The 144179-nt window shown below is 33.2% G+C and overlaps 1 protein-coding gene across 1 annotated transcript; it reads right to left on the bottom strand.

The window, feature by feature from the left end:
* Positions 1-19285: 19285 nt before the first annotated feature.
* LOC143640173 (uncharacterized) lies at positions 19286-102303 on the bottom strand. The gene is given in 35 exon segments (XM_077108073.1): positions 19286-19432; positions 20416-20504; positions 20507-20648; positions 22350-22418; positions 23713-23825; positions 27094-27343; positions 29014-29067; positions 29159-29194; positions 29303-29356; positions 29878-29985; positions 30869-30922; positions 37182-37235; positions 37715-37822; positions 37959-38012; positions 48605-48658; positions 49883-49936; positions 50495-50548; positions 50810-50917; positions 54814-54867; positions 56068-56121; positions 58352-58405; positions 60500-60607; positions 61135-61188; positions 64574-64629; positions 65208-65313; positions 71322-71429; positions 85170-85223; positions 85476-85565; positions 85968-86075; positions 89516-89569; positions 93984-94037; positions 97900-97953; positions 101819-101863; positions 101986-102039; positions 102160-102303. Coding segments are annotated over 35 exon segments (2853 nt in total).
* Positions 102304-144179: the final 41876 nt, after the last annotated feature.

The following is a 144179-nucleotide window of genomic DNA, read 5'->3' on the forward strand; positions in this document are numbered from 1 at the left end:
TGTATTCATAAACGTATGCATACTCATATTTATGAAAAAAACTTATGTAAAAAATAGGAGGAAGGATTATGGATTTTTGTGGATCTATAGATTTTTATTTCTTTATACTATTGTGTTAAATCTGAAATACATAACTACTATTCATTTGTATAAATACTTCAAGTTTAAATTTTTTAGCTTATTTTACTATAAATTTAGGTGTATATGCACTTATAAGAAAAAAACAGAGGGAATCTGCACCTAGTTTTCCCTAACAGTAACATCTTGTAAAAATATAGATCCACATCACAACCAGTTCACTGATATTGAAATAGTCTAGCTGCAGAACATTTCTTTCACTATGAGTGTTCCAATATTAACTATTGACAGTCACATTCATTATATTTCACCACCTAATTGTCACCACCATCCTTACATATCTTCACAAGTACTCTGTGCATCTTAACCTTGCTCCAAAAACAGTTTAGTAACAAATGATTTTTAAGTTATGCCAGAATAATTTTTAAAAAAGCCTCTTATGAAGATGCATCCCATTTTTTTTTGAGAAAAAAAAGGAATAAAATCTGCAACAATTTTGCAAAAAAAGTTTGGCACAAAATCTGTGACAAGTATATGGTAAAATAAGGCATTTCCATTCACACCTTTTTCTTCATTCCTGGCAACCACTCATCTATTCTCCATTTCTATATTTCAATGGAGTTATATAAATGGAAATATATAGATTATAGTCTCTGAGATTGACTATTTTTCATGAACAATTCTCTGGAGATTTATCAAAATCATTGTGTGTATTAAAAGTTTGTTTCTTCATACTGTTGAAGAGTATTCCACAGAGTGGATATACCATAGTTTATTTATATCTTCACCCATTGAAAGGCCTCTGTGTTGTTCACAGTTTTTTGCCAATTATAAAAAATCTGCTACAAACGTTAGTGTAAAAATACTTTTGTGCACACAAGTATTAATTTCTCTCTAATAAGTGCCACAGAATGCAATTGCTGTGTTGTTTGGTAGTTGCATGTTTAATTTTTGTTAAAGAAAATATCAAATAGAATTTGGATGTGAAATTTTAAATTCAGACTAGCAAAATATGAATTACTGGGAATCTCTATCAGTATTTTTAGGTGGTACAATAATAATAATAAATTGTTATTATAAATATTATTAATATTAACAATAATTAATAACTATAACTATAAATATTATCTAATCATTCTGTTAAATGCACAATAACAGCTCATTATGGTATTAATTTCCATTTCATCAATGGCTAATGATGTTGAACATATTCCAAGAGCCTATTTCTGCTTTCACATTTTCTGATAAAATGTCTCTTTTTGTCTTTTGTCCATTATCTGATTGGATTGTTTCTCACTTGTGAGTTTTGAGAGTACTTTATATATTTGAGATACTAGTCCTTCATTAAATATATGACTTGCAATATTGTTTCTCCCACGTTATGACTTTTCATCCTCTTAGGATCTTCACAAAGCAAAGATTTTTATGAAAACCAGTTGTTCAATCTGTCCTTTTTGATGCATCATGCTGCTTTCTGATTCACAGGTTTTTCAAATATATTATTTTCTTGCAAACTGCTGCCAGGGCATATAACATAGTTACCCTTGTGAAATAAAAAAATTATGAGAATTCAGGGAGGTAAATGTTAAGGACTGAGAAAGGCAGAAGTTTGGATGTTATGACACATGTGTTACAAGGAAGCCTTCATGCAGACTTCATATTTAGCTCCCTTCAATTCACTGCTTCCTAAGAAGTGGTTTGGAAAACCTTTGAAGGATTCATCTGACTACAAAAAAGGAACAGACTTTCTGGGGTGTGAAAGGATTTGTGGTTGAAGATGCACCAGTCAGCAGCGGATCATGTGGACATTCTGCAGACAGAATTGTTTCAAGTCTGAAGTGGCCTGGGAAACTTTTATGCAGTTAAGCCTGGTCTTCAGCCAGTGGCTAAAGCACTTCATAGTAGTAACACTGAAGGAGCCTGGCAAGGGACACTGGGGCTAATAGGCTGAAAGGCATGTCCCCTGTATCATGTCCAAGAACTCCATGCCTACCCCTGGATCTCAAAGTATAGCTCCCATTTTCTTTTTCTTTCCCCTTTGTAAAGATTTATGTTTTTTGTTCATAATCTATAAATTGATTTTGTATAAGATGTGAAACTTGGAACAAGAATCATTTAAGTTTTGACTGTGAATGCCCAGTTACATCAGCTGGGGGAAAAAACCAAAAGTGTCTTTCTTCCATTGAATTACTTTTGCACTTTTGTCAAAATTCCAAGGGTCAAATTTGTGTCTATTTGTGTTTTCTATTCTTTTTTCATTAATCTATTTGTCTGTGCTTCTGCTGTTACCACACAGTGTTGATTATTGTATCTATAGTGAGCCTTGCAATCATGTAGACTAATTCTTCAACTTTGTTCTTCTTTGTTAAATTTTTTTTCATCAATTCTAGTGGCCTAGTTTTTCCATGTTCATTTTAGAATAATCTAGTGTGATTCTACAAAAATCTTTCTTGGATTTTGATAGATATTGAACTAAGTCTATATGTCCAGATATAGAGAATTGGCTGTGTTACCATGTTCACATTTCCATCCATCAAAACAATATGATTATTCATTTTTTTATCTTTCATTTCTTTCATCAGTTTGTGTAGTTTTCAGCTTACTAACCCAGAGGACATTTTGTTAGATTTACAGCTAATCATTTCATTTCTTAGAAGTTTTGTTTGGTGTGTGTATGTATGTGTATGTGTGTGTGTGTGTGTGTGTGTGTGTGTGTGTGTGTGTGTGTGTTGGGGATTGAACCCAGGCCTTGTGCATACTAGAATAGTGCTCTACCTCTGAGCTACATTCCTAGTCCTCTTCACAGTTTTAAGTAATATTATATTCCAGTATCCATGTGTTTATTGCTAGCATACAGCAGTAGAGATAATTTCTATAGGTTAATTTGTATTCTTCAACCTTGCTAAATACATTTATTAGTTCAAAGATTGTTTTATTTTTGTAAAATAAAACAATGCCTTTGGAATTTATACACTGGAAATCATCTACAATAGTGACAGTTTTTCTTTCTTTCTTTTTTTTTAATCTCTGTCTCTCTGTACCTATGTGTCACATTGAATCAGAGTCTACCCTAGTCAGTATGAACTCATCTTAATTCCATTATATGCACAAATACACCATTTCCAATTAAGGGCACATTCTGAGGTTCCAGGTAGACATAATTTTGGCGAGATGTTATTCAACCCATTACCCTTAGGTCTCCCTCCCCCACTTGTACCTGATTGAATCCAGGAGCACTTAACTGCTGAGCCACATCCCCAGTCTTATTAATTTATTTATTTATAGACAGGGTCTTGCTAAGTTGCCTTAGAGTCTCACTAAGTTGCTAACGCTGGCCTCAAACTTGCAGTCTTCCTGCCTCAACTTCCTGAGCCACTGGAATTACAGGCATGCATTATGAAGCCTGGCTACACTTAGGTTTTCTTTGTTCCACATATATCTTATACTTAATAGTTGACGACGCTGACAAGCCAGAAATGTCCACAGATGACAGATAAAATGGCCAAACCAAAACTTGCTATTTTTACACAAAGGGTCAGTAAAAGAGAACCCTACTTAATTTCATTTTCAGTGTCCTCAAAATGTCTTTGAGGGAAACCTAATAAAACAAACACTGGCCTGGTGCAGCATCACTTCCAGATCTTCAACACAGGTGCTAGAGATCTGCATGGGCTTTCCAGTCCGGGAGCATGATTCTCAGCAACATCAGCTGAGTTCATCTTCTCACCTTCTAGGAAAAAGTCAAGCTACAGGCTATGCATTGTGCTTTTTTTCTCAGAAATATTAGCCCTTGATGGTGTTGGTGAGGACAGACAGATGAGCATAAGCAGTTTTCTCTAGATTGCTCCAATCCTTTACCCAGGAACCAAGAAGAGTGAGCAGCTCACCTTATTCTAGGTCTGAATTCAAGATTTCTGAGATTTCTTTGTAATTTTTGAGCTCATATGGGGGCTTGTCAGGGCTTGAAGGAATAACAATCATTGAGCAGTATCACCAAGACCTGTGAAGTATAATGCTTCAGTTGTTTCTTATACATCTAGGTTATATTTTCTCCTTTGTGTCTCTGGCACCAACACTTCCCACATTCTTCCTCAGACATCTGATGTGGAACTAACTAAACCAGAGATAGCTCAATCCCAAATTACAGAACAATTCATTTCCAGAATATGTTTCCTCATGATGCTTTTATCAGATGGAATCAAGCCACAGACGGGATTGTTGATGCAGGTTAGCTTAGATAAAGACGTCACTTTAGTAGGATGTTCTTGGCTACTTCATTTTTCTGGTAAAGAGTGCAAGCCATCCCATAAGACATCTTGCTTTATGTCCCTGATTGTTTTTTTTCCCTCTTCTTTTTAAGATTCTGCTCCCTTTCTTAGATAACTCTATGATATACCCAATTTCTGTTGAATTTATTAATATATTTCTCATAGAAATGGCTTTTTTACCACCCCCCCCCCGGAGAACAAGTTCCCTCTCTCATCTCTAATCTTCAACCTCCTTTGTGTGTTTATTTGTCTAAGATATCAGTCCTCTGTTTAAGACTCAAATGTCTAGAAGGGCTAACTGACATGAAGCAAGCCAGATATAAGCACAACCACAGAGAGTCCTGGAGGATATAGCAAATTAAAGAACACATGCCCTATCGACAAGATGGAATAGGCACTTGTTTTCATTTTATTAGATCCTCTGAATTTTCAAGAGAAGCCAGAAATTCAAGTTTTTAAAGGTTAGCAACTAATTAAAAAGAAAAAAAAGGAGATACATGTGAGCCAATATTATTCAGTCCAAATAGTATAGGTCTGAGAGCCAAATCTGGCTCACTGGTACTCACGTTAGGACTTTTGCTGTATCACTTTAATGATTTTTCCAGAAGATGCTAGGGGTTATCATGCAAATAGTCCTCCTGTGGTTCATATTAATACCCCTTGGGTGGCTTTGGAGATGAGGCCAATTTAAGACCTACTTATGGGGAAATCATGTCTCACATCTTTTTTGAGCTCCATCTGGCAAACCGCTCCCCCTGGCTCAAAGAATCATTGTCCAGCTGACTGCTGGCAGTAGGGCAGGGCTCCCCTAAAGAACAGAACACAGGATATCTGCCCAAATCTCTCTGTCCTCAGGATGTCTGTCGATAGTGAATGGTTTATTATGGCACAAGCTGGTGTATAGCTGTGCAGCCTCCTCTGTAGGGGCAGCCTGAGAGCATCTGTCACACAGACACTGCAAACATCAATTGTATTGTTATCTTAGGCCCTGGGATTTTATTTTCCTCAATACTTTATTTACTTCATTGAACAATATTGAATTTTCTTCTGCCTGAGTTGGGCTGTGAGACTAAATCATCACCAGGTGCTTTAAATTGTTCTCTTGATGATTGCTCGCTTCTATTTCTGGTGCCGTTTTTATCTCTGAAGTACTGCTTTGGGTTTTCAATTTTGGTGGTCAGACCTGTGTTTCTCTTCGCTGCAGAAGTTTAAGCAAGTCTCTGAGGAATGTCTTCCTGTTTTATTCCTTGTTTCTAATGTGTCAGGCCAGGCCAGGCCAGGACAGGCAGCCGGCTGCAGAAACCACAGTCTGGTTCATAGAAAGTTTAAGAACTACACCAGAGAACTTTCTGGTGTGGAAAGAGAAGAGCTAAGGAGGGATGAGCTTTTTAAATCATACTTCAAAAGAAAGGGAATTCTACTCAGTCTTTTGGTCTTCCAAGATATTTTTTTTCCTCCCAGATTCATGATTTAATCATTTTTTTTTCTCTTTTCTTCATGTACTTTCTCTCTCTCACTGTTGTCAAGACGGAAAATCTCTACACATTTCTGGTTTCAGACCAATGGTACTTTCTTGGATTCCCAATGAAGGTTAGAGTCCTCACATCCATTGCCTCAGGTCCCCATATGTTGCCGATCAAAAGATTCATTACTCTTTATTATCACCATTATTGTTGCCTTTGTTGTTGTTGTTGTTGTGAATGATATTTTAAATATTTTGTTAGTACCTGGTTTATCATTAAAGTCACAAAGATAAGAGATATGTCTGTCTCACTCACCACTGGACTCCCAGGAGAAGAAATAAATGTAGATGTCTCTCAGCTGAACCTATTTCCCTTGTAAACGCAATGAGAATTTATACTCAATTTTTAATTTCATAGATTTCATAAACATTTAGCACCTGTCCACCAAATACAGTCTTATAGGTGCACTGAGGAAAACAGCCCACTTTGCTCTTCAAATTCAATACATTTGAGTCAGTTTTTCTCTTTCCTGCTACAGGTGTTTCCTTTTCTCACAGATACTGCAGTATGTGATGCAAACAATATGCAACTGATTGAGGACAGACAGATGCAAATGATGGGAACATGAAGTTAAGGGAATAATTCTTTCAAATGGGCCCACTATGCTGACTTCCACATGCTTTCTTTTCCAAGAAGCAATTTACCTGCAGCCCTGCATGACTTAATTGGACAGGATATGTTATCTTCCTCAGCACACGACCTGTTATCTGAAGGAGAAATTCATGCCTGAAATAACAATGTTGATGAGAGGAAATCACATACCCTGAAGAGGGAGAATTTTGTGAACCTGAGAAACTGATGTGACTCTATTTTTTAAAAACAAACCCAGCTTCTACCTCAAGGCCTATCCAAAGGGAGAGGGAATGACCCTTGTCCTTGGAAAACCCACAGAGCACTCCTAGGCACATAGCCACCCTGCCGAGTTGTTTGTCTGTAAATAACAGGAAAGATCTGCTGACTTAGTTATGCTAGCTCCCAGAAAGGCCACAGAATGGGCCTAATGCCTGACCATGACCCATAGCAACCCCCTAGCAACCACCAATCTACATGAGACAGGGAAAATACCTGAAATGCCAGGTGACCCTCCCAGTACTTTCTGTGATTGATAACATGTTAGGAAACCCTGTAGTTTAGCGAGTACACTCCTCACGGCTTAAACCAATCAGTTCAAATGTATCAACCTCTTGAACTCACCAATCACCCTTACCCAACTTGTTCCTGACAGCGAATGTGCTAATCAATGTTAAGATTTGTTGTTTGATTTTCCCACAGTATGAAATGATTTGCTATGTGATGTTGTGACACATAGAGTATCCCCCAAAGCTATAAAATCTCACTGAACAAACGACTGGACTCACTCTTTGGACCCGCTGCATCAGAAATGGTTGTGAGTCCAGGCTCCAGCTTGCAATAAAGACTCTTGTGTGATTGCATTGGATTCGGCTCTTGGAAGTCTACTGGGGTCCCAGGAATCTGGCATTACAAACCCTTTCACAGACCAGATCCCAGAACTCAGTGACAAAGGGTAATTGCTCAAAATCATAAAATCTGTAAGAAAGTATGGTTCAGAATTCAATTAAAACTGGTCAGCACAGTCCAAAATGCCCTTTTATTGTTGAGGCAGTATAGACCTGAAAATCTGACATCATAAGTCAAGAAGTGGAGAGGACTCTCTAGAAACTTCTCTGGGATCCCCAATAAAACTGGATGGAGTGCAGGAGAGGCACACAGTTCTCCTCTCAAAGAGGATCCACTTTGTCATTTGAGAGTATTCCCTTTCCTTTTTCCTATTCCTTCAATAAACTAATGCCTGTTACTCTGAGAAACATGTCTGAAAATTTTCTGACTTGATCACAAGAACCAGGATTTGAAATGTGTGTGTGTGTTTTGGGGGAGGGTGTCTTTGTGCTGCCTCAGTTTCCTGTAACACAACCAAGCTCTGTACCTAGCCCTGTAACACAACCAAGAGTGGCAATTGTGTATAACTCATGTTTGTACTGTGAAAATTCAAAAATAAAAATAGCAATATTTATTAGAGTAATCAGAAAACATCTGAGGCTTTAATAGGAGCAAAGGATTAATGCAAATGGTATTTAATAAAATCAGAATTTGAATAAACATGGAAAAAAAAAGACATTTAAGATATGGGGCTTGAGTGACAGAGTACAGATGAATAAAAATACCAGGCATATTTGTATCAGAGTGAGTAGGTGATCTGACTCAGCACATTGAGGAAGAATAAAAAAGTGAGTTAAATCAAATGAAAAATGGAAGTTAGAATAGATGAAAGTAGGTTTGGGATTTAAAATTTTGGAAACAGGGTTTGTATTTGATCAGAGTATGAAATATATAGTTTGTGAGGAGAAAATTGACCGAGATTATGGGAAAATCCAGGAATTATTATAATTTTTTACTCACTCTGTGCACATTGTAATGCAACTTGTCGATTTTTTTAGTTTGGTAGGTTGACCTATTTCTCCTTTCCAATGTATCTTCTGGTTCATGTCTTGCTTTGACAAACCGAATGTAAACTACTTAACAATGTAGAAGTTTTGATTTTTTTGGTCCTGGACTTCAAATGAATGTCTTTTTTCCTTCTCCTCTGCAATCCCCGCCCCCAGGATTGAACTCAGGGGCATTCAACCACTGAGTCCCACCCCCAGTCCTATTTTGTATTTTATTTAGGGACAAGGTCTCAATGAGTTGCTTAGCACCTCACTTTTTCTGAGTTGGCTTTGAACTCATCATCCTCCAGCCTCAGCTTCCCAGGCTGCTGGGATTACACGTGTGCACTTCCCTGCCAGGTCTCTCTCCTCTTTGTGATGGCTATTTGAAGAAGCCTGGTCCAACGTGCTAGAAGAAGAGAGGCCTTGTGAAAGAAATCTGACCCAGGAAAGGCCATCTTGATCACCAGCCCACAGCCTGACTTCTAATTGCCATAGACACATGACTGAATCCAAGCAAGATCAGTCTAGTCTGGACCTGGCCACAAAAAGCCTCCCTTTTAATCATAAACTCATGAAGGATAAAAAATTACTTATCATTCAGAGGATCAAATATTACAATTGTTTGTTAGGCCATATTATGGTGGTAGAGATAATTCAGATTGTTTAAATTGTGTAAATTTAGGAAAATAAACCTGGCAGCTAGAGAAGTGCTTGTGTGCAGATGTAGGGTGTGGGTGTGGGCAATTAGTAAGAAAGAAGAGTCAGGAAATGGATCTAAGAAGGAGCTTAGACTACAATAGTAATAATATTACTATTGTAAAAACCATTTATATTATAAAACATTATAAAAACCATTTTAAATCTGTGAATAAAAAAAAAGGGAGAATAAGGAGAATTAAGGAATTGTTTGTATTTTTATCAAATATTATAGATAACACTTTTCTGTTTAATAATATTCTTAGAGTGATTTTTTTATGGCAGAAATGAGTATTTTCCTTAAGCCATTTTTTGCCCCATCAGTTTATCAACATATTCCTAGTCCATTTTGTGGAAAACAAGTTTTAAAAAAATCTATAAAAATTGTGGTCATGGTTAGACGTTTTGGAAAAATGAGAAGTCATTGCTTCACATGATTGGTTAAAATATAAATACCAAAGACTCCCTGTTCCAGGAAGAGCAATATAGCTTTTTGCTATGATACAAACTTACATGGGATCACTTTGGTCGTTCAGTAAAATTTCTACTTGCCTAAGTCCCATGACATATTAAGGATAAAGCCAGATTAAATATTTTTTCTCTTTAGTTCCTTGGCTGTCTGCCAAACTCTTACTGCTTCCTATGTCTGTGTCTAATCTAGTCTAAATTATCTTAAAATTGCCTTAAAGGATGTGCCATCTGAGGATTGAAGATTCTTATAACAGAAGTTTAGAGAACCCACCCACATATATTAAGACTATGAAGGCATCAGTAAATATCTCAGGAATATATAATCTATATGGATATATAGATATATAAATATGTGATACACATACATTGCACAATTAACTTCAATGGATATGAATAACAAGAAATTAAGTTAAACTTTTTAATATTTGGGTAGTTTAATGGTCATGTTAAGAATAAAAAAATGGCAATCATAACTTATTTTTTAAAAGTTCTCTATTGCTAATTAGGCAATATTCTTTCATCTACATGTACATGGATATGTGAATATATTTAGCATTTAGCATCAATTCTTTTAGAAAATTATATTTTGCTCATAAAGTGCTCTTTTCAGACCAAGCATTTAATAAAACCAGAAGATTAATTTTAGGTAGAAATTAGTGAGTGAGGAGGGATGTATACAGTATATAGTGCTTTTTTTTTAATCTCCTTTGGTTTCTTGGTTCTTGTGATTCTCCAAAGATCCTTGCATCTTAATATCAGCTTTTTTTTTTGTTAAGCAGATGTGTTACTTAGGAACAATTTGCAGCCCTGAGGAATCCTAATGATTTCAATAACAATGCATGTGATTTTGACAAGGATTTGCATCATTGTGAAGGATTCTGACTGGGAAGTCTTGTATTCTAACTGCCATGGTATACAAGAGGACCACCTCTGAGTCTGCCTCCAGATGCTTTATTTGAATGAAGCTAACTAGAATTAGCTTGAATTTTTTCTGTTTTTAACTTTTTGTTTATTTGATGATTCATCTCTTCCTTTTTGTTACAAATGAGAATTTTACATGCAAAGAACTAATTTCCATGACAAGAGTAGAATGTTTGTGCGACTTGTTCCCAAAGACAAGAGATGATCAAAAAGCCTAAAAAAGAGGGTAAGTAACATTTCTCTTAACCATATGCAAAAATCACCTATGAGAGGATACTTTTTAGACTTTTAGATTTTTTTTCACTCAGAAGTACATTAGAAATTAAATCCCACATTATTGAACTTTCTAAACTTGACTTTTTCAATATTATTCAATCTACAGATATACTTAACTGTATCTCTTCTAAAAAGCCAATTCCCTCACTGTAAACAATAAGATCATTTTCATTTTTTAGTAATTGATTTTGGTTAGACCACTGAACTGAACATACTCTTTTGAAAAAAAATATCTCTATATATTCAGAAGAGCCACACAATTTAACTTGTTCAATGTCAAGTGACAGTGTACTTAGACTTACAAGATCAGAGTGAAACACTAGGAAAGAGCTCAGTTACCTAGGTCTTCCTATGCTCATATTAATCAGGCAGGGATTTGCTATTCACTGGGAACTAATTCATGTTTGAGTACAAAAAAAAAAAAATTAAAGCTTACTAAAGAGCTTTTCTTTACACTTTATTCCATTGGCCAATGTTTTCAAAAGTAAATAATTTATTACTTTAATGAGTGTACGCACAAATGATGGAGACGGAGCAGACCTCATAAATCAGAGCGATGCCATTTATTCAGCTGCAGAGTTGATCAGTCAGGCTTACCCACTTTCTGGGTTAATAATGCCCACCAGTTACAAGAGGGGTTTGGGTTTTTACAAGTTACACTGCAAGGTGACTTAATCATTGGAGACTTCAACAGGACATGTACGTGTGGCTTCATTGTCACTGGGAAAGAATCTACTGGAAAAGGATCAATGTTTCATGCCTCCTTCCCAGGGATTGTCTTATCACCAGGAAAGGATTTATTGAGGAAGGATCAAGGTTTTGCCTTCTTCCTCCCTCCTCCTGGGTTACACTGTCTTGGGGGTTCTTTCAATGAATATAACTAATATTTTCTGAAATAAAACACAATACCACCAAATGGAATAATACATATCAGGGCACATCAGAATCTGTCTCAGTTTGCAAAATGTTATTCCAGTTTTGTGCAATGTGCCTTGTTAAAATTTTAAAACAGAAAATTTTGCAGGTGATGGGAAGTAATTGAGGAAATTTATACATGACCACAAATAGCTTACATCTACATTTTAAATAGTAAAGTCGTCTCAAGATGAGGAATAGATCTGAGTGGAAAGGAAGTGAAAGTTTTTATAAGTCTATGGTGAAAAATATTCATATATAAACTTGGTCAGTGGTAATGCAGACGAGGAGAAGGAACAGGTGTGAAGGATGTTTAAGAAACAACATAGAAAAAAATGGATTACTAATTCGAAAGAATAGCAAGCAATTGGTAATGACTCCAGCTATCTTTTGCCCTGGCAATGCTGTGGATGGTGGTGCCAATAAAAAAGGAATTCAGGAAGGGGAGCTGATCTTGACACCATGAGTCATTAGCTACAAGAAAATGCACTTTAGATTAGTGAAAACACTATTGCCTTTAATGTTGAATATTTTCAAAATATAGCAGTTGAAATCATTATACTTGAAGAGTAAACAGTGGCTAAGAAAATAGAGGCAGTTACTATCTACTTATAATAAGGTTGACTGGAAGGGCAGGCAACAGAGTCACAGATGTAATTTCTTCATTTGTGTATTGTAATGTTTATTGAGTAGGTCCATTGCGCTCATCTTTCTCTACCTAGATACTATTTTTCATATCCATTGAGTAAATTATTCCTAAGACTTCCCATCTAATTATTTTATGTGTTTATTTTTACTTATGAAAATTCAGCATCAACGGGCAAGAATATATAACTATAATTTATTGAATCTCTTCCATGGTTGATAATATACACAAAATTTTATTTACATGTGGGACAGGCGTTTGTTCATAATACTAGAACCTACATTATTTTAGCAATGGCAAGTTCTTTTTGTGTATAACGCTGCAATACTATATGAGAAAAAACTTGAGACAAAAAGCCAACCGAGTTGATTCAATCTAATATATTTCATAGACACTCTTTTAGACTCTTCAGAGTTTAATAAAGATATGGTTTATTTTCCATATCGATGTTTTTTTTTTTTTTTTTTTTTTTTTTTTTTTTTTAAGGCTAGGAAACTGTAACTTATTGTAAGATATATCCAGTGAATGACTCTGGAATATTTTTGAGCAATAAAAAAATAGTCATTTTTTTCCTCCTAAATCGATTTACGCTTGTTCCTTCATGCTAAATCATACAGTTATTATTACTACAATCCAAATCTGTATTGCTACTCACTTGAATTTCTGAAGCCACTCCTTGGCACTCCGTCTTGGTCTTCTTTAGCTGACTCATCTCTCAGATCCACTCACCATAGAGTACCTAGTATGGATAATCTGTCAATTTAACTCCATTGGGACTTTGCACTTCTCAGAAACCAACACTGTTTGTTATCTTATGCATATAACCAGGCTCCCTTGTTTAAATTTCAATCCTTTTAACCTAAACCTAACCCTTAGCCACAAACGATGCTCTTTTCTCCACTGCATGACACAACATCAGACTTCTTGTCCTCTTCATGTCAAATTATGTATGCTTCTGGAATTCTCTCATAGATTTCTTATGTAAAGGGGCTTTCCTTCTCCACACATATCTAATCTCTATAAATATTGAGGCTGACCAGCTTCTTCTGGAAGTACACTTACATACCAGCTTTTTATGCTGGTCTTTCAGGTCCTTGAATCTTTCATCAGAAACTTAATATTATTATTATTTTTTTAGATATGATGAATTTGTCTTTTCTATTAGATGCAAATAAGGATATAGGGTAAAAACTGATATCAAAATTCTTTTGTTAAGTTGGCTGGTTTTCTTTATTTTTTAATGAAACCTGTACTTATGGTGGGGCTACATCCTATACTTGGCTATTGATTTATTAATGATTAAATACCCTCATGTTTTCTGGTATTGATGTTCCATGACTATGTCTTGAGAAAAATATTTACGTAAAATCTTACTTAAAAAAGGCTTTCAATTATTTAACCAAAAAAAGCTATTTATATCACTTTTCCACTTTCACTTAAATAACTAAGACTTTTAAAGGTTTTTTAAAAAAAATTTGTTACTATTTTCTTCCTATTATTTCTTTCAATAGTGATATAAAAGCATCTAGGGTAATGAGAAGATAACTAGATAGTATTATCTAACAAATTCCCCCAGTTTCTTTCTAAGTAGATTATTATAGATGCTTTTTCTAGAAACCAAGACAATGTGGAGAGCTGCTTCAAGTCCTGATTCTTGCGAACAGGTCAGAAAGATTTCAGACATGTGGCTCAGAGCAACATGAATGAGTTTATGGAAGGGACAGGAAATGGGAAATAGGACATTTTTAAGGAAGAGCATGGGAACTTTCAGGACAGTATGCCTCTCCTGCACTCCAGTTTTTGTTTTTGTTTGGTACTGGGGATTGAACTCAGGGCACTCAACCACTGAGCCAATCCCCAGCCCTATTTTGTATTTTATTTAAAGACAGGGTTTCACTGGGTTGCTTAGTGTCTTGCTTTTTGCTGAGGCTGGCTTTGAACTTGTGAGCCTCCTGCCATAGCCTCCTGAGCCACTGGGATTACAGGTATGTGCTACTGTGCCTACCTGTGCCTACTTTGATTGGGATCCCAGAGAAATTTCTAGAGAGTCCCCCCCTAGGTCCACCTCTTAACTTTTGACTGCCAGAAAGATGACACCAGACTTTTAAGCCCCAACTGTGATGGCAACTTTAGATCACCTGGGCTCATGTTTATTAGTTCCAACTGGATTCTTAACCATACATTTTTATAGATTTTATGGTTAGAAGGAACTATTCTTATCTACCAGAGTTTCAGGATCTGGTTAGAAAACAGTCTTCCCCTTCAGGTTAACTTAGTTTCCACTCATCAACTTTGTTATTTTGGGGCTCCATTTCTTCTTCAGATAGAAGGTAGTTTGCTGAGAAATCTGACATACCCTGTCCACTTAGGCCAGGCAGGACTGCAGGTAAATTGCTTCTTGAAAAAGAAAACATGTGGGAGTCAGCACAGTGGGGCTGATTTTATAGAATTATTCTCTTAACCTGTGTCCCCACTATCCTCATCTGTCTGTCCCTAACAGATAAGAAACTTAAAAGTTACATAAATCTACAGTGCAGATTTTAAAAATAAATTTTACCTTACAGAATGTGAACTATTAAGGGAATGCTTATTAAAAGATTTACAAACATATTTTATTATCCTACAATAGATGAGATGCCAAAACTTGTTCAGAAATTCGCTATATATACCTTGCCCTATGCTAACCTGAGGGACCTGCAAATAAAATTCTTAGTGAACTCAATTGCTCCCTTAAATTTAAAGTGTGGACATCCCACATAGGGTTGATAAGAGACAGAGACGTTTCTGACTTTTCATATGAATTTTCTTTTGAAACCAAAATAACCATTCTCTTCTGTGAGCCAACAAATGGCAGTCAAGCATTTTACTCACAACAAGACCCTCATAAGGTAGTGTAATTGACATGCTAATTGACTCATCTTAGGCCTTAGGTTGGCACTGAAATAAGACCTGCCACTATGACATAGGATATACTTGTTAGTTTGATAAAAGTAAAATCTTTTTTGCATTATGGAAAGGAAGAACTACATCTTTATTTCTTTATAGACATACAGAGGTTCTGTAAAGTAGGAATCTGTGTTTCTACATAACTTCATATAAATGGTTTTTAGGCAGAAATGCCATTATGAGGTTACTATAAAATAAGTCCCAGTTTTAGGAATGTGAAATATTTCTGAAATAACTTCAATTTTTGGTTTTTGTAGGGCAGAGTTAACCATGGGTCCATAACTGTTTTCTCCTACTTTTTCCCCCCTAACCAATCTCCTTATAAATATTTGACTGATGGATTTACTTGAATGAAAATAAGTGAGAATCCTGCAGGGGTTGCTAGGTACTGATTGCTGAACTTGGGAATGCAGCATGCAGGATAACTTTCTGCAAAATACTTTATTGTAAATCTTCCTGCAATCTATGAACCTCTGGGCTGCAGCCACACTAGATATTGGTTAATCATGCAGCCAATACAGGGAGAGGGGAATAGGAAAATATAAAAATTGAGACATCCTTATACTCATCCTTCTAAGAGCAAAACATGTTCTAGTACACACACACACACACACACACACACACACACACACACGAGAAACTATGTCTGGTGAATTTGGTTTTCCTGGATGTAAAAAGACTTGTGCCATGTGTATTATTTGTTAATTCTTTGTGAAGATTGTATATGAGGGTGTGAAAATTTGGGCCTCTGTGTTCATGCAATTTGTATGGGTTTTACTTTACAAACATTAGATCATTATAATAGTTCTGTGAAGTGGGCAGCACTTGTGTTATTAGCTACATCTTAGAAAGGATCTTATACTGTGGTGATAATAGTAGCTATAAGAAATCTGGAGCAGTAGCAGCCAATATTTATCTCTTATAAGAACAAGGCCCTTAATTAACTCATATGTTTTGCAATTATCCAGCATGCAGATTAATATGAAATCAATAAAACCCAAGCTTCAGTATAATTCTCATGCTTGGGCACCATTTAAGACATTGAAAAGCCTCCTAAAAATATGCTCAAATGATCATATAATTGGTAACATTTGCCAATGTCAAATACTTTGACCATGATCGATTAAGAACATTCCCTCTTTACCCCAACTTCTCTTTGCTAACCTGCCTTATATTGGATAGTGTGGAAGGAAATAGTGAGGAGGTAATTCAAAAAGGGATTTGTTTTTTGGGGGTTCATGTAATATATGGGGTATAATAATTTGACTTGCAGTTAATTTTATGTATAAGCAATGCCTGCAATCCTAGTGTAGGAATAGTTTTCTAGAGTAATCATCACATGTCGTGATAACCAAAATGATATGAAGGCAAAGTTTGTGCCATGGCTTGCATGCCTTTTGGTATACAACAGATGAATTTAATTGTCAGCAGAGGCAAGACAAACTTTAAAATGTACAGAACCAGAATCTGGTCTGGTTAACTTTCATGAGTTTTATAGTGCATATATGAAAGAAAGAGCTTTACATAAATCTTGAAATGATCTTTTATAACACTTCCCAATAACAAGATGTGAAACTAAAATATTGCAAAGCTATTACTAAAAAAAATTATTTTGGTCTAACATGTTAGACAAACTTATTTTAGAAATTAAATTATAAAATTCTTCTGTGAAGAGGTAAAGAGATTGCAGCAAAAAATATAAGATACAATTACCACATCAGTAGATCAGAAAGCTAATAATGTTGTGTTCCCAATATTGTTTGTTATGGGTCATTTTTAAAAGATTATAGTTTGTTGTAATATTGGTTCATTCATGTTATATTTTGTATTTTTAATATTTTTCTTAAATTTATATCAAATTTTATATGAATCAGGTCCATGATCCATCTCTGCCTGTAAGGTTAATACCGTTCTCTGTATTTTTCACATGAATAACTTAAGTAGGCTAAGCTACTACTAAAATGTCATCTAATGTGCTTTTCTAGTCAACTGAACTTTTTTTTGTCCAGATTAAATCAATCATAGGGGAGAGAAAGAAAATCTGACATTATGCAGAGGATCAGATCCATACAAAAAAAGAATAGAAAAGCCTAAGACATTCAGTTATCTATTCATTCTCTGTTTGTGCCAAACTTAAGGCTCTTTTGCTTAAATAGACAAATAAGAATGCATCTCTGATACAAGCTAATCTGCAAAATATTCTATTGTTGCTATGCTTTCAGTGTTTGGTGTATAGGCTCCTCCTACAAAAATAAATACTTTATGTATGAATTGGAGACTATTTCAAATTAAATGTTTGGGAGGCATTTATAATAATGCTGAATGAAAAGGCATTTTTGAGGCTTTGTAAAATGTTTATTTACAAGAAAAAAGTTTGAAATTTTAAGTACAATCTATCTTGAGTGTAGTATTAAAGTATTTTGTGTAGTATTTAGTATTTTACAATACTTAAATCACTTGTCTCTGAAGGTTAATATGCTTATTCAAATGTGCAAAAGTATTCTAATCTGGATGGTCAAGAAAGAGAACGAAAAGCCAGGATGATTTGGAACCTATTTAAAAAAAGAGAATGACCAATCCAGGTAGACAAGACTTGAGTTTATTTATGTGATTCAAAACTCCCTTCTTGAAAGGACATTTACAAACTTAATTTCAAAAATAAAATAAATTCTGAATGACAAATGTTCACGTTTTAATTTCAATATTACAGGTATGTTCTTTCATGATAAATTATCAGTTGAAAATGTTCCAGTGGAATCTGGTATCAATTAATTTTACACTTCATATAAGAAATAATAAAACATTTATTTTCAAGACTTACATATATTACTTAAAAATAGATACAAAGTTCAGTTTGTAATTTTTAAATTTTATTGCTGTTTCAAGCTACCTGAAAGAAAATACCTTAGTGAAAATTATGTTTCAATTGTCTTGAATAAGTATGGCTTAAAACAGTCCACCCATGTATTATTTAGCTATCAGGTTGGTCAAATGATGGATGATGTCTTGAAAGTTAAGAAATGGTATCAGTTGGGCAGGTAAAATAATATTTGATACTTTTATAATATGCAACTTGAAATCAAATTCAAGAAGTTGACTGATTAAAAATCTAACATTGCACAAATTCATAAATAATTGCTTAGTTTCCATCTTTAAACCTGCTTTTTTGAAGCACACCGAAACAATGAGATAGAGAAAAAAATGTACATAAGATTGTTTGCTTGATGGAGGCATCAATTTGTTAAAATATTTCTCATACATATTTTCCTGTTCAAAAATATAAACTTGATTGTTTTCCATATATACAAGTATCCTGTGAAATCCTGGATTCTGAGAAGAAATAGTTTGAGGTATAGCATTGAGTAAAACATCCAAATGCATGATATTTTTGGCTGAAATTCATTAAAGTTACTGTCGGCAGAGAGTTGATTGGAGTGTGCTCCCAAAAGTCTTCCAGGTTTTGCCCTCTGAGAAATTTGTCAGCGACATCAAATAATTGAACTCTTCAACATCAATATATACAAAGGCATTTTATTATTAATCAAAGAAAGGGAAATAGAGACATCAGAAATTGCAACTTTATTTTTTGTAATACAAATATTTATTGCCATCATAGTTCCACAATTGTCATAATATTAGAGTCAGATGGGATTCTGAGACACGTGCAAGTTTTGGAAATGGACATATAGATAACAGTATGGAACTGTACATAAAATAATTACAATTTATTAAACACACTGTTTTAGCATATCCTTGATGGACGGGAATGAGCACCATATTTTTTTATGAATATATATTTTTGTTTTTTTTTTCTACAGCACCAAAGAAATCCAAATAGGAAAAGGAGAGATGAGGGTCGAGAATTAAGAATCAGCCCTGTTTCCATCTCAGCCACACTACCTTATTTCTTTATGATTTTCAAAGCTTTTTTCACATGATTCTGCCCCCTCAAGGGCATCAGTATTTCCTAAATGGTACAAGTATATGTAGCAATTTGTACTCTATACCATCCTTATTCAAAACTTGCATGTGGCATGAAATGGATTGCTGGCACCAAGGTATATTTTCTGTTGGTTTCATTGGTTCTTCATCTTAATCTTAGCCAAGAAAGCAAACTGGACCAACTTCAAATCCAAATTTTTGATTCTGATCACCAAAGGCATTGATCATTACATCAATGATAGGTACTTGATCGATTTTCAGTGTGTTGATTTCAATTACAATCTTTTCATAGCCTTTTCTGGACTGTAAAATTAAGCACAAATTAAAAATTACATGATAATTTAATATTGCTAAAACACATGTTATTTTCCTAAGCTTCTGAAAGGAGGCTAGAAGATAAGAAAGAAGAGAATAAATCCAAAATTTGCCAAAAATTGTGTGATAACTTTTTGCTATTATGAGTGGAGGATCACATTCAGTTTTAAATTTTGAATATTAACAATAATGCTTAATATTTAATTGTAGTAACTCAACTATGATCATCCAACATACTGCACATTTAAAACTAATTAAGTTGATAAATACAATTTAATATAAAAATTGATGCTGGTACTAGATCCCATAATATAAGTAGTACATCCTTATTATTTTAATTATAATTAAGATATAGATGGTCAAATTCTCTTGTCAAATACAGTATAAAATCATAACAAAAGTTGAAACATTTCTACTTCCATATGCTAATTTTTATAAATATTAATAATATACTACTATTTAGAATGCTTTCCAGGACTTGTGCATCTATAACCTGATTTGTGTTCTCTTTCTTGTTCTACTTGTACCCCACTCATTCTGTTGAAATCATGGGTGCTCTTATTTTGCAATTGTGCTATCTCTTCAGTCATCAACACTTAGTCAAAGCAAATTGCTATTATATGGAATTCCCATGTGCATGAACATTGGTTCCAGAGAATAAAGATAACAAAAATGATAGTAGTTTCCTAAGTTGCTGTTAACACAGTGACAATTAAAAAGCACCTATCTAAGATTACCTTCTGTTATGTCTTCAAAAATGTATCTTTGTGTATTTCAGAGTGTCTGCATGTGTGCATATCTGTGTGTGAACATTAGTGGTTTTGAAAACTCTGTATTTTAATATGTCAATGTTAAGCATCAAATCTTATTAATAACTGACAGCCATTGAGAGAAATCTGGCTTAGAATTAAAGTGAGGCTGTTAGAGGCTGCCTCTGATCTGTGAAGAAGACAAGCAGAGATTTCACTCACCGCACAGCCATCATGCAGTGCTTTGATGTAAGGGTTGTTATCATAGGACATCTCCTCATCATTTGATCCCAGGAACCCAAGTGCTTTGCATAACTTCCTGATGACACATCATACCAGGCAGCCGACTGATGACAGTTATAGGTGAAATTTTGCCGAGCAGAAGCAGTGAGAAGTTTCAGGAATGTCATTTGCACCATGTTAATGGTATTGCCTTCATCATCTAAATATGAAAGCTGGGAATAAAAGAATAAAAAGACACATAAAGACTCTTTTTCTCTTTTATGCTATGAAAAAATAAATCACTGTTGACAGTGAACTTTGATGCTGGAAGGATGTAGATGAATCCACAGCCCTTTTGTAACCCACTGAGAAAAAGTGAGAATTGAGGGTTACAAGACCCAGAGACAGGATTTTATGAACTCAGGTCTCTATCTACAACTCACTTACTCTATCTAACCACTGCTTATCCTTGACAAAATCACAATGTCTATTGTTTCCCAATCAGAAAACACTGCCAGAAAAATAAAAATGATTCTGCTTTGAAGAAATACTTCAGTATATTTCATATCTTTTTTTTTTTAAATTGTAAAATAATGAAACAATGAAAACCAAGGAATCTCAGTGTGATGCAAAGGTTAACTGGTTTTGTTCTTTGATCATGCTCCTGTACTTTTTATTTGGGGGCTATAGTCTTCCAAGGTGTTTTGGTCTTCTAATTTTCAAAGCAGAGTTTCAGTTCATTCTCAGATTTTATATATATGCTTTTTTTCACTGTTTTATCACCAGCACCCAGCTTAATGGCAGAGACAATAGGAATTAATATTTGTTGAGTCAATACTATTTTGTATTTATAGCAGAAAAATAGTTTTAAATGTAAATTATTAAGACTTGTCTTATGTCATCTTCACAAAATTTTTGTTGGGCATAATGGAGATCACTGAGCTTAAGAGAAATGTATAAACCTAAATTTAAAAAACATTACAAATTCACTGTGATTTATACATGAAGGCAATACAAAAGCACTGATCTGACTTTTCTTCTTATAAAAACTTTATCTATTCCTTACTGATTAACAGAGAGATATTGAGGAGCCTCGTGAGTTTAGGGGAAAAATTTACTTTGGCAATGAACTCTAAGGAAAATAAAGCTTCACAAAACAAACACACACAGGGTTCTACTTGTGTATATTTTACACTCATACACAAATAAGAATGTAGCTTGGATGCATAATATCTAGCCTGAATACTAAACTAGGAAATTATAAGTCATTAATATGTATGTTTATATAGTAATGATAAATGTACGAATTTTCATCAGTGGAAAATAGTAGCATTTTTAAAAAATATTAATTGATTGAATAATTATTTGGATAAGTGGGAAACACTTCAATTTGGTTAACTCCTAATTAAAGTAATTTAAACACATATTTTAAATGACTTTTAATATGAATTTAGTCTAAGACACAATCTTAAAATATCTTTACAAAATTTTTAAGGGAAACTGGTAATTGTATGGAAATATGTAAATTTGGCTTACAATACAAATAAAAGGTAGGTTTGTTCAGTATATTCCCAAAGGTAACAATCAGAAAAAATAATTGTACATGCTAAAAGTTCTTCATGAAATGAAAACCAAAGAATAAACTAGGGATCAAGCAAATAGGAAATGAAATAGTGATAATCAAAGATATTAAATGGATATTAAATACTTTTGCTGATATTTTTAGCAAAATTCATTTTATGATAACTTTGTCTTGAACTTGAAATTTAGTACTTCCATCTATTTTGATACAAAAACAAATTAAATTGCTTTAGGATACCATAGTGGTATAAGAGATGCTAGGTGGAGCAAATTGGAGAACACAAGATCTATATAATTTAAGCTCGGCTTATGGAATTTGAAATAAACCATTTCATGCTGAGGTAATAACATACCAATTTTCCTCTCTTAAATTCACTAAACCAACTTCCTGGTTTCTCCTTTGGCCATGATGAAAGTCTTACCTATTGTAAAGGAACAGGAAAATTAAAAGTTAGGCAAATATTATAAATGATAATTTTTTTGTCTATATGGGTAAATTTTAGTAAGATTAAGAAACTAAAGAGCTTTTGAAATATACATAAAATGAGATAAAGAGCAACATTTGAGCTAGATCCTATGAATTGCATGTAATAAATATTGAATCATTTTTTTCATGATCTCTTCAGTGGTTTAAAAATAAATGGGGAGAGATAACTTGGTAAAGGCAGACTAAGAGCTGTAGGGGACATCATTAGAACTCTCGGGTAATCTCTCACAAAAGAAATCCTCCAAATGCCAGCCAGCATCAACCCCAAAAGACAAGGAACAGCACTGTGTATCAAAGGAAGCATTCTGAAAACATTTCTCCAGTAACTAAGGGTGAGCTGTCCCAGAAAAGTCATTGGTAGAAAGTAAGACTAATCATTTCTTCTGGGAATATAAAGAATCCCTTGTAGATCTGCATTTATTATTAAGTAAAGATCAGTAAATTATGAGTTTATAAGGCTTTATCATTAGAAAATCTGAATAATCAGTGTGAGGGGCAGCATTTTCCTTTGCCATGGATTATTTTGGGGGCTAGAGGAGGTGTATTATGCCTTGCCATGTGATAAGTTGTGTTGGAAGATGGAAGTTGCTTTGTCTCCTGACCATAATATATCATTCTGATGTTACCAACTTAAATATTCTCCTAAAAAGATCAATCACACATAAAATTATTTGCTTTGTCTTATGGAGTTCCTTTACCTCTAGGAGCCTGTGTCATTTTCTAAAGAAATTGTTTGGAAAATGCACTTATGCTAATGAAAATCTCTGATTCTGTTAATGATCTGCATGTAGCTTTAAAGACGTAACTCAAGTACATTGATACTATTAGGTGAAAAGCATGTAAAAGAAAAATTCTTTATGAAATTTTTCATTTTGAGTATAATATGCAGCTGTGAGTGTTACCATGTGATAATTGGGCAGAAGAATACTATATATGTACTAAAATTTGAGATTCAGCTGTGATGTGTCATGGAAAAACCATAGAATTTTAGAGAGCAAGCAGGTGCCTAAAGAATACATCTGGGCAAAAAATAAAGGAAAGAAGTATTTGTTAACTCTATGCATCACTTGGGTGCCTTATTCATGTTTATGCAAATGAAATGCTCTAATTACCCTGTAAGAAAAGCAGATAAATGAAAATATGGCAGTATAATTTTCCTGTTTAGTTCAATATTGCAAAAACATGGCAGGAACTGTCAACATTCGCCACTAAAACAGATTGGTACTTACTCCCTCAGATTTTTTGTCTGGATAAAGGCAAGTCTCACCGCCAGATGTGAAATTACAATAAACTTTGAAGGAATCTCCTGAGCAACCTTGGTTAGGATCAATCCAATATTCACCTAGAAAGTAGGAAAAAGCAGGTCATACACAAGTTCATTAACAATATCAAATGTATGAGAATCAAATTTTATTAAAAAGAGAAATAAGGAAAGTCAATATTCATAGATCTCGTTACTTTTATGCTTTTAGGCATATTAGGGTATATACTTGATTAGCTGGAGTGACCTTTTCTTTTTTGCCTCAACTCTTTGTAAAGGAACCATATCTGAAATATTTTTTTTGGTCTTATCATACCAATCACTTTTAGGTATTAATCTGTTACCTCTTCAAATAATAACATCCTGTGAATCCATGTGTAATAAATTACATGTATAATGGAATCAGATCTAGTTGAATCCAAATCTACTATGTAGTACTTTGTTTCAGAAATGTGAGTGTGATAATCCATTTTGACCTAATTTATTTATCTGTAACAATGGAGTACCTATTTAGCCACAGAAATCATACCTTCACCTTATTTTACACAAAAACTTCTTGTAGTAAATGTTGATCCTAGGAAGGAGAACTGCATTATATATTTAAATGTGACCTGCTATTAATGCCATTAATGCAATGTGGTCAAGCGAATTTTTTCATGTGAATAATCATGATTAATATTTTAGCATTAGGTGAATAAAGATGGTCAAGATTAGGAGTAACATAAAGTTATTCTTTGAATAATTGACAGAATGGTTTTTGTTAACAAGAATTATTAGGAGACAAAATTGATAAACAGGTGACAATTACTTTGCTTTCTTCCTATCACATCATGCTCTAAACTTAATTTTAAATGTGAATTTGAATTATGTGAATACAACGAATTTGAACTTATAATTTTAAAAGCTCTGGTAGCTTAGCTTAGTACTGGAACTCTCAAAACTCCAACTTCATTCAATGTTTATCTTCTACTATATGAAAACAGTGGAAGTACTCTAATAGTTAATAGCTTCTACTGTTTATCAGGTAACAAAAACATTCATACTTTTTACAATTACACTACTAATACATACATATCTGAAACAAATTGAAATTCTCAGAAAAAATATACAAGAGAACAAAAATCCTATCTAAGATTTTATCAACAGAGCTAACTATGCTGTCTTTGATATTTTAATGTTTTTAAAGAATATATTGTTTGAATTATATGGGAAAAAATTTATTTTGCTTTATGGAATTAACATTTTTATTAAATAGTCTTTCAAATAATGTTAATAGCTTAATTATTCAGATATCTTTGTTTAATAAATGGATCAATATCCTGTAGATCCTATGTTCAATTTATCTCCAATTTACCCATATATCATTTCTACTGCCATATCTCTAAATGAAGCCTCCGTCACCTCTTGTCCAGAGTAGTCCCAGAGCTTCTTAACCAGCTCTCTTGAATTCATTTTACTTTCTTCCAAAAACACTTTAAATCATTTTCAATTTGCTCACTATTGTTCAGCTACAATCGCCTTCTTTTAATTTCATAAAAACATCAAAATCTTCTCTTCAAAGCTTTGCAAATGTGCCGCATCTTCTGCCTGGAATATTCTTTTGATTCTTAGTGTGACTGTCTATATTAAAGTTTCAGCTTAAATGTCATATCCACAATATTAATATTGAGTTTATACAAGATGGATTCATCCCCTACATAAATAAATACCCACTTTTCATATAACTATCCATAATATGCTCTTACTAATACTTTTCGTTTTTCTATCTCTACCATTAGATAATAAATAGGTCAAGAACATTATTTTTTCTGTTCACCTATGAATGTGTGTATGAAAAACAGCACCTGGCAGTATTCAAGAATTAATTAATTAACCGTACTTTGATGTCACACTTAAAAGTAATGAAGCTAGTTATCACAGAGAAATTATTGGAAACTACAGCCCACAGTGGGATTACCACTCTTAAATTTTATAATACTTTTTAAAATTCTCTGGTTCTAAATCATATGTGCTTTCAAATTCAGTACATGCTGCCATCTTTTACATTTAATTTTCAATTTTGTATGATTACTTTATTCATTGAGATCTAAAGTATAAGAATTATGTATATTATGTAGCTGTATTCTCTGTATTCTCATTTAAATGTCATAAAAACTTCAGTGGAAATTCGTTGATTGGTCAAGTATATTTTAATTTGTGAATAGAAGGGAAAATTTTCTAGCACAGGCTCAAGCCAAATTATTTAAATCCTTTGTGTACATAATGCCAGTTAAAAGTAAGAATCTCTTTATAAATCACAGATCTAAACGTGTATTTTTCATTTAAATAAACACAAATTGGAAGACCCTGAATTATCAATTTGCACAGAATCCTTAACTACTAGCTGTGTTTTAGTTTTAATTGGCTATGCTTAAGAAAGTAAGATTTTATGATATTTTTCCTTTATAGTGGCTATAAATGAATTAATTTAGACTTTCCTATCTTCACTGTGTTATTTAGATCTAATTTATTAAATTCATTATTTGATGATATTGAAAAGCAGTATTTTCTTAGAAGTAAAGGGAGGTAAAGTATTTCAGTATCGATGGGAAGATTTATTAATCATAAATATCTACCCCTTTGTTAGTTAAGTACTTATGACTTTAATCAACTATCTAAGCATAGCTGAACTTTTCCTTCTCAGAAAAATAGATATGTATAGGTTTTTCCAAGCTCTAGGCAAAAGAAAATATCCTGATTATAATTATTAAGCAAAATATGAATAGTTCTACTAGATAATTGTGGATCAATGAAAGAAAAATTTTTGTTGCAAGTTATCCCAATCCTTAAATATTCTGTTCATCAAATTTTGCTAAACTGATAGATCAAATGTTCATGTTATGCTATTTAATCATATTCAGATTATCCATGTTAGTGTAAAGTACTTGATCAAATTCATGCAAATATTAATTAATATTAATGTGATTGTCTTAATGTACTATATTAATCATTTTAATATAAAGTAACTTAGTAACAATTGTATGGTGATATGAACATATGTATGCATACATAATACCCATTCTGAGTTATTTATAAGGCAAAGTGCATTTGTGTGAGCAATCATTATCCAAAAATCATCTTGTCACAGTTCAATGAAAACCTTATTTAACAGACAAAGATTTTCCAAAGAAGACCTTGAATTACGCAATATAAATGACTTTTTCTGTCTACAAGAGTAGAATTAGTAATTGTTTGCTCTAGTTTTATTTAGAGAGTATATTAAACATTTAATTAGAATTAACGAGCTCACAATGCACTTCAGTAACTTAGCAACTCAGTACATTTGTTTTGTCATGTATTATTAACATACCATCTGGGAAGTCAGGGTGGCTGAGTTGCAGGTCTTTGCAAGTTCGGGCGGGATTGGTCTGAGTACCCATTGGAAACTTCATATGCTCAATGTCTTGCTTTAGGGAATTGAGGGAACCAAATATTTCCTCCATTCCATCGGAGTAATCAAGAATATTATCGCCTATATCTGCTTGCATGCTTTCAGTATGTCTTCTCATTTTTTTGGGTGACAAGATTGGTAAAGGCTGAATGACTTCACCAGGTGGACCCTATAAAGAAGACAAAGTGGGTATAAAATATGTGAGTGTTCCATAAAGTAAAAAATATTCTTCCAGCTTATAAGAAATTACAGTTGGTTTAGCTTTTCTATAGTTGCAAAATGATACATGAAAAAAATCATATGAATAAATACACATATATATGTATATATGTAAATTTTGTAATTTCTTTTAAAAATTATCTGGTGGAAATATGGAGGTAGGTGCACAAGTCAGATTTCTGGCACTTTATGTACATATTGTAGCATAGTTTTCTATTAACATGTTATGTATGTTACTCTCTGATTTTCTGAGTAGTCCTCATTGACACACTATTTCTAGAACTATATTTTAAAGTCTCAGCTGGACGCAGTGGCTCACACTGGTAATCCCAGAAAATTAGAAGCCTGAGACAGGAGTATTGCAAGTTTTAGGCTAGACTCAGCAATTTAGTGAGGCCTTAAGCAACTTAGCAAGACCCTGTCTCAAAACAAAAAATAAAAAATGGGTTGGGGATGTAGCTGAATAATTAAGTGCACCCCCCTCAATCTCTAGTACCCACTGCCTCCCCTCCCCTGAAAATGTCTCTACAGATTAGAGCAACATTTTAAAGCTCTTACACTATCTAATAAAATGTATTACATTTCACAAAAATTTATATTCTGAAACAGAATATTAGTGTGCTTCATTATGTATTACTTATATCTTTATAAATTAACACTTAAAAGTAATCAGACTTCAATTTATGTTTATGTAAAAGTAGAACCACACCAAATATTTAATCCACAATGTTATAGGTTAAAGTGAACATTGGAATAACTTCTATGTTGAATTTATAACTCTTAATACCTCAGAAATTTGATCGTATTTTCAAATAGGGTCATGGGAGATGCAGGAGTTAAGATGAGGTCATTAGGGTGGACCCTAATACAACATGTCTGACATTATTATAAAGATGGAACATTTGAACACAGAGACACACACAGAGGGAAGACAATATAAAGGAGATTCAGAACAGATCCTTCCTCAGGGCTCTCAGAAGAAAACAACCCTATTGGCCCCTTGATTAGGACTCCTACCCTCCAGAACTGTGAGATAATACATTCTGTTTTTATAGCCACTCAGTCTTCTGGTATGCTGTCAGGGTAGTCTTAGAAAACTAGTAAACATGTAATTGGAAACATTTTAACTCAGGAAAGAAGATTAAGTATTCTTTCCCATACTTATATATTGCAATTCTACCTTTTAGTAGTGTTTAAGTCTGGTTAATATAAGTACTTATAAATGGTAGTTATTATTTTTGTTTCTATTACTATCATTACATGATACAGAGAAACAATGCCCAGCATCTGAACTTTTATCTTTATTCCTAAAGTCAGGTAAATGTTCCTTTGTGGCATACAATTAATTGGATTCATTAAAGTATGATAAAAATCATGATTCTTTTGAAAAAAATAAAGATTATTATAATATGTAATTAAGGTTTCCTCTATTTAAAGAGTCAAATCAGTTCATAGGTCTTGGCATGTAGACTTTATTACTTAGTTGACATTGTTACATTTGTTATAAAGTCAGAACCTTGGACAGTACATAGTTTTCATCCATTTTATAGTTGCAAACAAGTCACTGCCAGTCTCCAGATGTAAGTTATCAGAACATCATTCTTGTCAACATGCACTTACCGGAGGTCCAGGAGGCCCTGGAAGACCACTGTCACCTTTCTGGCCAGCGGGTCCCTGTTAGAAAAAGAGTGAATATAAGTAGGAGAACAAAGTAATTTAATGGACTTCACTCAAAAATTAAAATGTCAAAGGGAGAAGCACTTACAGAGGAGCCTTTGTTACCCTTGGGACCTTGAGGACCCTAGAAAATGCAGACAAAAGCACAGATTAAAAATCTAGAGCATTTGTACCTTTTTGTTATACTCGTAACTTAACTGTGACTTATAAGATTGCTTTGTGCAGTACTTACAGGTAAGCCTGGGGGACCAGGTGGGCCTATGGGACCAGCGGGACCTGGAATTCCCTAGAGGGAGAATGATCTGATTTAATGAGTTTTCCTCAGCAATTCCATTTCCATTCTTTGCATAAAAACACACATTCCAAAAAGTAGAGATTAAAAATCCCCTAAGAACAGCCTAAAATTTTCCATTGTGAAGCTAAGAAATAACTTTTATAAAGTAATCTGAATTTTTCCACCTGGTGTACTGTCTATAGATATTGAGATACTAGATAAATATCTATAGTATGAAGGTTATGTACATATATATTTTATATCCCTGCAGCACTCAGAATAAACTTGCATGTGATGAGGATTCAAAACATGGTTGTGCAAATACTAAACTATGATTGTTATGGTTTTAATAATTCACATTTTAATGTATTTACTTTAATGTCAAATCAACATCATTTGAAAATACCACTGATTAAAATAAACTCCAATAAATATGCTCTAAAGTACTTCTTTGGTCATGTTTAAAGAAATATATGAAGTGTGTGTGTGTGTACGATTGGAAGAGAGAAAGAAGCATTCATGCTTTTACTCACCCCATCCCCCTTTGCTCCTAGAGACCCTTGAGTTCCAGGGAGTCCTCTGTCACCCTTCTCCCCTTGCTCTCCTGGAGGACCTATCAAGCCAATTTAACCAGGATGGCCCTTTGGAAGAGGGGGGAAAAATTTAGTAGTACATAAATTAGAGCCATTAGTAAACTCTAGTCATAAAATATTTGCACATTAAATTCATGAAATAAAAATTTTAAATGTATATAAAATACATTTAAATAACCTTTCTAAATGGAATGTAAAGATCTTCCCTCTCTTCTTGCTTAACAGGATTTTTACTACTTAACATTAAGTGCAACCTTTGTTAGGGGTTTGGTATGTTACGAAACTGAATGTTTTCTAAAAATATCTTTGATGTTTCATGTAAGGATCATTCAGCTTAAAAACAATATCAATAAGTAATATTGATGATATAAACAACGGAAAACTCATTATTTTAATGAGCATCTAATTTAATATGAAATGTTTTCTATTCTCCAGAGACTTTGCAGTTTTAAGAAAACATCTGGAGATTTAAAAATAATCTAAACAATATTAATGCCATTCAAAAAAACAAGCTTGTTTTCTCTACTTAGTGCAACACAGTATAAATTCTTGGAGATCGGATTACTACTTGAAAGATATTTCTAGTTTAAATTATTTTTATGTTTCAAAACATAAAAGTGGTCATTTTGGTATTCCATCTGCTTATCTTGTGAACAGTTATTTTAGTACAACCATATGCTTTCTCCATATGGTTTCTAAAAGGGCACACTGAGAAGATGCAACACTGGATTCTGGTTCGTTTTCCACCATTACTTTGCATACATTCTCTTCTATAAACACATCTGGGAAGCTGAGAGTTGTAGCTTTTCATGGTTAGAATGACAAAGCTATCTTTCAAAATTTCCTTTTGAGAGGTTTTAATCTGCAAAAGTAATGACTTCTGCTATTAGTACATCAAAAGTATAACAACACACTTTAAAAAAATTCTTACCTTCTCACCCTTGGAGCCAGGATCTCCTTTGAGACCAGGTAAACCAGGAGGTCCCTAAATAATAAGAAAAAAATAAACACATTGAGAGTAGGCATAAATATAAAAATCATATTACTTATCACAGAGTTAGTTTGATTTGGGAACTACGTAGTTTAAAAAAAGTTCATAATGATCAATGTTTATTTTTCAGGATTACATGTAAATGTATATATTTAACACATCCTGGTTTAATCTGTGACAATAACATTAAACCATAATATTCATAATCCTGGTTAAATAAATATGAATTGAGAAATATGCCATAGTTTGTGTGGATATTGATATAAAATGGACAAATTCCTTATATTGTTCTATTAACAGACAAAAATACTTTAGGCAAAGTATATGCAGTATTAAATGTGCATGTGTCTAACAATATTCTTCTAGTGAGAAGAAAATTAATCATCAAACAAATTTATGTAAATTAAGTTAGATTCTTTTTTGTATTAACATAAACAATCATGCTGCTTTGTTAAACCACAGACAAAAAGAAGACTATAAAAAATTCTCTATTCACTTTTAAATATATCCTAAGAGTGGATTTTGACATTGCCCTTTCATCTAGATTGGAATACCCAACAGGGGTGCAGGTAGGTGGTAGAGTACTTGACTAGTATATGCAAGGCCTTGGGTTCAATCCCCAGAACAACAACAAGAAAGAACATTAGAATATGTTATAGTAATGGATCTCTCAAAGTGCTGTCCTCCAAACATTAGCATCACCATCACCTATGGACTTATTAGGAAGAAAATTCTTAGACCTTGTGCAGATCAACAGAACCAGAATGTGTGGTATCCCATAATCTGTTTCATAGATCTGATGCTCATTAAAGCTTAAAAACATTTCCCTGTGGTATCAGACCCTAAATTCAGTTAATCAATATACAAATCAGAGCACATAGAGGATACAATGTATATTAAAATAAAACATGACTTATTTAGTTTACTAGCTAAACGATTTTATAATTAAATGTACATAATTTGTACCTACTTTTTTTCTAGTCTTATCAGAAATGACAGGTGAAAGAAAATAATGCCCAAGAGCCTATTTAAAAAAAATGTTTTATAGGAAGCCCCAAGAGCACAAATTTTAAGGAAAATAGTATAAATGGTAAAGGAAGCAATCAGGTAATCATTTAGACAGCTTATGTCACTATTAGGGTATAAGAGGTCAGACTATGTATTAGAACAAAGAAGCATAAAAGAAGCCTATGAAAATCACTTTAATAAAAATGTAATCATAAGTTTGATCCCTAGCACCGCAAAAAATTGTAATTGTAATAAGGAACTATGTATGTGAAACATTTAAGAATATTGGTTATACTTGATATTTATCAGTTAAAAATCCATACATTTTCTAGGTTAAAAATATGAAACTGAAGCCCTGTCACAAAATCAAATGTACAAAGTGTTGGGGAGGCAGCCTAGTGGTAGAGCACCCGTGGGTTCAATCTCTAGTACAAAAACAAAAGCCCCAAAATTATTTAAAGAGGCTATCTATATATGCTTTTTCTTCACATCTCATTTTATATCAAACTTTCATGTATACAATATGCTTTACAGAAATTTTGCTGTAAGAGGGAAAACTGATAAAGATGTTTTCGGCTGGACATCAATATTCCCAATCACTGTCATAGTCACAAATGTTGAAGTCTAATATCTCATAAGTCTGAGCTTTATTCATAAAAATATTATAAAAGTAACTATGTCTTAATATGGTGATAATGAAAGAAAAATCAGGCTTATGAAATACTGGATAAACAGTGAAGCAGAACACAAATGTCAATTATGATCATTAGCTTTAGTTACATTATAGATGGGTACCTATTTTTTTCTTCTATTCTAATAGTACAAGCTAAAATAAAAAAAGAAAATAGTAATTCTAGTTTTCAGGCTTCTTAAGAAATATACTAGACACTGTGTTTCAAATTCATCTTAAATATTTTCTATAAAATTATTCATGAAGGAGTTAAAGGAAAAGAGTATTAATCCCTCTAAGTTAATAAGTTCTTATGAAATTACAAACTTATCTATGGATGAATTTGCCAAGCAAAATCAATTTTGTATTTTCATCAGCTGAAAATAGAAATTGATAATGTTATGATATTAAGAGCAGTTATAAATATCCTTCTGAATTTGGAACATATCAAAAAACAACAACTCTGCATATAAAAATGTTATTCCAAATTACATGTTTTCTATTTCCTCTTTAGGACATTGTAAATTGAAAACCCCTAGGGAAATACATAATTCATATGCAATAAAGAGAAATGGAAAACAGGGACCATACATTCTTAAGTGTGTAGAATATACAAACATTCCCCCTGCAGTATTATGCTTTATGGAATATTTGCTTGATCTGCATCTCAAAGTTCTAATACGCTGAAGCTTAAAGAAACTGCAGATCCCACACTTTCTCTAAAAGATAAAATCATGAGATATTGTTTAATTTAGTGGAAAGAAAATGCTTTATTATTTCAACCTGTTTAATCATTATGAAATGCCAAGCATCTCATCCCCTTTTAGAGTTTAAATGTAGCATTAAAGCAAAAAAATAAAATTGTAATTCAATAACCCATCTTACTTTTTATTCAGGCTTTTATGTTTGAAAAATAATGCTATCAGATATTTTATTTATCACTTTGTGAAAAGAAAGAATACATAATAATATTAAGTAAACTTGTCCAAAGATAAATAATGAATAATTTTTCAGTTGCACTGGAATGTATATGATTTTAAAAGAATATGAAGCAAAACAAAAGCTTAAAACTAAGTGATAGTTTTGCCTCCAAAAAATCAAATAAATATCAATTTTTAAAGTTATTAAATCACACTAATTTTGACCTCTAGCCATAAGAATTTAGTTACCATTATTTTTCTATTTAAAACACTCTAATTCACATTTAATTTTCGCTATGTACTAAAGAAACCACCAGTTCCACTTAAAAGCAAAAATAAGAGCATAGTTGTTTACATAGGCTCATCATCGTCCTTTTCTTCTCTGTTAGTGCCTACATTTTCTACTTTTGTGACCTAAGTTCCATATGGGGATTCTAAATGTACGCATGTCCATATATGTCTGTGTATATACACATGGGTATATATGCACATGTATAGAATTAATGCATATGTAGAGGTTTAAGTTAAATGTTATCATTTGTATTTTGCTATTTAAAGTAAAAGGCATATACAGCACTTCTACAAAACTCTAGTCAAGTTGACAACAGAGTGGAGAAGACAACAAGCAAATATCATTTTTAGAGTTTGATATCTGTTAATTTCACTCTAAAAAAATTTGTCTCCATAAAGTTCCTATAAAAATGGTAAACTATTATCTATGCTGCTGATGGATGGACCATCTGTTAGAGTTCAATTGTCTAATTAGGTACCAGCCAATCTGGAAAGATGAAAGCCAACCAAGTTCAATAAGTTGAGTTATTGAACAGCTAAACTGGGTTTAAACACTAGGGCATGGGAAGACCTAGGTGGCTTTGACTAGTGGAATTTTGGAACATTGCTGTAGGATGTTACAGGCAGCTTCTACAAGGGGAAAGGTGACCCAATAGATAGGTGCAGAACTCTAGTAACAAGCTGAATCTTGCAAGACTTGAATACTTGTGCAAACATATTTAAAAAGGTAATGAGGAAAAACTAAATTATGGAGAAAGTATATTCAAAGCAATTTTATGTGAATTATTTTCTGAGTTGAATGTAAACTGTGTAAGTTTTCAAATCTCTATCTCCCACATCTTATTCACATTTATACCTCTCATTTCCTTCTTTCATAATTTATATTTCTAATCAGGGAAGGATCCTTATTGGCAATTATTTAAATGGTTTTATTCTGGGTATACTTACCATCCTCTGCTTGATTTGATTATTGTACTTGTCACATGTTCTAACTGCCGAAAGTAAAACTGTACATGCTGACCTTCTGCATTTGCTCTAACAGTCAACATCTTCCAAATCAGAGTATAGACAACACACATACACACACACACACACACACACACACACACACACACATAAACTGAGGTGAAATTAGTTTCTTTTCACTAAAAAGACACAACTGATGTTTCTTAAAATATTGATCATTATTTTATTCACTTAATTCTTTATTTTATGTTAGTAGTACCCATCAATTGTTTAAGTTGTATAAAAATAACTCATTTAACAGGCATAAAAATTCCAGAGGTAGAAGATGTTAATAACTAAATTAAACTCATTTAAATTTTATGCCATTTCATGAAACAGATGCTCTTAATCCCATTTTATAAATAAACTAAAACTAGAGAGAAAGAGAAGAAGGAAGAACAACTTTTCCATTGTCATCCCATAAGTAAATGGCAGTGCACATATTTGAAAATAGGGAGTTTGGATTTAGTCAATGATCTTAACCAGTAACCATGATAAACCACTTCTCACTCTGCTTAAAACATTACCTGTTAAGATAAATCATTTTTAGTTGAATTGAAAAACCTCATTAAATTGCCAAAAGTAGCAGTTTTAAGGTAATAGCTCAATCCATCCTCACATCATAGACTTAGTACTATTTTCATAGAGATTAGACATCACACCGAAAGCCAACTGATGCTAAGAAAAAGTTACAGTATTTTTATATCATAAATAAGTACTCTCTAACAAAACCAGCAGCCAGAGAATTGAATAGGCCCATGCTGATTGTTTCTGAGGCTCATCATTTCACTGTTCCTAAAAAGGATTGTTCAGTCCCTTGAACTCTAAATTTACATTTACTTATGAGTCAGAAGTACAAACTTGCAAGCTGGAAACAGGTGGTATGCCTGATGGTTTTATTTTTAATATTAGCCAAAGGAAGTCTTCAGCATGGTACTTTTTTTTATTTCATTTGTAGAAAGGTCAGCATACTTATTGGAAAACCTGAAATAATAAAAAGAGAACCTCTGGCAAATTTTAGGATGACATTAAGGCAGAGTATTTTTTCTTCCAGGCTCTTACCCTGTGCAGTTAGGCACTTACCAAATCTAAGGAGAGTATTTCCTAAGTAGTGTAGTTGTGGAGTGATCCTCTTTCAGCCAGGACCCTATTTCTATGCTGATGAGATTATGTGCCCAGTTGAAAATCTCCAGCTTGAAGTCAAATACAATTTGGTAGTAATTATTCAGTTACCAAATAAGTAATCTTTAACTTCTTCAGCAAAAGTTTAAAATAATATTTTAACATTTATGAAATACTTGGTAGGTATCTGAGGGGAAATTGTGCCATCTTAAAAAAAATGGCCAGAATCCCTCTTGAATAATTATGATTGTGAATATGATTTTTGATGGTTTTAGGGTATAAAGGCACCTGAGATAATTAATATATCCATGACAAGAGGCTTTTGACTAAATTTTTTATTAATTTAACAATTAATTTATTTAATAGTTTGATGAATTTAATAATTAAATTAATGAAATGATTAATTTAAATTACTATATGGAGGAACTTGACCATTTAAACCAATTTTTACCACACTTGCATAGTGCAACGTACACTGCTTGCTGTTTTCATTAATCCTTTAATATAACTATTATTGGATAGTGAAGTTAAAATAACTGTATTGTGAAATTGAATTATGCATAAAGCAAACAAGTCACCTATCAAACAATAATTTTAAAGAACAAGTCTTTTTTTCTCATTTTCTGCCCAAATTTTAGAAAGGATAATTCACATGCTAGAATAAAATGCATCTCTGAATAGTATGCTGGTCAATCACTGCTTTACTACATTTCTGAAGCATATTGTTTGCACATAATGTTTATAATAGAGACTAAATGTGAATGTTGTTATAATCATATCTTTTTTTTTGTTAATGGGGTTTAGTGTCTTATCTTTCAGCCTATATGTCTCACAGAAAGAACCATTTATTTGGTCAAGGAGTCACTGTAAGCCTGTACTAACATTACTCTTTTAAATGGAGTACCAGGAAGCAAAGTTTAATTGCATGCATTTGGGGGGAACTGTCTGTACTAGGAAAATGACTGGCAAGGCCATTAGTGGCATTTTATTTTGAGGGGAAATAATTTTTTCATCCAAAAGGTTAAAAAAAAAGGAACATTCTTGTGATCAAGTGGCATCTTTTCCATGTATCTATCAGTTAGACATATTTGAATTTTTTAAGGTATGAGTAATATACTTCCTTGAATATTGTATCAAGTACAAACCAAGTTACCATCTAAAATTTTCAGGATTCTGCCGTGTAGACAATTTTGTTTCAGTAATTCTTTCTTTAAATAAAGAAAAAGATGCTACTCACCATAGGACCAGGTGGTCCATCTTGGCCTGCAGCTCCAGGGAGACCTTGTTCTCCCTACAGAAAAAAATCATATTTTTATTAATAATTAATGATTATGTATTTTTTTTCAATTTTGGAAATTCAGAAAGGAAAACAGCAAACATCCCCTGTGAATTCCACTGCATGAAAAACATCTACAAAAACTGTGAGCAATTTTGTGTTTAAAATTTCAACTCCATGTGCTTGTCTGTATGCAGTACAGCCACACATACATATGTGTGCACAGAGGCATGCAAAGAAATTTTATGTCATTGAGAAATTAGGGTTTAGTTCCCTATTCTTCCTTTGCAAGTTAGAATTTTACCATGAACTTATTAAATAAATGACATACTTAAATATGTAGGAATGTCTGTACATAATAATTAATGAATTGCCACAAAAACATTCTCAATATAACTTATGAAATATGCTGTCAGAAACATTTTAACTCATAATTTTCCAGAAATAAAATGCTGTTTTCAAGGCAGCATTTTTCAGCTAAGATGCTTACTCACCACAGGGCCAGGGATTCCCCGGAGACCTTCTGGACCAGGCTTTCCAGCTGGACTCTGAGGACCAACTGGGCCAGTTTTCCCAGGAGGACCTTCAGCACCTGCTTCTCCCTATTAGAAAAAAAAAATACATGAATGCACCCATAATAAGAAAAATACATCTTACTCTTTTAAAATACATTGAAAATAAATGCTTATTTAATGTATTATAAGATTTTGAAACATAATATTGTAAAGTATATTTTACCTTAGCACCTTTTTCACCTTGTCTTCCCTCTGAACCTGCAGGTCCAGGAGGACCCTATAAACATAAAACTGCAGTTAAATATGTGTCACATTTATTGCAATTCTGGACTGACTTACAAATACTCCAATTTAACTAGTAACAGACTAATACATTTTTGGTTTTCTATTGATATTAAGTTTCAAACACAAGGTGGAAAATTAAAATGATTTTCACATACAAGCTTTCACCCCAAATATTAAAAATAAAACACAGGGTAGACTACAGACAATCATATAGCGCCAATGTAAGTTAATGGTAAAAATAAAGTGTTTAAAAATGCGGATGAAGTAAGATAGTTACTATTGAGTATAAATACTCACATCATTTATTATGTTGAATTATTAGCGATGAATTGAATATTAAATTTTGCTTCCATCTTTAAGTATATTTTAAGAGTGGACCCCTTCTTAATCTAAGAACATCTGGATGTGTTTACACATCCTTAAAGGAACATGTCCTGGTTGAAGAAACATTTATAATCATGATGGTCAACACAGTATTTTCATTCTCTAGAACTATGTAACTCATAGAAATAAGTAACATTAAAAAATAGTATCACTTCTTAAAAACTACCATTAGAGCAAAATTAGAAAAAAGTACTACATTCAAGATGTCATACAAAAAGCATATATATGGGAAGATTAAATAAAAAATTTGGTGATCTCCTAGAACTTGCTTTTTTATTTCTTCCCCAATTCCTCTTGTTTTCCATTTGTTCACTTCAGTTTTGTCAATGATTACGCTTAAAAGTATTAACCAAGATTGAAGCTGGAAGTTGGAGAGAGTAGCCATGTTGTGGTATTTGGTGAAAATAAGGTGAAGAATGAGGAATTACTTTTTAAAATTTTTCAGCTATTGAAATAACATTCTAATGGTGAATACAGGCAAGATTTTCACGTCTTTTAAATTCATATTTAAAATGAATATCAAACACTCCATCAAACTCCAAATTCCATGAACTCATTTTATCTCGGAGAATCAGTGAAGAAAACACTGGTAATTATTTTCTCAGTATCAGAACTGTAACCTCATTTGACATTCACTGTGCCTCAATCACAATATAAGAAATGTATAAATTCTATACAGTCATCTCTTGAGGTGGTAGCAATATGCTCTTAATAATGCATAAAATAACATTTCAAAACATATAAACTTCACATTATTTATGCAAGTATATTTTTGCATTAAAGCATAAACCCTGAATCTTTCTCACTGTTAAATGTTGAGCCATAAATTATTTTGGTGTGATATTTAAAATAATACTCAATGTAATCATAATGACTATTAATTTGAAAACAGAAATAATGAAGCTCAATGTAAGTTTTTCCTTATTCATGAAAAATATTTTTTCTTAAATTAGTGATGTGAATTTATGCAGTCTTAAACTCAAAAGATTACATTTAATATGTGAACTTTATAACATAGATTTATCAATGGCTGCTTTTTAAAACACAAACCATCCTGCATGTAAAAACGGGAAAAAAAATACCCTTTATGCCAAGAGAGAGAAATAAAATCTGAGTTTGAAGAGCCTAGAGAGTTTTAACATAACTAAACTACAACAACAAAATTATTATTAAAATAAAGGTTTTTCCACCCAAAGGGGCTTTTTTTCTGTATGTGTAAAGATAACTGTCACTGTATGAGTCCTTATTAAATAACAATTCCATTTATTTTCTCATTTTAATTTATTCATTTCATTTTTTCCCAAATGACAAAAAATTTAACTTTTTAAGAAAAAAGCAGACTTGCTTTTCCTAGGAAAGTTGGAAATTTTCTTTGAAAAAACTCATAGTGCTCCTATGATTTAAATGCATCCCCTCAAAAGTGTGTGTTGGAAACTCAGCAATGCAACACCACAGGGAGGTGGAGCCTAATGGGCTCCATCCTTGTGGGTGGATTAATACTGATTGTAAAAGGACTCCAGGCGTGAGATTCATTCCTTGTGCTCTCTCATACTCCTCCATCCCCGCCCTTCTGCCATTGTGATGCAGCAAGAGGACCCTTGATAAATGCAGTTCATCAGTCTCAGATTTCCCAGTCTTAGAAGCATGAACAAATACATTTCTATTCCTTAGAAATTACCCAGTGTATGGTATTCAGTTATAGCAGCACAAAATAGACTAGTATAATGCACACAGAAAAATTCTTGTCTTGATTATTTTTCAGGTTTGCAACAAGAGGCCCTCGTTAGTTCTTCTCTGGCATTTGCTGATGTAACAGATTTTCCTATCTGTGATAAATACACTTCCTATAAAATTCTATTATTATCATCTTTCCATTATTCATATTTTATAATATATCCTATATGTTATCCATTCTTCCACTCATGTCACAAATATTTAAATATTACTTATGTTCCAGAAATGTGCTATGCATGGTGAATACAAATAAAATATAAAATTGCAATCCTAAGGGAATTTCCAAAATTTAGTTACAGAGACAGACATAAAAGTTAATAAATAGACTATACTGTAAAATAAATGAAGACCAGATAGGTTTGAAAAATAGGTACACTGATCCAGTTTGGCAGTAGGGAAAGTTTTCCTAAAAATTAAATATCTGATCTAAACCTGACAGCGCGGGATGCTTCCTTAGAACAGTTTACCTTCTGAACATTTACATGAAAGCACAAAGGCATAGAATGGAAAGTATATGGTGCTCTTCAGAGAACTGCTAGTAGTTCAGTCAGACTGTCAGCCAAGAATCTGGGCATACATGTGAGTCACAGGGGCAGAATTCTGGGAAGCATGCTGATGTTGGGGTTTGAGAAGCAAGGAGGAAAGAGGGAATGTATAGAAAGGGAGAACTTGAGAAAGGTTCTGACTTCAAATATTAGTAAAATTAACTGCTGAATTTAGTGCTATTAGAACACTTAAGTATGTATTAAGTGAACAAGTGCTCTTATTTTACACATTAAAAAACTATAACAGCTACTCAAAAAGCTAAGGCAGAAGGACTGTAAGTTCAAGTCCAGCTGGGCAACTTTGAGACTGTACCTCAAAACAAGTAAAAAAAATAAAAAAGAGCGGCATATGTTGCTTATAGGTAGAGCACTCCCAGGTTCAATCCACAATAGTCACAAAAGAGAAAACATTAGGACAGTTTTTCCTAAGCAGTATTAAAAACACTAACATTTTGAGTATTTAAAAAGTAAAGTTAAAATCAATTTAATTAAGGATTCTTAAGAACTTTTAATATTCTTCTTGACTGTCTCTGAAAGAGGTATATACCCTGCAGAGACTCCCAATTTAAATGCACACTTTGTTTATGTAATGACCCTCAAAGGGCATAGTTTTTTACTGAACAGAAATTTTAAGAAAATTTATAATGCATTTTATCATTATAATTTATTTTTCTACCTATATATTTATATAATAAAGGAATTTTTCAAGGGCCTTTATAAAAGCAAACATTTCAATTTGAAATTTAAGTTAACAATACATATAGTAACACACATATGCATTATGTGTATTTGTGTGTGCACTTATATATGCTCAAACTATATATGTATGTCTATTTACCATATATGGCATACATGTATGCATATATATGATTTATTGGCCTTTGTATTCAATAATAGCAGTTATTTTGATTTTTATTGTAAGCTTTCCTTTGGTAATATGAGCTGTACTTTAAAATTCCATTTAATATGTGTACTTTCAAATTATAAGGTTAATATTGTTTTAATTAGTTCCAGAATTTTTTTTTCAGTATAAAGGGTCATGAAACTAGCTGTAATGATCACTTGTGCATCAAAATTCCAAGGCTTATTGATGTGAGCTGTACTATCTTCTGGTGCCTTAAGGAAAGAGATATTTATTTTTCAGTATTACAAATGTAGGACCTAAGGTACATGGACTACAAATTATAATGTATTTTTTTTAGTTCAATAACTATCAGAATCTTGTTTCTGTATCACTGCCACTCAAAGTATTACAATCAATATTCTATTAGGAAGTCTTATTATCATTTATTTGTCAAATTCATTCCCAGAAAATTGATAATATTTTGAACATGTTTCTAGTAATTGTTACTTATGCTATATATTATAGCAAAATTGTTATTGGTCTGTCTTTCTGTTGCCTCCAATGTAGGGAAACTGAAGATAGGAGGAATGTTAATTTCTATAAAATACATGCAAAGCTTACTTAAGACTACCTGTACCAGATGGACTGAAGAGAAATAGATTGCAAAACAATTTATTTGACCAAATTAAAAAAAAAGTGACTTCACACATTTGTAGTGTAGTGTAGTCTAAAGAATGACCCTACAATACATATTACTTGTTCCCAACTATTTTCTTCTCAGTTAACTCTGTTTAATCACATTATTATTTATCAAATTTCTACTGAATCTCTCTTATTTTATAAATCTATTTTATTAAAAATATATGCAGTTTTTTTTAGTGTTAGTGGAATGCATTACAATTCTTATTATATATATAGAGTACAATTTTTCGTATCTTTGTATATAGAGTATGTTCACACCAATTCATGCCTTTATACATTTTTTTGCATTACAATTCTTATTACACATATATACCAAAATTTTTCATATCTATGTTTATATACAAAATATGTTGATATGCAGTTTTATGAATTTAAATTATCCCCTTTTCTGCAATTGTTCTCAAAGGAAATTCCTTTGTAATATGTTATGTAAATTTACATGAAGGAATAAATAATTTAAATATGTATAGATTTCAATAGAATTACAATATCCTGTACTTTGAAAATGCATTTCATTAGTATTTTAAAATTATTTTTAACATGCACCACTCAACTGAGTATTGATCACTATAAAATGGAAATGAGAAAGAAAAAGAAAAATTTAGCAAGAAACAAAGCTAACCTATTATAAAGTTACTTGTTGCTAATAAGTTTTCTTTTAAATTACACAATCACAAAATTAGAAATGGTTTAATCTTTCACCTATATATTTTATTTACTGATAAATAAATCTATGAATAATGCCACAATTTGAAACTTTTATTCAATGTTGGTAGTAACATCTTACTGTCTGCACTCCTAAAAAATGTAGGCACTGGGCTTGCTTCTTTAAATATACAGGATATTAATTTAATTTAGTCCTCACGTTCACTTTGGACTTAGTTATTATGCCCACTTTATAAATGAAAAAAAAAACTGAGACTCAAAGAAATTAACTTATCATATATCATATTCTTTGGTAACAAAACAGATTTGAAACTGGGTGTGACTGATTCTAATGCAACTGCATTCTAAATTATTGGTTTCTAATATTAAGATATGAAAGATGGTGGTTTGCAGGTTGCAAAAGAACTAAGTAATACTAATCCCTCATGTTCTTTCATTTTTATAGCTAACAGCACCTATTTAAGCTAAAGCAGAACTGCTGACTAAATCAACCAGTTTGTTTGGCTGTAGTTTAAAACAATTCAAGCATCAATCAATCGCAAGTACTATACAAAGCAAACCATACTTTTAGTAATAAGGGTATTATTGTTAGAACAATTTTCACACCATCAAAATACCTTTTATTTTGTCTAAAAAATGGATTACTATGTAAAACTGATAAAGTCAGTTATGTGCATAGCACTTTATGTTAACCTAGTATAGGAAACAATTTAGCACATTGTGTTAAACAACTTTCAGGTCAGATTTAATTATGCCATTTTTTTTGTTATGTCACATTTTAAATGAAGAAAACCTTCATGTTATTGTTAAATTGTGCTGACCTAAGGCTGCTTATTCTACCATATCAAAATGCATGTGAAAAACATTGTAAGCAATGCATAGTTACCATATTTCTCATACCATTAATAATTCATGGGTACACAGCCTTCTAATTTTGTTAACAAAGTGAATAGAATAGATTAAGATAGCCCATCATATTTGTATAAATTATTACTTTAAATAACTTTATGATCTTAGGTTCTCAACATACAAATTCATTACATCATGCAACTCAGTATCGGAAACTTCCTATATGCTATTTTGCATAATTACAATGCACTTTCTCCCACAGAAATAACTACCATCCTAAACTTTTGTTAATCATTGTTTTATCATTTTTTTAAATTTTACCATGTAGTTTGAATACTAACCATGTTTTACCTTTTTTGCCCATTATATAAGCAAAATGTTGAAATATATTATTTTGTACTTCAATATTTTACATTTATATATAGATGCTCCTCAACTTCTAATGGTATTCTGTTATAATATACTCATGATAAATTGAAAATACCATATATTGAAAATGCATTTAGTATACCTGACCTGTTGAATATTATAGTTTAGCAATACAGTGCTTGGTAGAGTACCAGTCCTTTGCTCACTGGCAGCTGCTCAGCGTGATACTCTCTTATGATGTATATGATGTAACACTAGCCTAGGAAAACATCAAAATTCAATATTTGAAGGCCAGTTTATACTGATTGTACTTTTCACACCATCATAATGTCAGAAAATATAAGTCAAATCACTTTAAGTTGGTAATATATTTTCTCTCACAGGTTTTTTGAGATTCAACCTTCTGGATTGAAGCATCTCTAATATATTCATTTTCACCGCCATGAAATATTTTTGTTTATGAATATAATTAATTTATCTTTTCTATTGTTATTATTATGAATAAAGATGATATGAACATTCTTAAATGTGCCTCATGGTAAACATGTGCAAGAAATAATGTAGGATATGTACCTAGAAATGTGATTACCAGTTGGTAGGAATAGTTGAATAGAATCTATTAGGTAACTTAGAACTATTTCTCTAAAGTGGTTTTACAAATTAACAAAGAATAGATGTGAATGATAATCCCCCTCATTTTTTAAAAACATCTTTTCTAACATCTGGTTTGCCAAGAGTACATTTTTGTTAATTGGTGAATATAGGATGTTATTTCTATGTGATTTTCAGTACGTATTTCCCTGACTTCAACAACATCATATCTATCATTTGTGTATTTTGGGGGCATTTCTGTCAAATGCCTTCTCGTGACTTTTGCTAATTTTTTTTCTATTGGAATATTTTCTTTCAGAATTTGAAAGAAATACTTAGATATTTTGAAAAATTATTCTTTACAAGTTTCTCTATGTTAGAAATATTTTCTCCTAACAGATCTTTTATTTTCCATGTCTCTTTAATATTTTTTGATAAACAGAAAATGTTAATTATGATACATTTGATAGATCAATTGTTTTCTTTTCAGTAGCAATCTAATGTAAAATTATTAGGTGCTACAAGAGGCTGGTCTATAGACATTGTTACATTATGAAAATGGTACAACAGGAAACAAAGGATAGACACAGGAAACCATGACAGGCTAAGAACAAGTAATGAGATTGAATCAGTAATGAAGTTTCCCCTAAAAGAAAGGCCCAGGATCAGATGGCTTTATTGCTACATTTACCAAACCTTTGTAAAACTAAGCCCACATCTTCTAAAACTATTTCAAAGAATTGAAAGAGAGGGAACTCTTCCAAACTCACTCTACCAGTCTAGCATTTTATCCATATTAAAAACAAAACAAAAAAACAAAAAACAAGAACACAACAACACAAAAACTAAACACAAATATCTTAGATGGTCATAGGTATAAGAATCCCCACCCCCAAATACTATCAAATGGTACTCAATAGCACATTGAGAAAGTCATTCACTAGGATCAAGTGATGCTTTAACATCCACAGATCAACAAATAGACTTCCTCACACCAACAGAATGATCAGAATAATATTATCATCTCAACCAATGTAAAGACATATTCAGTAAAATAATGTCCCTACATGATTAAAACTCTAAACATACTACGTATAGAAGACATTTGCTTTAACATAAACAACAATGACTATATATGCTAAATACCCAGTCAACATTATACTGAATACGGAAAAGCTGAAGGCCTTTTCTCTAAAACCTGGAACAAAACAAGAATGTCGACTCTCACCACTTTGTCAATATAGTATTTGAAGTCTTAGTGCAATTAGGCAAGGGAAAGAAATGAAAGGTATATAAACAAGAAAGGAAGAAGTTGAATTACCTCCTTCTACTGACAGTATGATTGATTCCATATTAAAAAAAAAAAGAAAATCTGAAGACTCCACTAAAAGACTGTTAGAAATGATAAATGAATTTAGTAAAGATGTAGGATAAAAAAACCACATGTAAGAATCAGTAATCTTTTTATATACCAATAATAAATTGGCTGAGAAATAAATCTACAAACTCATTCACAATAATTATGAAGAGAAATGAAATACATAGGAATAAATTTAACCAAGGAAGTGAAAGAACTCTATAATGAAAATCTCTGAACAATGAGTAGATACAAAAAAGAAAATAGGAAATAACTCCCATTTTCATAGATTGTAAGAAAAACCTTAAACATGCTGCCCAAAGCAATTTAAAATTCAAGCCCTATGAAAATACCAATGATATTCTTCATTGAACTAGTGGAAAAAAGTCTAAAATTCATATGAAACCACCAAAGACCACAAATAGTCAAAGCAATATTGAAAAGAACAGCACACACACACACACGCGCGCATACATGTGCGCATACAGATGTGCACATGTGTATGCTCACACTCACACACAAATGCTGAAAGCAACACAATACTAGATTTCAAGACATAACACTGATCCGTAGTAACCTAAACAGCATAGTACTTATACACAGACACATAGACCAGTGGAAATAGAATAGAGATCCCAGAAATAATCCTACACAACTGACTGATTTTTGAGAAAGGTACCAAAAACAGAACTGGGAGAAAGGACAGTCTTTTAAAAAAAAACTGGATATCCACATGTAGAAGACTGAAACTTGCCTCTATCTCTCAATTTCTATAAAAATCAACTCAGGAGGGATCAAAGACCCAGGTATAAGAACTGAAACCATAAATTACTGGAAGAAAACATCAGCAAACACTTCCAGACATTTATATAGGCATTTTATCATATGACTCCAAATATACAGGAACCAAAAGCAAAAAATAGACAGATGAGGTTATATCAAACCAAAAGCTTCTACATAGCAAAGGCAACTACCAGGAACAGAATAGAAAAACACCCAACAGAGTGAGAGAAAATATTTGTAAGAAACTCAAAAATCTCAACAGCATAAAAACAAATAATCCAATTTTTAAAGTGGGCATATAGTCTGAATAGACATTTCTTAAAAGAAGCAATACAGATGGAAAACAAATACATGAAAAGAGGAGATCAAAATAATAATTGCAAATCATTAGAAATAGATGGACTATCGTTGAAAAGACAAAAATAAATGGTTCTTCAAGGATGTGCAAATAAAGAACTCTAATGCATTGTTCATGGGAATGTTATTGAGTATAGTCATTATGGAGATTAGTATATGGGTTCCTTAAAGTAAATTAAAAAGAATGGATTTATCATATAATCCACCATCCCTCTTCCGCTTATATATCCAAATGAAATGAAATCGGCGTACTGAAGAGATACCTGCACTCCTGTGTTCACAGCAATCCTAATCACAATTGCTAAGATATGGAGTCAAACTAGTGTTCCCAGAAAGATGAATGGACCAAGAAAATGTGCTACATATATGTAATGGAATATTATTCAAAAATAAAAAAAAAACGAAATATTGTCATTTATAGGAAAATAGATAGAATTATAGAACATCATGTTAAGTGAAATAAGCCAGACTCAGAAAAAGACAAATACCACACATTCTCTCCAAAGCTAAAATAATCCAATTTGAACACTGTGATTACTGGAGGCTCAGCAGGGTGGAGGGGAGAAGGCATAAAGTGAGGTTGGACAATAGGTCCCAGACACAGGTAGAAGGAATAAGTTGTAGTGTTGTTGCACAGGACAGGGGGAGGATTATACTTCATAATAATCATAATATAGTTCATAATAAGCTGATGTACAGTTTTATGAAGATCTAGAAGAGAGGAGCCTCAACTTCCTAACCGTAAATGATGAGGGGAGGGAATGATAATTACCTTGATTTGATTGGTGCATGCTGTATACCTGGATTGAAATATCACACCGTGCCCCATTATATATAAAATTATTATGTTAATCAAATAGAAAAGCAAATTAAATTTAGTTTAAGAGTTTTGAAAATCCAGGTTCTTCTGCAGTCAATATTTTGAACAACACAAACTTGTATGTTGGTACAGATCTTCAGGAAAATTCTATTGAATTTTTACTCACAAGAAAGAGAAGTTTGACCATGTAAAGCAATATAATATTATATACTGATTCCTGAGATTATTTTACTGATATGACATGAAGGTTTTTGCAATGCTTTAAGCTACCACTAGGGTATTGACATCTTATCCCCACATGGTACTCCAGGAGTTGATGTTCAGGGTAGCACTGGAATTTGTTATAACAGTCTATATTTTCACTGAGGAGAGTACTAAGCACTCCCTAAATAAGAGCTGTTTTTCTTATTTTTATCATGATATTAAAGTGGTTAAAGGGTTTTCTATTTTAGTAAGTATTCTAACACATTTTTCAGTACCCTTAGAATATACTGCCTATAGCTTACATACATAAGTTTAAATACATGGTGAATAAAGAACAGATATTTCAAAATGAAGAATTAAAAAAAAAAAAAAAACTTACTCTTTTTCCAGGAGGACCTGGTGGGCCAGCCTCACCAGATGGACCAGGAGGACCCTATAAATAAATATAAATTACATATGAAATACACCGTTAAAGAAATTGGAAATTTTCTTATGGATTATATAATTTCTCAAAACCTGTACTTAAATAGATCTTGCTTCCTCATTTCTACAAATCTATTTTTTTCCTTAAAAAATTCAGCTTAATTTCAGATACCTAAACTTCCTCCAGATATCTACAAATGAAGTTGATAAATTCTTATGGTAATCTTCAAAGCTAAAGGAGAGTGAATCAGATTCCCTCTACGTAAAACTCTGTCCTTTTAAAAAATGCTAATTTCTATTTGGCAAATATTCAACCAGTATACTAATTAATAGACTCATGCAATTAATAATTCTACTCATAATCACATAAATTTGTGAAACTATGAAGCTTTTACCTGTAAATTACTTATATAGCATTAGCATTGCTATGCCCAGGTATTCACAATATGCTGAGATTTGATCCAGAAATCTCATCTACACGGCAGAAGCCTGCATCTCTGAGTGCAAATACCTTATGGATATGGTTCTAGAGACAAAATTGTGATAGGACTGCAGTTATCTTCAGATGCTACTTAACTTAGTACCCACCCTATGTAGTCAAAGCACACACTGCCATTCACAAATTGAAAGATGAAAAACTAAAAAAACAGGTTTATATTATGCTAAGTTCAGTTAAGTTAGTAATTGAACAAATTCATGCTAATGATAAGTTACTAAGGAGGCTTTTTTCCTTTCAGTCTTATTTTTTTTCAGACATAACCTTCTTAAGTTCATATATGAATCATGATCAGTCAGTGAAACTACAAAGCATGTACAACTGCAAGAATGGGATCCTAATTACAATAAGCTGTACTCCATGTATATGTAATATGTCAAAATACACTAAGCTGTACTCCATGTATATGTAATATGTCAAAATACACTCTACTGTCATGCATACCTAAAAAGAACAGATACAAAAAAGATATCTTTATTTAACACAAATGAATGGATAACTGAATCTGATATAGTATGTCAAATCATTAGTATGCTGTGACTGTAGCTTTTATTATGAGGACTTTGATTATATTTTTGATACATCTCAAAGAAGAACACTTCTAAGATTAAACTGGAATTCAAATATTTCTTTTGGAAAAAAGTACACACAATGAGCTGTGCTTTTGAAAGGATGATCATTGCTTTAAAATAACTTGAGTGTGTAATGAGTAAGAAAAAATTTAATGGGCTTTCTTACCTGTTGACCAGGATCTCCATCTTCACCCTTGTCACCACCAACACCATCTTGACCCTATGATCAGCAAGAGAAAATGAATCCAGACATTTTTCACTACATTTCATTTTATCAGGGAAAAAAGGTTTAATAGACTATTTTAGTGTGTTCTTGAGATAAATTATCAGAGGGACAAATAAAATTACTATTACTTTTTTTTAGGACTGTGGTGCCTCTTACTCGCTCCATAAAGATAAATGAAACTGCTGTTATATGAGATTAAAAATATAGTATCCTTTTGATATAAGTCAAGGAAGAAGAGGCAGTTAGTGTGAAAGGCAAGTTCATCCTTTCACCAGGAACAGATATGGTGCAGTAGATGATCGGATTTGCATTATAAAAGAGACAGGGAAAAACAACAGCCCTGCAACTTTAGTAACAGGTAATCATAATCATATATGTAGAAATAATAATCTATAATAATAATATCACATGTATTTTCTTGTAGTTGTTTGTTTTCTTTCTTGTTCTGTCTTTGAAAGTCCATTTAAGTAATGAGGAATCTTCTTTATTAACAAGAGAAACACTGCGAACATCCCTACCAAAATCATTAGAATTTTTTTCCATAATACTTACTGCAGGGCCAGGTTCCCCAGGAGGACCAGGATCTCCAGGAAAACCAACAGGACCCTAAAAGGAGGTTTTTGAAGAAAAATAAATAAATGAAAGAATATGAAAATTTGAAATTTAAAAGGGTAAAGTCAAGGCAAAGTCTAGGAGAATATTTCTTGTGCTGGAAAATTTCTTAAAAGTAAAATTAATTCAGAATGTTTATGAACATATGAAATGAAGAAAAGTCAGCTTCACTAGCCAGATTTCTAATATTTCTATAAAAAGTTCAAAAGTGAATCTGGCATAAATGCCACTTTAAAGGGAATTAAACTCACTCACCGGGTTACACTTGGGGCCATCGTCACCTGGTGGCCCCTTAGCACCAGGAGGTCCAGCAGCACCAGGTAGACCAGCTTCTCCTTTTTCTCCCCTTTCTCCTTTGGGACCCTACATAACATAAGAAAATAGTTACTTTACAAGCTTTAAATCAATTTTTAACCTCAGCATATTAAGCACACAATTCTTTGCTGGGGGGTTCTGTCTTGAACATTGTAAAAAGTATAACAGAATTTATCCAGTCAACGACTATTAGTTGTAATGCTTTCACTTGGGCAAATATTATCTTTTCTCAACTTGTATGTGAATGGAAATAGTCTAGGGTATGTGACGGTATTAAGCATTAAGTCTCTGCCTTTCTGATTTCTAGACATGTAGATTTTAGCTATGAAAGCCTGTTGCTAATGCCTCACACAGAGAAATACATAAAAATATAACAACATGCTAAAGTGATCGTTTAAATAATACAATACATTCATGAACTGTATTTCCACTCATAATCATGGTGCTACCAACTCTGAAATCAGAGATCTTAGCAATTCTGAAGTGGGCTGTGTACATCTAAATTGAAAAAGATACATGATGTCTAGTTTCCTTTAATTTTAAACTCCGGTATTTCCAATATTTGTAGCACAAACTCCATGCTTCTCAATGGTTTCAAGGGTAGAAAATTAAATGTAAGCACAGAGGAAACTATTTTGTGTACAAAATTCTCACTCTTTGAGAATATATATATATATATATATTAACTCCTTATGTTATCTGCATAATTGTGGAAGACATCAAGTATTTCAAGAAATTTATCAGTAGTAGTTAGTGTATGTAAATTTTCAACTCTCAAGGTGAATAGCAAGTATTTCCAGAATTTTGGATAAACCTTACAAGTAAAATATTACATTTGTATTATTTATGAAGAAAGAAATTGTTGTGCTATCTCAGTCTAATGGATTGATATATAATAGTAATATTTTTATGAGCTGGTTATTCATACCTGTGAATGGAAACAAGTAGTTTGCAATTCAAATCAACTACAAAATGCTCATGTTAAATATTTTATATATGGTATACATATAATATTTATTTAGAATATAGAAAAAAAGTTGGTCCTGTACAAAATGTTTTCTTATGTGTCATATTAAGCTAGGGCAATAATGCAGAGGTGGCAATTAGCGGTCAAATTACTATAGGTTTTTAAATCCCTGTCAACTGTAAAGTTAAACATATTCTATAAGCCTTCTTCCATTTTTTTAAATATAGAAAATGATAGGCAGTGAAGAGATGGTTTTAAATAATTTTTACTATTTAAGGATGATCTTTTAAATTATAAAGTCAAATTTAAGAACAATACATTAATATTAATTTGTCCAGAAACACATATGAAAATTACCTTTATTGTGCAAGTATGCACAATATATATATAGCAATTCCATAAGATGTAATTAATATTTTCTAGAAATACCTCAGTTCCAATTTTTGAAAGTGGGCAGGACAAAATTACAAATGAATAAAATAATGCCACAGGGAATATATCAACAAGATTACAAAATACTGATTCTAAAGAATAATACTTGATGTAAGTATATGATAGAGGACTGGTATATGATAAAGTGTTAGCTTATGAAAGTGTAATGTCTTATAACCTTTTTACCTCTTTCTATATAATTCTTGCTTGTATGTTCAGAGCTATAGACATATTAAATATTAAGAAAATATCCTCTTTTGAGGGAATTATTAAAATTTAGAAGTTATTTATGGTAAATATACATTACATGAACATGTTAAATATGTTTACCCAAAGCACACAATGACTAAAGACACTGCCTTCTTCTATTTTTCATTTTTAATGACTGAAAATAAAGTTTCCAAAATATAAATGAGGATATGTTCAACCAGAATGAAAGATGATGTCAGAAATCTATAATATATAGCAGATTCTAAAAATAAAAAAATAAATAAATAAGATTAAAGTGTTTTATTTCTATACTGTTTGGTGTCACATAGAAAATGAAATATAATAAAAGAACAAAATTAGAACTTTCTTTTGTCATATAACAAATTTCAAATCAGGTACATTTAAAACATAAAAATCAAATCACCAACTAGAGTGAATCATTCTCATAAAACTCATATTTGGTAAGGTACTACCACAGAGGCTTTAAACAAAATGGAAACAGTGTGGGACTTCCTTGGAACTCCAAACATCAGTGTCTATCTGTAAGAGTTTCACAGAAGAAAAAGCATAAAAGAAGCCAATGAAGAACTTAAAACTATTCCCCTGTATTTGAAACTTTAGAAAACAAGCTGAAACAGCTGAGTGGAACACTACTAGACAGCATTAGAACCAAAAAGGGATAGTGTAACAAAGAAAAGGGTCAAGGCTGATGTCATTGATCTGATACACAAGTATCCACAAATCAGCATTGTCTTAAGCTTTTCCTCCTAGGACAACTGACCTCAATGACAAATGCTCTTTCAATCCCACCCTCCAACCACCAGAACAACTTAAACACTCGACTTTCAATTTCAAAATATAAAAAAGATATCCAAATAAACTACACCACTGATGCACTAACACAAACTTTTCCAATGAAGTAATTAATGTACTGGAATAATCACATAAATTTTCTAAAGTAAACATCAAAATAACACATTCTGTTATTACATTTTATTTCTGAGCTTCAAATTCTTTTTTGATTTTTTTTTAGTTGTAGATGGACATAATACCTTGATTTACTTATCTTTATTTGGTGCTGAGGATCAAAGCCAGTGCTTCACACATGAAAGGCAAATGCTCTACCACTAAGCCACAACCCCAGCACTTTCAAATTCTTTAATTAAAAATCAATGAATTTCTTTTAATAATTCAGTACAAGATAAAATGTGTCAAGACTTGAGGTCAAGGAGCAGAATCACTTCTTTCCTTTTAGTACCAGGAATTGAACCCAGGGCACTTAGCCACTGAGCCACATCCTCAGTCATTGTATTTTTTATTTTAAGACAGGATCTCACTAAAATTGCTTAATGCATTGCTAAGTTGCCAAGGCGATCTTCAAACTTGTGATCCTCCCGCCTCAGCCTCCTAAGCCATTGTTATTATAGACAAGCAGAATCACTTTTAAAAGTTTGGGATAAATCTGATATCTTTAAATAATCATCAAATTCAGGAAAAATTTAAATTTTTTACCATATAATATTTTCTGCTATGAAATACAATTCTTTCCTCAAAACTGGTAAATAATTTATTTTTTAAATCAAGAAAATACCAATGATAATTTTCTTCATAATTCTATTAAGAAGTGAGCATGAATACAAATTTTTTAAAAAATCAGTGAATCATTTTGACATTTTCATAAAAGAAGAGAAAATTATTAAAATGAAATCATGTTCATCAGAAAAGGAAGCTATTCCAAACCTGGATGTTTTGGCATATGCTAACTATTTTGAAAAGTGCCAAAGACAGGTCATGTTATTAGTAATGAAAATATAACTCAAAACATGACAAAATCAATGACTAATTCTTTTGTGTCATGAACATTTCTATTTCCCTTTTAAGTCAGTTACATTGAACAATCTCTTCTATGTTCAGTCCTATAACTATCTAGAGACTGAACTCCCATCAGAAATTCATGGAGTGGAGTATCCTATTTTCAAATGAAAAAACTTTGATGAAATTACTGAAGATTTTTTAGTTTCAGCTTTCCAGCTCTCAAAGGTGGATAATGATGACACCATCATTATGAAGTTGTTGCATTGATTAAAGAAAATAACCCATGTACAGCATTCAGTACAATATCTGGCAATCAAAAACATGATATCTCAAAAGTACTTTAACTTTTAATGTGTTTAAGTACCAGAGTAGATGTCATATAACTATATGTAAAATACTTAAAGATCCCTTTAAATTAGAAGCACTTAATACAATATTATCAAAATATATAAAAGTATACAATATTATCAAAAGCTCTTACTTTCAGCTATTTCAAATGGCATCTTACTAAATTTCTTACCTTTTCTCCAACACCATCAACTGAACCAACAGATCCTGAGGGTCCTTGTGGTCCCTTTAGTGTAGAAAAGGTAATACAGTTATCCTTATTCTTGTGTTGAAACATAAGTTCATAAATATATATCTAATTTTTCTCAGAGACAGAAACATATACTAGAATTTTGTTGTCAAATGTACTGACAGCAAATAATTTAATATAGCACATTGACTTTCAAATTCTCCAGAATTTCTAATGTAGAGCAGTAGTCTTTGCAGGTCTGATCATTCCAGTTGACACTTAGAACAAAATTTTGATCTCTCTACTCTGGAAGTCAGGTAAATTTTACAGGATGATTTTGTGGTAGATTAAAACTATGACTCTAGTTATGTATTACATAATCCATATGAAAAATACCCCCTTTATAAATGATTAGTCTTGAAATTACTTAGGGGGAATTGAAAACCAACTGCTTTTTTAGACCGATTACTTCTGGTCTACTTTACTCAGTTCTGTCCTGCTAGAATTAAAAGCAGGCCCGGAAAAGCAAAGAAAACCAGCCAGAAGAATGAGCAAAGCAGACATCTTCATTGTGAAAACACAAAATAAGGAGATCTCCAAAACACAGAAACGATTAATAATAACAATAAGATACATATGGCTTGACATTTCCCAATCCTATAACACTGAACCAATGTCAGTTTCAGGAATATCTTTTTTTATACAATTGAGAGGAAATATTTTAGATAGTAAGAGGTGCACTTATGCACATACTACTCTGACACATTTTATAGACCAAGAATACAAAATCCAAAGCCTTTAAATAAAAGACTTTGCGCAGATGTGTAAAGATACAGATATACACTAGTGCAAAGGCAACTACAAACCATCCCCTTATGCCATTGTTAAAGATAAAGCTTATGTTTGAAAGATTCAGCAACTACTTATTGAACAGTAATCATATGCAAGGCATAAAGTATTTTGATCTGAACAATGTGGTTCACCGTAATAGAAATAACACAAGTAGTATTTGCCACTAACCAATAAACATATCTTGAATGTGCACTGTGTGTCTATTTTATATTTGTTCCCTAGAAAGCCTGTTTCTCTCTCTGAATAATGAAGTGGAGTGAGTAAATGATCCTTGAGTTCTCATCCACTTCTAACATTGAACAGTGGCATGATTATCTCCATTGTATCTCAGAAAACATCTGCCACGAAATAATACCAACACTTAAGTAACTTCAAAATGATCAGCGTATATTTGACAGTTCTTACATCAGCTCCATTGGGACCTTGAGGGCCTCTTGGGCCAGGAGGACCAGGTGGACCCTGTAAAAGATGAATAATAAAATTTATAAGAATCAAACTCAAATGCACATTTAACATTTTTATTTTGTGAGTAAGAAAATTAAAAGAAATTTGAAGCATATGAAATCATAGTCAGTTGGGCATATCAGGGTTTTAAGGTGCCTGACAGATACAAATAATCCTTCATACATATCTGTGAAGAAATCAGTCTTTCACTAAAAAATCAATTTGACTAGAAAATAGGACAAGAAAGCCTGTTGCTACCATCTAATATGATGTATTCATAATATAACTGGCAATATTTTATGTAACAACATACTAGAATATAAGGGGACCATGAGGTTAAGAGAAAAAAGGCACTTGACTACATTTAGAATTCTTTAATTCAATAAAAGCACTTTGATTTTTTTATTAATTTGTATTTGGATCATGTGTGTGTATGTGACATGGATATAACAATCACTCTTTAGTTGTATTCCCCAAAGTTTCTTTTTCCTGGCTGTGCATTAAAATTACCTAAGGTATTTTTTATTAAATATTGAAATACTGATAGTCAACCCCCTATCTCAAGGTTTAATTAAAACAGTCTGTAGTGAATACCATTGGTATATTTTTAAAGGTCTTAGTTTATTCTAATGCCATGGTTGAAAAGTTTCTCTAGTATTCTCTATTACCATAAGGTCAGAGAGAACATATCAATGATTCATGGAACCATAGCAACCATATCTAAAGAGTAGTTTGCTACATATTGGATGATGCTTGGAAGTTTTATTAACCAGCTATCTGAATCAGCAATGATTATTCCACATTTCTTCTACTTAATCTGGTTGTGGTCCTTAAAGAGAATAAAATCTAACATACAGGTATGAAATTACCAAAATTGTTTTCTCAAGAAAGTAAAAATTGGGGGCAATGTTGAAAGGAAAGAGCAATTATGAAATGTATTTATAACATTTCATTATAGATTTCAATTACTTTGGCAAATTATTTTCTTATCAAAATTAGTGCTTAATAAACAAATATATGCATTTCAAATTTTAGTTTAAGGTTTTAGGGCAGAAAGTCAGAATTAATAAATGTAGATCGTTATAAGTCATATCATGCTAATTACGACTGAATTCTTTATTAAATTTATAATTTGTTTCAAAGTATTACAAGAAAATCTCATTATCCATCAACAATTGCTAATTATACAAATCTGGTATGATTATTATTTATTTTATGTTGCTCCACATCAAAGTCCAAAGTTAAAGCCTAAGAAGCAACTAAAATACGGCATCTTTATAAAAGACATAAAGGTAAGAAAGTAACAACATATGAAGGCCAAACAGGCATACAATATTATTCTGAGGTGAGAAATAAAGAAAAGGAGATATAGCTGAAATAATGATATCAATATTTAATGGCTGCAGATGGAGACAGAGTAGGAAAAAGGTGAGGGGTAAAACAGAAAGCACCATTGTCTTTAGGACTACTTTGTGCAGATCAATAAATTCTAATAAAGAAATTAGTAGTACACTAATCTTTCTTCTATTTCAATGGAATGCCCCCCTTCTAGTTTTCTTTTTCTTTCTGTCTTCCCCACCACCACCACTTATTTCGGACTAGCTTTCACAAATCAAAGAAAACATTAGACCTTTGATTTATCAGTCTGACTCATTTCACTTGGCATGATATTCTCCAGTTCCACCCATTTACCAGTTCCACCTATTCTTCTTCATGGCTGAGTAAAACTCCATTGTGTATATATACACACCGTTTTCTTTGTTGATTCATCTGTTGAGAGATACTTTGGTTTCATGGCTTGTCTATTGTGAACTGTGCTGCTATAAACACTGATGTGGCTGCATCCCTATAGTATACAGGACTGAAGAAAAAGGACAAGGGAGAGGGGATAGGATAAGGGAAGAACAGAGGAATGAATCTGACCTAACTTTCCTATGGACATATATGAATATCACTGTCATGTACAAACCCATGGTACTAACAACAGCAGCAAAAACCTGAAAGTAAAAGTAAACAGCAGAAAGAACAGTAGACAGAAGCAAACAGGGCAAGGGAAGGAGGGAAGGAAAGAGGAAATACTGGGGACTGAAATAGAGCATCATATAATATATTCCAGGCTTTTATTATTGTGTCCAAATGAATCATAACATTATGTATAAATAAAAAGAACCAAATTTTTTTTAAAAATAAATTAACAGTGTGGAGATTCACAATAATCATCAAAAAGTAGAAAATACAAACTTACCATGGGGCCAACATCTCCATTTTCACCTTTTTCACCAGGTGGACCTGGTAGACCCTAGGAAAACGTAGTACAAAAATAAAAATCACTCAATACATCTTGTCAAAAGTCACGAATTAAGTATAAAGTAAGATAAATACATGGAAATTAAAATGCAGAAGCTAACATTTGTTTTGGAAGTTTTGCTCTCATGTGATAAAATCTTATACCTACATTTACAGATAAAATCTGTGCTTTGTTCAATATTATACTGTTCAATTTTCTTTACTATAACTAAGTACATCATATGATTTTGGAATTTATGAACACCTACCCATATACTCTACCTTTTTAATGAACTGGATATAATAACATTGCCACGGTACAAATCTTCTGAAAAATATTATCCCAGATTATTTCAGAATATCTCATCTAGGGGAGGTTTTTATAGATAGGTATCACTTTGAAAAACTCTTTTGTAAAATTGATATTTCAATATATCTTCAATATTATACATATCTTCTGAAGTCTGGGCCTGTTAATTCATCTCTGAATCTTAAAAAAATTCACATGACCATAAAAATTATAAATTTATACATTGTTTCCTCAAATTAATTTCCACTGTATCCATTTGCTTTAGGAGAAATTCTGTGTTACAGTGTAAAACTAGAATAGGCTGGATTCAAATTTTACTTGACCATCTTTATGTGAAAATTATTTTACTTCTTCCATATCACTTACTCAATTAGCAGAAGAATTTATATTTCCTCTCTCTTATCACAACAGTACTTGTGTGTACTTGAATTGTATACCTATATACATGACTGTGTGACTCCTCTACATACTTATAATCTTGGCCTACTTTTGGGCAGTGTCAATTATTTTCTTCCTTAGAACTGGCAGAGGCCAAACAAACAAAGAAACAAACAAAAACTAAGATCTCAATAAAATACTGCTGAATAAATGGTGAAAGCATGAAACCTAAGAAAGCAAACAAATCAAAAGAAACAAGCCAAAAAAAAAAGTTTCTTGTAATACTGACTGTGAAATTGGAAATTCTCTTTGTACTTTTCAAGCATAAAAAAATTTTGTCATTAAAACGAAGCAGATAATTAGAATATCATGTTAACGAGTTAAAAAACCCCTATTTTAACAATAATAACTACATTAAAATTATTATGTGACAAGATGTAATTTGTACAATTATGTACATAACAAGCTATTTAATACCAAAATCCAATACTTTTACGATTTTATTTAGGAAAATAAAGATGATTAAATATATACAAATTTCACTTGCATATACTTTTTTATGACTTCACAAATTCTAAGGTACGGTAAGCCAGATTACTTAATGTATCATTTCTAATATTGCTAATTGAGCACAAGCAACATCCACATTACCTAAATTCCATTTAAAACATCTTTACAATCTTACAAGGAATCACTAGATATGTAGAGAATAGTAAGTATAGAATAAGTTAGGGGAAAAAGACCAGACGGTTGCAAAGTTTATAGGGATCAGTGAACATCAGGTGGAAAGCGAATCATACTCAGAATAGAGATGGCCAAGAAGAGTCCAGTTGTAAGATCTATACTACAGAAATAAAAGTTTCTCATCTACAATGTCTTGCAATATAATATTTCCTTCCCAGATATGCTTCATAAAACACAAATTATTTTAATTAAAAAAATTTAATTGGTTTACTATTAATCTACCTATTATTGTTTATCTTACTATTTGTTGGCAGTGTGCTATTTCTCTTAATACTTCTGAATGTTTGTTGTTACCTGAATTATTAAAATTTCTGCTATAAGACCCAGGAAACAACCATTCTAATGTCTTACCTTTAATTATCAGACTTATACATATGTAGTTGATTTTTTTAAAATATAGGAATGAAGAAAGGGGTGTTATAATACCTGAGGTATTTAGCCTAAGAGCTAAATGTACTGCAAAAACAGGAATCAGGCTGACACATGTTCAGAAAAATTAAGAACACTTGGTAAAAGGCAGTTGAAGTTCAGATATAATGTGAGTAAAATAACCATTATAGTTAAATATTGTTCTTACATAGAAACAAGGAAAGATGTTTTTCTTGCCTCCACTAGGTGAACCTGACATAAGAACCAGGTGGAAATGATGGAGGAAACAATTAGAGAACCACTTACCTGAAGACCTATGGGACCAGGAGGTCCAGGGAAACCTCTTGCACCCTCATCACCTTTCTGCCCAAACATCCCCTGCTGTCCTCTGGGACCTGGTTCTCCATCACCTCCCTAGGGAGCAGCAAGGAAAATTATCATGAATTGGAAAACCATTATGATACAAGTCATAAAATGTCTCCATTGCAATTTGTTCAAAGCTGATATATTTGAGAATAACCAAAGTAAAATGTAAACTAAATTCCCACTATTTGCTACAAACGTGTCATTGTTCATGTTGCTAACATTTCATGTTTCTGGAGTACTGCTGATTGTGAGTTGATCTTATATACGAATGAAGCAAAAGCTTTTTAACAGTGAAAAATGTATTACATATTAAGTTATTTTCAACTAGTTATAGTCTAGGTTGAAAGGAAGTCACGTTTTCTTGTTCTAAGGATAAGCTTGGTTAGCTATGCAATATAATTTAAACATGACGGATATCAAACATACAAATAGAACTTATTACCATACAAAAATTAACTGTGACTCAGTGTCAAACATACAAATAAAACATTACCACACAAAAAAAATCATTGGGTTATGTGACATTTCATAAATTTCATGAAGGAGATCTTGGTTGAACAAAATTGAATACTTACAGCAATTCCTGGGGCACCAACTGGTCCTTGAAGACCTGGAGGACCGGGAGGACCCTGAGAGAGATAAAGACCAGTAAATTTAAAACTGTAGCCAGAAAATCCTATATAAAGCAAAACCTTTGCAATAGAAAAGCAAAACCTTTGACGGATCAAGGTCTATTAAACCTCTCTACACCCTTTGGACAAACAGCAACATTACTCAGAAAATTTTCACTTTTAGAACTGTCAACTGCTGCTTATTTTACTCCTTGGAGATCCATAATTTCATATTTGGAGTCAATTTTAAATTGACACTTACTGAAAGCCTTCTCATCTATATGTGGTAGATATGTTAAAAATAGATTTGTACATTAATATACATCAAGTCGAAAGTTCACATTAAAATTTTTTCACAATACCAGATTTCTTTAGTGAAAATGTATGGGTCAGGAATAGTACATGAAAAATTTGTCTATGTAATATCTTCTAACAGAACATGAGAATTCTGAAGATTCCCTAGAGATAGTATGTAATTTAGATACATGAAAATTTCAAACTTCTAATATGAGCACACACACAAACTTGGTGGTATATATCAAGTATATTGGACTCTTTATTTTGAACAATAGATTCCAAAGGCATTATGAGCCTTACTTGCATAGATATATCCTTGCTATCTTATTTTCTTGCATTAAAACTAGTCAGGCTCTATAAAAGATATGAAGGCAATCAAGAGTCATTGAATTCTATTTTATTCTATGGTTACCACCTTTGGGGAAGATTGCTTACAGCAAAGATTCCAAACATGTTGTCTGCAAACCACTGAGGGTATTTGAGACCATTTGAGTTTTCTTCCAGTTCAAAATTCTTCATATAAAAACACTACTACGATGTTATCTTTTATACAGTCTAGGCATTTGCAGTAATGATGCACTAATGATGATAAAATTGCTGACGACTTTAACAATCATCATGTCAATAGCTACAAATTATAAAAGCAATAACTATATTTTCATAGTCCTGAACTCTGTCATCATAAAATGATGTTTATGTTCTTGATGAAGCATGAATCATCCTTCATTTTATTAAATATTGACTTTCTTTTGTCAGGAATAGCACATAAAAATAGCACATGTCCTTTGATATTCATAGGACCAAACTGAAGGAAAAAGTTCTTTTGTTATATATTGAAGTACAACGCCTCTTTCAAAAAGGCACTTGGACTGTAGTTTGGCAGCACTTTTTATATGGAATTCTATTTTTACTTAAAAGACAAGACAAACAGTAAGATTGTAATTATTTAACTTGGGAATTTGGCAGAGATGTGATGAAAATAAAGGAAGTTTGTGAATTAAAAAAAACCTGACAATATTTATAAATGCATCAAAGATAACATTGAAATTTTCAAGCAATATTAGAATTCTGAAATCTTATATCTGCCATTGCAGGCCTCACTGCTGCCCAATCTGAAATCATTTTCTGATATTATTAATATTGTATAAAGTAACGTGTTAATACTTTGAAGATCTTACTTAGTCAACCAATAATTTTCAAATGATCATTGCAGGATGATATAAAATTATATATGAGGAAAAGCGTCATTCAAATGCAAGGTAGACCAATAAAAACGTAATAGCATAAGGAGCTCACTGATTTGACAGCAAATTCCATACCACAATTGACCTTAAGAAAAGTTACGATTTATTAAATGTTGAGGTAGAATCAAAAATACCCCACATCATCTGAAAAAAGATTTCAAAACACTCTTGCCTTTCCAACTTCATATATATGTGAGCCTGGATTTCAACCAAAACAACCTATCATTACAGACTGCAGTGAGAAGCACGTTTGAGGATATAGCTTCTTCTGTTAATCTAGACCCCCAAAATATGAGGCATCGCTACTCTTTGTACTATATATTTTTTTTTGGCGGGGGGGGAAATATAGCTATATTTCATTAAAACTGCCTGGGGATTATCATTCTTAGTTTTAATGAATCAATTTGTAAGTATTTAAAATTTCTCAGTTTAATTCATAGTATAATAATCCACATGGAGCACAGCTTTTTGGCATTCTTAAAAAGTGTTTAAATCTACGAGGGTCCTGAGACAAAAATTTTTCAGAACTTCTGGCTTATAGTCAACCAGTCATATTTAATTATAGCTTTAAGGAGGAAATAAAACCTTTCAAACATGGCTTCTGGAAATCACATAAGGTTTTCTAATTAGACAAACTGTATTTACTTATCTTTAAGAAATCTAAACAAAACCTAAGAAAAGGTAATTTACTAAAATAGAACTTTTAATTTATATCCAATAGCAACTGCCTCACACTTAGGCATATGGTTTCCATACACAATTTCCTGTGATACTTGTACAGCATAGATCCAGAATATCAATGTTGCCCATCACTCACTAAGGTTGTGTTCTCCTGATATAGAAATACATGAAGGACTAACGATGGGTTAAATATTGCATTATCTGAAAGCTGCTTCTTGTTTTGATACAAATTATTCTCTTTAGTTAGGACCATTCATCACACTGGATTTTGGTGACTATTCAGTTTAAGAATCAATTCTAAAAAGAAAAAAAAACTTTGTTCGAAGTTATGTTTTAATGTATGCAATAACTGAAACATGAAAAGCATCAGGATGATAAATAGGTCACAGGACAGAGTCGTGGCTTAATAGAATATAATTTCTAGAATGTTATGTAAACTTCTATACTAGTTGAAAAAATAACAAATGTAGAACATTACTTTGTACTTCCCCACCTTGCCTTCTTATTGCAGAATATGGAACACTTAAAGAAAGAAAAAGAGGAAAATAAGAACTAAATGTCTGTAGATGCTCTTTAAAGAGCATTAATTAATGAATAAATGCAGAGGGAAAGTACATGAGATATTATCACTTACCTTACTTAATCTAAGAAGAAGGGAAATTTAAAAAAATATAATTCAAATAGGGTTTAAACTGGTAAACAGTGAGTAAGAAAAGCCTGAGAGGCAAGAATGAACACACCATTTGGCTACACAACAGAAATTCTTTCACCAGCTTCAAGATTTGTTAAAAAAATATTCCAAAATAAGCACTTAGAATATATGGAAACAGATTTATCAATTTATATACAGGTAAAGACCACAGGAATGGTATTTAATTTGGCATATGTTTGCATAGTATTTCCCACATGGAAAAGCAGGCTGGCTATTGCATTACAGTACTCTTTCATTGCTAGAGTGGAGTTTAAAAATAACCTACAAATATCATACTGGACTTAATTACATAAGCAGAAGACCTCACAGAATTGTACAGCATTATGGAATGATATAACACAAAGGTAATAAAGTATTGATATTATAAACATTTGGCTAGGTAAGTAAATAGTATTATGGGAAACTATCCATGGTAAACAGTAAAAGCTGTTAAATGAATGACACTGGAAATAAGCAGCTGGAAACTCACGTTTTCTCCTTTGTCCCCCTTACTGCCTTTCTGTCCTGGTTCACCAATTTCACCCTGTATTTGAGAGAGTTAAGTGAAAGTTTATTTGTAACATGGTAACTTGCGTTGCATTGTTATCATTATCATTGAATTATAACATTTTATCTTTAACACAATTCCATGTTAGCATTTAACATCACTGTTTTAAGATGTATAATTTTGGGATCTGTGTGTTTAGCTTTGTAGTTTTGACAAACATACAGACAAAAAGTCAGATTAACATGGAGAAATATTGCAGCTGGATTTAGAATTTAAAAAATTGATTTTGTCTCAAATATCCCACTGTAAAATGATAATGGGAACACATTAGTGTAGAGACAAATAACCCTACATTAATCAAAAAGTGCTTTTCTCCTAGTTTTTCAAATAGTAAGATAATGCACATTTTGAATATGTGCTGTTTCACAAATTTTCTATAGCATTTTAGAATAATATTAGAAAATCTATTAAATTCAAACACAACTTTGCATTTGGAATAAAATGCTTAAAGTCTTTACTTATATATTATATACTTATATTAGTAAGAGAGCATATAATTGTCAATTCAGTATATAACTCATTCTTAAGTCTTATTATATAATATCTAAGATGCAAGTGTCTCCATCTTCACCAGGGGAGCCAGCAGGACCAGCAGGTCCTGGGAGACCCACGGGGCCCTGTACTCCATCTCTCCCTGCAGGGCCTTGGGGACCTTTTTCTCCCTGTATTGAAAAATCAAACAGATCATTAATTTGTTGTTAACAAACCTAACAACTAGCTTTATGCTACAATTTTTAAGTGCAGCTACAATTTATATATATATAATCTAGATATAACCTAGTTCCTATACTTGACAAGAAAATTGTTTAATGTTTCTAAGGAAAAAAAATTCAAGCAGCAAATGATAACATACATAAAAGATCCCTATATCGTTTTATGTCTTAGTCTTTTAAATTATTTATGAATCTAAGCAATTGTCCACAGAAGTAATTATGATTCAACTGAGAAATTTTTCTCTCAGACACATAGGTTCTAAGTAAGTACTGGCAAGTCGGATCCGATGCCTGATGTTTGTGAAAACTTGCTGAACCTCAACTCCTCTTTAGTGTCACTGAAGTAGCTATACAGAAGATATAAGGCTTTAAAAAATCATAAAATCCACTTCCTTCTATGTCCAACTTCACAATAGGCTTTAGATGTAACTCTTTCCTATTTTAACACACCTGTCATGGATTTTCTGGATTTTGGTATTTTAATTCATTGCTACTTTTCCTAATTCAAAACGACAAGGGTGTTAGTTTTTCCTATTTTATTTTTGTTTGTTTTTGACAGGGACATTTATTTACATACAATATGTAATTTAAAAAAAAGTCTTAATAATAAAAACTACCTCTGCTTTCCAGAAAACATCCTTTCAGAATTTAAAATATTTTACTTCATAAAAGTCAAACTTTCATAGGTTTTGCATAACACTGTATTCTCAATTGTATTCAGTGATTCCCTTTTCTTTTTTTATACCAGCTGGCCATCTACAGATTATTAGGTCCAGCCTTCACATTGCCCACCTCTCCAAACTTCCCCCACCATCCATCTCTTGCCCTTTATACTGACTTTTATCTGCTTTGTCTCCCAGTTAGTCCCACCCAGTGCTGGGGATCAAACTTGGTGCCTTGCATGTTAGCAAACACTATACCATTGAGCTGTACTACCAGCCCTCCTAGTTATCTATTCTCCATTTTATCTCTGTCACTGACTCTTGAATTCTAAGTACCAGTGTCCTTGGTCTAAATTACTGAAATAACTCACTGCTTTCCCCTACATTCATTTTTACTTCCATTCAAACCATGCTCTACATTGTAACCAGAGAATCAGATCATATTAAATAATTTCTTAGGTCAATTACTTGTTGCTGTTCCTAAGAGAAAGACCAAGCTTACTGGTGGCTTCTACTTCTGATGCAACCATATCTAATTAATTAATTAATGCCAACTAAAATAAAATAACTATTAAACAAAGGTAACTTGTTGATACTTTTTAAATATGTTTTTGTTTTCAAAATGTGTGACAAACTTATTATAGAACATACTTCTCACATCATTCTGAAGACTTTTTTTAAAAAAATCCCTCAATAAAATATTATAGTTCAAACCTATCTATACTCATAAAATGTGCTGTGTTGCTTTTACTAAACTTCACTACTTCACACTCAAAAGCCAAGTTAGATATTTCCTTTTAATTTGGATTCCCCTGCTAACTTTAACTCGTAAAGTTAATTGTTTTGTACAAGGGCAACTGCAAATTAAGATGAATTTATCCTCATCTGCCTTCATGATAGCACACGTAATTTCCAGCCTGGAGTCACTTGCTATCTATTTCTTCTGTTCCTGGTCTGTATGAAGTTGAGAAAAATCCTTCCGCAATCTATGGCACTCTAAATTTAGATTTTCCACTCACAGTTCCTCATAATGACATCACTTCTCCTCCTTATGCATCTCTTAGACCGATATCTACACAACTACTGGAACATCCATTTATCCTTAAGAGTCAGTCTTTATTTCACCACTAATACCCCTCTGGTTACATTAAATACTAAATCTTACCTTAAAAACTGACAGTGAGTTACACTCCTTCAGGCCCTGTAATTGGTCTGGTCTTATATTTAACCTATATGCACATCCTCAACTTTAATCACAATTTGCAAAATCCATCTCTACTTACTAAAATGTTAATTTATGTATGTATTTTGAGATCATTATTTCATTCTGCTCTATAAAAGTTCTGGTGTAAATAATGATGATTATTTACTAAAAACATATCAATTTCTGGAAAATGCTTTAAAACAATAATTTCACCTAATCCTCACAAAATACTGTGATTATCTTCTTTTCAGAAATGAGGAAACAGTGTTAGATAGTAGCTAGCAATGAGCAGTGAAATGCAGGCAAGGTCACAAGTGTTCTTTAAATTACGTTAGGGTTTTTTAAACTGCTTCCAAATTAGAGAAGAAAGCAAAGTTAATTCATTAAAAAAAAAATAAGCAAAAACAAAGGACCTAATGGGAAAATACATCAAAACATATGGATTAATGGGACTAACTCTTGACAGACTCCATTGATATTGATGTGAAGCTAGGAATTATGGCTCTAAGTGTCTTTAACTCTCTGCAAGGAATTTTCTTTTAGCAGTGCAGACACAATAAGGTAACTTCTGACCAGCTATTGACCCCAGTGCCCACATTAACATGGGATTGACTTGTAGATGAAGCCCTCCTAAATAGGATGGCCCCCATGACAGTTCCGAAGAAAACCAACTAAGGTCACAAACTCCACCTCCCAATGTGAAGGAGGGATTGAATGCCTGATTAGCAAAGAGTAGAAAAGGTGGTCCCCAGTTATCCTGGTAAACATCTATCAGTAATAAACTTGGAGACAAGGTTGTCTCCTTTGTCATTCTCTGCTTGAAAACAGCCTACTCTCTCTTTTGAGAGTGCTCTCTGCTTTTAAGCCTCACTATGCTTCTACTTTACTTTCACATATAATAAATTTCTCTTGATGATTTTTGGTGTCCGACTTTAAATTTTCTTTCATTGGAACACAAGAACCAAGGTTTGGAGTTTCAGCTCTTTGATTTCCTGTGGCCAAGAAGTTCTAATGTTAGGCAGAAATCATGAATTAAATAAATGATAGCGATGAATGCACATCCCAGTTCTGATCAGCTTTAGGCTGGTAGTCTTTTTCTGTTCTGACTTCTTCAATTTCCTAAATTTTAAGTTGACTCTTTTCTTATTACTAGTGAAGGAGGTAAATGTGTGTACAAAACAATAAAAAGAGGAGGCAATGCATTCAGTCCTACTAATACTTCTATTTGCTGCTCACCCTACATATTGCTACATAGCTTTCTTGAGGTGATCCACATGCACTGACTCCAAGTCTCTTGAATCCACTTTCTCCTTGAACTCCACTGCATTTACAATAAGGTCATAATGTCCAATGGGTCAAATCCCAGTACCTCTGTTTGCTCTTTTTATTTTCAGTATTCTTTACCTTTTAAAGCACTGAACAAAAAGAAACTCTTCTCTCAGGGCCTATTTGATGGCATGCCTCTGGAGATATGTATACACACATTTTTTTTTCTTATCACTCATGGATGTTTTACTCTATCTCTTACTGAATCCTTTTACAACTAACATCCATTATTATTCTCCATAGAATGAATTCTCTGTTATTCTCTCTTAACATTGCCTCATAAGGTAATCTAATATTATGGTTTTAAATATTGCTCTTATTCTAAATGGGTCATAGATTTACAGTCCTGGCCCTTACCCTTTTCTCTGCAATTTCATATATATATATATATATATATATATATATATATATATATATATATATATATGCTTGATACTGTAATAAGTACTTGGAGCAATTTTTTCCAAAACTTCTAACTCCTAGGAAATAATTCATTTATGGTTAATGCAGTAACTTCACTGTGTTTTAAATCTAGCTTCCCTTTATTTCTACAGCTGGTTTTCGCGAAGACAAACAATTCAGTTCCCTATCTGTATTCTTATGTGTAATAACCTCCCAATGCAGTTATAGGTCTAAGGATCAGTATCCCTATCAAAATATTTCTACCAATGCAGTAAGTTGAAAGAGGTTTTTAGCACCATTCTCTAGCCCACCTGAGTGAGTTTCTAATCTGATAATTAAGGGATGCTGATTGGGACATAGTTATTGCCAAGTGGGTCATGTGGATATGCATGGCTCTTGTTTTCCACTTTCTTCCTTTCCAAGATGCTGGGTGAGTGGGAATGTGCTTGACTTCTATATCATCCATGTTGTCATTTTGTCATGAAAGTCTACACCTACTGATAATTACATAACATTTTTATAACAAAAGTCACTGAGTGGTAGTTAAAAAACAAAACATATATTTGGAAAAAGGAAGGAATATAAGGGATGCATTTAACCTTTTGGTCAATATTTCCAACATTTTTTACTAGTTCTTTGCATGTTTGCATGAATATTTATGGGTCCTTTAACCTAACATTTTGGAATTACTTTCTGTTACTGTCCCTAAACAGACACCTCCCTGAAAAAAAAAAATACTACCTAACACAGTGTCTAGTGGTTAGTTTTTCTCAATAGGTATTTGTTGAATAAAAGAAAATGGAATGAACATCCCAAAGCTGCATTCTTTACTGTATTATGCCAAGATATGTGTGACCTAGATTTCTCAATGAACTTTTATCAAAGGGCTTGAATCTGTTTCTTTTTTTTTTATCTCCTCCATGCAGAGACAATTCTAAAATGTAAGGCTTAAAGAAAATTTCTCAGCATATATTAGAAAAGCTTTTTCTGCCACCCCATAATTCTAAACACAGGTGTTATTAAATGTTTCTGTTTTTTATTATTCTGGATTACAGGGATCAAAATAAAAAAGGAAGAAAGAAACGAATGAATGAATAAATGAATGGATGAAAGAAAATAAAGAATGAAAAGGAAATAAGAGGAAAGCAAAGCAAAAGAGAAAGGGAAAAAAACTGCTTTATTTTGAAACTGCTATGATTCAAATGTTTGCCAATAAAGCATGTGATGGAAAACTGATCCTAGTGCCACCATGTTGAAAGGTAGGGCCCAACAAGAGATAATTGTGTCATAAGGGTGGAGTGAAGGAATCAATGTTGTCACAGGGGAGGATTCATTATCACAGGGTTAGGTTTACTATAAAAGGGAGTTCAGTCCCCCTTTACTCTCTGTCAAACTCTCTTTGTTGTGTGATGATGTAGGATTGATGCTCTTGTGAAATGTGGCCCCTTGATCTTGCGCTTCCCAGCCTGTAGAACCATGAAGCTATCCAAATTCTGTTCATTATGAACTCCCCAGTCTGTGATATTATCTTACAGCAGCACCTAGTCAGAAACTCTGAATGATATCACAGAGTAATGAGAGAAAATATGTGGACAATAAATGCAATATATTTGCTAGAGCTGAGGATTAACTATAATTGAATTGTGGATGTCAAGACTTACAGGTATACAAATGCATTAAACTTATATTTTGAGAGATCTTAGCCAGCACCTTCATCTACATTTACTGAAATAGGCTGTATTTTAATCTTGAAAATGAGAATGCTCTTTCAAAAAAATATGATTAAATCAAAAGCTGGAAAAAAGTAAAGTGGAAATTAAAAAAAAAACATAAATTAAATCACAAGTCCTTCATCACTAAAATATCAAATTTTAAAACCATAAATATACCCTGAATAATTGGTCAGAGTTCTCGCATCTCACTCAGTTGAGATCAAAACTCAAGTTACAAATATACAGCCACTTTCTATGGGATTCATTTATGGATTATAGAAATGACTGAAACTGAAGTTGTATCATAACAGGTGTGAAAAGTTCACACTTTTCTAATAAAAAGCAGCAAGGTTTAGTTTTAATTAAAACTCCCAATTTTATTTTTAAAAAGGAGCAAAATGAGAAGATTTTTACTTAATAATATCCAACTCATTCACAGATATTAGGGTTTCATAAAGTGTGGGAAAATGTCACCTCATTTAATTGAATTTGAAATTTCCTCTATTATAAATATAAAAGGAGGTGTCTTGATATGCCAGGCACATATACAGGAAGAGTACAGTCAGGTAGGAAGAGCTAATATTCTTGAATAAAAAGTAATAACTTGTGCAAGGTAGTATTTTAATGTATTTTTTCCTCAACATTACTTACAGGAGCACCCTTTTCTCCAGCTGGACCAGGGGGCCCTTGGGGTCCCGGACGCCCTGGCAAACCAATTGGGCCAGCAGTACCTGCTGATCCACGTTCTCCTGGTGAGCCCTAGAACAGAGGAAAATAATTATTTTGTTATTAATGGAAATAAAAATATTACTTTCTTAAGTCACTTAGGTAACAATGGCATTTTACAGACCAGTAAAAAATATAAAAAGAACTTTTAGAAAAATTTAAGATCTCAAATATGAACAGCTGTATCCACTATTCAGGAGACTAATTTCTTGTTCCAATATTCAGTTGTTGACTTTAGGAAAGACTAATGAGATAAACAACCACTTCAAAATTATATATGTATTTACTGTTTTATGGATGCTAGCTTTTTAAATTTGTGTTTGCAATTGTGTACAATGCTCTATAAAATATCTATCCAATCTAATCTCTCATAAGCTTTCTTTGTGTATATTATAAAAAATTGGCAGAATCCACTCCTTACACTATTATTTCTTGAAGTGATTTTAGAATTTCACTCCAAACTTGCTAAATTAGAATTTCTAATTCTAAAAATTGCCTTCAAAAAATGTCATAAAATATTTTCAAGTACAACTTTTACATAGAAAAGTTTGATAATCACTATACCAAAGTTTACAATTTTTTCCTGGAGAAGAAGGCCTTAAACTTATCATAGAATTCTCTAGAAAACATTGGATCTTATTAATTCACATCTGATTAGGTTTGTGAAACTGACTAAGAAAGATACCACATTTTTTAAAACTAATTTGCTTTGAAAAATATCTCATATGTAAAATTTTTAAAAAATAACCTTATAGTTTTCATATTCTGTTTCAACAATTTATGAAAAAAATTAAGTAGTGAAGGATAAAAGAAATTTAAAAATATTTACTAAGTTATGTAAAGTTTAAGTATTATATACTTTCTATTTTTATTTTTATTTAATATAAATAGTATTTTACCTTTGGATGAGATTCTTAGATGGGTGATTGTTATAATTTATCATATTATTTTATAATTGAATAAAATGGGGAAATGGGCTCATTCGTTCCATGAGATAATATAGTACCTTTACCTAATAATTAGTATCTTTATATAATTTCATTTTAAAATTCATAATCAATTATTTATAAAACGTGGAAAAACATTATTTAACACTTATTTGTTAGTGCTATACTTCCCCTACTGTGGAAATCATTCTATTATATAAATTTGAATTACTGAATTTATTCTAATTTATATTTTATTATATAAGTAATTAATTACAGATGGCAATAAGGAAAATAGTAACCAATGATTCATATTTCCATATGCTTTAAAATTTAAAAATTATTTTGTTTCACTTTGTCATTTTATTCTCTCCAAAATCTGAGGGAATTGATCCTGCAATGGCAGCATCTGAGATTTAAAGATGAAGAACCTGAGGCTCCAAGAGTTCCTCATGATTACATAGTTGTTGAGGGAACTCCGACATTGGACTCTGTTCAGTGCTCTCTCCATAGGACCCCCCCCACACACACACACACTGCTGCTCTCTGATGAGGACATCAATAATTTCCAAGGACCATTATTGGGGAATGTCCTTAAATTCAGCACCCACTCAATTTCACCAAGTCCTCATTGATTACAAAAAGATTACAAGTAAATTTACTTCTTAATTTCCTGACTTTATTTTTCTAAATAAATTCACAAGCTACATACAGTACTTTTATCTAGCCAGTTGTCTGAATATAACAATTAAATAAAATAAATGAAAGGGATACAGATTTATAGGAGATAGAGTAATCCATGAAATATTATTTTCTCTCATTTCTGTTGATTTATGACTAATTGAACCACTATCATTACTATGGAGTAACTTAAACACGGGGATGCAGAAATAATTGGAGAAACTTTGCCAAACTATGGTTAAAGAAATTATGAAATTAGATGTGGACTTAAATAAATAATGACATTTCTGAGCTCTAAGTACATGTACAAAGACAAATCTAGAAAATAGTCTTCATATTGCATAATAATGAAAAAATTGTGTAAATAGTACATATTTACCAATCAAGTATCCCAAATACTAAAAATGCATACACAGTTACAAGGTAAAACATAAGTTAGCATTTTTCAAGTAATAAACTTCTGAAGTGCTATCAATCTATATTATTTTAATTTCATAATAATAAAATAATTTTTTGTAGAAGTGGCTTATCTGTTAAGTCAAGTGGCACAGTTCTGATGAGTGACTGCAGAGGCCAGTGCAGAAGAGAAATAATGATGGCAGAGTCTTTGGAGTGTTTCAGTGTCAAGAAGTGCAGCTCTAAATGAAAAATAGCTCAAAGATATGCTGCTAATTATTAGAGGGGAAACCAAACAGAGAGAGGGAAAAGGGAGGAATTGGGAGGAGCAGTGAGATGCACAGATATTCCCTGAATTAATAAAATGAGAGAAAGGTTTCAGTAATAAAAATACTCCTTTGTTGGTAATATACTCCTTTGTTGGTAATAGAAATACATCAACAAAATACAATATATAATGCAACAAGGGTTATTCTGTTTCATTCAGGTTACAATTGACAACCCCTTAAGATAAATTCTCACTATCAGAAAAACTGATCAATGTACCTACAAGGTATGACATCTTTTATTTTAATATTCCACTTGTAAACCTCAGGAAAGGATTACCACCCATTGTTTTTTCAAAGAGAAAATATGCATCCTATATAAGTGATGAGATATTTTATTTGTAATTGATTATACAAAAAGAGATGCAGTTCTGATAAATCAAGGCATAAAATCATTAGGTTTTTAATCCTGTCTAAACCCCAATGTTGAAAGTCTACCCAAGTAATCCAATAAATATTATTTTCTCTCATTTCTGTTGTTATATGGTATCACCACAGGCTATGGGGGTGGACAACTGTGAGAATGGAAAGATAAAGAGGATTACTAGAAAGAAGATGATTATGTAAAGAAAATTTGCTATTTTCTGATTTTCAAGCCTAAAATGTAACAATAACTGTGCAAAGTACTTTTCATATGTAAGGTATTTTAACATACCACAGTGAATCTCATCACCATGTACATCCACAAGACACTAAGTAAGTAGCAGAAAGACCAGTAGAGGGAAGGGAACAGGGGAGGAAGGAGGAAAGTGAAAGAGGAAGTATTAGGGACTGAATTACAGTGAATTATATCTCATGCTTTTATAATTATGTCAACATGAATCCTATTGTCATGTATAATTCAAAATAACCTACTAAGGACTTTATAAATGGGGAACATTTTTTTCCCTGATTCTCTTTGTACCCATATAACCCGTACGTATTGTGTTAAATTTTGATAAGTAGAAGAAATAGAGCCATTTAAGGCCACTTCTTCCTTAAAGTTCAAATTGGTTATAAACACTTTCAATGGATAAAAGTGCTTTCCTTTACCCAAATAGTTCTTCTCCATTTTCAAGACCACCAAGGAACTATTTTCAGCTTGGCTAACTACTCAACAAACCTTTTACCTAAGACACCATGAGGCTCTTTTATCACATTGCTGCCCTGATCTGAAAAATTAAGTCTTTCTTTTATTGATGCTGAGTTTAAAATTACTTGAGTAAATACACCTTCTTCAGAGTATATTCATCCTGATCTTTCCATAAAAACATTCATACACAAATACTTAAGAGTGTTTTTACTTTATGTTTTAGAATTCCAGGTGAAAAGTATTTTTTCTCTAATATTACACATCTCACTGTTACTTACACAGTATGTCCAATTTATCTCTGAATATTTGGTTACACTATCTCCTGATGTGAGAAGTCTTGGTATTTTCCTTTACTATCAAAAAATTTCCAGCCATTCTTTAGTCACAAGTAAAAAACCTTTTAACCAAAAAACAGTATTTCCCTAAGAATTAGAAGAGAAAAATACTTTTAAGTATTCCTTACATATAGTATTTCAGTTTTGCTACAATTATTTTCTAAATAAATCAGCATAGCACTCGACACTAAATTTCCTTTTAAAAAATATCCCCACTCCCTCTTCTTTGATATTACCAAAAAGTAAAATATGTACTATGTACATTAAATAATAGAAACAATAGCAATAAATATGGAACATAATTAAATCAGTGATATGCATTTATATTTTTATAAAAGCTCACCTGCTAGATTTTTTTAAAAAGCTCTCTTGCTAATCAACAGAAATTTAAAAACTTGCAGAATAACAGAGTTGATTGTGTGTTTTCCCTAAAAAGATGTGGTACTGGAATTAAAAGAAATACATGCTGCCTTAACTTGATGCATTATGATTGATATGTCACAAGGAAATAATTTATGGCTCTTTCTTTTAAAAAGAATGCATATTAAATTAACAATGAGGTATCTTTAATATTTAAGGTTAATCAAGCTATTTCAAATAATTGTATTAATGTGTCTCAAGTATAGTTGAAATGCCGATTTGAATCTATGCAAGTTTGTATAGTTTGTAGATATTTTATGCTTTTATTACAAAGTATAACTATTTTAATTTCTCCCTTGAAGCATTCATAAGATTAAATTTCAGATTACCATCTTTCTGTGAAACCTGCATTAAAATTAATAACAAAAATATATTACCTCTTTGTAGTTAAAATATTGTTAATGATCTTGTCACAGCTCATAAACTTTGAAACAAATGATGAAAACAAGAAGAGACTTTTAAAATGTATATTTGTGCCCCAAAGTACAATTTCAATTTTCTTTCCTACTAGTTATTTCAAATATTCTATAAGCCTAGATATTTGTAATAACAGCATGCTCTGCAGTGATTTTATTTTATACATAAATAAATGAAAAGTGAAAATCTCTGATGGTACCTACTGATTAAGCAAGTGATACATAGAAAATTTGCAAATCTTAAATATTCCCAAGCCAACTTTAAAAGAATAAGACTTATGAATCCTTTAATCTCAATTGAACCACTGGAGAAGTTCTGTCTCTTTTTATAAATTGAAGTTTAAATCCAATATTAAAAGAGGGTCCAGTTTACATATTCAATAAAAAACATACTGAGGATCCACTCTCTAGTGACACTTACTGGAGATACAAAATATATTACAATAGGTACCACCAGCCCTTGAGAAACCTGCACTGTAAATGAATTATGTTTCATAAAGAGTAGACATGTATAATGATAAAATTTTTGCATTGCTGTACAGTTATAAGAAGCTTTACAACTGTGCAATAAATGAAAAATTATGTCTAAGATGTATATTTAGATTTAAATACTGGTTAAAGTCACAATGATCAGAACCACAAAGGTAGAAATTTCTGCATATTTCTGTCAATGATTCCAGCACTTGGAGTAGAGCACTTGGAATACAGCAGGCCCTAAGTAAGTGTATCAATTGAATGTGCAATCTTTTCTGTTCCAGAGTCAGAGCACTAACTTTCTGATCTTGAGCAAATTCTCTAAAAGTCATTTGCTAACCAATAAATTAGGGACACATCCTATCATGAGGCTTGTGTGATATTTAATATGTTGATAACACCTGAAATTCTTTGAACAATTCTTGTCTTAAAGTATGAATGCAACAGATGTTGGAAAACTATACATAAGCATCTATATATTTTTAAATAATTATATAATCTCAAATAATTGTATATGTAAAATTTTATAGAAGAGATAACTAAGATCCAAGAAGTAATATGGTATTGTTAAAGTAAGTTGGGGGAGGAAGAACTTTCTCCACACAGCATTAAACTGTTTTTGTGTTTGCCCCTAGAGCGATGATGATTATTTTACATATTAAAAGTATTGAACTGGAAAGAATTTTCAAGAAAGGTTAAAATCTAGAGAAATACCAGTTTTCTAATTTGTGATATAAATACCAATGGACACATGACAATTTAAAAGTTCTATTTACATGACCTTGCTAAGGTCTAAATATCTGCACTATTTTTATGATGTGGCATTTTCATACAGGAGCTAATAGGAAATATGTAAGATATACAAGTGAAGAGATCTACTGCCCAGCATGAGGACTCAAGTTAATAAAAGGGCACTGTACTATGCATTGAGGATGAATAAGTAGATTTCAGCTGCTCTTGTCATAAAAAAGTAACTGTGATAGAAAGTTACTCAATTTATTATAGTAATAATTTCACTATTTAAATGTATCCCATAACATCATGTTGTAAACCTGAAATATATTTTCAAAAACCTTTTGTAAAGGCAATAATTTAATATGTATTGAATTACACATATTATAATGACAGTATCATTATATTTGAGTACTCAATAATAACCACTATGGAAAACTTAGGATTTTTTTTTCTCATTTTCAAATAAAAATTGATCATGCTTTCAAAAAAGAGGAATTTAAATATCTATATTTAGTTCCTTTTTAAGTAGATTGTTAGTTTTAGCTCCTTCTGCAACCTCCTCTCTAAATTTTCAGTCTTTTCTTCCTCACAATGACAACAAAACAAGCAACAATAACATCATTCTACATTCTTGGGGCAGTGAAAACAGGGGCTGTTTTTCAAATGCTTATAGTATAGATATTTTATCAGTTATTTTATATGTGTATTTCATATTCTGAGGAGCATCTGTAAAGTAAATGAAACTGATAAACAGACAAATGATCTCATTAGCATTCACTTAGCATGTATCTACTATGGGGAGAATAGAAGCATAAACATAAGATGCTTCTATAAGAGGTTCTTGTAATACAGAGCTATTCAAGTAGGTCAATTTTAAGGCCAAATTGACCTTCATGGCAAGACTAGTATGATATAATTCTACTCTTCAAATGATATATTTTAGATCACACAGGCCAAAAATTTAGATGAGATATCAAACATTATTAGAAATTAAAGCATAAATTCTGAATGGTCAAAGTCATGCAGTTATGCAACCTTTGGTCATTGGTCTCCAACCCTGGCTCTACCTGTCTCTCATCCCTAGCTGAATGTGAGAATGGCTTACTGAGATCAACCTGGGCCACAATGTTATGGCCACAAGAGGGTATGCTTTATCATAAAAAGTACCATATATGACCCAATAAGCCAGCAGGTGCCATCCTTCTGAAACCTTGTCTATTCCCTTGTCAGTGCAAAGAAGATTCCCAGGAACAGGATGCAGGGGGGAAAAATGAAAAGAAATAGTAATTATGAAAGTAAATAAATGTAAGCTCTTAAAGAAGAGAAGACACCAAGATGAAATAATAGCATATGAAGAGTATAACAGATTTAGAATCTTCGGGGGGAAACCATGAAAGAGAAGTTATAGGAAATGGCTATCACAGTATTTCAGTTGAGAAATACTGAACACTTACCCCTTAGCAGCTATTTGACTGTTTAATATATTCTCCCCATATTGAATCCTAACACTCCCAGGAGAAGGAAAGAAATATAAAGATAAAAGGCTTTACCAACCACCCTATCATATTTGTTTTAGTCATATTTTTAAAGAAAAAAAAACTGTTGTAAAGAGATGATTTCATATCATAAGATACAGAGAAAACATTACTTAGGGAAAACGTTCTCCTGATTTTCCTTTAGGAAAATACAGGGGGTAAGTTAAAGCTGAGAATTTGTACATGTCATATCTGCACATATGGCATGTTTGTATATATACAAAACATTTACCCAGTTTATCTTCAATATGCAGGAAAGTGCTGCACTGCCTGCCTCTCTCATTCTTCACTCCTTGGTGCTTTTTGTTTCTTGTGTGTAACAAGTCACCTACTACGTGCTTAAACTCCTGTGATCAGTAGTCCTGCCTAGGCTTTGACTGGCATCTATGACCAGTTCTTGGATACAACATCATGCATATAGTGAGCACTTGATTTTGACTTGACTTAAAAAGAACAAAGTAACAGAACTCTGTTGGTAATTTTTTTTTAAGTGCAAGAACTATGAACTGTTTCTCAATATACATTTACTCCTAGTAGCAAAATCTTTTAGAAAATCATAGTCTTAAAATACCTGTTCTTTCCTAACAGGACCAAAACAGCAATGAGAACTTCAAGACTAAATTCAGCACACACAAAAATTATTTTTCATAGATAAAACTTTTTTTTTTTATTTATAGCTCCAATTCCAACATAATTCTTTTAGACAAAAAGCATTATTTTCAATTTTGTCTCTCTGGCCTTTTAGTTTATCACTTAATACTTATTACTTTTTTTCTTATCTGTCATCCTCAGTAAAACATAAGTTCTTTGTAGGAAAAGTCTGTATAACTTCATCTTAATAGATGGTATATTCAGATATATTGTCATTCCATAAGAAAAAAAATTATAGTAGTTTACAGAGAATACATAATATATTAGAGAATATAAGTAAAAAACAGGTAAGCATGAAAGACAGGTAAGCAAATAACATTTTATTGGCTTTATATGAAGCTAAAAATATTAACAATCTAAACATGCCTACAGACAAGCGATTTTCCCTCTGTAGGCCATGATCCATTGATGAGTTATAAAGTCAATTTAATGGATCTTATCCAGAAGTTAAAAAATAATAAAAATAAAACATAATAAATAATATTAAAATATGTACACAATTTGTACTTTTTATAATAAGTATTTCAAAAGATTAGAAAAATGATAATAAGGCATCATCTTCCCTATTGAGATTTAATTTTGACTCCATGATTTTTGCAAGCCAAAGGAAGAAGGAAATTCTGCATTTCACAATTCATAACAACTGAAAGAAAAATAGTTATACAAGAAACCACACAAAAATAAAATAATTCTATAAAAGCAGACTTAAAATGAATACTTTTAAAGTTATGATTATCAAGAGATTTCTTCTGAGGATATTTACAGATAGGATCCTGTCTAAAGCAATCTCCCATATTCTCAAGCATATTCTTTAGACATGTCTTTAGGCATGTCTTTATGCTTCACCTTCTTTCTGAACACAAGACGATGGCATTCCATGTAGACCAGGCAGAGCTTAGTAAGCCCAGTGTGAGAGAATGTGATAACAGTGTGATGCAAATTCTCTGGTCTCTGTTTATTTCTGAATGAATTATGAATAAAGAGAACAGGTGCAAAATATATTCATAGGTGAATAAACAGATGGACACAGAGATAGATGGATGATTACAAATATTGTATTCACTTTCTATGGATTAGAAAACATAGATAGGATACAGAGTTTAGGGTGCATGGTTGTGACACATGAAAAACATCTATAATCATTAGGGACTCAACCTTTGCTATGATAGTTTAAACAGTTTAGTCTTTGATCATTCAAACAGTCAATGGGTTACAGGGAAACTGTAAGAGTATTAAAGCAGAGTTATCTGGAATATTAGCTCTTCTGACTCTTATTTTAGACAAAATTGTTCACAAGGGTATGGAAGTCGGGTGTGATGGCACACGCCTGTAATCCCAGTGGCTTGGGAGGCTAAGACAGGAGGATCACAATTTCAAAGCCAACCTCATCAACTGCAAGGCACTAAGCAACTCAGTGCGATCCTGTCTCTAAATAAAATAAAAAATAGGGCTGGGGATGTGGCTCAGTGGCCAAGTATCTCTGAGTTCAATCCCTGATACCAAAAAAATAAAAATAAAAATAAATAAAAAGGGTACAGAAATGTCAGGACAACTTGGAAAAATGTAATCAAAAAGGAGGGAGGAAGGAAAAGAGAGGGGGAAATTTAGTTAAGAGATGTTACAGAGTGAGAGATCTACATATCTAGAAAGGAATTTATGTAATGAGCTATCATGAATTTCATCTGCAGATAAAGGACTTTAAACTTATACAATCTAATTATCTTCTCTAAGTCTAAGATTATTTGCCTTAATAATGAAATGCAATAATATGACCATGTCAATTTTCAAGAATATAATGAATATATAGTACCCAAAACAAGGGTTGGAAGAATGCACTCTCAATAATATTTTATTTTCTTTTTCTATTTCCTTTTTATTTCCCATTTCTTCTTTACTCACATTCTTTTCCTTAGACAATTCTTCAATTTTTAATTTTCTTTCCCCTAATGTGAGTAACTGCTAAATCTCCAACATTCTCTGTTTCTGTGCATTTCTTCTGTACTTACAATTACTTGGCCAATATCCCAAAGTAAAGTTAATGTGAGATTGATATAAAATCAGACCTACCCATTATAAAACAAAGGAGTTCTATAGAATATTCCTATGCTGTTTTCCTATTAAGACTTATAATTTTAGATCTGTCCCCAACAGATCAGACATTTCCCTCTACTATTCCACTGTTATCTTTTTGATTAACATCACAATACAGAACTTGTTACTTTTCTTGCCAAGAAAAATCATCATTCCTGATTCCTTCATTTTAAATAAAACCACACATTATCAAATCTTATAAAATGATAATTAACAAAAAAATTTTCTAGATAGGTTAGAGTTTGCATCTAGAAGACCAATTTTTGTTGTTATTGTTGTTGTTGTTGCTCCGCTTTGCTTTGCTTTAATCTCTGTCAGTTGGAATAAATTTTTTTTCAAAGTCTACTTCCACATGCACATGACTGAATGACTGCTATAACTGAAGCCAATGGAGGCTTGTTTGGCACTTGTTACAGGCTGGAATCCTCAACTTGAGTCCCTCCTCCATTTTTTACTGTGATCATAGCCACAGTTTTGGAAACCCATTCCCGTGAAGGTTGCCTCTCTTTTCAGTGCATCCTCCTCCAACAATTGGGGAATAGCTTTAATTGGTTTATGCTTGAAAAATCGGATGAAAATTTACTGTCAGAATAAGTAGTTATTCAAGATTAAGTCAAAGTGAGTATTTGAGAAACATTTCTACTAATAAAGGATAAAAACCTTTAAACATTTTTTGTGACTTCCATGAGGTTTTAAATTTTTATGTATGAATTTTCCCTTTGTTGTTGATACAGATGAAGCAAAATGGTTCTAGGTTTGGAAGGCAACATTAAACTGTCATTCCCTCAAAAACACAAGCCTGACATTATCATTCGGTTTTTGTCTTTCCTCACTGCCCATGTCCAAAATTAAAAAAAAAAAAAGTGCTGTTACTCTGCCTTCCTGTGTTGACATCTGCACAGTGCTGTGACTCCCCACTTGCCTGGTCAAGGGCTCACTATAGTATTATAAATTAGCCCCTGAATGTTTACAACCATCTAGCCTTTCCCATCTTCATTGTATATTTTACACTAAGGGAAAAGCTTGTTTTCCTAATATTTTATTTATTCATTATTTATTTATTTAATCCACTTGCTCCAAAGATGTCAAGTCTTCAAATTAACTCCCACTTACCATATTAGAGCTTCAACAATCATATACCATATTTTATTTCTGCTTTAGCTTTACATGATGCAAAATATTTAGCTAAGTACTTAGTTCCCAGCAAGAATTGAAAAAAATTTTACTTCTTCTTCCCAAAGCTTACCCTACTTTAGTTAAACTAGATACGACCTCAAACACTCTATCCCTTTCCTCATGTGTTCTCTCTTATGTTTTTGTAGTCTCCTGTGCTTTGTTTGTAAAGCCAAGTTGAAGGGCCTTTCCACTGATTTCTCTTCTCTCCCTCCCCCCATAGAATTAATATCTATTGTTTGTATGTCATTAGGCTTTTAATCACCAATCAATTGATAGTGCTGTTTAATCTTTAGTGGGACTTTTTTTCTTCAAAACCATTTATCATATTTTGAGTCAAGTGACATCTTTTGTGGTTTTTAATTGTATAGAAAAAAGTATTTAGTAATTTTTATGTAAGTATTTGTTGAAGGCAACTAAATAAACAGCACATTAACTTTTATATTATATGTTGTTCTATATTTAACTGGACAATTTCTAATAAATATTCTGTAAACTATATGTCCAGAGGGTTTATTATGCACCATACATATATATTGGTTTCAGTTGCTCTGAAAACCTGAAAACGCTTATTTGCATGAGTCCTAAAAAAATATTTTAAAACAATTCTTATAGTTATAATTCAGACTTCAATGGAACAATGATCATTGATTTTAAAAAAAATTTATGCCTAAAATAAGATGATCTTATAACCTGAAAGTCTGATTAAATGGATTGCATTCTACTAGAGTTATTGAAGATTTTATGTCCAAATAAAAACTTTTGTCTTATTCAACTATTTTTCTTGATAACATTACCACCACTAAATTGTGAGAGATGTAAAACAATCTTATACATAGGATTTTATAAATTTCATGGAAAGTCAAATATATTCATTGAAATATATTATTTTTCCTTAAAAAATCTTCACCAATTTGAATGATTTATAGATCTTCAGGTCTAAGAATAATGTCAATCACCCTAAAAAAGTGTTATGCTTGCTGTGTTCTCAGTATTAGTTATGGAATACAGACTTTACTCCTATATCAGGCTTTATGATAATTAAATTGAAAGGTATGGAATGATTTCTGTGTGCCAGGTGATGTACTGTGAACATAACCAAAGTAATACAGGGAATTCACAGAGTAATAAAAGAGGCAACTGATGATATTCCAATATAATTTATAAAACAGAAGTCAGAACTCTGAGGCAGGGGGAGTTTCACTAATAAATGATCCATAGAAATTTCTACATCTATGAATAATTGCAATTTTTCCAAGGAGAAAGAAAAAATGCAGTTTCCTAGAAGAACATGAGAGTATAAATTATACTCTCTCAAAGTAGAAAAGATCAAGGTGGTTTGGGGAACAAGAAGATGTTCAGTACCTTAGACTGGGTAGACTTAAAGGGGAAGAATTAGGGGAAAAAATAGGCTACGGTGATTAGAATCAAATTGGAAAGATGACCCAGTAGCCATGAGGAGTTTGATTTCTCAAGGCACAGTGTAGAGTCATGAGAAAGGTATAAGCAAAGGAATGGCATGGGTAAGGAGGTGCATTAAACTAAAATTTATAACTGATCTTAAAAACTGACTGATGAGTGAAGGAAAATGGAGTCAAGAAGAAATACATTGCAAGACAAGGAGGAAACGAAAGGAATCTGAACAGAGTATGGTGATGGAAATGAAGAAAAGGGATAAAGAAACATTTGGAAGTGGAACTAATATGACTTCAACATGCTGCGGATGGTAGTTAAGAAGGGATTTAAAGCAACTTTCCACTAATCAGGCTGATGAAAAAAGATGGAGATTGAGAAAAGGCCACCAAATATTGCCTTTGGTCTGTTACAGTGGCTTTTCAGAGTACAGACAGGAATCAAATTGAATTCGAGGAAAAACATGAATACTGTATTCAATGGTTCTCAAAGGAGTTTATTTAGACATATGATCATCAGAAAAAAGAGATTAAAAATCTGATGTTTACTCATTTGCCAATTATTTCATAATGTTAAATTGACTAAATCGATATGTATCATATATAAAATGGCATGTATTTTTCATGTTTATGGGGTTTATTTATATCACCAACAAAATATGAGACTTATGAAGTACTTAGAATCTCAAATTAAGCCTGTTTTGTAGCAAATGATGACTGAATATAATATATAAGCAATTCAATCTTATTTTATGATTAATTTTAAAATGAGAGGAAAAGAGATGGAGTAAAAAGAATTCAAATTATAGCTTCTCCATGGTTTCCATGACCATGAGTTTCTATTCTTCATAATTATGATTTATTTCTTTGCTAATAGTAAGAAGCAAAATAGCTCTTTATATCTCTGGACAGAAGTAGAAGCAGAAGCAAATATTTTCCAATCATCTAAACCCTTCTGTTTCTGTCCTCATTAGCGCATGCAATTAGTAGAAACCAGGCATTGACTGATTTGATTGGCATGTGTTTATTTTCTCTCCTACACCCTGTGAGATCACAGCAGGAGAGTAATGAAAGAATAGTTGTGATTTGCAATCATAGATAGCGTAGCTATGGATTATCATCATACTTACAACTGGACCAGGTGGGCCCTGGGGACCTTCTCCTCCTTTCAGTCCAGGTGCACCCTGGGAGAAGTGTAAAATCAAAGAAAATGAATCAATGTGAACTAAATATAAATGGAAGGAGATGTATGATTGATAAAATGAGAAAGTCAGAAAGTATTTTTTGATACAAACATATATACATATATACAACGATAATCAAATGCTTATGTTTACATATGTTGTCTTAAATACTCAGGATTCTATTTAAGCTCTGAAAAAAAATGCTTGTAATAAGCACTTCCATTCACACACATATTTATATGTTGATCATACCTGAGCTCCAGGAAGACCTTGTTCACCTGGGAATCCACGTAATCCTGCTGGTGCATCTTTCCCTGAGATCCCTTGAGGTCCTGGATCACCCTAAAGAAGATAATATAAATCCATCAATAAAGAGTAATTTCTACACATGTTTGTATGAACAAAATTGTAGTTACCTCCAACCTGCTCTCAGGAAAGCTTAAAAATTACTTAATAATGAAAATTTTGTGTGGAATGTCCTGTACATTAAAATGAAATAACAATACCTCTATTTAAGGATTTATATGTATAAATCAATAGTTTTATGGTCAATGAGCTAATTGTGCCATTATTCAGTAATATCTTCAAGTATAATAACCTTATACTAAATATCTTCCTGACATGTTTTTCTGACATTAATTTAAATACTAACAAAATAGAGAGACTCTCTGGAGAAGTGGTAAGCAGTACAGTTAAAAGCAAATGAATGCTTGGAGCTAAGAAAAGTCCTTAAGGATGTCATACCTTTGCACCTTCTTTTCCTGCAGCACCAGGAAGACCTTGCTCACCAGGAGGACCAGGAGGGCCAGGGTGCCCACGTTCACCTATGGGACCAGTCTCACCTGTTGGTCCCTGAATTAGATAAGCAAAACCACATTAGTTTGCTCTTTTAATTTTTGATCAATATAATGCATACTCAAAACATATCTTACTCCCTTTTACAAAAGTTTATCCTTTTCCTTTATTTTCATGCTGTTCTAAAAAGCACTTCTTATCAAACACTGACAGTGACATATCTGACAAAAGTCTGAAATGATTTCTTGCAATCGTGGTTAGGATATCCAAGGGTACAAAAGAAAAAAAATACACAAAGTCTAAAAAGATATTTTCCTTGTTTAATACTAGAATTGCTTCAGTGTAAGGGCAGTCCAAGTATTGTTAAAAACTGTTTTGGAAGCCAGGTATGATGGTACACACCTGTAATCCCAGCAGCTTGGGAGACTGAAGCAGGAGGATTTGAGTTCAAAGCCAGCCTTAGCAATGGCAAGCAAATCAGTGAGATCCTGTCTCCAAATAAAAATACAAAATAGGGCTGGGAATGTGGCTCAGTGATCAAATGCCCTTGATTAAATCCCCAGTACCAAAAAAAAAGTTTCATGCCATTTCCCTTTTTATATAAGGTGTTAAATCAGTTTAACAATAAAGAGACATTGGTGATATATTGATAGGTACTCTACTGAATCACTACTTGATAATAAGCCTAGACCCTGGGAACTCAAAAACTCAAGTAGTTCTCTTCAGAATTTCCATGCACTGGAGACCTCTCTATTTCTAATTTATATTCATTTGAAAAAGTCTAAGGAATGTGGCAGGGGGCCCCTGAAAGCAGTGAGTTTGGGCCAGAAGTTCCTTTAGGCCAAAGGTATAACAAATAGCCAGGTCCCTTAAATTGCAGCAAATGCCAAAATGAAAAATGTCAGGTCATTAATATGTCCCCTGACTGGTACCATTTGTGGTCCTAGAGTGTAACAAGCTATCAAGTATAAACAAGGAATGGTGACCAGCTGGTCTCTATGTTCACTTAGAATAAACAGCAAGATGAAGGATTTAAGTTGAAGATATATAAAGAGGAAAATTCCAAATGTTAAGGTTGTTATACAGTGAAATGTGTTACTGAAGTTGCTTTGGAATAACATTCCTTGTTATTTTTCTAAAAATGCAACATATTTTTAACCTTTGGTCTTGTATAAAGAACACATGTGCCCCAAATATTGGCACACGTTTCTAGATTTATATTTCTTTATGTAATAACTGGAAGTCTTCAACTATTATCATGCAAAAGTTTTTCTCCCAAAGATAATTTTTTATCCAAATGCCAGGATTCACAAGAAAATGATATGAAATTGTTACTAATTAAATAGCTATATCAGTGAGACAAAAATGGGCAGAGATTTATACAAAAAAAGATGAACTATTTCTTCCATTACTTCACTCCCTTTATTCTAACATGAAAATATAGTTACATTTAAAACAGGGAGTTCAATTATTTATTGATTTATTTATTTGGTACCAGGCATTGAACCCAGGGGTATTTAACCATGGAGTCATATTGCAAACCCTTTTTATTTTTTTATTTTGAGACATTTCTTACTAAGTTACTGAGGCTGGCTTTCAACTTGTGATCCTCCTGCCTCAGCTTCCTGAGTCACTGGGATTATAGGCATGTGCCACTGTGGGAATTAAGATTGTCTTTAAAATAGTTGGATTTCCATTCATAATAGGAAAAATATAACAATGAAGATGTATACTCAATAAAATACCTGCTACTTTTATGCCTTAACATAAAGTAGGAGGAAAAAAAACAAGTCAGGTCCCAGAATTGTAGATGTCTGCATTGGGCAGGGATACATTTTCAAAAGGTATCAGTTCCTGAATATTCAGTTAAGACACCCAACATGTTTACATTCTAGATAGACTAATTCAGTTTCTCCTCAGAGATATTGAGTATAATAGGAATTATGCTCTAGTTATTCTTTCTTTTTTTGAAAAAAAATGGTTATGAAGTTTTTTGAAACAGAAAGTAAAAGTATTTTCAGAGGAAGCTTTCAAATTATTGATTAATGTATATAATATGCAATATATACTTAATATATGTATACTCTTGCTATGTATGGTATACACTGAAATATATTTGTATTACTTATATACTTATTCATATATAAAAGTATTTCCTAAAAAATAGATTTCACTGTATATATATAATTAAAACTGAAGATCTTTAAAAAGAACCCTTGAGTACACACACACACACACACACACACACACCAAAAAAATGCATGATGACATGCATGCTGTATTTCCTTGGAAAAAGAATCAAGAGTTAAAATTTTCCCTTAGGTTTGAAATTATTCTCTGAAATAAAATTATTAAGAAATCCAATAATTCTTCATTTTTGCTTTTGCCACACAAATTCTTAGAAAAGGAGTGTAGTTTTTGTTTCTCTGGGGAGGGATGCATATTTATGGATGTGCATGTTAGTGTATGTGTGAATACATGAGTTACAAAGTTCTAAGAACAAATTATTAATAGGAAAAAGAGTAAAAAAATTAAATAATTAAAACATTTCTCCAACTGATCTTGCTTTACTGTAACTTGCTATTACCAGGGGTAAAATTCCTGCTGAGTAAACTAAAAGTGTTCTGTCCAGTCCATATGTTTTGGGAAAGGATAACAATTTTATTTTTTATGCACACTAATTATTATATGCAGCTCTGTGATACCATAATTCAGGATATTTCTCTAATATTTTAGTTGTCTGCTACCTGTCTTGAGAGAGATTCTTTTTTTTTAAAGAGAGAGTGAGAAAGGGAGAGAGAGAGAGAGAATTTTAATATTTATTTTTTAGTTATCGGCGGACACAACATCTTTCTTTGTATGTGGTGCTGAGGATCAAACCCGGGCCGCACGCATGCCAGGCAAGCGCGCTACTGCTTGAGCCACATCCCCAGCCCCCAGAGAGATTCTTGTCTTAACCAATATTTTACAAATGCTCAAGAAAACAAAATAACACTTATTCCTGATATGAATAACTGTTGTTATGATGACAAAACCCCTTAAAAACATGCAATAAGTTAGAAATATTAAAATTTATAAATATTGTTGAATTCTGAGCTTTATCATATTCTTCTAGGCCTAATTAATACTCAAAGGCCTGAAGTCATTTTGTAATTTTAAATTCTAAATGGACAAACTCTTTAGAAAGAATTTGGGGTTCATGAAATATAGATGGTGCCATGGTCAGGCTTTAGTGTTAAACTCATTGTGAATTTCTGATACACTTTCATTATATATTCTTCTCTTTTATTGATACAGGCAAATGAGAACCTGCTTCAATTAAGCAGTTATTTGCTAAATATCATTTGATGTTGGTAATCTTCAGATACTTAAATGTGATCTGAAATTTAAAAATAAAACATTTGGAATCATAATAACATGGATCCATGTTACACAACTTATTAAGGTGAAAAGATAAACATAAAAATATATCTCATTAGCAAAATAAAGGAACATACCTGTGGTCCAACAACACCTCCTGGCCCAGGGGGGCCAGTCTTGCCTTGAAATCCCTAAAGAAACAAAGTATTATCTGTAAAAACTATGCAAAGGACAAAGCACAAATTAAAATTTGACAATTGAATAACTATTAAAAGAAAGTCAACTATTGGCTAAAAATACCTCAAGTGCTTAAATCTGAGTTAACATATTCCAGTTCTTTTAAAAATCCAAAATTTGCTATCTTCATTGCTTCACATTGTAATGCAATAATTATTTTCAATATACTAAAATATAAGGCAGTATGATTAAGCTGGAGCACAAATGTATTCTTAGCCATGTTCTACCAGGTCAAACAACATACAGAATGTTAACATAGCAATGTTTATGGATGAAATAAATGATGATTTAGACATTCTTTAAAACAGTCCACTGATTCTCTATGCATAGATAAATCTTTAGTCAGTGATCTACATATATTTCTTTTTAATGCATTCCAAAAATCTCATAAAATATAAAAGGATACAAAAATACATGTTTTACATATACAAGAGAATACTTTGCATGATGAGTAATCATTTCATCTTTTTACAAATGTTCTTTCTAAAAACCCAAAAGAATATTGTTATAAATACACCTTGCAAATAATGCAATCATTAAAATAGAATCTGGTTGATGTGAACAGAATGCCTTTATTAAATCAAGCTTTGGGGAATTTATTTTGGTACCTACATTTCTCTAGACTTGTGGATTATTCATTCTGTATAATTGCATTATGATAGACAAAGTGCTTTCTCATGTGAGTAAGGTTACATTTAACAGTTAAGAGAACAGATAGAAAAAACTAGGAGGAAAACATTCCAAAGAATAAAATTAAATAAAGTGAACAGTGTTTACAAAAGTTTTGTTCACTGTAACATGTAATAAAACTGGAAATAATAAAATTAGCAAGAAAAGAAGCTAGTAGTCCACATTTGTAGCACAACCTTCCAGGTAATTATGATTGAATTATTTGTAATAGCAAAATTCTATAAGTAAAAGAAATCTAAACTTATAATTATTATAATTTATATCAGAAGGGAAACATAAAACTCTATAATTCTTTTTTTAATATTTACTTTTTGGTTGTAGTTGGACATAATACCTTTATTTTATTTATTTACTTTTATGTGGTGCTGAGGATCTCACATGTGGGAGGCAAGTGCTCTACCACTGAGCCACAACCCCAGTCTCATAAAACTCTATAATTCTTAAGACTATCAGGGTTCCACTTGAGCTATCATTCTAAATAGCCAAACCCACTAATCCTGCATGAAATTATCACAGAATTTATTTAGAATTTTATAGTCAAAATAGCATTTTGCTTAATTTTAACTTTTTAGCAACTGGGAAGTTTGGAAATCTGTCATCATATTTTCAGATTTTATATACACACACACATAATAAACACATATATACATGTGCACAATATATGTGGGTATGAATATGTACACTTCTCCTGGATTTTGTCAACAACCTCCATGACTACATTTCTTACCTCTATGATGATTCATTCTTCCACCTGCTCCAAACTATTTCTAAAACACTCATCTATGTTAAACCCTGACACTTTCTCAATAAGGGCCTATTGGTCATTCCAATTGTATGTGGTTCTGTCTCCAACATTTCCAACATGGTGCTCATGGAAGTACCTTCTCTGAGTTGTGGTTTTCTTTATTTCTTTTGTTTCTTTATTAATGAAGTATCTTCTGTTCACACACTTTCCTGCAGCTATCAGACTCAGTCATTTAAACCTAGAGTGTCACCTAAGAGACTCTCAACATTGAGCTTCTCTCATGTCCCAGTAGACTTGTGTTATTCAACTGCAAACATCTCTTTCTTTGATGATTGCAGTTTTTCAAATCAGGTTCACTCATTTATCTAATTTTAGCCAGAATCACTATCTCACATAAGCAAATCTAATCAACTCATTGCTGAACATATGTCAAGTAATATTGATGACAAAGTTCAGCACAATCTTAAACTTGTTGCTACTCCAGTCACACCTTTTGCTTTGAAAATGTGTTCTAGGTTCGACCCACACTAATCCTCTCACCTGTATCTGAATCATACATTTGCATGACCTGTTCCCTTTGTTTGGATTACCCTTCCCCTTCAAGTTTGACTTGAAGGAGCAAATGCTTTTCTGAACTTAAAAAATATTAAAATCTTTTTCCTTAGTGAATGTGAGAGCAAAAAGTGTATTTAACAATTGATTAAAATTAATCGATTAAATATCAATATTTCATTGAGGAAAGTCTATGAAAAATTTACATTCCACATTTGCACTCATGCATCCTAAGGGGAAAGAGAAAAGCTTGGCTGCTAGCCCAATTGTGGAAGTGATGGATTTTGGAGGAGCTGGAAGAGAGCACTGCCCATATGTCTGCTTATTCAAGACATTTATTGCATTTGCAAGTATCTGATAAATTTACACCAGAGATTGTACAGAAAAACTACACACAGGAGAATTCTTACAGATCAGAATGGGGTTTGCTTGTCTGATATTTTTATGTAAGAAAACTAAACTTACTTTTTAATTTTAGAATAAATGATGCCCTTTTAAAGTCCTTAAAAACAGAAATTAATTTGATATATTCATGGGTAGCTTGGAATATCTAAGACCCAACCAAAATGTAATTCCTATTCTAATAATCTCTAAGGGACTTTATTAATTTTGGCATCAATCCTGGATTTAGCAGTGTCACCGAGACAGATTTGGGATATTTCACTATAATAGGAGCTGTTTCTGATTTTTCCTGGAGACTTGAAAAAGGTTGAAAATGTAAGGCATCAAAATGAATATTGAATTTATGAATGTGGAAGAAGCTAAAAAATAATGAAATAATTTCCTCTTTGAAATAAGATAACACATATATACAAATCCTATCCAGTCTAGATTCTGATCTTATGCAAAGAAATCTTTTGAATTCTAGGCAGCAAAATAAAGTGAGAAAGAACAGTTCCTGGCCATAGGGTGATTCACTCTTCTATGAAAAGAGGTTGTGAAATCAGAAATATAATTTCCCAAAAATAATCCTGGCCTTTGTCTATGAGAAACTACTAGAGAGAAGGATTCTTCCTAGAGGCATTAGTTAATATGCTCTTTTCTTCTTTGTTTAAATTCAGATGTTATATATGACATAGTTATTTCAGAGAAAAGCAGAAGCTCTTGACTAAATTGAAGACAAAGTGATTTTAAAATGGTAATGCTCTAGGTATTCCTTCCTCAAAAGCAATTTCAAAAATATTCCTGTTATTCCCAAGAAATAATGTGATGGTTAAAATGACTGGATGCAAGATTTAAGTGGGAATGTTGTGTGGGAATTTGAGTGTAAATTTCACTGTGGATTCTTATTTAGAGAATCTATATTTTCCTCATCATGGAGATATCATTCCCAAGAGGAAACTCAAACAATTTTATTTTTTGGTCCCACTATAAATCATTTTGATTCAGCTTTGGAAAGTCCAGACTTTGAAATTTCTAGCCTGGATAAAATTAGGAAGCTGTTAAACTAAGAATTGTCACTTGGAGAGTGAGACAGGAATTGGGTTGCTGCTGACAGACTGTTTCTCCCATGGCAGAAAATTAATAATATTTTAAGATTTGTTAACACATATGGCTATGCAATTCCAAATATGTCTTCATGTTGGCAGAAAGCCTTGAAGTGATTTTTTAACCATGCAGTCAAAGATAGTCTATGTTGTGGTTTTCTCAAGAAATCTGGATAAAATTAACCAATATTAAGAAACAAGAATATGTTCCAAGGATATATGCCAAACCTTGAGGATTTCTGACTAGAATAACAAACCATTGGTACATTCAGATATGTAGTTTCATAACAGTGATAAAATAAATCACTAACCCATGAGAATTATTAAGCCATCGAGGAGTTAACAATTTCTCCTGTGCCCAATCATCATCATATATAAGATGGATTATTCAGTTAATTTGTTTAACGTTATATTTCTCCATTTCTAAATAATACAAAATTACTTTTTTCAATCTACATTTCCCTACTCAACAAGAGAGGAAGCATTTGAAATAGTTCCATACCACTTATACCCTTATGGTTGTAACATCAGCAGAATTCACTCTCTAGTTCTGGAAAGAAGAACTTTCTGTTATGTGCATGACTTACAGTAATGTGTGAGGATATCATGAAAGCATCCAAAGAATAACGGGTTCTTGTCCATCAACTCATTATTAAAGTACCATTATTAACAATAAGATCGATTAAATAAATTAACATAACAGTTTTTTCAAGGATATTTGTTTAGGTACAAACATTGGTCTATTTATGTATTTATTCATGTTTAAATAAAAGGTCTAATGGAATTCATTCCTGCATTGTTCTCAAGCTTGTCATTTAAATGTTAAAATAAGTAGCTTCTATGAACTAATGAGGTACTAAAGATTGAAAATTCCACTCAGAAACAGTTACTTACAGTCTCCCCATGTTGCCCAGGGTGTCCTGGCAGCCCATCCTTCCCAGGTGGACCCTGAAATCACAAGTTTTAAATACCCATGAAGTAAATATTTCTTTAATTATAGACTAGAAGAATTATGTTAGACAATTTACTAATATTTCACTGGACATTATATTTTGATGTTCTAATTGATTTTATACTTGGTGATGTTCAGTTTTATATATGGCATGTATCTCTTTAACATAAGTCTATAGCTATAACTGAGACTAAAGAAAAAAATGTAGAATTCTATTCTATACCTTTTACAATTAAGTGAATTTATCTCATTGCATCTTTTTAAAACAATGTTTACATAGATCTGAATTTTATTTTTTTTCTTCCACATGATTAAAATAAAAAATTTTATTTTTATAAAACTATTCTTCAATTTGTGTGTGTGTGTGTGTGTGTGTGTGTGTGTGTGTGTGTGATGTGTTTGTAAGCCAATTCCCTGTGCATTGAAACATGGATAATAGAGAAAGATAGTGTCCTCTAGTGGTGATCCAAACTTCAAACTGACAGGAATGAAAAAGGAATGAAATTTACAAAAACAAAGGCACTTTACATCTAAAATCGCTTCAAGTAAAGGAAACAATGTACTATGCTCAATTCTGGAAATTATCAGGGCCACTTTTTCCCATTCAGTTTTCTTAAAAACCCTCTTGGAAGCAAAATTCTTATGAAGTACTGGAGAGCAACTCTGCCATGGTATTGCTTTCTCTAATGGGTGCAATCTTTGTCATGTCTGAAGAAATAGATGAAGCAATTAACTAAGTACTTAAAGCAAACAACTCTCCAAGGAACAAAACTGGAGCTCCAAGGGCCCAAACATTCTTAGATGTCACTTCAACATTTTTTCATCAAAACATATTACATATGTTTCCATTTCTCACTAGGTCATGAGTAATATAAGATGATGTTTTGCCCTCAGTTTAGAAGTGAAACACAAAATGGGTAGTTCATTCTAAAAGATTTCATCCAGGTTCATGTTTTCAAAACAACAAATAAAAACAATTTTTCTACTTTGTCTCTATTTTGATACAGATGGAATTAATATGATATCAGTTTCAGATAATTATAAAAAATTTACTAAAAGCAGTGGAAGACAGTTAAAGAATAATAAATTTGAGTCTGGTCTTTCCCTATCAAACTAAAACACTTCTTAAATGCTGAGCTTTGCAATCAGTATAAAACATACACACATTTCTAACAAATCTGTAAATATTAAAGTTAAATATCTCACTATATTTGCTGATAGAGATGAAATGTTCATTAAAAAATTATAATCCTTTAAAACAGTGATTTTAGTTCTTAATGATGATATCCTGGAATGAAAGCAACATGATTTTTAGTGGTGTTTCTAGACAGTCTAAGGCAACAGAGTTAATGGTCAATAGGATCAGTATCATCACCACTTTTCTTGATTTAAGTATGTACTTCTAATATTAGGCAATTAATCCTAAATAACTATAATGGCTTTCCACTACTACCCAATAAAATAAAGCCAAATAATTGCTAAATAGTTTATTTATAAATCATAATTTTATCCATCCAAATAGGCTGCCTTTTTGATTTAGTTAATGAAGGATGGAGGAAACAAGTTCATCTAATGGGAGGTGTGTATATACAGGAAGTCAAACTGTGAAAAAACCCTTCCAAATAGTTTTTAAACTATCCAGTGAGAAAACACCCTCATGAACACTAGATTTGATATTTTTCCTACAAATATAAATGTTCCTCATAATAATGATGCTACAAATTTTAATCATTTAAACTTTTTCTTGAATGAGATAACTGTATACTCTCCAAATATGGCAAAAATGACATAAAAGTAAAAGAACCAAAAGAGAACATTCCAAACACTCAGTCTTTGTGTGAGTGTGTGTGTGTGTGTGTGTGTGTGTGTGTGTGTGTGTGTAATTAGTCTGTAGGAGGAGACTGGTTCTATCCCTCACCTCAATTTTTTCTTTCTTTTTCTATCCCCTGCTTTGGTACTGAGGATTAAACCCAGAGGTGCTTAACCTTTGAGCACAACCCTAGCTGCTAAGTTGCTGAGGCTGGTTTTGAACTTACTCCTGCCTCAGCCTCCCAAACCACTGGGATCAATTTCTTCTTTCTATGTCAAAGAGATGAAGGTATTTCTTTACCAAATTTCATAAAACTTTATACCAGAAACATGTTAAGCATTTTTAGTTCATACTTTAATATTTCACTGGATAGTAAACAGTACACAAAGCACTTTATTCAGCAGGGACAGCAATGCTTCTTAATAGTGCCATGTCTCTCCAACTAGACTGTGGGCTTCTAAAGTCTAGGCATCTATTATAATTCTAATACCTCTTAGAGATAAAATGAGTGCATGATCAATGGCTCCAAACTTAACTAAAAGGCATGTGAAAGAACAAACTGAAAAATTCTGAGGAAAAATGAGTCCAATGGCTCTCTTTGATAAGATTATCATATTGCATGGGGAAACAACTTGCAACAATGTAAACAAATATGTAAATGTATAAGTATGATGTATAAATATATCTAACATAGGAAATACAATAATGTTAAGGCTATATGTCTCAAGTGGATTTTTCTTTTGGCTAAATGATCCATGTACATGGCTTCAGAATACTTTTGGACTTACCTTTGAAAATGTGTATATACAGTCACTTTACAAACCACATTTTCACTTTTCTGTGAAACTGCACATATGATATTGCATTTGGAACACAACTCAGTGAGCAAGACATTATGTGCAGGAAATATCAATATATTAATAGTAACTGTGTGTGAATCCACTTTAATCCTATAATATAGATAATAACCTGATATGTTTCTGGTCATAAAGCAGAACTGTTAAGTGTTAAAATGATACTCTTAAGCAGTGTCTAAAATTATTGCAAAAAGTAAGTGATTACCTAAATGGTTAACCTTTAATTCAAGAAGGTTTTTCAAAATAAATGATTCACCAATTTTATTTGTATACACACTAAAGTTTGGAAGATATTTTCTAGTCTAGGCTAGAACAATGATTCACAAACTGTTATGAAACAGAACTATCTGTATGGCTAATTAAAATATGGCTATCAGGTGAAACTTTGTATTTCTACTAATATCCCAAGGGCAGCTGCTGCTGCTGGGCCCAAACAAGCATTTTGAGAACCATTGCACTAGACAGATGGGTGAAGTAATTCTAGTGTATATGAAGAAACTAAATTAAGGAAGGAAGGAAGAAAGAGAAAGAGAGAAAAGGAGGACAAAAGGTAAAGAAAGAGAAAACCACTGAACAGGACTATGTTCCCATTAATATTTAAATATAAAAATAAAGCATTTCAATTAACTTTGGGAAAATATTTAATGATGACATTCAAAACAATATTATAATAAACAAAATTTTATAAGAAGAATATAAGTCAATAAATGTTATGATTACATTTTCTAAAAAAATGCATTCTAGAGCGAAAAATAATAAAAACATATAAATCTCAATGTGATATAAGTGTGTCAGAATGTTGGAAGAAGTTTAGGAAGTGATAATTGAAGATGGATGCAAAATTCCATTTGCAAGATGTAATTTGCTAGTGGAAGATAACAGGGAAATTTCAATAGACCAAATATTTAATAATTAAAAATATTTATTGTACAATATTTAAATAATAAATATTGTAGAAAAGTAATTGACAAAATAATATTCACATTATTTAAAACAATGCAAAATAAGGGGTATTTAAATTACATTAAAATTCTTTGAATTCATAAATGGAAAACATTCTTTTACATTTTATTTTCAATTTTGCTTTTATAAGGATTTAATTACATCTACATCTCATAATTTAAACTGCAACTCTCAAAAAATGTGAAAACATTATAAAATAAAGAAAGAAAAGGAAATTATGACACATACAGGAGGGCCTTTTGGTCCAGGAAATCCAACTGGACCCTGAGGTCCTTGAGGACCCTAAAGTAAATAGTATAGAAAGCTTAATGATATGCCTGGAAAGAGAAACCTCCATGCCTCATGGCTTATTTATTCAGATAAAATACAGAACAACATACAACTTCTTCGCAGTAGTGACAAAACTATGGTACTATGATATGGTAAATAGTACTAATAGAAAAGCAAAATAGTTTTTTACTACTTAAAATTGTACATCACAGGAGCACTGTACATATTTAGAGTTCATATAAAAAAACTAATAGAACAATAGTAGCAATAAGTTCCACAGATTTTTTTTACTTTGAATGTTGGCTATAAACATTCATAAAAGGAAAATTTCAATTCAATGCCATACTTCTCCAAAGGAAAAAAATGTTTAAAAGTGACTCCATAAATTTTCTGGCTCTAGTGAGTCACAAATAAAAGGGAAAATAAGGGACTGAGGCTGTGGCTCAGTGGTAGAGCGCTTGTCTAGCATGTATGAGGCACTGGGTTCGATTCTCAGCACCACATATAAATAAATGAATAAAATAAAGGTCCATGCATCCAAAAAATATTTTAAAAAGGGCAAAAAAGTATCTCAAAATAATCATAAAAGATATCTTTAATATTTGTAGATAAAATGTATTTATTTTTGAGGATGTTACTATCTCATTTTACTCATGTATAAACTTCTTTGGTAGAAAGATAAAAAGAACTTTATTGTATAAGTATTCTCATTAACATTCAGTCTAAATATGCTTTTATAATATTATTCTAGGCTCGATGTTTAATTAACAATATTATTCAACTTTCTTATTTACATATCTTTAAAATGCATGAAGTAGACTCTATTATGATGATTGTGTTGGTGGCAAAAAAAAATGGTAAAATTTAATTCTGTGTATGCCAGAATGTAATAATTGTATTCATATAAAGAAGATATGCAAAATTAAAGATAATATAAATAAAATTTAATAAGTAATAAAGATTTAATAAGATTTATCTACATTCTAAAAGTTTATTGGTGTTGAACTTTAATAGAATTTATTCTTTTAAAGTATCAGTTTAAACTTCTCAGGAGAAATTTCATTACTACTCTTAAGGCAATGCTAGTTCTGCAATAAGCATAAGCTTTTACTATTACCAGCATCTCATCCTGAAATGAAAAGGATTCATCAAATTTATATAGTTAAAAAATATACAACATGAAATTAATAAAATACTGAGAAAATATTTGTAATTTATAAGTTTTTGTACTATCTTTAAACTATGAAAATATGATTCTTAAATATACATCATAAAAAAACTTAGCATTTTAAATAAAAAATTTTAAATAGTATTTTAAGGCTTTACAGTATTCTCTATTCCCCTAACTTCTTCAGACATATTTGCTTTTTAAAATTTTAATACTTTTAAAATAAAATTTGATTTTAAATTTAAGAAACATTTTAAAAATCACTATTTCAATGAAAAGTTTAAAAAATTGAGCTTGCTTTATAAAGTTCCACAAAAAATTGTTCACATATTTTCCTTATATTAGTCAAATATAGTAGTATCCCCTTTTCTGATTTTACTTTCCACAGTGTAAGTGACTGGTGATCAATTATGATCTGAAAATATGAAAGAGAAAATACTAGAAATAAACAATTCAGTGGTTTAAAATTATGTATTATTTTACACATAGTAAAATTTCATCTCCTTTGGTTCAGTCCACCTGGAACATAAAGAATCCCTTATTCAGGGCATTTACATTGTAAATACTACACACCCATTAGTCATTTTGTAGCCATTTGAATTATCAATCAACTGTCATAGTATTGCAATGGCTGTGTTCAATTAAATCTTATTTTACTAAATAAGGTCCTCAAAGCACAAGAATAAGGATGATGGTAATTTTATTGCAGTATGTTATAATCTATTTTATTATTATTGTTAATAGCTTATTCTGCTTAATTGATAAATTTTATCATTCATATGTAGAAAGTATAGGGGGGAAAACATGGTTTATATAGGGTTTGGCACTATCTGCAGTTTCAAATACCTTAGAGTTCTGAAGGTAACCATGGCAGGTACAGGTAAAGAGGTACTACTATAGTTTCTGGGTAAGGTAAAAAATGTTTAAAGAATCAGTGTAAAGATTGTGTTTGTACCCAAGTATGAAGACTGTATAATATATCTAGTGTCTAGTTAAATTTTATTATTAGACAAATAATGAATAGTTTTTCATATCCCCTAAATATTACAAGGAGCATGCATATGTCAAAATTACTCACTTTTTAAGTAGAATTCAAATGTAATTAGGTATGTTGGTTCTGTTATATTTTGTTTTGTTTTGCTAAATCTGGTAGCCTCAGACCCAATTAAATCTATTTAACTATTTTTTTAATATTTATTTTTTTAGTTGTAGTTGGACACAACACCTTTGTTTTATTTATTTATTTTTATGTGGTGCTGAAGATGGAGCACTCTATTGCTGAGCCACACCCCCAGCCTGAAAATGCATCTTTCTAGATTCATATTTAAAAAAGACAAAATTACCCTTTGCTTTGATTCTCAAAATGTATTTTTCCCACTCTCAGAGTGTTTTTACAATTACAAGTATTCATACTGTTGGATCTAACCACTATGTCCAAATTAAAATGTGAAAACATAGAAAGCATATTTATAAGCTGGGGACCTGTCTCATTTGCACGTATGAGGACCTGGGTTTGATCCCCAGCACCATGAAAAGCAAACAAAAAGCAAACAAAAAAGAAAACAAAAAGCATATTTACTTATAAAGAAACATGTTGATTGTTCAATTCTGGAATGCATAAATAAAGCACTAAAAGAGAATATAGTCTGTTCTTTAAAAACAAAGATCAGTGTGCTACAATTTGTTAAACTATTCTAATTTGTTTAGTGATTTGGTCAGTTTAATTAATCTAATGTGCTGAATAACTGTAATCATCAAATACATCAAATATGTCCATTATTAACTCAAAAGGTGCAGGAGGAATGGACTTGATTTGGGAATAATTCATCAAGAATGAGAAATGTTAGGAAAGTTTAATTTAATTAAATATGAGCCAAAATCAGAAAGTAACTAATTAAATATTTATTCTTACATCATATGTACTCACATTTTGGTCATATATAAAAACTAAGTTTTACTCACTATTTCTTTTTTGAAGTAACAAAACTACTCTTTCTCAGTTTTCCTTTTATAAAACACCTATCATAAGTTTCAAATAATAATCAATAAAAAATACTAACATGACTATATAATATCAAAAGCTATTACAGATACTAAGAAATAATTCTAATATCTTTGACTGTAATACAGAGGATAGCATTAAAAAAAATCTGGACTCATGCAAAACAGCATTTTGCCAAAAAAGTCAAACAAAGGGCATGCTTGCTCATCTGTATTTTGCTTTATTTTATATCAATTGAAAATCAATTTACTAAATAGTTTTTCTATTTACTGGAATAGATGTTTTGTCTTGAGTTAAATTTATATTGATTGTGGCTTAATGGCCACTGGTAGCTTGCATTCTACCAGCATAATTTTGCTGCCAGCTCCACAGACAAATTGAGTATTAATATGGAAAACAAGACAAGTGGATGAAAGGGCATAGGTGTTTTAAGCACATTTTAAGTAAAAAATTTACATTGGCTTGAGTTTAAGAGTAATATCTTAGGCCAATTACATTATTTCTCTCATTTCTTTAATAAAATTAGTTGCATATTACTCAAAAAGCTTTCATATTGGCAGGGCGAAGTAAATTAAAGAATATGATTTTTTTTTAACTCAAAACAAAATTTTTGTGCATGAATGGATACAGATACTTTTTTCCAGAAGGGTAAACACTTGCAGAAGTACTCATTTTCATCTTATTTTAGGTGACTGAATCATACGTACTCTTTCACCTGGAGGACCAGGAGGGCCATCACCTCCCGAAGTGCCCTAGAAGCAAAAAAAAAAAAAAGAGAGAGAGAAAAGAAAAAATCAGTTTTAATTCCTTGTTATGGCAGCCTCCAGAAAAGGAATTTGCAACAAAGATCATTTGAAACAAGTGCCAACAATACCTTTGGGTCCGGTTTCCCAGTGGGACCTCTTGCACCTCTGGAACCTCGAGGACCCTGCATATGAGAGCAAAACATGAAACTGATCTAATTCCAAGCAAATCCAAAGGCACAGAAACATTATATTGAAAAATTGAATCACAAATGAAAATTACTGTTTTAAATAAAAGCACTCACCATTGGACCACGCTGACCCCTCGGGCCTGGTTTGCCAGCAACTCCCTGCCAAAGACAGTTCAAACCGTTTCCATGTGCTGTATACCACAGTAAATTATGAAGTCTGGCGTTGAAATATGGTTTCTCATGCAAGGACACTGACATTAGCTAGTTCAGGATAAAACAATTAAATATCATACCCGTGCACCTTTCTCCCCATTGGCACCTGGAAACCCAGGAAATCCAGTGGAACCCTAAAATAATAAAAAATAATAAACAGTGAATATGATAACTTAAACTAGCAGGTCAAAAGATGTGATTATTTTGGAAAACAGAAATTCTGACACAGCTGGTAATACTTAAATAAAAATATAATTAAAATCATATATAAGTTTAAAGGGACCACATGAGCTCCACTTATGTATTTGAAATTGAACTTACAATGACATCTGAAATCCTGGAAGCATTGAAAGCATGAATTAATAAAACATGTTTTAGTATTTAACTTCAAAAGTCAAATAATTAATAAAAAATTATAACTCCTATTATAAAAAAGCAGTCCAATTTTGTGTAAAATGTATTTTTAACTTAATAATCTACATTCTTGCTTTGACTCTAAAGAAAAATCCTATTTTCATAAACATGACTAGTCAAACATTAAAACAGAGGCTTTATGAAGATGTTTTTCCTGAATTAACATTATTGTATCCGTATGTATATCATTTCAGCTGAATATCTGTGTACTTTTAGAACTTTATAAGTCATATAGGCTGGTCACCTTTCCTCTATGAAGATGTTTTTCCTGAATTAACATTATTGTATCCATATGTATATCATTTCAGCTGAATATCTGTGCACTTTTAGAACTTTATAAGTCATACAGGCTGGCCACCTTTCCTCCATGTTTTCTACTTGACCCTTGAATGTGACTACCAAACAAAGCAAGGTACTGAACAATCAAATACTATGTTTAATATTCCAAAGATAAAAATTCAAGGTTTCTGTCTGCCACGCACCAGTTAAGTAAGTTGCATACATTACTTATCCTGTTTGAGTATGATTTTTTTTTTTTTTTTGCAAAATGAGGCCAGTAACACATATTTTACAGGTATTTTGAAAGTGAAGGGAGATTGGAATAAAGGAATGCTGAGTAACAATAATAATTAATGATAACAACATATAATACAATGATCATTTTAAATGCAATAAATACACTGAAACATTATTTCATTTAGGCCACACATGACCACATTTTACAGATAAAATATAATATAATCTCCAATATTAAAATTCCTCCTTTTGACCTTGTGTATAATCTCAGATTTTTCATCTTGTCAGATATTTCTTTAATCAAGACTGAGACCAGTCTCCTCATAATTGAATAAAGAAATACAGATCAAGGTTCAAATCATTTTATTTACTATAAGTCCCTGGAGATGGCTGGAGGTTTTCTAAATATTTGCCTTTCCTATTTAGACCACTGTATATTAGGTTCAATAATGTGTAAAGTCTCTAGCAGATAGGAAATATAACTAAATCTCCTTTGACTTAAACAAATTTTGTGGGTTTTGGAATCAACTGACTTGTACTGACCTACACTAAAACAATTATTCTCCAACTGGTAAGTGGTCCCTCTGTCTGAGAATAATCTAATTATTGCTGAAAATATGAATTGGCAAGTCACACTCCATATCTACAGAAATTAAAACACACAATCTGATAGAAGGTCCAAGAATCTGCTCATTCAACAACCTCTTCAGGCTGTATGTACTTTAATGTTTGAGAATTCTTGGAAACTGTTTCTTAAACATGTACAGTAAGAACAGGCAAGTATGAAATACTACCTATATGCAGAAAGAAGATAACTATTTAGCTTTATTCCAAATTTGAAAGTGATGAATATTACATTCTTAGAAAGTAGGGTGAATTCTACTAATTTCTTCCACAAGTGCTATTAAAGTAAATCAGGAAAATTGTATGTAAAGACCTAAGGCAGTTGATGGTTAAAATAATAACCCACCACTTATCAACATATTCTGATTCATGACTTTAGAGTCAACTTCTGTTCAACCTAAAGACAATTGTTAGACATGAAATTTCCACATACTAGTGGAACAGTCTCAACTAATTATATTTTGTGAAGGGCTTTTGAAGCTTCTTTCCTTTCTCTACAGAGAATCAGATAAAGGTGCATCTAATAGAGTTTTTTTTTAATTGGTTGTTCAAAACATTACAAAGCTCATGATAAATCATCTTTCATACATTTGACTCAATTGGATTATGAACTCCCATTTTTACCCCAAATACATATTGCAGAATCACATCGGTTACATCTAATAGAGTTTTACGGTATGGCTATTTCAGGAATTTGACAAGAAAATATAAAAATTTATTTTCATTAAATTTTACCTGGGAACAAATATTTAGTTCTGTCTTGACTTGACCAGATAACTAATCATATTAATAAATACTAATTTAAGCAAATTGTTCCCATAGATCAATTTATTTTCAAATGCATTTATTTTTTTACATGGTTTCTGCTCTAGGAAGTCAGTGGGAAATAAACACAAAGAGTCCGATCCACAAGTTAAGCAGTTTATAATATATGAGGATAGTATCTTTATTTTCCTGTATAAGGACTTATCAACAAAATACAGACTCTGTAAAAAGGCATCACCTGCTTTTAGATAGAAGAAACAAAAAAACAAAAGAGACGACAATGTCAAAGACTAATGGTAAAATTATATCAGTTAATAAAAGTGAAACTTTCAAAATCATTTTAAATGCCATTTGAATTGTTAAAGTATACTATCCAGAAAGAGATTTTACAGTTTGAAATAGCTATCATCTTAAAATACGATGGTGTGACTTTTGAATTCCCATTATGGTTTATATTGCTACAAAGACACTGTATAAATTAAAGTGTCTAATTATAGTCCTTAAATTGCTTCAAAGAGATGAGCAATCAAATTTCACTCTTAATATAATAAAGACTTAATTCCATTCAAAATTTATTGGCTTCCACATAGAAAAAAAAGTGAGGCTATCTTTGATCTTTAATGCACCCATAACTTTTGTTTTAGAAATGAGAAACCCAAAAGTTCTTTGATCATAGAAAAAAAATTTAGTTATGCAGAAAAGAAATATAAAAAATAAAGGCCAATATTTCAGACATTTAAGTTATCAAATTAGAAATACGTTTGATTCCTCTAGGAAGAAATATTTCTATTTAGTCATTCTGTTGCATTTTTCTAATAAAAAGAATTCAAAGAATACTAAGCAAAGAAATGACTTAGAAGAAACAAAAATAATCAGAATTTCAGATAAACTCATAAAATTGTGTTCATTCAAGTAATGTTATGGCAGTTTTCTAAGTATTCAAGTCAAAACAAAACAACACCACAATTGTAACTCAGCCTAGTAAATAGATCAAGAATTCATGAAGCGTAAGGCCGTTTATTCTGCAGTGAATAGTTTCTTACAATATTTGTGAAAAAATGTTGACATTTGAAAGAAAGGTAACTGTCAGAGCAATATATTAGAGATAATATTTAAAAGGTCAAAATAATTATTCAAAATAACTATTCAAAATTTCAGTGTATTAGAAAACATTTAAATGATACTTGTATTATTTTTAAATCATAAATTTTATGAATCTTATTTTAGAAAATATTATATGTGTTTCTTATTAAAAATTATAAGAAAAATCAAGACAAGCTTAAAATAGTGTCATCACTAGACAATGAGTTATACAATTGCATGTAGTCTACCTTTCACTGGGGGAGGGACATTTCTGTCTCACCCTAGTTATCTGTGAAATGATTACTAAATATATGTTAATTGTATAATAGAATATTATACAATCAGGATTCTCCTTTTCTACTTTATGCATTATGTGTGAATGGGTCAAACTGTGCTATATATAGGGAAATAGATTAATATAGAGACTTTCATCTACATATACAGTATATAATGAACCCTCCAATATTAATAATCAACATTTACAAACTATCTTATTGTACCTAGTCAATGAATCAACTACAGTCTTCACTAAATTGTATGGTTAGCTGGGGAAAAATGAGTACTGGAGATTAAAACACAATTTTAAAACCATCTTTTTTCATAAAATATGTATATTTCAAATTCTCAAAAATGGGATTCAGGGGCTGGGGTTGTGGCTCAGCAGTAGAGTGCTCACCTAGCACATGCAAGGCGGTGGGTTTAATCCTTGGTACCACATAAAAATAAATAAATAAGATAAAAGTGTTGTGTCCAACCACGATTAAAAAAAAATTTTAAATGGGATTCATGTGATATAATGGGGTTAATAGTGACCCTTCCCAAAAAATAGATACATCCAAGTCCAAAGCTCTGAAACCTGTGAATTCTGCTTTATTTTGAAGGAGGAGGAGAAAAAGGAGGAGGAGGAGGAGAAAAATAAAAATGTCTGGTCTTCCTCAAATGAAATTAAGAATCTTGAAAGGAGATCGTCCTGAATTATCCAGGTGGTTCCTAATTTCAGTGGAATTAGTAAGAAATTTTAATGAGAATAGAGCAGTTATTAGCAATGACATATTCTCAGAGGAAAGCTAGATATATTGCCAAGACAATGAATTCTAGTTTGGACTTGAGAAAAAATTTAGTTTAACACAGGGACTCTGCCCGAAGGTTGTGACTCTCTTGATTTGGAGGGACAAGGGGTTTTAAAGGAGGTTCACTTGTTAACCTAGGAGATACTCAGTTCTTAGATCCCCAGCAGGCATTGCCCTCTGCAGTGGGTGTGCTCCAGCAGCCAGCTAGGGGTTCTCTCATCCTGCTTAACAAAGGGGGATAAAGTTCATCACAGTTCCTTAAAACACAGTCCAAAGGGGTTTCAGACTTACTTGCTTTATTACCCATTTTCACATCCAATATCCTTAAGTTTTTACCACAGAAATAACACACCAAAAGGCACAAAAACAAACAAACAAAAAACATATAGAACACAGAACAAAACACAAGAAAACAAACCCGGTGCCAAAACAGAAAAACAGAGGAGCAATGCATCGTCTTGCTAAAGCTTCAGGGTAGGAGCGCGTGCATGCCCGTCGGCACCTCTCTATCCTTCCAGAGGAATTCCCTACAGAACAGAATAGAGGACAGAACAATTTCTCATTACTGTCCCGGAGAGGAGTATATGTGAGCCTTTTCAGGCCACCTCTCGGTCTTCAGAAGAGATCTCCCTTAACTAGATAATAGATGTTATAATGGCACCATTTACCTATGGAGGCCTCCTCCACCAGGTGCTTGCTAATATTTTTAGTGCGGCAGTTCACTGCAGTGCTCCAGAGACTGAGGCTCACTCCAAGGCCTTGGAACATCTCAAGGTGCGCACCCCCTAGAGTGGCTCTCCAGCCCAGAGCCCTGGAGCGAATGCTGGCTTCAGAATTTCCAGCAGTCTGGTCTTGTGATCTGGTCTGGCAGGGTCATTTCGCTGGGGCCTCCAAAATGTTAGACCAGGACACAAGAAAACACTACTGACTCCAATTAAAATCAAATTAAAGCAAGCTTATTATTTTGACTGGCTTGGCTGCCTCTCCCTCACAAAACCGTGGGAACAAGACAGAAACCCCAGCTTTTCTGCAGCCCAGCTTTAGAGGCCAGAAAGTTACACGAAGGGGGGTTACAGATAACAGAACTCTGACAAGCATCACACTAATGGTAGTTTACATTTATTGCTGGACACAACATAAAAATTTATTAGGACCATTTGAGCCTCTGAGAGGGTCATTGTCTGGCCAGGGAAGGCCAATACTTATGAGGTGTCATTAAAGTTTTAGAGAGGGCTGCTCTCTTGTCTGAGAGCCAGGCATGGTTGGGTTCAAGGCACAGGCAGGCATTCCAAGCAGATTCAGAATTTGCAGTATTTTATAGAAAAGCCTAAATTATCTTCTCATGGATTTGTGGCCAGATGGCTCCCAATTTTAAGAAAAGATCAGGTTGGGTCTATCATTACATCCCTATTTTTAAAATAATACAGGATATCACTGAGTCACTTAAGCTATTGCCAAGTTTCTGAGGCTGGTCTTGCATTTAAGTTCCTCCTGTTTCATCCTCCCGAGCTACTGAGAGTACATATATTCACAATAATACCCTGCTTCAAAAAAATTATTATTAGTGGATTATATGGCATTTTTATTTTGAGCTCTTAAGAACCATGGTAGGACCTGGGAATGTGGCTCAAGCTGTAGTGTGCTTGCCTGGCATGCGTGTGGTGCTGGGTTCGATCTCCAGCACCAAATACAAACAAAGATGTTGTGTCTTCTGAAAATTAAAATGAATAAATAAATATTAAAATTCCCTCTCTCTCTCTCTCTCTCTCTCTCTCTCTCTCTCTCTCTTTCTTTAAAAAAAGAACCATGTTAGTTTATTCAAAACTATCTTTATTAACTTTATATTTTAACCAAAATTTTTATCTATACATACACACATATACTCTGGAGTCCCTACTGTCTTTCAGATATTTGTTTGGTTTGGTGTGCTTTGGTGCTTGGGGGGTGCTTTCCACTGAGTTATGTCCCCAGTTCTTCTTTTTCTTTTTGAGACAGGTGATATATCACTAATATCTCACTAAGTTGCTTATAGCCTTGCTATGTTGTTAAGGCTGTCTTTCAAATCACAATCCTTCTGACTCGCCTGTCTAGCCTCCAGTATATTTGCCACCACACCTAGCTCCTTCAGATTATTACAATAACCTTTTCAACAACACTGCCCAGGCTACAGAAAATCTCTTTGACTGATGCATTTTATCCCTGTGGAAAGTTTATATGAAGTAGCCAATTTAGAACTATTATGTAAAGATTTATTGGAATAAACAGGAATCATTGTTTTTTAACCTCCTTTCTGAACTACTATTTGGTATCATATTTCATAAAAGCGCTGGGAAAAGAATGTCAAATCATTTGTTTGAAATCTACAGAGATTTACATAAGCTCGGTCATCTTTTGTTCTGGAGATTGGTACTTCAGGACATAGTAACATAAATAAAATATGTTAAAGTTGAGACATTCAGTACACACATCCACAGACACAGACATCGAAACACACAAAAAAAACTTTCTAGGAACAATTGTTAGTTCTGGCATTATTACTAGTGTAGCAGGGACATAGTAACATAAACAAAATATGTTAAATTTGAAACATTCAATACACACATACACACACCCACCAAAAAAACCCAAAAACTTTTTCTAGGAGGAATTGGTAGTTCTGGCCTTATTACTAATGTATCAGTGTTGGGGCAGGATTCAGGAAGTGCTAAAATCTCACTCAAGCTAAGAGTAGTTTACTGGATTCCTCCTTATTTCACCTAGAATTAAAGCTAGAGTGAACTTCATCTGTCAGCAACAGTAATTGGGAAAATATGCTGGCAGATGTTGTTTTGAGATAAATTGACAGCTTTGATATTTGGGTATTTTTGTGTCTTGGTCACAGCTGATGAAACACTTGTGAAGGTGTTTATGGCTCCTAGATATCACCATTTTTTTGTATCATTTCTCATTTCTTTCACATTTCCTTCTTTCTTTTTCTTTTCTTTTTTTTTTTTTTTTTGGTAGGGGGGTTGCTAGAGATTAAACCCAGGGCCTTGTGCATTCAAGGCAAGCCCTCTGAAAACTGAGCTACATTCTCAGCCCCTCTCTCACATTTCTGGTCACTAGAGCTGATGATGGTATTTGGGGATTTTGTCCCAAATGTGGTACATTTCTTAAGACTGGACTAATATCTAGTGTATCTAAATCTCTCTACTCACTCATGATTTTGCCAAAGAGACACTCACAGTAGTTTTTTTCCTTAAATGTATCTATAGATGGAGGGAGAGTGTCTCATTTAATATTCTGCTTTATTTTCAACATCATTCCCTCTTAATATTTGCTTTTTATAGTGTTGCTAAGATTGGAACTGACTATCTTGCACATTCTGCACACACACTCTAACAGTGAACTTTGCCACTATGTCCCATTTCTAACTTTAGGTTGGATAGATTCATTCATTAATGTTTAATGTTAGTTTTCATATGGTTAGTTTTACGTACACCTTTCTATTGCTCTCAACAATACTATTGATCTACATATGGTTTCAGATTTGATTAATATTATGATTTATTGGTCTGTATTATTGCAATATAGTTTCATAATATACATTAAGAATGTCTCAGTACAATAACTATATTATTTGGTTTTTTAAAAAGGTTTTGGGGTATTTTACATATATTTTTTTTCTACGATAAATTTATTTTTTTTTTTGGTCCCTTCTTTTCTTTAATTTGGTACTTGGAATTAAACTCAGGGGAATTTTTCCATATCCCCAAGCCTATTTTGTATGACATTTAGAGACGGTGTCTCACTGAGTTGCTTAGGGCCTCACTTTTGCTGATGCTGGCTTTGAGCTCACAATACACCTGTCTTAGCCTACCAAGGTACTGGGATTACAACTGTGCACCAACAGGTCCAGCTCTCTTCTTGTATTTAGAGAAAAACATGCTAACATTTTGATAGTAAAACATTATATATTAAATTGAGTTAAAATAGTTGTCTTTGTAATGATTAGTTTTATTTATGCACATGCTATTTTATGGGCTTTTGTAATTTTTTATTTAGTTTGTGATAAGTTCCACGTATTTTCCTTGAAATCCATTATACACATGATGTATTTAACAGATGTAACTTCAATATAATACTTATGTGGTATTTTGTACTCCAATTAAACCAAAAATATTTCTGGGCTCCAGAAACCATTTTTTCTCAAACTGTATTTTTTTTTTATTTTTCTGAATCACCTCCTCTTTCCTCCTAGGCCACAGATTTCCACTGCATTAACAAGTAGAGGTCTAGTCTTATGCTATCACATACTTGTACAGTGTAATGGTACACACATACTATAATTTCCACAGGTCTAAGGAGTTTGGTGAGGAGTATTTCATATATATATGTGTGTGTGTGTGTGTGTGTGTGTGTGTGTGTGTGTGTGTGTGTATAGTTTTCATGATGAAATAACAGCAATTTTTACTCCATCTTTAGTTCATGAGAATTTGTTTTGTGTCCTCATCAATACTTTGTATTCTTTTTGTTGTTGTTGTTTCTTACTGGAAATTTAAATTAGGGGCACACAGAGACTGAGTCACACATAGTTGCTTGGGGCCTTGCTAAGTTTCTGAGGCTTGCCTTATACTCAGGATTATTTTGCCTTAGCCTCACAATCCAATGGGATTAGACGTATGTGCCATGATACCTGGTTCTATTTTACTATTATATTGAAATATATATTACTTCTGAAAATAATATATTCTTGATATTAAGAAAGCATAGAATACCATTTTCCCCACAAATAAACCCCCCCTTTTTTGGAAAAGATGTCAATTTTTTTTTGGAAAAGATGTCAGTAGTGCCAAATGTATAATTTATTAATGTCTAAATGGGAAGTTCATTATTATTATTATTTTTATTATTATTCTATATTAGTTACAAAACTTTATCTCTTCATATTATTATAAGTTATATACTCTTTTCTATAACTTTATAGCATACATCAGTATGTATCAAAATGACCTTTGGGGGGGGGTTGGGAGGTGAGGGGAGGGATCATAGGGTTAGAAATGATGGTGGAATATGATGTATTTTGTTATATAAAGTACATGTACAAGGAAGTGAATTCATGTAAATATATTTTGTAAAAAAACAGAGAAATAAAAGCATTTGCTCTATATGTGTAATAAAAAGTGTAATGCATTCTGTTGTCATATATAATTTTAAAAGTATTTAAAATTTAAAGATAAATGATGGCATATGTTCTACCTGAAAATAAATACTACTCCTTTTAAGAATTGGAAAAAAAAAAGGGTCTGTTGGTCACTTGTAAACTTTAGAAAGTACAAAATGTATCCTGAACATTTGGTAATACATAAACCTAGATATAGCTATTTATAGTGTTTTCAGCAAAATTAAAAAAAAATACTGTAGAGTTCATTTTTTGCAATGTATACTCATAATTATATGAGATGCATTTTGTACATATACATATATGCTACCATTATATATAATTAATAAATGATTACTACATCTCACATTAACTACATTTATTTCAAATTAATTTGTCTTTTGAAAGCACCAATATATGACACTCTTTGATATATACACTTGGTGTGTCTTCAAATTTGTCACTTTTATGTATTATGTTCTTTTCTTTATTCTCCTTTTTATAGAATTTCTTTTTTCAATTATTGAGATTAATGAATTTTAAACAATTCAGTTTAACAGTGCAGTCTGTAGATTTTCTTTTTTAACCTAAGACAGAATACATCCCAAATAATAGGCTTATTGTTATGTAAATGACTTGAAAAACCTGCATATATAACACCCTGGCCTGATCTTACTCTAGACTATTGATATCTGGGTGGAGGGGATCTGAAAGTGATCCATGGAAAATCAAAACAGGGATGGGACAGGATGTGAAATTGGTGGATATTTAGTATGTAGTAGGGAGTATTCATGAAAAAGTATTGGTGGAACAGGTACGGGTAGAGAAAAAAAGTGCTCTGAAAAAAAGAGGGAAAGAATGACCAGCTCTAGAGTTCAGATTTAAAAAGTCTAATGGTGGATCTATGGTAGTATGAGGGTAAAGGGTAGTTTCTTTGGAGGCAGAAATAAGGTAGAAATAAAAGAAGAAGGTAACTCTGGCATGAACCCCAAGAGAAAGAGTCAAATGAACACTACCCTCTAGATTCACTATATATATATATCAAACTTCTATAACATTAGATTAAAGTCAGCCAGCCTCAGCAACTTAGTGGGGATCTAAGAAAAACAGCAAAACCCTTTTTCTTTATAGAATAATTTATTAAAGGCTGAGAGTGTTTCTTTGTGAAAAAGCATATCTGATTTCACTTTGTCATATGACAGAGACAGAGAGAGAGAGAGAGAGAGAGAGAGAGAGAGAGAGAGAGAGAGAGAGATCTTGCAAAAATTTAAAAAAAATGTAATCAGTGACACTCTTAGTGTCAAAGATGTAAATAATTTAAAAGTAATAAAGAGCTAGTTGGAAATCTCACCTAGGTTATTAACTACTGCTTTGGAAGTTATTCTACTCTCCAAAAAATAAAAGTGAGAGATGAATTCTTTATTAACCTGTATATAAGAAAATAGAGGACTTTTTACACAGTTTTTAGTTGACAAAGACTGCATCAATTTTAGTGGGTGATTAGGGTTCTGCCAAGATGATAAATCCTTGAGTTATTTGGAATAATGTGATTTTATCTACTCTTCATAAATGAAGATTGACATGTAATATAAATCAGGCTTGGCAAAGAAAAAACATTTCAATGAAAATTAAATGTATGAATAAAAACATAAAACAATATTTAACAAAACTTCAACATTCAGAATATTTATGCAATTATGTAATCACGAGTAATGTAAAAACAATGACAACTAAAGAATAAGTGAATTAATAAAAAAACAAATAAATAATGTAATGAATGAATTAATCACATGTAATGTGATTGAAATTGTCAAAGTCAGCTTGTAGCCATGAAAAAGTGTACAGGTACATAGAAATGGTGTTTTACTACTTACTGAGACATACCCTATGAACTATAAATTCCACTCCTAGGTGGGAAGAGTTGAACAAAGAACCATTCACCTGGCTCTCTCACTTGGGAACTGTGCAAAAAATTACCTTTTTCTTTCTCTCAAATTTTATTGCTGCTTCCAAGAACACTACCCTCTATATTCACACTGTCATTGTAGACTTGGAATCTGTGAACCCCTCTACTGTTAAAGATTTTCTTCTTTTTTTCATTGCTCTTTTTCTCCCTACCCCATATCATCCACCAATACTTATTTTGTATTGCAAAATCTACATACTCACGAATCACCAGTCTTATATCTTACTATATCCATTTCCTACCTTGTGCATGACCACTTTGAGATCCCCTCCATCAAAACATCAATAGTCCAAAGTGATCAGAATGGGGGTAAAATTTGAAGAATATTAAAGGTCAGTTATACAACAAGAAAGCTATAAAAAGTGGGCTTCATTTAAAGGTGAAAATAAAAAGAAAATCTTTAGACTTCACTAGTTCAAATAAAGGATCAAAACTTTATGAGTCTCAATAATTTGAATTATACTTGTAAGTCACTTTTTTGGAGGAAGGAATATAAGGACATTGCTAATGAGTTCAAAAGCTCAAACTGTGTTTTTATTAGACAAAGAATAGAAAGATTTAAAAAATATTAAAATAATTGTGATATCATTTTCATAAAAAAAGATATACATATTTATTCACAAATTGCTTTAACCTTATAAACAGTTATAAGTGTCAATACATTTCTCTCTGGGCTAGGTCCTATTATTGGAAGAAAATTTTGCCTTAAAATAACCCCATACAGAGGCATTTAATGCAATTAACAGGCCTCTAATAATAATAATAATAATAATAATAAGAAGAAGAAGAAGAAGAAGAAGAAGAAGAAGAATTGAGTTGGGGAGGATCTCAGGGTTGTGAAGCATACCTGTAATATAAGTTACTTGAAAAAAAATCACAGGAGAATTTTAAACACTGTCTGAAGACATATATGTACATATTATTTCTAAAATGTGTTTATGAGTTATGTAGTGAGGGTGCACAAGTCCAATACACAGTCTTTTTATTTTCTTGATATTTTTTGTTGTAGATGGACACAGTACCATTAGTAGTTTGTTGGCTTTTTAAAAATATTTTTAGTTTTGGGCGGACATAACATCTTTGTTTGTATGTGGTGCTGAGGATCCAACCTGGGCTGCCCACATGCCAGGCGAGTGCACTACCGCTTGAGCCACATCCCCTCTAGGTTGTCTTTTTAATGCGGTGCTGGGTGTTCAACCCAGTACCTCATACATGCTAGGGAAGTTCTCTACCACTGATCCATAACCCTAGTTTCCAAAGTCCTTTACTCAATTTTTTTTTGGGGGGGAGATTATGCGTGTAGTACAAGGGATTGAATCCATGGCCTTATATCAGCAAAACAAGCACTCTACTGACTAAGCTATATTCTCAGCCCTGATCTGTAGTTGGTTAACAATGACAATGGAGCAGCCTGTCATTCAGACTTTGATTTTGTGCCCACTTGGCTCAGGTTGGAGGCAGTGCCTGAAGCCTTGACCAATCAGTCTGTTAGGTGAGAACTGTCCAATCCTCAGGCAGCCGGTGATGACGGGAAGGGCTTCCACAATCTTCTGTTCCCTTGGTGTCTGGAGCTCGCCATTTTTTCAATCTTTTTGTAGGCTTCTTCTGTCCTGGATCTGGAGCCCAGGTGTCTGTTCTATGCAGAATCTGAAAACAAACCACAGGGAGAATGAAGAGGACCCTGAAAGCCAGGAAATGGTAAGTGTGCCTTGCTACCTTGAGACTGGGTAGGAAGGTGGCTTAAAGCTGACAGGAGTGGCAATGGTGGAAACTGGGAGTTGTGGCTAGTGACTCCTCATGGTCCTCTCCAGAGTCTTGTGACCACAGAATCACTCTGTGGAAGCTTAGCCTTCACCTCCCTCTGACTAGTCTAGTGAGGCTTAGATTGGCAGTTGAAAACCTTGGCATTTTGTTCCATCATTGTATGGTGTTTTCAGCTACTTTCTGAAGCCCTATGTGAGCATCCATGTGCCATGAGTCCAGTATGTCCCAGATTGTGTGGAGAAGACTGGAATAATTATCAGGAGAGAACCCCAAATCCATTTGTTGTACTCCTGAATGAGAGAGGCTGCTGATTTAGGGCTTGTTACTCACGAGGGTTTGTTTGTTTATTTATTTAATTTATTTTTGTGTGTGTAAGTGAGTGTGTGTTTTTGTGTGTGTTTGTGTGTGTGTGTGTGTGTGTGTGTGTGTGTTGATTTCTTTTGGTACCAGAAATTCAACCCAGAGGCATTCATCCACTGATTCCCATCCCCACCCATTTTTTATATTTTTATTTAGAGACAGGGTCCCTTTGAGTTTCTTAGGGTCTCATTAATTTGATGATGCTGGCTTTTAACTCATTCTCTTCATGAGTCCTGAGATTTTTAAATGTAGTGGAAGCAGTATCTCAAATCCAGAACAAAATTCTGAAATGCAGAACTTCAGCTGAGCTCTCCATAGGACTCAGAATACACCCCTAGTTTTTTAAATCTCTGTTCACATATCCAAATCTAGGATACTCTGTTCACAGTGAATAAGTATAAAATATAATAGATATTATAATGACCATGTAATCAGGATAATGGGCCTCACTCAAAAACACCTGGAGTCTAACTGGAAGATATATTAATTGGCACCATCAAGGCCTATTTCAAATGTAAAAGACCTTGAAACCCACTTGTGGGAACACCTTCAACAAATTCCTTTTTGAAGAAAAAAGGATGGGTCACTAAAAGGATGAAAGTGAAACCATATGGTAGTCAGGATGCCTTTTCTGAAGACTATTCTAAATGCATTTTGCTCCATGTTCTGCCCAAAACCATGAGGAAACTTCTAAGTTGGCACACTAAAATGAGTTTTTTTTTCTGGTATCATCCCTCATAGCAAATGATGGGAGTTCTATTTCTTCTTCCTTAAACAGATTTTTGTCTTCAAAATTTATGAGACAAGCACACAGATGCAATCAGCAAACTGAGAAACTTTGGTTCATCTCAAAACTCCATTTTCAGCATTATCAATCATTATTTTCTCATGTTTTATTTCAGATGTATGCATGGTTTATAATGTTTTTCTTCAAGAACTGGAGGGAATTTTTTAAAAGATTTTAATTTATCATTCTGAGATTTTCACATGAGAAGAAAGCAAAATAAAATTAGGTGATATTGAAAAGAATGAATATCTCCTAAGTAAGGTTTATGTGTCCCAAATAAAGATTTTTTAAAACTGTAATGGGTCTTCAATTGAGGGTTTATTTATTTATTTGTTAACTTGATAAGACTGTGGATTTGAATAACCAATTACTTTACCAAAGCAATCTTCAAAGAATCCATATTTGTGTCCACTTTTAGTATTGTTAAGAGCAACAGAAAGGACTACCTAAATTCAACCATGGGAAAATAACATTGGACATGAAGGCATAAAACTGATCAATCTAAAGTTAAAATTTTGGACTGGTGGTACAATTCAATGGTAAAGCATGTGTGCATAGTGTTCACGGTACTGGGTTACAACCTTAGCAACACACACAAAAACTGCAAATGCTAAGGGGGAAAATGATATTAAAAATAAAGCAAAATGTTAAAATTATGTATCATTCTTCTACCTATATACACACTTAATAAAAACTACTCATGTTATAAGTTTCTCTTTTTAAAGTCACAAATCAGTAGACGGATTAAGATACATTGGACAATCTAGAAAATATCTACCTTCAGTCAGCAGGAAATGCTGGAGTACACTGAGCGTTAGCTCTGTCTTGAGCAAAGTACCTCATTTGGCACCAAATCCCTAATAGCCAGAATTACCCTCAGTAAAGAGGGGCTGCACATACCAGTGACCCTGAGTACTCTTCTCTAGGTGACCCTACCATAATGCCTTTGATCAGACAAATACAGACCTCTGTCATGCCAAAAGGAACTCCTCACACTACTGCTGTGATTGTCCCTTCAGGGCAAGAGGCTGGGTTGATCTACACACCCTACAAATACCTTACACATTGGCATCAGACACTTCAGTCCTTGAGTACCCTTTGAACCCAATGGTGTATGAGGTGCATTGTCTACTAAAGTTTGAAGGCACAATATGTGTATCCATCCTTTCCAAAGAATTGTGACTGAATGTGGAGCTGACACTGTCAACTAACCTATGAACTTCTATCTCTGAACTCTTTGCCCAAAAATGACCTCACCAGCCTGCCTGCTGATCACTTAAGTGATCATTGCCTTTGCTTTCCTGTGCTCAGTGCAGCAAGATGAGGGACTTGTTTGTTCATTTGTCTTACCATCTAGACAAACAAAATAAAAGAAAACATTGTCTTCCAGCTCAGCTTTTTGTCCACCAACTCCACCCCTGTGTAGATGAAAGTGGTTCTAGAACCTGTACTGAATAATAGTAAGGTATTAGGGACCAAATAATTACAAGCACTGATGATCTTTCAATGTCTACCCCAAGAGACTGGTAAGAAGGCCTCCATGGGAGACATATGGCCCTTGACTACACAGTGACAGAGGGAGTAACAGTGAAAGATTTCTAGGAAACTTTTCTTCTCATAGCAAAGGCACATTCTCTCTGAATTAACTGTGTGCTGATGCAACATTCATGAACTCGGTCAGGCAAGACATTGGTGAAGTGATTTGAAAATATTCAATTTCATGTACTGTTCAGTCACTACAGTGCCCTCCAAGGGCAGAAGGTGCATTTTTAAAAATACATTTCCTCTCATATCTGAAGTATATGAAGATTATGCCATGAGAGAAAAACTTAAGAAGATGTTTTTAAAATAATGCAAAGAACAAAAGTCCAAAAAATAATTTTTTAAAAATTTCAGAGTTATTTAAGAGCTAAAATTTAAGAGCCATTGGGATAGAAGAAGGCATAGAGGACCAAATCACAAGAATATATGATCTATTCAATGAAATAATACCAGAAATCTTTCCAAACACGAGGAATAAATTGGAAATCCAAATTCAAGAAGCCTACAGGATGCCAAATGTACAAAATCACAACAGATCCATATAAAGGCACAGTATAATGAAAATCCCAACATACAGAATAAGGAGAGAATTTTAAAAGACATGAAGAAAAAGGAATAAGATTACATATAGGGGAAAACCAATTGGGATAATTGCAGATTTTTTAACCCAGACCATGAAAGCTAGAAGATCCTGGAATAACATATATCAAGCTCTGTAAGATAATTGGTGCCAATCAAGAATCTTGTATCCAGCAAAATTAAGCTTTAGATTTTAAAATGAAATAGAAACCTTCCATGATAAACAAAAGTTGAAAGTATTTATAACTAGACAACTGGTGCTACAAAACATCCTTGGCAAAATATTTCATGAACAGGAAAAGAAAAACAGCAATGAAAATCAACAGAGGGAGGTATGCAGTAAAGGAAAAAAACTAATCAAAGAGGAAAACCAAGTCAAGTTAAATAACAAAAATAAGCAAATATGGCTGGAAATACAAACCATATCTCAATAGTAACCCTAAATGTTAATGGCTTATACTCAACAACAAAAACAACAACAAAAAAAGTTATGGGTTGCAGATTCGATAAAATAAAAGACCCAACAATATGCTGCCTAAAGGTAACTCATCTGATATGAAAAGACATATACAAACTGAAAGTAATAGGTTTGGAAAAACCATACCACTCACATGGACTGTGTAAGGAAGCAGGGGTTTCAATACTCATATCAAATAAAGTAGACTTCAAGTCAAAGTTAATCAAAATGGATAAAGATTGACATTACATACTGCTCAAGGAATCCTACAACAATATTCCATAGAAATCATAAATATATATGCCCCAAAACTTGGTGCAGCTATAATCATCAAACAAACTCTTTTCAAGTTCAAGAGTCAAATTGACCACAACACAATAATCTTGGTTGACTTTAACAGACTTCTCTCATCCCTGGATAGATCTTCCAAACATAAGTTGAATAAAGAAACTATAGAACTCAATCACACAATCAATAACTTAGACTTATCTGACATATACAGAATATTTCAACCTGCCCCAAGTGCATACACTTTCCTCTAGCAGCACATGGATCCTTCTCTAAAATAGACCATAAAATGTGCCACAAAGCAACTCTTAGCAAATACAAAATGTTAGAGATACTAGCATGCATTTTATTGGATCATAAAGGTATGAAATTGGAAATCAACAGCAAAATAAAAAACAAAATTTTCTCCATCACTTGGAGCCTAAACAATATGCTACTTCCAGAAGAAATCAAAGAGGAGATTAAAAAGTTCTTAGAAGTAAATGAGAAGATAGACACAACATATCAAAATCTCTGAAACACTATGAAAGCAATACTAAAAGGAAAATTTATTGCATGGACTTTATTTCTTAAAAAAAAGTCAAAAAATATATGACCTTACCCTACATCTCAAAGCCCTAGGAAAAGAAGAACAAATCAGTAGCAAAAGCAAAAGAAGACAAGAAATAATTAAAATTAGAGCTGGAATCAATAAAATCAAAATTAAAGGAACAATTGAAAAATTGACAAAATAAAAAGTTGGTTCTTTGAAAAATAAATAAAATTGATAGACCCTTAGCCACGCTAATGAAGAGAAGAGAGAGCTCAAATTACCAGCATAAGTGATGAAAAGGGTAATATCACAACTGACACTACAGAAATACAGAGGAATATTAGAAATTATTTTGAAATCTTAAACTCCAATAAAATCGAAGGCATTGAAGGCATTAACAGATTTCTTAAGTCATATGATCTGCCCAGATTGAGTCAGGAAGATATAAACAATTTAAACAGACCAATATCAAGTGAGAAAATAAAAGATGCCATCAGAGACTTACCAAGCACGAAAAGCCCAGGACCGGATGTTTACACAGGTGAGTTCTACAAGTCCTTTAAAGAAGAACTAATACCAACACTCTTCAATGTATTTCAGGATATAGTAAAATAGGCAGTCATTCCAAACTCATTTTATGACGCCAATATCACCCTGATCCCCAAACCAGGCAAAGACACTTCAAAAAAAAACCTTTAGACCAATATGTCTAATGAACATAGATGCAGATTTCTCAATAAAATTCTGGCAAATCTAATGCAAAAACATATCAAAAAATTTGTGCACCATGATCATGTGGGATTCATCCCAGGGATGCAAGTTTGGTTCAACATACAGAAATCAAAAAATATAACTCACCACATCAATAGATGCCGCAGTCTGGCTGGGCACAAGATCACGAGCCACTCAAACAGGAACAAACTTTATTTGAAATAACCGCCAATACCACGTTCGTGCCCGGGAAGATTCCCGATCCACCCACGCGGCGTTCTGCCGGTCCCTTCCCGGAACTCCAGCGCAAGCTCCTCCCCCGGAATTCCCTCCTATTGCACTTTCCCAACCAATGGGAACTCTCCAGGAGTCCCGCAGCAGGCCGAGGTAAACAGCAGGAGTCCGGTATCCATATGAATGTAATTTTTAACATAATCATATCATCTCAATGGCTAGCTGGCATCACCTTTCAATCAAAAATGCCATGCATCATATTAATTGACTGTGGCTCCCAGCATCTCCCCGGTTCTGTTTAATTAAGCAACAAGTAATGTGGCTACGGACCGTGCCTGTTAGGTTTGTCCAATTCAACATATGGTTATTACCCGTCATTGGAAAACTGACCTTTAGGCGTCAGCCTCCTGTCTTAGGTTGATACCACTGCAATTGGATCATACCCGTCACTGACTACCGGTCCAGCATATAGCCATACTTGTGGATAGGCCTATGCACCAGTGGGGGGGTGAGGTTCTTTGCCTCACCTCTGTTGGCCCCCAGATTTGGCCTTGGTGCCAGTGAGCGGGTGAGGTTCTTTGCCTCACCTCTGTTGGCCCCCAAAGTTAGACCATCACTAGTAGAAGGGAGGAGGATACAGAAATGCCACGACACCAAATCAATTGACGACTCCTAGGGAAAATTGCATCACTGGTGACACATCAGCAAAGATACGCCAGCATTACCATAATTTGATGCATCAACAGATAGATCACAGTGCATACAAGTGATACATAGTCCAGGCAAGTTCTGTAAGCAGTTCAAAGTGGAGGAATCTATCAATATGTCCATTTCCTCCCAAGATAAATCGACTCATTAATTGAGCATTACTTGTTGAGTTATTATTCATTGATGTATCAGTTTATACAGTTTGTTGTGATAATTATCAAAGAAGTTGTAGTTTGGTTTCATCTTTGTCTTCACTGGCACTGGGATGAAAAATAGGAATTCTTGAACAGAATTATTAAATATAATGAAAAGGAAAGATGAAAATAAACAAAACAGATCTGTTAACCTGCTTATTTGTACACATATTAAAATAATCTTTAACAGCTGTTTACCCAATTTAAATTAAACCACTAAAATTACGTGAATAATAAAAAATACTTGGATCCATTTTTTCATGAGCACTCCTCATATATGATCTATGGACATACGCACATATAGACATACAACACAAACAGAAGTGTGCACATATAACATACAACACATAAGACAATAGTAAAGGCCTTGTAGCTTCACCTAGGTGAAATCTCCATTGCAATGTTAAAAACTCCACAGTCAAAAAATAAAACTGATCAGAAAAACATTAACCTAGGTCTGTATGAGCTCAAAAATAAAATAGAACTTTATGATGTGGGAAAAAGCAATAATAAAATAGATATTTTAAAAAGCATCCTGGTTAATCACTATCGCAGATGTAAGAATAGCCAAGCTGGAGTTCTGGATGTCAGCTGTTATGGATTTCAGTCAAATCATCTTCTTTTTGGTTTGTAGAAACTGTTTTAGTTAACCTCTCTGGAATCCAAATCGGCTGCTGTTCTCCCTGTGGAAAAACACAAACAGAGCCCCGACTCCAGACAATCACTGGATCAGGACCTTTCCATTGTCCTGTTAGAATATCTTTCCAAAGTATTTTAGGCTTATGTACATTTTTTGGATTCAAATGTCTTTCCGCAGCACTAAGCCCTGATGAATCCAAATTTAAAAAGTTTAGAGTAAAAAGGGTTATTTTAAGTTTATCTTTGGGGGATATATACCCCTTTCCAATTCCCTCCTTTTGTTTTAATAAGTACATTTTAATAGTTTGATAAGCTCTTTCAACTATGCCTTGTCCCTGTGAATTGTATGGAATTCCTGTTATGTGAGTAATGCCAAATGATGAGCAGAATTGTTTAAAAGAGGTAGAAGCATAACCAGGACCATTATCTGTTTTTAACTGTTTTGGAATGCCCACAGTGGCAAAATTTTGTAAGCAATGAGCTATAACATCTTTATTTTTTTCTCCAGCATGAAGGGAGCCCATCAAAAATCCGGAAGAAGTATCAACTGTAACATGCAAATATTTTAATTTTCCAAATTCTGGCAAGTGTGTGGCGTCCATCTGCCAAATATGGTTAGGAATCAGTCCTCTAGGATTGACTCCAAGATTAACTTGTGGTAAAAATGTCACACAATTTTGACATTGTTTTATTATATGTCTGGCTTGTTCTTTAGTTATTTTAAAATCTTTTGTAAAGTATTAGCATTGACATGGAACCTTTTATGAAAATGTATAGCTTCTTCTATTGTGGAGAAAATATGTATGTCATGTGTAGAGTTATCTGCTAATTCATTGCCCAAACTAAGGGCTCCAGGCAATCCTGTATGTGCCCTGATATGTCCTATAAAGAATGGATCTTTTCTGTCCCAGTTTAGACTTTGTATAGTGGAAAACAAAGAGAAAACAGTAGAAGAAGGGGAAATCCTACCAGCATCTTCAAGGGATACTATAGCATTAACTACATACTGACTATCAGAAAATAAATTAAATACAGAATCTTTAAACATCATAAAAGCTTGTAATACTGCATTAAGCTCTACCTTTTGAGCTGATTGTTTGGGTACTAAAAATGTAAAAGTTTGATCAGGGGTAACTACTGCTGCTGTACAATTATTTGACCCATCAGTGAATATATTTGGAGCATTCATGATAGGGGTCTTTCTTGTCATTTTTGGAAAAACTACAGGATGCTTAGACCAAAAAGACAACAAAGGATTAGATGGCAAGTGATTATCAAATGAAACATTAGATTTACACATGATTATTGCCCAAGTATTTAACTCATTAGCTAACTCATCAATTTGATCCATAGTATATGGAGTAATAATTTTATTGGGAGAAATCCCAAACACTCCCTTTGCTGCTTTTATTCCTTTGAGTATTAATTGTCCTACAGCTTCAGGATATCTAGTAAGAATAGTATTAGGAGAATAAGATAAATGTATCCACAATAATGGACCTTCTTGCCAAAATACTCCTGTAGGAATATTTTTTGTTGGTAGTACAATAAATAATAAAGGCAAACTTATATCAATTCTATCCAAGTGCATTTTCCATATATGTTTCAATGATTTTTAATGCCTTTCTTGCTTCAGGCGTTAACATGCGGGGTGAATTTGGATCTGACGGACCTTTTAGGATATCAAATAAAGGTCCTAGCTCTCCTGTTGGTATGCCTAGATAAGGCCTTATCCAATTTATGTCTCCCAATGACTTTTGAAAGTCATTAAGTGATTTGAGTTGATCTACTCGTATTTGAATTTTTGGTGGATGGACCATGGTTGAGGATAACAGAACTCCTAGATAATTAATTGGAAGATTTAATTGTACTTTATCTATTGCTATCTCTAGATTATAACCTGTTAATAAATTTGTAAATGTGGCATAACATTCTAGCAGTGTGTTTTTATCTTTATGTGCCAATAACATATCATCCATATAGTGAAATATTTGTAGTTCAGGATTTTGATTTCTAAGTGGTTGGATTGCTTTGTTAACATAAATTTGACACATAGTTGGACTATTAGCCATCCCCTGAGGGAGTACTTTCCATTCATATCTCTGATCAGGACCTTCATGATTTAGTGCAGGGATAGTAAATGCAAAATGTGGACTATCCTCAGGATGAATTGGAATTGAAAAAAAACAATCTTTAATATCTATAGCTAAAACATACCAGGTTTTTGGTAAAGCAGACAATTGGGGAATCCCTGATTGAGCAGGTCCCATAAAATCCATCTCATTATTAATGGCTCTTAAATCGTGTAGTAATCTCCATTTACCAGATTTTTTTTAATGACAAAAATGGGAGTATTATGGGAAGATATGGAAGGTTGTATATGTCCTTTCGCTAATTGTTGTTTGACCAGATCAAGGGATACTTGTATCTTTTCTTTAGTCAGGGGCCACTGAGGAACCCACACTGGTCTTTCTGATTTTCAAGTAATTTTTATTGTCTCAGTGGCCCTTTCTGAAAATCCAACCCATGTCTGTCTGTTCCTTGTTCTATTTGAATTGGTGCTGCTATACCTTGTCCTTGTTTTCCTAATCTTTTTTCTTTTCTAAAACCTTGTCTAGCCCTAGTAGTGGGCGCATTAGGATTGATGTTATTTGTTAACATCAAACCTAATTGATCTAGAACATTTGGTCCCCATAAATTTATAGGAAGATGATCCAATACATATGGCTGTATAGTTCCCTCACATCCTTCAGGATCCTTCCAATCTAATACCATTGCACTTCTATGGGGATTAGTAGCCACTCCTAGGCCTCAAAGCGTTTGAGTGGCTTGTTGTAATGGCCAATGTTTTGGCCATTCCTGACTAGATATGATGCTAAGGTCTGCACCTGTGTCCAGTAGCCCATTAAAGTCGTGTCCTTGAATATTTAGTTTTAGCATGGGGCGAGAATCTAAATTTAAAGACAGCATAGCCCAATCTACACCTGTGGAGCCCAATCCCCTGGTACCTCTTTCTACAGTACGACTGGAAAATTTATCATGTAGGCTGGGTACTATTAGTAACTGTGCTATTCTATTCCCTGGTGAAATTACTGATATACCTCTTGGAGAACTAGCTATAATTTTTATTTTACCTTCATAATCGGGATCAATTACCACGGGACTTATCATAAGTCCTTTTAGTGTAGAAGAACTGCGTCCCAATAATAAGCCTACCATTCCTTGGGGAAGAGGTCCTTTTACTCCTGTGGGAATGATTTGAATTTCCATCTTTGGAGTTAGTACTGCTCTTGCAGAGGCGCAGATGTCCAACCCTGTGCTCCCACTAGTTTGTCTGATGAGGGATTTAATGGATAATGTGTCCTGGGCACTACCTTGATGGTGCTGCTGGGCTCCTCCATTGTCCCGTATATTTGTGGTTTTGGGCCCCGGAGCATTGGGCCCTCCAGTCCGTTTTTTGGCAATGGAGCCTGATGTCTTTCTCCATGATATCGTGGGTAAACACTTGGTCCTTGTCCATTTTTTTATAACGGAGTGCCCTCTATGGTGGTTTGAGAACGGCATTCATTAGCCAAATGTCTCCCTCTACGGCATCGTGGGCAAATACCTGGTATTCTATTCCTTTGATACCTAGCTTTGTTAAACCCTCCTCCTATGGGGCAATTCCTTTTAAAATGTCCTGTTTGATCACAATTGTAGCATGTTTTTGGCCTGGCATCTATAGCCTCTTGTACTGCTGCTAAGACTTGTCCTTGTTCATTAATGTCTCTACATAATTTAATATATGTGTTTAAATCTTCATGTTTCCATGGTCTAATGACCTCTCTGCAGCAACGAGTTGCTTGGTCATAAGCCAGTTGTTTTATAAATGGCATTGCCTGTTCTACATCTCCAAATATTCTAGAAGCTGTCTGAATAAGCCTATCTACAAATTCAGCGTAAGGTTCGTTAGTTCCTTGTATTACCTTAGATAACTGTCCTTGTAAATCTCCATGTCCCTGTAAAGTTTTCCATGCCCTAACCGCATCTGCAGCAATTTGTGCGTATACACCAGGATCATATGCAATTTGTCGTCATTGACCCTCATAAGGTCCCTTTCCTAACAACATCTCCAGATTTCTTTGAGCGTAACCGGCTGTTGCATTTCGCCTAGCTGTCTCCGTGCAGAATTCCTCATTGGCAACCTTCCATAACAGATATTGTCCTCCATTTAGCACAGATCGACACATGTTAGCCCAATCTGCTGGTGTCATGTCTAAGTTGGTAATAGATTCGACCATACTTATGGTGAAGGGTGCTTGCAGGCCATAGGTTGTTACAGCCTCCTTTAATTGCTTTTCTGTTTTGAAATCTAAAGCACGGTGAATTCATTGCCCTCCTGCCTGCTCAAGTACAGGGCATGCTAATCTTTGGGATCCTGCCTCAGGATTTTGTGCATCAACTACAGGAGTTGAGGGCCGCTCAGCTGTAGGTGGAGCTGTTGGTTGAATTACGCCCTCTGGTGATAGAACGGAGTTAGTAGCAGCCTCCTGTTGTAACTCCCCACTTGATGGTCGTTTTTCCTCTAAGCTTTCTTTCTTCAAATTTTTCTCTGTCTGACTAGCTGGAGAGACCTTCTCTTTTGCTTGACCTGACATGTTTTCTACCACAGTTTGGACCTCTAAAAGTTTACTTAACAGTTTTTCGGTTTGTTTTTTGTAGTTTCTAATCTACTATAAAGGTAACGCAACCCAATAAGGTAGCATAAAACAAAACCGAAACAGAATGAAACAAAAACGGAGAAAAGAATAGTTGTATCAATTTTCTCTTTCTCAGCGCCAAACAACTTCAAGCCTTGAGCCAACCATTTTTCCCAGTTTGCCTGAGGAAATTCTAGGGATAGGCAGCTTGAAACAAAAACCAAATAAATCAAAAGAAGAAAACATTGTTTTTTGAAATGGTCACCCATTATGTCGCCTTCCCTCAGGGGCGAGCAATTTTACTCACCTCCAAGCTTCAGGCGCTCCCCGTACAGGGCCACCAGTTGCCGCAGTCTGGCTGGGCACAAGATCACGAGCCACTCAAACAGGAACAAACTTTATTTGAAATAACCGCCAATACCACGTTCGTGCCCGGGAAGATTCCCGATCCACCCACGCGGCATTCCACCGGTCCCTTCCCGGAACCCCAGCGCAAGCTCCTCCCCCGGAATTCCCTCCTACTGCACGTTCCCAACCAATGGGAACTCTCCAGGAGTCCCGCAGCAGGCCAAGGTAAACAGCAGGAGTCCGGTATCCATATAAATGTAATTTTTAACATAATCATATCATCTCAATGGCTAGCTGGCATCACCTTTCAATCAAAAATGCCATGCATCATATTAATTGGCTGTGGCTTCCAGCAAAAAGACTTAAAGGTAAAAATCATATGATCACCGCAATAGACACAGAAAAAGCATTTGACTAAATGCAACATCCAGTTAAGTTCAAAACACTAGAAAAACTAGGGATAACAGGAACATATCTCAACGTTTTAAAGGCTATCTATGCTAAACCTCAGGCCAACATCATTCTAAACAGACAAAAATTGAATGCATTCCCTCTAAAATCTGGAACAAGACAGGAATGCCCTCTCTCACCATTTCTATTCAACATAGTCTTGAAACATTGGCCAGAGCAATTAGACAGATGAAAGAAATTAAAGGAATACACATAGAAAAAAAAGAACTTAAATTAGCACTATTTGCTGACAATATGATTCTATACCTAGAAGACCCCCAAAACTCCACCAGAAAATTTCTATAACTAATAATTGAATTCATCAAATAGCAGTATATAAAATCAAAACCCATAAATCAAAGGCATTTCTGATTATCAGTGACAAATCCTCTGAGAAGGAAATGAGGAAAACTACCCCATTCACAATAACCTAAAAAATAAGATAATTGGGAATCAACTTAACAAAAGAGGTGAAAGATCTGTATAATAAAAACTGCAGAAGCCTAAAGAGAGAAATCAAAGAAGACCTTAGAAGATGGAAAGATCTACCTTGTTCTTGGTTAGGCAGAATTAATATTATCAAAATGACTATACTACCCAAAGCACTATACATGTTTAATGCATTTTTCACCAAAATTCCAATGACATTCCTCATAGAATAGAAAAAGCAATCATGAAATTCATATGGAAAAATAAGAGACTCAGAATAGCTAAAGTAATCCTTAGCAGGATAAGTGAAGCAGGTGGCATCACTATACCAGACCTTAAACTATACTACAGAGCAATAGTATCAAAAACAGCATGCTATTCACACCAAATCAGACTTGTAGACCAATGATAGAGAATAGAGGACACAGAGAGTAACCCCCCAAATTACAATTATCTTATATTAAAAAAGGTGCCAAAAACATGCACTGGAGAAAAGAGAGCATCTTCAAAAATGGTACTAGGAAAACTGGAAACCCATATGCAAAAATATGAAATTAAACCCTTATCTTTTACCTGCACAAGACTAAACTCAAAATGGATCAAGCACCTAGGAATGAAACCTGAAGCTCTGTGCCTAATAGAATAAAAAGGTAGGCCCTAATCTTCATCATGTGGGATTAGGCCCAATTTCCTTAATAAGACTCCTATAGCACAAAAAATAAAAGCAAGAATCAATATATAGGATAGAATCAAATAAAAAAGTTTCTTGAAGCAAAAGAAACAATCTGTGAGGTGAACAGAGAGCTTACATCCTGGGACCAAATTTATACCCCTCACACATCAGATGGAGCACTAATCTCTAGGATATATAAAGAACTCAAAAACCTAAGTACAAAAAACAAAACAACAACAAAAAAAATACCTCAAAAAACCCAATCAACACATGGGCCAAGGAATTGAAAAAACACTTCTCAGAAGAGGATATACAATCAATTAACAAATATATTTTAAAAATGCGCATCATCTATAGCAATTAGAGAAATGCAAATCAAAACTACTTTAAGTTTGGGCTGGGGATGTGGCTCAAGCAGTAGCATGCTCGCCTGGCAAGTGTGTGGCCTGGATTCGATCCTCAGCACCACAAACAAAAAAAGATGTTGTGTCCACTGAAAACTAAAATATATATATATATATATATATATATATATATATATATATATATATATATATATATATATATATATATATATACTCATTCTCTCTCTCTCTCTCTCTCTCTCTTTCTCCCTCTCTCTAAAAAAACAAATCTAAGTTATTATCTCACTCCAGTCAGAATGACAGCTATTATGAAGACAAACAACAAAAATGTTGGCGAGGATGTGGAGAAAAATCTACACTCGTACATGCCTGGTTGGAGTGCAAATTGGTGCAGCCAATATGGAAAGCAGTATGGAGATTATTTGGAAATCTCTGAATGGAACCACCATTTGACTCAGGTATCCCTTCTCCTTGGACTATACCCAAAGGAATTAAAAACAGCATACAACAGGGACACAGCCACATCAATGTTTATAGCAGCACAATTCACAATAGCTAAACAGTGGAGCCAACCTAGATGCTCTTCAGTGGATGAAAGGATTTAAAAATGTGGCACATATACACAATAGAATTTTATTCAGCAATAAGAGAGAATAAAATCATGGCATTTGCAGGTAAATGAATGGCGTTGGAGAAGATAATGCTAAGTGAAATTAGCCAATCCAAAAAAAAAAAAAATGCCAAACGTTTTATCTGATACAAGGAGGCTGACTCATAGTGGGGTAGGGAGGGGGAGCATGGGATGATTAGATGAATTCTACATAGGAAAGAGGAGTGGGAGGTAAAGGGAGGAACAGGGGATTAGAAACGATGGTGGAATGTGATGGACATCATTATTCAAAGTACATGTATGAAGACTTGAATTGGGGGTCAACATACTTAATATGCAACCTGAGAGATTAAAAAAATGTGGTATATATGTGGGATAAGAATTGTAATGCAAAAAAAAACCAGAAAGTATTTGTGTTAAGGCATGAATTAGTGTGAACATACTTAATATACAAAGGTATGAAAAATTGTGCTCTATATGTGTAATAAGAATTGGAATACATTCCACTGTTGTATACGTAAATATATAAAATCAATAAAAATTCATATGCCATTCAGTCACTACAGAGTCCTTCCAGGGGCAGAAGTTGCAATTTTTTAAAAAGTTTTCTCTCATATACGAAGTATTAGAAGATTGTGCCATGAGAGAGAAACTTAAAAAGTTTTAAAAGTAATGCAAACACAATGCTGAAACACTATATTTTAAAAGATGGATACTTGATTTTAAATTATTGAACCTGTATTTAATACCTCCTTATTAAAATTTGAGAACAAGATACAATCATTCTGTGTCACATTACTAGGCAAACTGTTGAAGTACTGTTTTAAATCTCCCTGTATATAAAATTATCATGAAGGATGTAAAACCCATAATTTCCTGTTTGCTGTATGCATGTAATGAAATTGTAGATAGAAGTGTATTACATTAAAAAATGAACAAAAACTAGACACTTTTACTATACAAGACTGCTGATGAAGAAATGTGTTTGTGTGTGTGTGTGTGTGTGTGTGTGTGTGAAGAAGATATCACGGGGACAAATGAGTTGTGGCTTTGAATTAAATGATGTGTTCCACATGACCTCAATGAAAATTTGACAAATTTGATATTGTAAAAAAATTGATAACTGTTCTAATATCTGAGTAGTAAGTTTTTAAAAAGTTTTTAACAACATGTAATCATGGACTAATTTTGGTTGTTACAGTCATCAATGTCAACCCAAAAAATTCAGAGGTAAAAATTATGTGTGACCAAAACACCAGTTGACAGACAAACTTAGAGCTTTATTCTATTCAGAGAAGGCAGATGAATTGGAAATCTTTATTTTTTTAATTCTGGAGATAATTGTATACCTATCAAAGTTTTTAAAAATATGATTTTTTAATTTCCATTCTGGACAACAGTGGACAGCAGAATCATCAGTTGTCACCTTCATGGTGATCTCTCCATCACCTTGTCTCACTTGAACTGTTTTAATTCTATGCTCTGCAGTGGTCAATTATTTGTATTCAGCTAGTTCTCCTTTAATGTGCCACTGCTCTGTCTTTGTGTTACACATTCTGTTGTTGTTTTGATTTATTTACAATACATGCTGTGCTATTATGATTTTAACATTGTTGTGTTGGTTGAATAACTTGTAATACTTAAATACTTGAGGTCACAGTGAAAAACCATACCAGTATTGCTTTGAGCTCCATTTCAAATATATTTATTTGATACCAGTATTTCTTTCAGCTCCAATTCAAATATAAATAACCTAAATATTTTGGATGTTTATCAAATGTCTTTCATGACGAAAGTAAATTTATGAAATAATAGATGTGTAACATATATGAGTAATGTTGGCTTAGAACAAATTTTGAAAACTTAGTTGGCAAAATATCGGATCACCTGAAAAGAAGCATGAATTTTGAAATCTGAATGCCTTGGTTCTCAGTATTATCATTCTTTTTTCATATATATATATATATATATATATATATACATTTTTTTACAGTATTATGTAACTTTTAGCATGGTTAGATTAAAGTGATGCTCATATGTTACCATAGAGCAGACAATTATATTTTGTCTAGACTTTATTATATCAGCAGTTTTCATGCACTATATATATATACAGCAAGCAACCTATTTCCAATGAGAAACATGTCAGTTAGTGTATTTAAAGCCATTGTTACAAGTTTGTAATGTATGTTTTCCAACTTGTTTTATATGTATGTGATACATTACAAAAAATATTGTTCTTATTTGAAAAAAGAATATAAAATGTAAAACCACAATTTTTCATAAATGATTATTGCCAATTGTTTCCCAGCCCTTTCTTATATTGGGTGTTTTGACTTGAGATTCAGTTATCTAATTAATGGATAAATTAATTAAACACTTATGAAATTTAGTTGGGATTTAATTTAGCTTGTAATTTAATTATTTGATTCTTTATTGCATCCATTCACCCACATCAATAATTTTGTGAATGTTATAATACCAATCTAAAAAACAACCAAAAAAGCAAACTGAGGGATATGGGAGGAGAGGAGTAATGGTGATAGAAGTTACCAGGTAAAATCTTTGTAATTCATCAAGATCTGCCTCAGGAACATATTCCTCTTTTAGTGTAAGTGTTGTTAAAATTTGTTTTAATTAGTTAAACACGACAGTACAATGATATTGACATATCATATTTTTGAATAAGATGAGGTATAATTTCTCATTTTTCTGAGTGTACAGGTTGCAGAATCACATTGGTCATGAATATGCATACAGCTATACTAATGTCTGTTTTATTCAGCTGACCTTCCTTTCCCTCCTTACCTTCCTTTCCCCTCCCATCAGTTCTCTCTACCCAATCTAATGTGACACACTTCTTTTTTTCCCCTCACATCATCATACATGTATTCTGTATAACGATGAGTGTCTCCTTCCATCTTCCGTGAAATTCCACTTCTCCCTCACTTTCCCCCCCACCTCTCTTCCCAAGTGTGTTTTATTATACAGAATGAATTTTAAAAGCAACTGTTACCATTAAATATAATTTAATAGAAAAATTTGACATGAAATACTAATATTAAAATTATTAAACAAAGAACATATAAGTCTGGAAATTCCATATAATATAGACAGTTATGTCATTGGAAATGAAAAACAAATTCCTGCTCCGAGTCTTACAGATTAATTTCAGCTGCTGTGCACTGCAGGTATCATCTCTCCTGTGTTCCAGGGCCAAAGTCTCTGCTCTCCCTGGTGTCCTATGGGGTCTATAAAACAGAACAAGGTAAAAAGGTCACTTGGGATGAGTTGCTGGCCACAGAGAGTGGCCAGGACCACAATTGTCCTCAGGAAATGCAAGATGAACTTGGACCCTGATCTTTCCTGGGGTCTGGGCAGGGAGCACTGAGACTGGTATGCTGCCCTAAGCTGAGGGTGTTGTCTGTGGGAAGAGTGTCTATGAATGTCCTCAGAAGGAAATTCTCATGGATATTCACCTTCAGAACCTTCTGATGCTGCTTTCCTAGAGAGTGAACATGAGGCAATGGGAAGAGTTCTCTAGGACATCTGGGTGTAAAGGCTGAGTAGCATACATCTGGAATCCTGAAGAGCAGCATCTGTGATGACACAGGGTGGAGCAAGGACCCTGGCTCCTCCAGTCCTACCCTCTGTAGTGCCATTCCTCAGAGAGCTTCCTGCACTGATTTTTACCAAACTGTACCTTCCCTTGCATGGCCATGGTCACATGCAACTATAGAATCTTCAGTGCTCTAATTGATTCTGATGGATTGCAAAAAAGTGCAACAAAGAAACTTGAGAAAGCAAAGAAGAATATGTGGACTGATTTGACCTCTGCTCTCCTTCCCATTCTTTCCAGACTCACATTTCCTCTTCCTAAACTGCTCTATCGCCTTTGCTGCATTAAGCCCATATATTGAATCAGGAGAGGGCCCCTGGAAACAATTCATGTTAAGGGACCTACATTCCAATTGCATAATCTTGACCTAGGAAAGGAAGGATACATTCATGCATGCTCAGAGCCAGCAAAGTCAGAACCCAGCAATTCAGTGGTCAGTAAACCAGAACCAGATTGTTTGTGTCTCATGTATCAGGCAACAACTCAGTATTTCTGATGCTCCCTACAACTCAAACTCAGTATATGGGTATGCAGTATTACTCAGCATGATTCAGTGGTGTTGCTTGTGGTAAAAAAAAGTAGGGAAAGACTAAGAAAGTTAGTGCAGAGAGATTTAACAGACATTGAAGGTCCAAGGACCTCAAAGATCTGGATGAGGAAAGCACCTTTAGAAAAGTCATAAAATGTGGGAAAGATGAAACATGGAAAATCTACAGAGTTTTTACATAAGAAAGAATAATTAAGAGAAACCAATAGAAAATCAATTACTTGCAGATTTCTTGTCCTTTTGTCCTCCTCCTCATCCTCTGAATCACTTTCTATGTTTTCTTTGTGGACCATTGCCGTGATGGTCATGATGTGGCCTTAAAAAAAGGAAAGGCAGAGTTAACTTCAAGGTGAGAACTTAATTTGCTCCTGCTCCTGGTGTTCTAGAATGCACAGTCAAAGCTCTCCATTCTTCCTCTTGTCTGCATTCCTGTCTCCTGGTCTCCATCACCTCACCTCTGCAATGAGAAATAGATCTAGCATCCCAAGAGCTCTTTTCCACCAGTTCACATTCTGCCATTGTACTTGGTAGGGATTCTGTGTCATCCTGTTCTTCCAAGAGACAGCCACAGTCTTCCTGATTTTCTGGACTTAGGCCTCTTAAATACAAGCAAATTCAGATTTTCCCTAGTCCAAGTGCTTGGGAATTAGACAAAGACTGGAGGTTAGAAACATGTTCACGGAGGAACTTCTCCCCACTCTTTTACAGGAGAACACAGTGGCCTGTCCAGGGTGCACAGAAACAATTTTCTTTAAGTTGCCCACTTTTGGGAGTTCATTTTCGACCAGAAATAGACAAAACACAGAAGAGAAAGTGCTGCTCTAAAAAGATAAAATTCAGAGGGGAATTGTGACTTCTTACTCACTACTTATCACTAGTGAGAGCTTCAATTACAGGTTTGCAAAGTGCTTCAAAGAAAGTATGTCCCACTAGATTCTTTCCCTTGTGGGTCAAACCTAAAGTGCAGATCTTATTTCTTTCATGCACAATGCCAAAAAATAATCAATAATGAAAGCCAGGCTACTTGATGTTTATTAGAGGCAAATTTAGGACAGAATGGGACTTAACATGGAAGATTGTGTTTACCTTTCAAAGCAAAAGTTGTCTTCTTATAAACAGGATGTCAGAAGGTCTACTAACCCTTCTTTTTATGAAAATAATACATATTTCTGTTTTCTCAATTTTATTCCCATTCCTTATTTCCCACATGAGTAGGTAAACTCAAATCTTACGATGAAACCTTTCCCATTTTGTCATACCCCAAATGCTGTTCCTACCTGCAGGCTCTCCCTCATCACAGCTTGAATCATAATCTTTGCTCCATGTCCAACATTTAGAGACACAGACATCATCAACTGAGTTACTTAAGATTGACTCATTCTTTCTTCTACACAACTAAGCTTATGATGGTTGCTAGGGTTGGATGTTTTTTATCCCACACTGGATTGTGTGATTGAGGCTTGGTGCTCAGTATGGCCACAATGAGATTTGTGAAATCTGTGTGAGGAAGGGTCTGCTTGGAGGTGGTGAGGACATTTGACGATATGAGAGTCAGAAGTAAGAATACAGATTTCTCAAACCCTTGTTAGATCCTTTTATATAAGAAGAGCAAATGAATTAACTGATCCCTGCTGGCTTTGTGTCTTGCCATGTGATGTTTCTCTACTGCACCTGCATCCCTGCAGACACCAGCAATCACGCAATGCAGCTAAGAGGGTATTCACTAAAGAAAAGTGTTTGCTAGTGCCATGCTCTTGTACCTGCAGAAATGTAAGCTAAACACACCCACCTATATAATTAATTCAGTTTCTGGGTTTCGTTACTGGAAAGAAAAATATAGTGATACTAATATTAATAGTCAGGATCATCTACATCTCTGTTCTGGGTTCTCAGACCCTCTCTGGGTTCTGGGGAGTCAGAGGCCTCAAACAGGATGCTGCAAACAATTGCAAACCTTCTAATGAGAGAGTGGAGCTGCAAAAAGTCAAATTTTAACTACTTTCTTCCATTGGGACATTATCCCTTTCTCGTTGAAACAGACCAAGCTGACATGCAAACTGTGATGCCAACAGTTTCAGGAATATAAACTCACAGAACATACACTGTGCCATCATCAGAGCAGCGGTCCAGAAGAGAATGGGAATGTCCTCTGCTTTATCCACATGGGTCTACTGGCCACTTTGAAAGTTTTGTATAAAAATTAAAATTAAATTAAAAATACTGTTATTTTGGATGGCCAAGACCAGGAGTTCAAAGATGAAGCAGACAAGAATTTCCTTCCCCCAGGTTTCTGTGGACAGCAGTTTGCTAGCATGTTCTCACTCCTCATACTCCTCATTTATAAGTAGACTGTGGAGTCAGTTTGCTAGAATGTTATCACTCCTCATACTCCTCATTTATAAGTAGACTGTGGAGTCAGTTTGCTAGCATGTTCTCACTACTCATACTCCTCATTTATAAGTAGACTGCGGTGTCATGCAAAAGTGAAAAGTGCCAGGAACTCTCTGAGGGCCTGAGGAATCGACATAAACAAAGTCAACATTAAGATTCAGATGGCTCCCCTCAAATTCAAACACATCCCAACTAGAGCTCATAAGAAATGTGTGTGAAAAGCTTGGACACAATGCTATCTTAACTTCCCTACTGATTCTGGCTGGTCCTGGTCAGATCTCTGGTGGATACCTGGTTCATTGTAGAGCCCCACATGCTGAACAAGTGGGATTTTAGCACAGAGTTGCATTTATCAAATGATGTCGTGGACTAAGATTAAGACACTCTGCACAGGGAGGAGTTCTAGGATGAGAAGGAATGATGACCACAGTGGTTCTACCCTCACAGTGACCAGTCAGTGTCAGTATCCATGTATGTATGAATAGAAGGGCCTAGACAGTACTTGAGACTGACAGTATGAAGACGTTTCATATATATTGTCATTGTGATATTCTGCAGGCCACACAGGGGGCAGCACAGACCCAAACAAGGGATCAGACACCACTGCTGTGCTGAGCTGGACTTTCAATAGAGCCCACCTTTTGCTCTGTAACTAGATGAGCTGCAATTGTGCTGATCAGGCCCCATGAAAATCCATCCAGTTAAAACATGTTTCAACAAAGTCGTGTCTACAAAAAGACCCTATAAGGTATTTTTCAGTGTCAGTTGGCACATGCAAAGTAAGCCCTTCCTAAGCTAAAGTAATCTCTGGTCTTTGAATCTCCTCTGTCTCAGATGTCCACCATAAGTGAGCATAGTGCATTGGTGGACCTGAGAGTCACTGTTAAGGATTGGCCCTGTCCAGAAACTTGTGCCTAGAATCGGGATTGGAAGATGAATTCTGACACCTCGCACAAAAAAAATGTATATGAACGTGAAAATTTTTCATGAGGGAAGTGTTCTGAACAATTACATGCACTGATTAAATCTAGGACCTACTGACACGTGAGGTTTGCTATTAAATGAAGTTGCTACTGTTGCAGTGACAGGAATGAAGTGGAGCTTTTTCTTTATAGAGTGTCGTGAAAATTTTCTGGGTTTTGATGGGCTTTGTTTTGCATGTTAATTGAGGTATTGGTGTGAAATGAACTGCACACATGGAAAGTTTACAGTTTGATCTATTTACACATATACAAAATCATGATCCAATGGAGATGGCTTTTTTTGTTTAAACATGTGGACATTGGCATCTTGGCATGTTATATCTAGAGAAACAGACAAATATGCAAAAACGAACACAAAGTCACACTCAGAATCATGTTGCAAAATGCACACAGAGATACATGTATAAAACTTTCATTGACCTAACCACGTTGATCAACTCACAAAGGGGCTTCAAGGAAATATGGAGAATGGCCATAGATTTATTTTAATCAATTTAGACCACAAACCCCTCACTTCTCATTCTCAAGGAGGTAGTTTAATCACTGAGTCTCTGCACTCAAAAGGAAGGAAGACTCTCTGACCCTTGGCATCATCTATATTTTGCAACAGAAAGAGAGTGAGGCCAAGATACATACCAATTATGGATCCTCTTGAATCTTCCTGTGAATACAGAAAAGGAGTCACTATGAAGATCAAGCCATGCTCTGACCTGTGTGCACAAGTCTTTTGTTTACTTGGTGATATGCGAATATCCAATGAGAATGTGGGCAAATCAAGGGAACAGATAGCAAATGTACTCTCACCAAATGACACAAGCTTTTCTAGGGGATTTGTGTCACAGGTCTATATTAGGTGATAATTAAGAAATTCGATGGCCAGGAAGGAAAACCATAGCCAGGCACAAAGCTTGTTATCATACAGTGTGTAGTTTATACTGTTTCTTGTTAATGTTGCTTTCAGTGAGGTCTCATTTGGCAACAGACACCCCAATGAGAATCTGCACAGTCAGGAAATTGTGTATGTCATCTCCAGGAAACCATATCATATTACAAGAGAAAGAGAAACTAAAGAGCAACACTGAATTTCAGAGGAAGATAAGCAACCTTACCATGGCTTTTGATGGGGTCTCTCGACTCATGCTTTCTCCAGGAATGAACTCGACCATGTCATTTGGGTGAACTAGGAGGATGAAGAATAATGATTAGTATACTAATTTAAGGCTTATGAATAGTTCAGGGCATTTCTTGATATGGACATCAGTGAAAATACAGCAAAGATAAGAACAAGAATGAGAGATGGCTGCGAATAGAGTGTATCACACCCAGTGTACCGCATCACTGCACAGATGAATACAGGGTTAGAACGACAAAAAGCTATCTTGTTAGAAATTTCTAGCAAAATTGGGGTGCACCAAAACTTAGGGGAAGGATTTCCATCATCGAGGACCGGTTACTGAGTCTCAAACGTGAGCCAACAGTGCGACCAGAGATCCAGGCTGACTGATTCGCCGCTCGCCCTGCGGCCCACCCGCAGCTACAGACAGTGGGTGCTGCCGAGAAGCAACCAGGAGCCAGAGAGAAACGGCGCTACGGATTCTGTGGAGTCCTCCCGGCTGTGCCCTCACTGAGTTCTGGGCTGAGTTTGGGGTTTGAGATTGGGGAAGGAAGCAGTCCAGTTCTAACCCCAACAATGGAAAATCCACCAAGGAAGCCAGAGGACACCATCTTGAAGAGCTGACTTCACCATCGCCAGGTACCGACAGATTGCAACAATAAAACAGCATGAACAACCAGACTACATATAACTTATCAAATGCAAATAGATGAATTCTACGAACAGGTTTATACTCCACCTAAGCCCTTAACTACCCCCAAGTACTCCTGTCTATTCTCTTGTTTATATCCACGTGCATTTGCGTAACACCCCAAAGAAGCTAACATATACTAACCTCCATACAAGCAAATCACCCAACCTTAACATAAAATCCTAAGTCCAAACCTCAGTTCTCTATATGCCATCAAAATCTGAAGGATTTAATAAAACCAATGAATTTACCTTAAAACACAATTGAATCCAAATCTCTAAACATCATCTCCTAACACAAAGGAGAGATAGTGGAACTAAAAAAACCAAAACAAATTTAAAGGAGAAAACAAAAACACAGCAGGCAAAGAGAGTTGGAAAGTAACTTGAGCACCATAAAAAAACAAGGGAAAAAAAAGAGTACAAACAATGCAGGACAACTTAAATACAAAAGAGAAGCTAGAGGCACCAGAAAATTGGATGGAGAAAGAAGTCAAGGCATACCTAATTAAGATGGAATGGAATATCAGAGAAGAGTTTATACAGCATGTTCAAACAATGAAAGTATATTTTGAAAATGAATTAAATAAGCAAATTCAAATGTCAAAGAACGAGCTCTATCACGAAATAGAGATTTCAAAAAAAAAAAAAAAAAAACAAACAGTAATCCTAGAAATGCAGGAAACGATAAAGCAAATTAAAAATTCAAACGAGAATATTACAAATAGACTAGATCAAGCAGAAGCCAGAACATCAGATAATGAAGACAAAGTTTATCAACTTGAAAAGAATATAGTCAACACAGAAATGATGCTTAAAAGACATGAGCAATCTATCCAAGAGAAATGGGATGTCATAAAAAAACCAAACGTGAGAGTCATTGGGATAGAAGAAGGAATAGAGGTTCAAGCCAAAGGAATGAACAATCTATTGAATGAAATAATCCTAGAAAATTTTCCAGATATGAAGGATGGAATGGATTGCCAAATCCTGGAAGCCTACAGGACCCCAAACCTTCAAAACCGTAATAGACAAACTCCAAGACACATAATTATGAAGATATTCAACATACAGAAGAAGGAGAGAATATTAAAAGCTCCGAGAGAAAGGAGGCATACTACATTCAGGGGTAAACAAATTAGGTTAATGGCTGATATTTCATCACAGACGTTGAAAGCGAGAAGATCCTGGAGCAACGTATTTCAACTGCTAAAAAATAATGGATTCCAACCAACAATACTGTATCCAGCAAAATTTAGCTTCAGATTTGACAATGAAACTAAAATATTTCATGATAAAAAAAAACTTAAAAGAATTCACAGCCATAAAACCAGTACAGCATGGCATCCTTAGCAAAACACTAAAAGAAGAGGAATTAAAAAACAGCACCCCAAACTAACAGTGGGAGGTAACTCAGTAAAGGGAAGGGAAAAAATAAACAAAAAGGAAAAACTAGCCATATTAAAATAAATAAATAAACAAGCATAAGGTTAGAACTAAGCATATGTCAATAGTAAACTTAAACGTTAATGGCTTAAATTCCCCAATTAAGAGACATAGGCTAATAACCTGGATGAAAAAAAAAAACAAAAAACCAACAATATGCTGCCTTCAGGAGACTCATCTGATAGGAAAAGACATAGGTGAAAATGTTGGGAAAAATCATACCACTCACATGGTGCCCCGAAGCAAGCAGGAGTGGCCATAGTCAAATCGAATAAAATCAACTTCAAACCTAAGTTAATCAAAAGGGGTAAAGAAGGACACTACATACTATTAAAAGGAACCATCCACATACAAGACATAACAATTATCAATATGTATTCATCAAACAATGGTGCTGTAACATTCATAAAACAAACTTTACTCAAGTTCAATAGTCAAATAGACCACAACAGAATAATTATGGGTGATTTCAACACACGGCTCTTTCCATTGGACAGATCCTCCAGACAAAAGCTGAATAGAAACTATAGATCTCAATGACACATTCAATAACCTAGACTTAACCGAAATATATAGAATATATCAACCATCATCAAGAGGTTACACGTTCTTCTCAGCAGCACATGAATCCTTCTCAAAGATAGACCATATATTATGCCATAGGACAACATTTAGAAAATATAAAGGTGCGGAGATAATACCAAGCATCTTATCTGATTACAGTGGAATGAAACTGGATATCAATGATAAAAGAAGAAAGGAAAAATCATACATCTCATGGAAAATGAATAATATGTTACTGAATGATAAATGGGTTACAAAAGACATAAAGAAGAAAATCAAAAAATTCTTGGAGATGAATGGAAATACAGACACAACATAGTGAAATCGATGGGACACAATGAAAGCAGTTTTAAAAGGGAAATTCATTTCCTGGAGATCATTCCTCAAAAAATGAAAAAACTAACAAATAAATGACCTCACACTTCATCTCAAAGCCATAGAAAAGGAAGAGCAAAACAACAGCAAATATTGTACAATGCAAGAAATAATTAAAATTGGAGCGGAAGTCAACCAAATTGAAACAAACAAAAAAAAACCCATTAAAAATTGATAAAACAAAAAGTTGGTTCTTTGAAAAAATAAATATGATTGACAGACCCTTAGCCATGCTAATGAAGAGAAGAAGAGAGCGAGCTCAAATTACTAACATATGAGATGAAAAAGGCAATATCACAACAGACACTACAGCAATACTGAAGATAATTAGAAATTATTTTGAAACCCTATATTCCAATAAAATAGAAGATAGCGAAGTTACTGATAAATTTCTTAAGTCATATGATTTTCCCAGATTGAGTCAGGAAGATACACACATTATAAATAGACCAATAACAAAGGAGGAAATTGAAGAAGCCATCACAGGACTACCAACCAAGAAAAGCCCTGGACCAGATGGTTATACAGCAGAGTTTTACAAAACCTTCAAAAAAGAAATAATACCAATATTTTTCAAGTTATTTCAAAAAATAGAAAAAGAAGGAGCTCTTCCAAATTCATTTGATGAGGCCAACATCACCCTGATCCCAAAACCAGACAAAGACGCATCAAAGAAAGAAATTTACAGATCAATATCTCTAATAAACTTAGATGCAAAAATGCTCAATAAATTTCTGGCGAATCAAATACAAAAGCATATCAAAAAAATTGTGCACCATAATCAAGTAGAATTGATCCCCGGGATGCAAGGCTGGTTCAATATATAGAAATCAATAAATGTTATTCACCACATCAATAGATTTAACCATAAGAACCACATGATCATATCTATAGATGCAGAAAAAGCATTCAACAAAGTTCAGCATCCCTTTATGTTCAAAACACTAGAAAAACTGGGGATAACAGGAAGTTATATCAACATTGTAAAAGCTGTATATGCTAAGCCTCAGGCTAGCATCATTCTGAATGGAGGAAAACTGAAGGCATTCCCTCTAAAATTTGGAACATGACAGGGATGCCCTCTTTCTACACTTCTATTCAATTTTGTCCTCAAAATACTAACCAGAGAAATTAGACAGACAAAAGAAATTAATGGCACAAAAATAGGAAAAGAAGAACTTAAATTATCACCATATACGGATGACATGATAACATATCTAACAGACCAAAAAGGTTGTACAAAGAAGCTACTAGAGCTAATAAGTGAATTGAGCAAAATGGCAGAATATAAAATCAACACGCAAATAAAAGGCATTCCTTTATATCAGTGACAAATCTTCTGAAATGGAAATGAGGACAACCACCCCATTCACAATTTTTTCAAAAAAAAAATAAAATAAAATAAAATACTTGAGAATCAACCTAACAAAAGAGGTGAAAGATTTATACGATGAAAACTACAGAACCCTAAAGAGAGAAATAGAAGAAGACCTTAGAAGGTGGAAAAATATACCCTGTTCATGGAAAGGAAGAACTCACATCATCAAAATGGCGATATTACCCAAAGTTCTCTATAGGTTAAAAACAATGCCAATCTAACTCCCAATCGTATTTCTTGTAGAAATAGATAAAGTAATCATGAAATTCATATGGAAAAACAAAAGACCCAGAATAGCAAAAGCAATTCTAAGCAGGAAGTGCGAATCAGGAGGTATAGTGATACAAGATTTCAAAGTGTACTACAGAGCAATAGTAATAAAAACAGCATGGTACTGGTTCCAAATCAGGCGGGTGGACCAATAGCCAGATTACAGGACACAGAGACAAATCCACAAAATTATAACTATCTTATATTTGATAAAGGGGAAAAAAGCATGCAATGGAGGAAGGATAGCATCTTCAACAAATGGTGCTGGGAAAACTGGAAATACATATGCAACAAAATGAAATTGAATACCCTCCTCTCGCCATGCACAAAAATTAACTCAAAGTGGATCAAGAAGCTAGATATCAAATCAGAGACTCTGCGTCTGATAGAAAAAAAATTGGCTCCCATCTACATATTGTGGGGTCGGGCTCCAAATTCCTTAATAGGACACCCATAGCACAAAAGTTATTAACAAGAATCAACAAATTGGACTTACTTAAAATGAAAAGTTTTTTCTCAGCAAAAGACACAATAAGAGTGGTAAATAGTGAGCCTACATTATGGGAACAACTTTTTACTCCTCACACTTCAGATTGAGCCCTAATATACAGAGTATA

This window comes from Callospermophilus lateralis, unplaced genomic scaffold, assembly GCF_048772815.1.
Source record: "Callospermophilus lateralis isolate mCalLat2 unplaced genomic scaffold, mCalLat2.hap1 Scaffold_130, whole genome shotgun sequence".
Taxonomy (NCBI): domain Eukaryota; kingdom Metazoa; phylum Chordata; class Mammalia; order Rodentia; family Sciuridae; genus Callospermophilus; species Callospermophilus lateralis.